The 144,179-nt window shown below is 39.1% G+C and overlaps 2 protein-coding genes across 2 annotated transcripts; both read left to right on the top strand.

Annotated features, from left to right (window-relative positions):
• The first annotated feature begins 43,855 nt into the window (after nt 1–43,855).
• LOC128743272 (protein limb expression 1 homolog) lies at nt 43,856–131,197 on the top strand. The gene is made up of 4 exons (XM_053839816.1): nt 43,856–44,311; nt 130,301–130,464; nt 130,530–130,720; nt 130,782–131,197. The coding sequence occupies exons 1-4, from the start codon at nt 43,891–43,893 to the stop codon at nt 131,146–131,148; spliced, it is 1,143 nt and encodes a 380-aa protein (XP_053695791.1). The 5' UTR covers nt 43,856–43,890; the 3' UTR covers nt 131,149–131,197.
• Nucleotides 131,198–138,574: 7,377 nt separating this feature from the next.
• Nucleotides 138,575–139,525, top strand: LOC128740521 (uncharacterized). The gene is made up of 4 exons (XM_053836065.1): nt 138,575–138,757; nt 138,818–139,022; nt 139,088–139,228; nt 139,371–139,525. The coding sequence occupies exons 1-4, from the start codon at nt 138,575–138,577 to the stop codon at nt 139,523–139,525; spliced, it is 684 nt and encodes a 227-aa protein (XP_053692040.1).
• The last annotated feature ends 4,654 nt before the right edge of the window (nt 139,526–144,179 follow it).

Raw genomic sequence — 144,179 nt, 5'->3', positions numbered from 1 at the left:
ATTGATATTTTCGAATTGATGTTTGAAGATTGTCAATTATTTTACACACTGTAATTCTACTTATTATAACCCATAGGCACTAAATTTCACAACACAACAAAACTCTGTTAAGTTATCGATTAGATCGTCGACGTTGCCAATATTGAGGTCGATTAAATATCATATTTTCACTTCAAATTTTTTCTTCTTACAATTTGAAAACTCATATAAGAACATTGGAACTCTACAAAAGAAATGACATTAGATTTTTTTAAATTTTAGGTCGACCGTTTCATGAGCATATGAAATAGAACGAGCTACACTAATGTAAAAATTTCTTTAATCAATAAAAAAAAACAGTAATGTGTACCCAACAAACATTTTATTTGAAGAGCAGCTTATTCAACCATAATACAGCGATTTCCAATAAACAAGCGCTTGATAAGCTATTATACAGCAAAAATGTCTGTTTGGTATATTAAATTTATATGGTTTACATTATATAAATGATGCAAGCAACATACGATAATTAAGTACAATTGTCAAAAACTGAACAAAATAAAATTGTGTAATTTGCAAAATAAAACTTTAAAGTCGCAAAGATTTTATCATGTTCCTCAGGCATATCAAGCTGAAGCTTAGGGTATTTCAAACATTTTTGATTTTCTACTAAGCCTGTATCCTATTTTTCTAATTGGTAGACCCTCCCTCTTATTGGCTTCAGCCATTCCTATTCCTTTCGCACCCAAAACACATCGTTTTGGCGTTTTTTAAACTGCCTCATTGAATCATTTCCAAAAACCAACTTATCGCAAGAAATACGGTTTAAAACACTTTATGCGGCTAAGGCAAACGAACACCTGATTTATTGAATTATTGATAGTGTTTTTGACAGATGCAACGAACACATGATTATAGTAACTCATGGAAAGCCAATACTGCATTGTTATACCGTAAACGAACATAATTCCGATCAACTCCTAATTCCGATCACTCAAGCCAAATGATCGATTTATTGAAAATTAAATCAAAAATCCTAGTCAGCAAGACACCTAGTAATCAATGCATTCTCATTGACAATGATTTTCCCTTTTAAACACTTTTAGGATGTGCCTGGTGCGAACATTTCAGTATATAAGCCAAAAATGTCTTGGGTCGCTCAATGGCAAATAGAGCTTGCACGCATGCTCTTTCGATTGGCGCTCGAATGTTTTACTGACTAAACTACTGCCGCGCCTCTATATTAGGTGGTCTAACCGCTATGATTTTCAATTCAATCTTCTAAAAATCAACTACTTTAATTGAGTAATCGGAATTACGAGCTTGTCGCAATTATATGAATTCAAGGTACTAACAGAGGTATACCCCAGTAAACCATTTGATTTGTATATCTCGCATGCAACTGATATATACGAAATCATATCTGAACGAAAAACTTATATTTCACGCCATATAAGAACATATATGTACCAAAGTGGAGGGGATATACGTGCGAAAATTTTGACAATTATTTGTAAATTTTGCGTAGTTTTTATAACACGCAACTAAATACTCCTGAATATATGATTAAGATATAATCAAATATTGCAATCGTCTATACTGCTTTATAATTCACAGTCATGAATTGTATATGAAGACACGCATGACTGCAAAACAACTTATTGTTCACTTCGATTTGACATACTCTAATCATTATACAATTACAATGTGAAATTGACATGAAAACGATTTAATGTGAACGTTCTATTACGATTTTGTGTTATCTGGGACATTGCTTATGTAGGTTAATTTCACCCCAAACGCGTGTGAAAACGGGATACGACTGCAGAAAATAGCCGCAGTATACTTACTTACTTACTTAATTGGCCTAACGTCTTACGACAAGGCCTGCGCAGTATAACTTCTCCATCTGTTTCGGTCCAAGGCAGCTGGTCTCCAGTTCCGCCGGCACCCAGTGCTCGCCAGATCTCGCTTCACCTGGTCTTGCCACCTCGCTCGCTGTGCTCCTCTTTGTTTTGTTCCTGACGGACTCGATGCGAAAACCATGTTTGCAGAATAGTTATCAGGCATTCTAGCAACATGTCCTACCCAGCGTATCCGTCCAGCTTTAACCACTTTCTGAATGGTTGGTTCGCCGTAGAGACGCGCGCGAGCTCGTGGTTCACTCTTCGCCTCCATACATCGTTCTCTTGCACTCCGTCAAAGATGGTTCTTAGCACCCGCCGTTCGAAAACTTCGAGTGCTCGTAAGTCCTCTTCTAGCAGTGTCCAAATTTCGTGCCCGTAGAGGACAACCGGTCGAATTAGCGTTCTGTACAGTGTGCACTTTGTACGGGGGCTCAAATTGTTCGACCGCAAGTATTTGTGGAGTCCGTAGTAGGCCCGACTTCCGCTGATAATACGTCTTTTAATCTCACGGCTGGTATTGTTGTTCTCTGTTACCAGTGAGCCAAGGTATACGAGCTCGTCAACTACCTCGAACTCATCCCCGTCGATTACCACGGTACTGTCCAAGCGGGCCCTGTTGCGCTCGATCCCGCCCGCCAGGATGTAACGGGTGGCAACTAAAATTTTGGAATTTTTTCTCGGCCCTTATACTCGACTACAAATGAGCTCAGAGAGAAATGAGTCTGTATGTGATAGCTATCTCTCCTCTTTTTGTTAATATTTTTTGTTTTGTTTATGCTTACCCAGTTTTGCTCAAAATGGCGTCGAAACAAGAAGCATTTCGGTTGTACACTTCTACGGACTGCCACAGAAATCTCGGCAAAAAGTATACGGTACAACATTTAAAAAGCAAATATGTTGCGGCTTCGACTGTTTACCATATCCTAAGATGCCCAACAACTATTCGCAAGCAAGGTAGTGGAAGACCAGCCAAAATGATGGACGCAGAAGGACACCGTTCTCTTTCTCGTTTCTTCAATAACAAGTCCTCTGGTTTGACTAACAATTAAGATGTGCCAGACGAATGTTTGAAAAAAATTTTGATCCCGTTTCTACAAAAACATCATGCAGATGGACAATACGTGTTTAGGCCGGATAGAGCATCATCGCATTACGCCAAAAAAACACAATCGTTCCTGAATACTCATTCGATCCCATTTTTACCCAAAAACCACGACCCGAAAAATCTGTCTCAGCGCGCCCAATCGAAGATTTCTTCAGGATTTTTAGTTTCTTGGTATACAAGAATAACTGGAGAGCCACGAATTGCAAACAGTTGTTTGGTAGAACCAAGAGATGCATTCGCAAAGTTGACATGACGGCCGTACAATGCTGCTGTTTCGACGTCAAACGAAAGCTTCGCCAAACAGCCGATTACGGACCGTTTTCAAATGTACACTAATTGTTTTTCATCAATGGATAATGTATCTTTAATTTCGATAAATAAGATCTTCTTTATGTATCTTCGTCTTTTTTTGACAGCTTGTTAAAAAAATTCCAAAATTTTAGCTGCCACCCATTACTTCATTTTAGATGTATTTATCTTCAATCCAATCTTCTCTACTTCGCGTTTTAGTCTAGTGTACTGATCTTCCACCGCCTCAAATGTTCCATGATAAGTCTAGTAAGCTTACCCAAAAAGCCGTTTTCGTCCAAAATTTTCCATAGCTCTTGTCGGTTTACGCTATCATATGTGGCTTTGAAACCGATGAACAGGTGGTGCGTGGGGACTCGGAATTCGCGGCAATTCTGGAGGGTCTGCCGCAGACTGAAGAGATGGTCCGTTGTAGACCGACCCTCCAGGAAGCCGGCCTGGTAACTTCCCACAAATCTATTGGCTGTTGGCGATAGTCGATGAAAGATGACTTGGGACAAAACTTTGTAGGCGGCATTCAGGATAGTGATTGATCGGTAGTTCTCACAATCCTGCTTATCACCTGCACGTGAAAGCCGTAAAATGAAGGGCTTCCGTGATAAAATTGCACCAAAAAATATGCCAGAATTAAACAATTCAACAGATTATCTTGAAACGTTCAAGAAATTAAAACAAATATTTAAGCAATTACGATACGTAGAACGGTCACTGTCCTGATGTATACGGAGGATTAAAATCATTCGGCACTTAATTTACACTACCTGTCTTGCACCATTCCTACGCATCATTTGATTGACGGCACGTGGCGAATTCCATGCAAAAAGGACGTTGGACCGTTGTGGAAGCCCAGGAACGGAACAAGATACTGTTGAAGACAGTTCTGGGTTATGTATACCTGGCCGTTGTGAATTCTAGTTGTTACCAAAGCGTGCTACATTTTCCACTCGCGCAAATTGCTTGCCAAGTCATGAATTTATTGATTATTTTTTGTAAATTTTGCTTATGTATATTTCGTCATCTATGAGTGAGTCATTGGTCTACCCGTTCCAATGATCCTAGATTTTTCTACATTAAACCAACCAGACTATCCATCCAGAATGTGCATAACCGCATTAATTGCAACCATAAATATTATTACCTATCTTCCAATGAAGAACCATTTGGACCAGGTAACCATTTGGGTTACCTGGTGATAGTATCATGGTATGGTATAATATTATGATAATTCGTTAAGAAACCTTTAAAATAATAATAGGTCGCTAAGAATACTCATCATACGAAAACGAGTGACCAGTTTAACTTTTTTCACAGAGATTTGTGACAGCTATCGAACGCACACTGATCAACGCTGCCTACAAACTGTTATCCCAGATTTAGTCACGTCCTCTATCCCCAATAATAAGAGATTTTGTAGGGCAATGTAACGCGGACTTTATGGGAGCGTGTGGTACTACGGATTAAATTATCACTCTCCGACAAATTTTTCAGGGATGTCGGGAGTAGAACGTGCCTACGCATCATATTTTCATGGATTTCAAGGCAGCATACGATACTGCCGAGCGCGAGCAGCTGGGGCCGATGATGCATGAGAATGGTTTTCCGGACGAACTTACTCGGTTAATCAAAGCTACACTGAAGCGAATGCGTGTTTTAGAGAGCTTAGTGAATCGTAGAACGTTACGGTAAGGGGATAGACTGTCTTGTATGTTGCTTCACATCGCTATTGAAGGTGTGATCCGACGAGAGGACATCGAAAGGAGAGGAATGATCTTCGGCAGAAGTAGTCATCTCCTAGCCTTCGTCGACGAACTTGATATCATTATCGTTACCTTTGGAATGGCGCAAGCAATCTATTCCAGATTTGAAATGGGGGCTAGAAGGATTGGACTATAAATAATTGCGCCGAAAACCAAATTATGGTAGGAAGAGACTCCAAAGAAAAACTCGATGTAGTGGACGAATTCCTATACAGGGTGTTGGTGCTAATATTTCAGGGATTACCAGAGAACAACATTTGACGAAAAAAAATGTCTACGCATATGATCAAATCTGTATCGCTACAGCGTTATTAACTATTTTTCGTTTTCGGCTCCGTTTGCCTTAAGCTATTTCTAGTACAAAATGTATGCTGACAAGTTCAATTCTATTCCATAGATTCGAAAGGTGAGACAATTTTGTACTGAAAACTGCTCTTAAACCTTCTATTTCATGAAATTTGGTAGCTTTTCAGAAGCAAAAAGCTTTGTAATAAGTTTTTCTTGTCGCATTTTCATTAAATTTCTCCTAAAAACGTGATAAAGTTTGTTGACGTAAGACTATGTCTTTGTTTACTATACTGGGTAGCACTTTGTGAAAACGAAAATAGAAGTGTAACGTTTGGATGAAATATTTCAAATGGTTATAACTTCTAAACTGCTGAACGTAACATAACTATTAACATGTCGTTGGATAGGTAAAATGTCCAGCAATGTTATAGTAATATACTTATAATAATCTTTTATACGCTTAATAGTGTAAATGTATGTAAAGTTTCAAGGTCAAATTTCGTTACCACGGAAGGCAAGCGGGCAGCACGGATGGCTAGCGGGGGCAGACTGCAGTGATAGTTGCCAGTAAAAACTTTTCGGTGCTGGATACAGTGAATCGATGCCGATAACCTGCATGCCTGTTGGGGTGTGAAATTGTCAAAATTTCGGTCGGCTTTACTTAAAACTAGGTTGAAACTACTCAAAATGCCCTTAAATTTGAGTTTAAGATTAAGATTTTAAGATTTTGAGTAGTTTTTCAACCAAAAAATTGGTAGTAGGAACTTAAAAGTGCGTTATTTGTCATAGAGAATAATTCAATTATCGGTAGCAACTAGCTAAAATTGGTTGAAATTTTTACCCAAAGTTTGAGTTTGTGCACTTTAAGGGTATTTTGAGTAGTTTCAACCTAGCTTTATCTAAATCCGACCTATTTACAGGTTAAGTCATTTAAGAGTGTACTAAACATCCATGGATGGCGACAATTCTGAAGTAGCCTATATATCGAAAGTAACAGCTAGTAATAGTAAAGTTATAGCTAATACCCTACTAGCACGGTTGTTATAAAGCTGTTGTGGTAACCGAAATATAACTAATTTCAGCAGTAATCCGTTTGCATCAACTAAATTGACCTAAAGTTTGCTACTTGGGTTTAAATGAAGCAAACAGTAAGTAGGTACCAAACCCAATGAGTGGGACATGACCAATGTATAATGGTTTGACACTCACACCACCCCTCTGGTTGCCAGTACAGTAGCTGAAGGATTGGTTATATAAATAAATAGAAACAGTTCTATAGTAAGCTTACAAATAAGCTTTGAATTAGGGAAAGCAACAATAAATTGCTCTTATCTGATCAATTATTGCCACTAGCGGAACATAGCTGGATAGTTTTATGCAACTTAAAACCATAGACTAACAGACGTAACACGGAAGCCTCATTCCATCGTCAATAAAAACGATCATTTACAATTTTCGCTAAAGCCAAGACTCAAACAACAGTCGCTGCGCGAGAACGCCGCTCACCTGCGCTGGCGCTGATGTTAGGTATTATACAAGTAAATTTATAGCATTGCTAAATTTATAGCAACCTACTCTGCGTAGCGCGAAAACTGCACCAGGTGATGCTAGTGTTTTTTCCAAGTTTTAGGGGTGTCAATGAAACAATGTTTTGTTAGAAAATTTGTTCGAAGTGTTACGTCTGTTAGTCTGTGTTAAAACTTTGTCCATTATATACTGCGCTATAAAATATGTTTCGATCTATCACCAGATTGATAAGAAAAACTCTTTAATTGTTCAATTTGGCAGGATCGCCAATGTGATAGCTAATATTTCAGGCCTACTCCACTCCATTCTATCGCAAAAATCGCTCTGGCGGGAAGTCCATCATCTCTTCGTTCCACTTTGACGTTGATCCTGTTACGCGCTGCCAACATAACGTATCCAATGTAGCGAAAAATCCTAGAACACGCCTTAGGCAACACGTCCGATATCAGACCACTACTGACACGAGGTCTTCAAATATTAGAACATTGGTACTTGATTGGTTGGAAATGGTTAAAAAATGAGAATTACACTTTTAATACCACGAAACAGTGGACCCCTCGTTCGTCAGGGGTCTGACAGTTTAAAAAAATGTGGAATTTTTAGCAAACCTTGAGAGCTGTATCATGTGATATTTTCTAAATTTGCAATGAAACAACTAACAAATGGCACAGTTCTGTAAAGAAAAAGAACTGGGCTTTCAAGCTTTCAGAGTAAAAAAATTGTTTGGCGACCATCTTGATTTAGTCGCCATATTGGATTTTATCAAAAAATCGTCATTTTCGCCGTGATCCCTTCAACTGATTTTAATTTCAAGACCACCATTAGAAAAGCTGAGAAAATATGCTACGAGAAACATTCATCAAATTAGGTGTTTTGTCAAAAGTCATACGTAGAGATTTCGAGCAGCATGCTTGTGTCTTAAATCGTATTCTGCCGATCATTGTGGTATGATTCTTTTGAACTTTAAGCGAAAATTAAAAAATCAGACATCATGAACACACGAAAGCGTAGGTTATACGGTCCTTATCTTTTTTTTCGAGAGCTCGATGAAAAAGATTAGCATTATTAAGGATCATATACACAATTTTATCGTGCACGTGCTGTTTTTCAGACCCCATTTTTGCTACCGTTGCACAGTTATTATTTAATCTTACACAGCGTAAACAATATACACTCATTTCACCAAAGAATTCAACACCAGTGGTTAAAAGTAAGAGTTAATCGTAAGTGATACTATTTTACCTTGGATACATTTTATGGGCTATTTTGTTGTTTTTGCACATGCATTTTATGGTATATATAATCCAACACGATTGTCGTTGCAAAACAAGAAGTAGGGTAGATGATCCATTAGTTGCGCCACTAAGCACAATATACCTTCATTTTGCTTGTTTATTGAGGTATAGGGTATTGTCGTTATCGTCGGGCCACTGTTATGGTCGGGCCATCACGATTTTAAAGTTATAGTAACTCATGATATCTATGATACAACCATTGTAAAACTTCTTACTGTGATAGCTAACTTTTCACAATATTGTGAGTTTCAATTGTGTATTCAAAACACCCGTACTGAATTCAGTGACTAAATCTTACAAAAAAAAGTTTTCCAGGCGCAATGAACTTTACTTCAAGAAATGATTCATGAAATGCAATTATCGAGATAAATTTTGAAAATGTATGAAATGTGTTGTGTTGCACACGAAGACTATAGAAAATTCCCCTTCGGTAAGGTGTTTGGGAAGGCTAAGGTGAAATACTAGAAAAGCGCTATTTGTAAAGGTCGGGCCACTTGAGTAGTCATGATTGGGCCACCATAATTTTAAGCGCAGAAGCGCAATAATCGCTAGAGAATGTCAGTCACATAAAATGTGATGAAATAAAGCATAATTAATATGATAAAAACCTAGTTTTTTGTTGTTATTTTCATTGGAGTTGTACACTTTGGAAAAGGCGATTGTAGCAATATGGATTTTACAAGATCGCCAAAATTTCGCAAAAAATCAATTAGAAATAGGGTATTTGTACCTATATGAGTCGTTGTTCTCGGAATTCATTCTTTTCAAGTCTCTATATAGAATTTAAATACGTATGTCTTAGATTTTCTGCGGTGGCCCAACCTGCACAACATGGCCCGACTATGACAACATTTTTTGTCTTCACGTAAATGCCTATAACTTTTTTATTTTTCAAGCAATCAGTTCGAAACTTTCCGGAAATATACCTTATTCTTATACCTTTGCAACGATCTTTTTAGATTTCCAAAATTCCTTTTGAAACAAAAGTTATGTATAGATTCCAAAACGTGGCCCAACCACGACGACACTCCCCTATGCTTCAATTAATGCTTGTGGGATATAAATTTATCAAATACAAGGTATTCGTCACAAGGCAAGACAATTGCTTTCGTTGTACGAGAAGCTTTATAAAGAAAAAATGAATTTTCCGATTCAATTATATTGTACCAACAGTTGCGCTAATGTTTCCTTCATTAAGTTTGATGTTCCTTTAATTGTGTTATTCCATATACATTGCTAGGTTGCTAAGTGAAAAAACATCGTAGCAAAATTATAGATACGCGCATATAGTTGTGCGCTCCAACTGCGCGTTAGATTTTGGAAAATTGGCATTTTAGCAAATAATGCTTTAATTTTAAATGGTGTAGTCTAACTACCAATACTTCTAAAAACCTGTTTTATATAATGAATGTAATTGTTTTATCTAAAATGCTACGGTGACGAAAATATGCATTAATAATGAATAGTAGCGCAACTATTGGTACTACCACAACTACCCTAAGCGCATTTCATATTCCGATCCGTAAGTTTGCTCTATCTCGCAAGCTGCTCTATCATGTTAGGAAATTGTAAGCGAAATCAAGGAAATGTTTAACTAAATGGGGGTAGTAAATGACACAAATTATTATCAAATGTTGTGTGCATCTCAGAATATCCCAGATCCCATGTCAAAAAAAGTGAGCAATAAGTTGTTTTGCAGTCGTGCGTGTCCTCATATACAACTCATGACTGTGAATTATCAAGCAGTATAGATGATTGCAATATTAAGTTATATCTTATATCTAAATCTTATATTCAGAAGTACTAAGTTGCGTATTTTAAAAACAACGCAAAATAGAATTACAAATGGTTGTCAACATTTTCACACCTATATTGCCTCCACTTTGGTACTTATATGTTCTTATGTGGTGTGAAATATAACTTTTTCGTTCACACATGATTTTTTACTGGGATGCCTGAAAGATATTTTAAACAACCAGCCTTGCAGGCAGCATCCGTTAAACCGAATGTTTGATAAAAGATAACAGCTTCCGTCACCCACCATAGGTTCAGTAGTGTTTTGACGAAGACCACAGAGCTCATGACTGAGTAAAACATCCACATAGACAAACAGACATAAGTCTTTGAAGAAAATCCGACAAAAAATGGGACAAGGGAGACATTCCCAACTAACACAAAATTTGAATTGACTGTTGCAGCGTGCGAAGAATGAGATAGATATATCAGAATAAGAAATATTAGCGTTTGTGAAACTTGTTAGAAAAATTTTAAAAGCGATTGCTTAAATAGTTTTATAACATTGTAAAAGCTGCAACAGACTTATGACTTATCGATATCTTCTTTTTGACAAAAAATATACGTAAAATGAAGTTATAGATTGACAAATACTTTAAGAATTTTACGTAAACATATTTTACAGATTTTCCACATAGGAATCATAAAAAACCAACAAAATACGATATTCCAACCACGTTCGGCAAAGCTAATACTGGGGACACTAGACTGACATAATAGCTATCGTACCTACGTGATTTAAATTTCCAATAATCGTAAAATCATACACTATAGGATAATACATTGAAAACGTTTATTTCAAATTCGTCATAACGGGATCTAAACATTTAAATCGTTTGTTTTATCGATTGATTATTTTGCATTCAAAAGCCAGAAAATCCAGTGTCATTTTTTCCCTTAATGCCTGTGTTAGCAACAGAAATCAATGCTTTTAGAATAATTAAAGTGCAATAATAATTAGTAAAACAAACCCTGTTTCTTGCCCATTGTTCAGTAATTGCCCTCAAGCCCACCAGCCGGACACGTTAGAACCGAACCTGTGTCATACATACGGAGAACTTTACTTTGCACCAAAAAAGCACCAGAACCTTATCTGCCCCAGGACGACCGGCCAGCCGGTTGACCGTAAATGGAATGCCGGGCAGCGCCGCCTACGGCACCACCGGTCAAGGTGCCGTTGCAGCGTGCAATTTTGTATTGACAACGATGGAAGGTTTTAATGCACCGCACCGAAGGTCTACGTAAGAGTTAAAGCTAGAAAAACGGGAGGAAAACAGGAGGACCGTTTTTTGATTGATAGATTATTGCCCGCAAGGACAAGTGTGCCGTTTGAATACGTATGGCACGACGATTGAAACCGATAAGCGACGACGACGACGACGACGGACGGTACCGAACGGCGGACGCCGGTACCGTCTCGTTGTCTACCGGGCGGTGAGTGGGTACTGACTAGTGAAATTGATGATAATTTATTCATTTGCTGCACCTTTGCTGATGGGAAACAAATTTTCTGTGACGCCGGGAGTTTGTAAAGTGAATAATAAATTTTTCTTGAGGCAATGATTTATTTGCGTTGCTTCCTGCTGTTTGGTTAAGTGTCCAAAGAAACGATTTTGAATTTCAAAACATCGCCTTTGAATCGGTAGGCTCGCATAATTATTTACTTGGTGATTTCCATACTATACCACAAGGTTTATGTTGCTTTTAGATTCTTGCTTGTTGGGTGTCGATTAGCGACGGATGTTAGCTAGATGCGATTTCAGGAAAATCTCGCTGAACTGAAGATGATAAATATTCAACGCCTTCCCAGTAAACATAGCTTGCCCTTCAATAGACTCAGCTCAAGAGAGAACTAGAACTTTGCTGCATCAATATCGATTAGTCATCCACCCGGTTGATTCCTGCAAAAAAAATCCCCCGATATGAGACGGAACGAGAGTATTTGCTGAAATCACGTTTTATGTGCAATTCGCGCGGGTCATCGAATCGAATGCTTAGGTTTTCTTCTTCTCACGACCACGACGTCGACGGCGTCGACTTCAGCTGATCGAGCTCTGCGCTGCTGGTGTGCAACAGCGAAAAAGGAATAAAATTGCATCATATGCCAACTGATCTATTCAAGTGATTGCTCAATATATATTCAATTAGCCATGGTTTTAATTCTACTTTAAATAGATTGACGAAGAAGGGGATAAAAGCTGCCTTAAGCTCTAACGGAATGCATCAGGTAATGGCGACCGGGCTAACTATTCTTCTTTTATCATTTCGTATAAAAGCTGTAGATTTAGAGAAAAATAAGTTAAAGGTAGATAGGTTAAGACTAAAATGCTCTAACGGTATGTTTTTTGTAGAATAAATCATGAATGACCACATTCAAATTTATTTAAAACTGTCTACTTTGAAGTTCAGTATTTATTGTGCTAATACAGATTTTACATCGTGTAATGACCCATTAAAGGTTTCCATCATTTGAGTTCATTGATTTCAAATTTAACCAACTGTCTGCTGTTGTCTCATATATATATGCAAATTGACTACGTTACGTTCCGGTGAATATGTAGTTCAGCTTTCATAGGCTATAAAAGACTATTTTTTTAATTTTTATTCATTTTCCGTTGGCATCTGTCGGCCTTTTATTGTGCGAACAATTATCGACATCCGAGAATGTAGTTATGCCCAGAGCTCTAACCTAACGATCGGCATTTTTCAAAGCACCTACCAACTTTACTTCCTAGTATGGTTATTATACGTTCTGTACAGAATTGTTCTTGAATCAAAATAATACACTTTGCAGATAATCAGTAATCTTTTAGTATCCACTTAGTTTTTGCATGTCAATAATAAATCGACCTCTGCTAAGGCTAACAATCAATCTGTAAGAAATGTAAAAAAATTGTCATATGAAACTAAATTGTACTTAAGTTCATAGAATATACTAAATTAATTAATGCGCCACTGGACTAGTATTGTTTCCCCGCAGTCACCAGCGTCACTTCTAGTCTGTCGACGTCAACGGTTACCGTCCGCATTTGTCACCTTAGAGCCTCTTCCTTTCATGAATGTGGTCTTCGACGCATTTATTTTTAGCTCAATCTCCGTAGACCCCACATTCAGTCTAACATAGACTGCCTGCCTGTTGCAAAGTTCCTGGCGCCTCTCGTTTTGATGCCCGCTCGTCAAATCACCACTTAGAACGATGCTGAATAACATGGAAAATAACCTGTCACTTAGTCCCAATGCCCACCGCGTCTCGAAGAAACTCGAGTGTTTCCTAATGGCACACGGAGCACCGAGTTTGTGTGTGTGGGTTGTGTGTTTGTGTTTGTAATCTGCCATAGCTGTCGCCCAAGTAACAATTCTAAAGCCTCTTGGATTTACGTAAATTTTATAAAGGTTTTATTGCGGTATTAATTAGGCCATTACAAATATTTTATAAAGTTTTTGTCCTTCCGGCGTTCGGCCACTGAGGGGGGGGGGGAGGCAAAAAAACAAAGTGAATTTTTTAATCGAACAAAAAAAACTTGGGTTTAAGCATTTTTATTTAAAGTTTAAACGTAAAAACCGAATCTATTCTTGCTTATAATATATACGTTATTATTTTTAATGCAAAAATCTACGAAAAAAAGACAAAAACGAAGGAAATATTTTTTGGACGATTTTCGAAAATTCCTTTGTTCGAATTTCCAGTTTTGTTTCGTGCTAGAAGCGTTAACTCAACTCGTACACTCATTTTTCGAGTTTTTCAGACTGTAGAGCTCACAGACAATTGATTTTATAAAAAAAAATTTGACTCATATCCTACAAAATATTTTTTTACCCCCCGATTTTTCAGGCCAATTTCCAAAGGGGTGGGGGGGGGTTTAGTGACAAAAACTTCGAAAATGATTTGCAATGGCCTTATTACCTTTGGTTTAAAGGGGTATTATTTACGCAATACCAAGAGGATACGAGTCAACACACTCTTATAGATAGCTAAAAAACCATAATAAAACTGTTAGAAAAGCAAATTTATTATGGTCGCATATAGAACCACAATAAAACTATTTGGCTGCACCACGTCTCTTATAAGCTTACCACAAGTGTGACGTAGCAATACAATATGGCTCACCAATCAAAATTGATCTTATTACGGTTGCTTGTCAAACCGCAATAAATCTGTTAGTTTTATAGAGCAATTGAAACAGTAGTACCCTCACCAAACAGATTTATTGCTGCTATTATGAAGAACAATAGAGTTCATCACTAAAATATTTTTTTTTTATGCGATGCCGCATTGCCATATTCTACACAAAGTTATCAAAGTAAAGAGTTTTGCAGAAAAAAAAGTTATTATGAATCAGTTTTCCTAGCACAGGAAGTCGCTAAAATAAGTTTGCTTGAAATTGAGATTGACTAACTAAATAAATTTAATTTGTTTTACAGTTTTCGAAAATTGTAAAATTTCAATGGAGCATTGATTTTGTCCACCTATCATATCAATATGCACGATATAAATTTAATGCGCATATGCTGCAAATCAACGGAAATTGCTTAAAATTTATAAATTATTCTATGGGAAAATTTATTATGGTCGCTATAAACCAAATCGATCAGAATGATCTGGATCATTTCTCCATTTCCAACTTTGAAAAAATTGCAATTGTTTATAAAAATGCACTATTTAACTATTGAAAAACAATCGAGAGGAGGTATAGTATACCAATTTTGAAAGCTTGTGGAATAGTGAACACATCTGGTAGAAAGTCATTTTTTGATATTATAAACTATGTTTACAATCAGTATTTAAAAAATAGTGATTTTTTCGGATTACAATACTTTGAAAAATCATATCTTGCGAATTCCAACTCCAATTTGCTCCTGGTGGTGACCCTAAAAACATTGTTTACAAACAAGTTTTGTCTTGAAGTGAGATGAGTGGAATGACAGGTTTGTTGTATTCGTGGAAGAAACACTGTTGCACCTTCTACTTTTTTTTATTAGGATAGCACTAAACTAATAAATAAAAAAAGCTGTGTTTAGAAAAGAACAATAACAAAACTGTTCACAACAATACATTAAAACATCACTATTTACCTGGACTAAGATGTAGACAATCATGCGATAGCAAGCGCTTCCAACAGAAAGCCAAAAAATGAGAGAAATGTACTGGATAGAACTGTACAAACTCTTATGGATGACATTACGTAAAAGCGTCGAGTATTTTACCAAATAACTTCTGAAAATTGATTTAATTTATGTGATTTGAACTAAATGCATGTGTAAAACTTCCCTACAAGTTTGGTTTTTGATCAGGAGAATTGATTATAAATTTACTGTGTTGCAACAATTTTATGTTCGTTCTTTATCTGGTTTTGTTTTATATTTTGTTGTAGGGTTGATAATCCATTAGTTGCGCCACTAAGCACAATATAACTTCATTTTGCTTGTTTATTGAGGTATATGCTTCAATTAATGCTTGTGGGATATAAATTTATCAAATACAAGGTATTTGTCACAAGGCAAGACAATTGCTTTCGTTGTACGAGAAGCTTTATAAAGAAAAAAATAATTTTCCGATTCAATTATATTGTACCAACAGTTGCGCTAATGTTTCCTTCATTAAGTTTGATGTTCCTTTAATTGTGTTATTCCATATACATTGCTAGGTTGCTAAGTGAAAAAACATCGTAGCAAAACTATAGATGAGCGCCTATAGTTGTGCGCTCCAACTGCGCGTTATATTTTAGAAAATTGGTATATTAGCAAATAATGCTTTAATTTTAAATGGTGTAGTCTAACTAGCAACTCTGAACTTCTGAAAACCTGTTTTATATAATGAATGTAATTGTTTTATCTAAAATGCTACGGTGGCGAAAATATGCATTAATAATGAATAGTAGCGCAACTATTGGTACTATCACAACTTTTGGATCAACTACCCTATTACTGAAAAAATTAGTTAAGGATATTCTTTGGCAATTTTCTGAAAAAATTGTGATCCCTTTGTGTTGCGGCACAAAGCCGCAATATGACCGCGTTGACCTTCACATCTAGCAGAACAACAATCAGTGTACTCGGTCGAAGATGAGACAAAGCGCTATTGTTGTTCTGGCTAGATATAGTGACAATAAGCTTTTATCGAACGATGTACCTATAAATAGGGCAATAAACGTGAGTCTTGAGTTCAGTCCGTTCGCAACCACCGCCGCTGGCGGTGGTGTGCAAAGCGCAACACTTTCGTCACATACTGCATAGTGAATATCACAGTCCCGTTGGTAACCGGCCCCCCTTACGACGATCACGGAACATTGGTGCCGTGACCAGGATTTGTCCTGGCACTGATAACGTTTTACCAACGGGACTTCAGTTTTATCGATCGTGTTATCGGTCCACAGTAACTCGTGATATTTTCGGTAGTGGGATAGTGACTTGAACAGTAACAGTTTACTAACGGGACATCAAATCCATCGACCGTGTTGCTGCATTGCTACAAGAGTGTATTACATTTGGCATCCACGTAGTGGGATGATGCTGCTGAACCTTGCTGTGCTCGTCGTTCCAGAGGAAGTACGGCATATCGATAGTCGAAATAGGATTTCATTCACTACGCTTCAGCTAGGCCGGTGTGGGTGACTTCGCAGCCGCTTAGCAACAAATCCCCGAGCGGAGCTATGCCGGTGTGGGCGAATCACAGCCGCTTAGTAAAATACATTCAGCTTCTGAATCCCCGGTTTTGGATTCAGCTAGTAGTAGGAGGGCTGTACAGCACCGAAGCTTGCAGCATCCGAGGGTGTATTCTTATCAGCAAGTGCTTGGTTGCGGTTAGAAGTTTCGTCTGGGTCGTTCGCCAGAAGGAAGCTAACTCGCTGACACTTGACGTTCATCCATTTCGTTTCATCGGTACATCGTAGAAAATTTCATGTGTGATAAAATCCGGCCACCAAGTGCCAATTTGTGTGGACACCAGATCCAGTTGTAACCTTCGGCCACTCTGCGCCAACTTGTGAGGACGCCAGGTCCAATCATTATAATCCGGCCAATCAGCGCCAATTTGTGAGGACGCCAAGTTCAGTTGTAATAATCCGGCCACGCAGCGCCATTTTGTGAGGACACCAGGTCCAGTTGTGATAATCCGGCCATCCAGCGCCAATCCGTTTTTGATGATCCAGCCACTTGGCTCCATGTTGAGAGGACACCAGGTCCAGATACGTTATTCCGGCCACTTCGCGCCATTTTGTAGGGACACACGGTCCAGTTACGTAATTCCGGCCGCTCTGCGCCAGTTCAAGTGATAGTCAGTCTACGAGATTTCGACAACACCTCACGAGTTAAATTTTTTACCTTCCTGCTAAGCCCTAGAATCATTCTCGTTTTGTACATCGCAGTGTAAAACCTTCGGTTTTGGTGCGGGAGTATGTTGCGGCACAAAGCCGCAATATGACCGCGTTGACCTTCACATCTAGCAGAACAACAATCAGTGTACTCGGTCGAAGATGAGACAAAGCGCTATTGTTGTTCTGGCTAGATATAGTGACAATAAGCTTTTATCGAACGATGTACCTATAAATAGGGCAATAAACGTGAGTCTTGAGTTCAGTCCGTTCGCAACCACCGCCGCTGGCGGTGGTGTGCAAAGCGCAACACTTTCGTCACATACTGCATAGTGAATATCACAGTCCCGTTGGTAACCGGCCCCCCTTACGACGATCACGGAACACTTTGTTTTTGTTTATAAGTTTCTAAATGATAAATTATAAATTGTAACACCATTCGACCCAAATTGCACGATCTTTGTGAAAAATCCTCAATTAAATTAGTATCCTGTTCGCAGGCTTTAAAAGAGGAGACAGATAAACAAGTTTTATTCAAAAGAAATGCTTCGTGTCGAATGTATAGTATATATTCATTCGCAGGATCGATCAGGTAAAATCAGTCTCTGTATTTATTATCAAACTCTTCTTGATTGTATATTTGCATTAACTCAGAACCACTCATAGTGTCACTAAATCACCACCGTTTTCCTACAAGCACAAACTCGGTGCTCTGCATGTGATAAGTCACTGGCAGCATAAATCGATTCCATTCTGAAGAAGTTTTGCAATTGGAGTAACAATTCGCGCTGGGTTGAATGATCGAACCACCAGGAGTCCTGCTCTACCTACCTGCCGCACCTTACCCCACCGAGCGACCAGTCGATCGGTCGTCGGTGCAAGAAAAAAAAAATTAAAACTCGATTGCACAACATTGTTGCTTCGTGACGATGCAATCCTTAGCAACTGCCTCATCTCGCTAATATCTGTCTGTCTGACTGCATTGGTGTGCCCGTGGTGCACGTCTATAAATAAATCAGCAAAGCGTCGGGTAGATTTAAATGCATCAAACAGCTGCATTTATGCGGCTTGTGCCAGTAATGAGAGAAGAAAAATGAACCGACGATGATGGATCTTTGTTCGCACGTTGCACTACACGGTCTGTGCTATGCTGAACACGAGTACTATGTTCCCGTATTGGTAATTACATTTCGACAATTATTCTTGCGGTAAATGTCGGAGCTAGTAGATGAATAAACACTGCTTTGCCTGTTAGAGCGAAACGGTTTACCTTTCCGTCGTCCGATTTCGAAGCAGAATATTCTGTGGCTGAATAAGCCTCACTGCAGGAAGGTGCCAGCTTGCAACGAATATATAATGAATGAAACTGTTACCGAAAAAAAACTGACCTATTTAAGCTGATTTCGTTTTCACCCAGCAGATCACGCGGAATAAAGAAAAAGTTCGCAAAGGTACAAAACACACCATCCTACCAACCAACCAGAAGTGCGGCACAGGCAAGCTGTACGATATACCGTAAAGCTGACTGGTGAAATGAAGCCGCACATAAATATTAATATATGATCTAACAGAAGTTCTTTTTGATTGTATTGAGCTGGCGCACCGCCCGGAGCGTCTTCGGATGCTGAGAGGTGTGTAGGTTTCCGTCATACCAGGCACCGGGCACAGCATCCACGGATATATATAAAAGCTTCCCGTGGTACTGCCGCGCGGTCGTTTCGTAGCTCTTTGCTGGTATTAGATCGAAGCCGTGCCAGCCAGGGTTCAATAATAAATATGCGATGAATGGTACGGTTCGCGGTCTGTCTAGTCTAGTGGTTTAAGTTTAGCATTAACCAATCCGATCGGTTGGGCGCTGCTTCGATATAGTTACTTCTGAGTTGTTTTATTGGGTTAATAATATAATAAGTACCCCTCTGTAAGGTTACTATCAAAAATCTATGAAGAAATCACTCCTTCTTAGCAGGAGCAATTCATTATCTCGTCAACCATAAATAAGGTGAGTTTTTTTTTTTTCAACATAGCGGTAATTTGATGTAATTATATGGATTTCAAAGATTCACTAGGCCACAACACAATCAGGTTTGAATCTTGTTCAAATACAAAAGTTTTAAACGAAGAAAAGGACTTCAAAGAATCCAACATATACTTAAATGCCTGTTTAGTTCAATAATAATAATGAATGAAACTTCATCAACTATTCTCGCACTTAACTGTTGATACCGTTCATCTGTTGTCTCATGCCTTCTTCAATTATGATCTTGGCCAGCCGGTTTCACCAATTCATCATTTGATAAATGTTGCTGGTGACCACTTCCTTCATATTCAGCTGTTTATTGACCATCTGGCATTCTCTGTTGTATACTTCCGAATTCAAGCAGATCCAAAGAATCCAAAATCAAAAATAAATACACTGCTACACTGTAACACTGCTTGTTTTTGCAGATCACGAGACTTCCCGGAGCGACTGTCGACAACGCACTGCTTGTTTCTATCACACTGCTCGGCAGTAGAAACAAAGAGCAGTCATACAAAACTAATATCGTCACTTAGGACTAGGTGGCGTGCATTCGGGAACAATAAAATTGAGAGAACAAAACATAACTTGGTATTAAACTACCTAATATAACGGGCGGCAATAGCTTAGTGAGTAAAACATTCGGGTACCAACCGAGAGAGTGTGGATGTGACCCCACCTGACATTGCATAGCCCAATATATTAAACGGTGTTGAACTAAGCTGCCATATACCTTATCGGACTAAACTGACCGTAGTTAATTCTTCGAGCATCGAATTGAACATCGAGTTTCTTGATCGCAGAGCCCCTTCCGGAGTGTATAGACTCAGCTGCTCCAGGAAGGATGAACAATCAATTTGCCTGAACAAGAGCTTAGCAACAAACATAACTTATGCTGTCGTATACCTTTTTTTGAGGGGTTTTGAATCCCAGCCATGCTAGTGGCTCAAACGTAAATGAAAGGTGTGGCACCCGATCTTTCAGAAGAATGTTATGACGAATCTATTAATAATATTAATAATAGGAAAACTGATTTTAACGATTTTGCACTTATGAGAAATAGGATTTTTCTATCTTTGCTGAAGAGATAGAAGGTTACTGTCTTCAGCGAAATTTCTTGTAATAATATACTGTAAAACTTTGCAGAACACATTAATGTGTTATACTGAAACTGTAGAAAAATAATTGTTTTATTGCACTTTAAGGGGGATTAATCAAAATTTGAATTACACTGGACGATAGAACTTTGAATTTTAAGAAACTCTTTCAAAGGTTCCATAAACCTAAAACCAAATTTTCCCGCTCAAAGCTATTGCGCACCAAAACGGTTCTGGACCAGTGTGCTGTGCCCGGTTCATTGAGCTTTCGGTTGACCGATTGAGGGTTAAAATTTAATTTTTAGTAGAAGTCTTCGATATTGCAAGGTCTTAAGTCTTGAATTTTGAAAAAAATTTCGAAAAAAAATTTCCCGATTTTGTCAGTTTCCCCATTTTGTCAGCCAAAAATTCATCATGGGGATGACAAAATCGGAACATTCCTGTATTTCAACTGTTTTACTTTTTTCGGTTCGGTTTTTGTCCTTTTTTGGTGTTACACTCCTTTTCCATCCCGTTTTTCGTTTTCGTCTGTTCCGTTCTTCTTTTTTTCCTGCTTTCCCTCCTTTTCCGTCCCGTTTTTCCTCTGTTTAAGTTCCCGTTTCTTCATTTTCCTTCCCCCGCATTTCCTCCTAAAGTACCGTTTTTTCTCCTTTTTGTGTTCGATTTATTCTCATTGTTTTCGATTTTTTCATGGTTTTGCTTCTTTTCTCTCTTTTTTCTCGTTTTTCTTTTTTTCTCTTTATATTTTTCTGTCAAGTCTGCTCGTTTTTTATCTTTTCTCTTCCATTCTCTTCTTTTTCACTTTTTTTCGGTTTTTATATTCTGCTCTCCTCCCTCATTTTTCACGTTCGTTTTTCTATTTGTTTTCATGCCAGTTTTTCTTCTTTTTCTCTCTCGGGTTTTTCCTCTTTTCCTATCCCGTATGTCCACTTTTTGTTACGTTTTCCAACATACTCTTTTTCGTTTTTACTCATTCTGTCCATTTTCCTCTAAATCCTTTGGTAATTCATTTGAGAATATGCGAAAAAAATTATTAAAATTTTCATAAGAAACTGTTTGCTCTACGTACTTTGATTAATAAGATACGATAAGATAAGAGATAAGATAAGATAGGATTTTTATAATTAGGACACGGGAGGGTATTTTCGGCCATTAAGCGATTACTTACAGTCTTGAGAAAATAGTTACAACATATTAAAATTGTATGTCGGCAAAGTACTTTTATTAGCGAAAGAAAAGGGTAATAGGCCGAATTTAGAAACAGGTCGAAAATACCCTCCTGTATCTTAAGTAAATATTCAGAAAGACCGAGCTTTTCAGCCAAGACCAGGGGTGAAAATCTGGCGATAAATTTGACCGATGATGGGGAGTTTTTCGGAAAACGTTTATATGGAGTATGCACATGTTTTGCGCATCATATGGAGTATTTCTGATTGCGTTTCCTGCGTATCTGCTGTGTTTGTACTACGGATGCCCAGAAGCATATTTACAGACAGTCCTACCTCGGTTTTCTTTGCATGAACGAGCAGAATAATTTTAAATTTCTGCGCAAGTTGAAGTTGCATTTGGTAAGTGAAACATTTGCATAAGAGTCTATTAAAGCTCTGTAATTGTTGCTATTACTGTTATACTATCGCTTTAAAAATGGTCATCGGGCACCCGGACATCAGACGGTTAATCACGAGACTTGCTAGAGCGACAGTCGGCAATGTACTGTTTGTTTCTATTGCACTAGATAATTAGATAACAGTCTAGCTTCTCGTTGGTAGAAACAAAAGGGCAGTCATACAAAAATAATATCGTCGCACAGGAGTTTGTGGTGCGTATACGAAATGATGGAATTGGGAGAATAAAACAAAACTAGGTATTGGACTACCACTAAAGGAAGGCGGCATTAGTTTAGTAAGTAAAACATTTGGATATCAACCAAAATAGCGTGTGTATTTTTGGCCTATATTAAATTTTTCCAGTTCACCCAATTAATCATTCTTCGCACTTTCGTCCTTTCCGAATTGGAACATGCTGCACTTTCGTAGAGCGAAAGACCTGAGGCGCTTCAAAAACCACAATCGAGCATCGCCCTATGCTGGTTTCCGAGGTGCTCTACTAGTGGGCACACAATCAGAGATAAGATATTTCATAGTTCGGGTAAAGTGAATAACAGCATCGTTATCATTCACAAATAGGTCAAGGCAACTCCAATCGACGCGATTGATTGCGTCGATTAAGTCAGAAAGATTCGCTTTGCGTCAGTCCAAGTCTTACTTTACTGTAATGGCGGCGGTCCGTTATCGATCCTGCGCCGAAGGAACCATGATCTTCCAGTACTGTCAATTCTGAGCTGCCGTTCTCCAATTTCTTCGAATATCAGCTGAACGTGGAATCGTCTTCGATCGATGCATCGGGTGTGGGGTCTGCCCCGAGGCCCACGGCATCCTCCTGCTGTAAATAGTTTAGAAAAGCAGGTTAAAGTGTGCATCCCATTGCTTCAGTCCATCGAACATCACGAAAGCGGCACACTCGCTATTCTGATGCATGATTTTGACCTATCCAGCGTCGTTAGACTAGTCAGCGTGACTAGTTTAATCGGAAAATCATGTTTTAGCATTATGTGCCACACCTCTTTTCGTTTGACTGAATCGTACGCCATCTTAAAGTCTACAAACAGATGATGAGTCGATCAGAACAAGTTGCACTCCCGGAACTTGTCTAGTAACTGACGCAGGGTAAACATCTAATTCGCATTGGAGCGTCCCTTACGAAAACCAGCTTGCTGCTCCGCAAACGGTCTCAGTCTACAGAATAGGATCATTGTCAGAATCTGGGAATAAGAACAAATACCGGAAGAGGGGTTGGATGACCTTATTTACCCAACATCGATGCAAGTGCAAAAACTATCGAGGTATTACATTACTCAATTCTGGCTCTCCCATATCCCGTTCTGTACACTAAAAAAGTCCCAGTCACCAACACCGAAAATATTTTCAAATTCAATAGAGACTTGCAAATGCTACCACTTCAACAGCGGAATAATCAGCATCAAGTGGAACTTGAAGATCAACAGCTTCATGAACCGAGCAAAATGAAGTTGCAGATTCGCTGACCAAAACAAAATAAAGCGAGTATGAGTTTTTGTTGATTACTATATTTATCAGCGCTAGACCTTATCGGTAGAAACCGTTAAAAACACAGTGCAAACCATCGGAATGTTCGATCGCAAGCTGTCTACCACAGGTGGTTCAGGCTCCGGAAAACTCTCAAGGGAACCGCGTGAAGTTCGAAAGGCTGAGGTCCGAATTAACAGTCTCAGTGGAAATGATGCGATATTTGATGCTAATCAGACCCTCTTTGCAATCAGGGAGAACGTAAATAACTCCTGTGGTCATTGTGGGACCTGGTTACTTTACTCTTATCTAGATTTGTTCAACTGAATTGGATTTGGGGAAAAATCGATGAAAGCACTTAACCTCATTTAGACCTTAATTAGCACACTGCCGCCAATGTGACATTCTTTGCTATTATGTGAACTCTAATCGCAACGAAAAATCGTGAATTACCAAACAACTGTGCTGAGTAGATTTTGTCATCGAGCCACGTTACAGTAAGAACGATTACATCGAAGTTTGATTGCGCCGCAGACGTTGATTTTTATCCACTATCCACGTACATTTTGATAAAAAAAAACACAATATGCACTCTTTCACAGGCCAACGCGTGCTTAGGAAATGGGAGAAGGACGAACTCGCTAGAATATGGAGACATCGCCAGATGACAAGTACTTGCCTGACCCCTCCTCCAATGGCAATCGCTGAACTGGGACGACTGTGATTAACGCAGGCTGCGGGAGGCTCGACTGGATTGGATGGATGAGAGGCTTCCGAAATACTGTACACGTTGCATCCCGATAGAGAAGAGGATCCAGCGAGAAAATCAACAGGCAAAGCAGCAATATCAAACATTGCGCAGAATGCTGAAATCCGCAGGAAGTGTGGGATGTTCATAAATATTGCGGAACTTGCCAGGTATGACTGGTTGGAAGACCCCTACCTTAATGCGCATCCCAGGACTGCGACAACTAGCAGGAACACTGACAGTAGAAGGCATGAGAGGGTCGTTAGGGCGTGGGGCTTCCATATGACAGGGGGGAGAGGGGGGTCGGTTGCAGCGCACAACGCGTCTTGAAGGTGATTTGTGATCTGCTCTCAGTTGTGCTGTGGACTGTCTTACAGCAGAGGGAGTGGAACGATGAGCAGGGTAGTACCTCAAATTATCAAATCGCCATGGAGTCGAGAAATAGACTGAAGAATATTATGTTCATCGTTGTTACAATCGTTTGATTTACTGTCAAGAATGACGTCATCAGCAAGGCCTCAGATCGACCTATGCCTCTATTTTCAAATGATGCGAGATCAAGGTGCCGTACGGCTCCCTACATCATTGATGCACTCAAAGGCCAGCGACTATTTCTCACAGTAATTTGAATTCACAATTCAAATTTACAAAAAGTGAATATTGGAAGTCATTTAACAATGGCAAACAGGTCATGATGAGGAAAAATAAATCACTTAGCAATTACATAGAAACTATATTCACCGATGTCGATGATTACTTTTGTTCCCTATTGGTCTATAAAACATGTCATGCTATTGAAACTTTTATCGTTAGGATATTATATATGTAGTTATAAAAATTGAAAACTGAACTGTTAATATTGCAGCGCAAAATATGACGTCTACAGAGCTGTATTTTAAACAGTTCACTTAAACTTGTTCGCGATTCATTCGTTCTTCTGTATATATATCTAACTACATGTACTGTAATAAAAAGAGAATGTTAATTTTCCAGAAAGCAATATTAATGATTAACAAGCACACTTCAAAAAACTGTAGCTGTTTCAATTGAAACCGATAATGTCGAGCCCTGATTCACACGGCACAGCACGATCACAAAATGGGAGACACGCATATGATCATGTGGTGATAATGGTACGCTATCAAGAGTACTCCACTCGAGGAGGAAACCCTTCAAGGCCAAGGTGTGGAATACATTAAACCACAAAAATGTAGCAGAACTAAAGGGGGGGGGGGGGGAAGATGCTCCAACTAGGTCTCTTGCATTGCATTGCATTCAAGTTATCCGAAGTTGCCGGATATGTTTGCGTATTTATGATCGTAGCTACATAGATGAGTGACACACGGCCACATAGTTGCACACGTTATAATTTTCCATTTAAAATCACATTTTTCAAGCTGTAGCAAATCCTTGGAATGCATGACGTATAGTTCAATAATGATTCACGGTCAACGGCAGCTATGCTAGCTGTCAGTTCCAGTTTGTCAAAAGTGATGCAACAAGAGGAGTGCGTATCATTTGTCAATGATTTTGCAGGTTTCGCTTGGTCAACATAGGGAATCACGTTTCATCGGGCGTCGCATATATGGGCTCTTTTATCAGCAATTTTCATGCAGCTAATTATTCTAGCAGCATCGGGAATGTCATGCGTATCTCTAAATCTAAGAGTAGCAACACGCAGAGGCTTTCTTCTTAGCCTCACTCAATTCTGTGCTTTATACAGAAATGGAAATATCGTGAACTTAATGAAGACTTAACGAGTCAATCTCGATCATGTTATTAATGAATGAATGAAGAAGAGATGAGCGCAAGGCGGTCGGTAGTTTTCGTAAAAAGCGTCAGTATATTAAACATCATTCATACTAAGCACCACTTACTGCCTGAAGTGCTATGTTTTGATTAAGAAAAATGCGTGGTATGCGATGGCAAATGTAATAAACGTAGTCGGACGGGAGTTATTTGCCGCATGCTGCATGGCCGTCGAAAGGAAATAAATCTAGATTACTGGCAGATCATCACTGCCGGCTGAAAACCTGAGAAGAAAGTCACGATCCGGAGTCGTAAAATTTCTGATGGGAATTATTACTTTCAGAAATAACGCTTCCATTTAGCTTCTGTAGTGTTTCTGTTCAATCGTGATGCAGCTCCCGAGCAATGCAATGGTATTTTCATTCTTGTTTCTGCCGAGGAAGAATTTAGACGAATTTTTTCCCTTGCTCGTTTTATGCCCGACAAGAGTGGGCTGCACTCCGCTTGGCTTGTTCAATTACGGACTGAGTTGAAACAGCAGCAGCAGAGGACAAATATCGCATTTGGTTGGGTTGTAAAGAAAAATATTTCTTTTACTTACAGTTACAAATCTAATTATACAAATCGTGGCGTGATTGATAAAATGCATAACATTCGGCTACAAAATCTGGAGAAATTGTAGCGTCAGACCTGATTAACTAGTGCGAGCCGCACCTTTACATACTTGACCAGCCAATTGTATCGGACATCATTTGCATAAGCTGCGTTTCATTTACACTGGAACTAAATAATAGAGTTTCTGTTCATAAGGAATAACACAGCTCAATGACTCTCAAAAAGCTGAAAGAGCAAAACTCTTTGTACGAGTCATATCGAAAAATTTGAGTAATTTGAACTTAAAGTTTTATTGAGCATCACACATGAAATCATTGGACTTGAAATTTTACTCAAAATTGAAATTGGATTTGAAATTATGCTCGAAATTGAACTTAAAATTAGAATAAAATTTGGACGTAAAATGAATTTAAATTGGACTTGTGTAGTATATCACTTTTTTTTCCTTCCGTTTTCTCTCTTTTTCTCTCGTTTTTTTTTATCTGTCTCTTGTTTTCTGTTTCATTGTTCCGTTTTACTTCGTTTCCTATCCTACTTTTTATTATTTTTACCCTTGTATTAAATCTTTTTTTTTGACTTTTTTCTCGTTTTCCGACTTACCTTTAACCTTTCCTGATTTCCTTTTTCCTTTATCTTTTCCAGTTTTCGTCCTTCGTTCTCATTTTTCATCTTCCTCTATTCTTCTTTCTTAGGACAGTAAAGATCACGTTTACTCTGTTTTGACTCCCTTTTTTGCCTTTGCTCTCCGGTTTTCTTTATTTTATCTCCTGTTTTTCGTCTCATCATTGCTCCGTTTTTTTCGTTTTGCCTGTTTTTCTTTTTTTCTTTTTCTGTTCCATTTTCCCATTCTATTCCCATTTCCTGTTCTCATTTTGTCCAGACTTTTTCCGTTTATATCCCCTCTTCCTTTTTTTTCACGTTCGCCTCGTTTTCTTTTTTCTCTCTCGCTATTCTTTTTTTCCTTTTGATTTCTCTTGTTTTCTGTTCCGTTTTCCCTCTTTTTCCCATTTTCCCACGTTTTTTTTTTTTCGTTCCTTTTCCGCCTTCTTCTATTTATTGGGGTTTCGCTCCTTGTCCACTTGTCGTTTTTCATTTGTTATGCCTAATATTTCCTCTTTCTCTTCTTTTCCTGTTTTGGTTTTTTATCCTTGTTTGTTCTGATTTCGCTCCTTTGTTTTTTTTGGATTATAGTCACTTTAACAGCTTATGTCATTCGTGACTTTGATTTCGCTCTTATTATTCTTTTTTCTACTTCATTTTTTGCCTTTTTGTTCCGTTTGTCTGCATTTTACGGTTCATTTTATCTCTTTTCCAAACACGACTTTTGTTTTCTGTCTCGTTAACTCCTCTTCTATTTTTTTATTTTTGTCTGTTTCATTTTTCCTCTTATTAGGCGGTATGAATAAAAGAGTTAGAGCAAATTCTCCCATAAAATTTACACGGGAAAAGCAAAGCAAACTGTTTTATTCATTTTATTCCATTTGTCTCCGTTTCCATTTTTTTCTCTATTTTCCTCTAATTCTGTTGTCGCTTCTCCTACTGCGTATTTTCTTCATTTCTTTTCCTACTTTTCTGTGCCGTTTGTTTCCTTTTGTGTTCCATTTTTTCTCCTTTTCTGTTTAGATTATCCTCATTTTCTTTTCCGTTTTCACTTATTTTCTTTCATTTTTCTTCTTTTCTATTCCACTCGCCTGTTTTCTCATTTTCTTCTTTTTTACCCCTATTTTGTCTCGCTTCTCTTTTTTCATTTCAGTTTTTCATCCTTTTTCTCTTGCGTTTTTCCTTTTTTTTCGATCCCCTTTGTCCAGTTTTTGTCAAGTTTTTCCTCGTGCTTTTCCAGTTTTTTTTTCATTAGAAGCGACAAGAGATGGATTATCTCTAAATCCATTGGTAATCATTCTGTGAATATGCTAAAACAAATTACTTACCTTCTCATAGACACTGTCACAAAAGACAATGATAAAGGACGAACAGACTATAGATTCATACAGAAAACATGTTGAACAAACAGGGACAAAAAAACATGACAAAAACGATTAAAAAGCTTCAAAAAAAGGACAAAACATGCAAAATAAACGACGAAAAGATGGCGAAAATACAACAGAAGGACGACGGAAAGATAGTAAATATGCAACATTTTCTTGTCTTCAACAGGAAAAAAATATCAAAAAATGGCAAAAAACTGATGAAAAGACATCAAAAAACGGCGTTACAACGACAAAAGGCAATGAAAAGATGACAAATATACGACTCAAATACGACAAATTGACGTCGAAAAGACATTATAAACCAACGAAAAGGACGTCAAAACCAGCAAATGCAGTCGGAAAAGTGGCAAAATATGCCAAACATAGAACGTCAAAAACGTCAAACAGACGACAAAAATACGTAGAAAATGTGGCAAAAAGACCCTGAAAACAAAGGTAAAACGACAAAACTGTGTGTGTGTGTGTGAGAGAGTGTGTGTGTGTGTGTGAGAGAGAGAGAGAGAGAGAGAGAGAGAGAGAGAGAGAGAGAGAGAGAGAGAGAGAGAGAGAGAGAGAGAGAGGGGGGTGACACAAAGATGATAAATACGATTAAGACAGCAAAGAGATGATAAAAAAACGAAAAGGCGACATAAAATGACAAAAATATGATGTAAGAACGATGAAAAAAGACCACGCATGCCACAAAGAGATAGCATTAAGGAGATCCGATGAAAGAAGAAGTATAAGCAAGCAAAGGATATCACCCGCACTGTTATGAAAAGGCAAAACAGCACAGGTAAACATCGTAAAAAATTAAAAACGAGAAACAAGCCAATAAACGACAAAAATACGTTACAAACCGTCAAAAAGTCGACAAAACATGCAAAAACGAAGAGGAACTGATGGCGAACATATGATATAAAAACGACAAAATGACGACCGAAAAACTACAAAAAGACAACAAAAAACACGACAAAAGCGACAACGAAAGAGACGGCGAAAATAAAAAAAACACCGAAAAAAGCAATAAAATTGACGTAAAAAAGTGACGAACAGATGATGATATAATAAAAAGGAGGCAAGAAGACCACGAAAAGACGACCGAAATATGTCTGTGATATGACAAATACGCGACGAATATGAAGATAAGACAACAAAGAGATGACAAAAAACGATGAACAGGCGCCGAAAAGATAGCGAAAAAACGATGAAAAGATGACAAGTAATCGATAAAACAATGAGAAAAAGACGCAAGATCACAAAAGTACGATGAGAAGATGCCTAAAAACGCCATAGAAGCAACAAAGAATGTCAAAAACAACAATAACAAACGTCGAAAAGAATAAATAGACGCAGAAATGGATACGATAAAAAGACGGCCAAACAGCGACAAGAAATGCCGAAAACAGATTACAAATGATGACAAAATACGATAAAAAATAACAACGAGCCGCTGAAAACCAACAAAAAGACAATGTAAAAATGCCAGAAAGCCAGATGTTAAAAAACGAAAAACAACTAACAGACCTTAAAATGACGACAGTAAAGATGACAAAAACAAGACACCAACAAAGGTGTCAAAGTATGCATTACCAAAAAAGACGAAAAATTAAAGACAAAACACGGAAAATAAAATATGAAAGACGGAAAAACAAAATCGAAAGGCGAACGATGAAAGACCAAGAGCAAAAGGCGAAAGTGGGCGTATTTGAACGTTAGGTCAAATCGCAACTATGTCAACCGGTGAACTGATTTGATTCAAAAAAGTATTAATTTCCTTCAAATACGATCAAGAACACTACCTATAAAACAAATGTGATAAGCGCGATCATAAATGAAGTGGGGTTCGTCCGTATGAAAAGAAACACTGGTATATTAGAAAGCAGCTCATTTTGAAATTTATTTGCAGTTTTCAGCAAAATTGACTAATTTGATTTGACATTTGATTAAATATTGTTTCTTTCATAATTTCGAAACGTAAAATTTCGTTTGAAACACATTGATTGACTAGGCTGGTGGGATTTGATTTGATGCTAGTTTACCGGTCGAGTGCGTTTTCAGCTACACCACCACGCAGTTTATTTTTCTAATTAATTGAGTCTTGCTCAAGGTCATCTTTTTTTTGTGTCTCAGCTATTTGTATCTGTTTTTATTCTGAAAATTCCCATATTACAAGAAGCACACCCCCTTTTCCTCATTTGAACATCATTACCCCTGCCAACTCACCCTTTTTTTGCTCCCAACCACTTTAGGGGCCATCCATATACCACGTGGACAGCTTAGAGGGGGGTGGGGGGTACGTGAATGTCCACGCTTGTCCACGGAAGGGGGGGAGGGGGTATAGAAAATGTCCACGTGGACAAGCGACATTTTTTGCAATAAACTTTCATTTGTGCCTTTTGAATTAATTAAAATTAGGTTACGACGTGTATTGTATTTTGCCTTACAATCCAATGCAGCTCGCCACGAAAAAGAAAATCCATTGACAACGTATTTGAAAAATAACTCGTCTTCCTAAAATTTCACGAACCACAACGGAGAGGTCTTGTGATGTGTTAAAGTCAACGACCAAGCTAAGGTACTCTGGTTGAACAGGGGTTGAAGCATATGAATCTTCAAGCGAAGATCAAGCTGGAACAGGCTTTCCTGTAGTCCATCATTTATTTGCAGTGGACAAGATCAGCATGGATAGAAGAACTAGATCTAGATAACATGCCTAGTTTAGCTTGCTTTTACGTAAGCTTTTTACTTAATTTTTTTTATATTACAGAATAACGCAAATGAAAACAGAATTGAGCACAGAATTTCACATAAGAAAAAAATGACCACGTGGACAAACAATGGAGGGAGGTGGGGGTTGAGTCGATGTCCACGCTTGTCCACGGAGGAGGAGGGGGGTGTTGAAAATTGGCATGTTTGTGTCCACGTGGTATCTGAATGGCCCCTTAGAAAATCTGCAATGAAAAAGAATAAATGCCTCTTTTACCTACTTGTACTTGCCCAGTTGTCTTTAAACCCTATTATCTCCGTATCAAATAAAGTTTACCTCTGATGAAACGACTTCATTTTCAGTAGACTTCAAACTTTAGTTCATGAATTCCATTTCATTAATTTTTTCCATTGTTTTGCCAGTTCCTTGCCAGTCGAACATCAAGGGAATGAACATTGGAATTCGCCAACGTATAAGTACACATACATATGCTGCTGCTCGTTGGTGCCTTCCAGGAAACTTTTCGAGCTTTCGGTTGGGAAAATGTCAAATTTGCAAGTTTTTGCCTGTGCCTGGGTGATTGAGGTGCCGAAGTTTCAATGCCGCTGATGACCGGAAAAATTTCACCTTGAAATGCATTAAAATTGGACAAATTGTTGAGGGGCAAAAAAACAAAAGATCCTCATTATCGTTTATTACGGGGCGAAGCAATTGAGGTGCGGATTCGGACACACGATTCACCACATAGAAGCACGTATGGTATAATTGCAAGAAGCCTTCTTTTAAAGCAGCGCAAAAGTTTCGTTGACCCCCGGTGCGTGGTAGGATAAGCCGATGGACGGTGGCGATCATTCCGTAAGCAAGATATGCCTCGGGTTCATTTCACCCGGCTAATGAGCAGTATGTACAGATAGTGCAAATATGATGAAAACAACCATCAATTCAACCACTTTTCAATTATAAATACATTATCCTAATGTACATGCAATTCGTGCAGGAAATGGAGGCGCTCTGTTATTTGTGTCGGTTTGTTAGACATCTGCGATGATACGAGTAAAAGATCAAGTACAGGCTGGAAGTGAAATTTATGTAGCCGATATCAGTTTTAACGAAAAGGCTAGAGACAATTGCAGTTTTAAGAGAGAACGCAAACACATAACTGTAAGTGGCGCAACATAATTTTCACATGATATTTTTGATTTTATGAATCGACGAATTGGGAACACGAGAAATACAGATGGGAGTTTTTGGCGTTCTATTGTGCATATTACTTACAGGAAACTGCATTCAAAGAGATGCACCTTATGCAGAGAATATGCTTAAAAACATTTTAATTTGAATGAAAACCCAAAGGCAAAACACCATCTAATTATTAATCTAAAACCACCCATTCGCACTTTACAGTTAATAGCCTTCAGTACTGGCATATGGTAGCACTCACTGGTAGCAGTAGCTTTTTCATCTGATGTGCCTCCCAACAACGAACACTATTAGCACACGCACCCATGATCCGAAAACCAATGCCCCGGCGGTCCGGCAGCCGAGCGGTAAGTTCTCCGTCTTCTTTGATCAAGCAAGGTGCCGTCCAACACGAAATCGGTCGAATCGAAGAACGTCGGGGTGCGATAAAAACCACATTCAACCTCAGTTGATTTTCATGATGATTGCTATAAAACTCGCCACACCTGGAAATTAGCCAAATCCTCATCAGCTAGTGATCAATCAATTACATTCACAGCAGATTTTCCCAGAGCGCAACCAACCAGGCAGTGGTACGGCCGACACTTGTACAGAGGAATCTGAAAGACTGAAAGATGCTAATATTCGATGCGAGTCTCAAAACGGCAACCGTCTCAGGCGCCCAGCTTGGTGAACTCCAAAGTTCATACTAGACTATAAGCCATAAAGCCATACTAGGTTCATAGTAACAAAAAACCAGCGCAAAGCGTGAAGAAGTGCACATCGTGGCATTAATGGTGGAACAAGCGACCGAAAAGAACTAAATCATGTAAAGAAGGAAGCGAGCAAAATGTATATATAATCCTATCTCTTTATTTAATCTTAATTAATCGTAAAAGTCATGAGAGACAAATGTTGCATAATTATTTCGTTTCTCCCGTCTCGAATTATCTCTGCTTGCCCCTCTGACGTGTTCATAAATCACCATGCTTTTTTTTTTAATGTAAAAATCGAAACACTGAAAAGTGCTTTATTATGGAAATAGTTTTCTGAAAATTAGTGCCAGGTCGTCTGTTTGCCCAAGCTGCCGCCGTGATGCCGGTGCTGCCTTCAGCTGCCCAAATGGTACCGTTCGGTCTAACCGAAATGATGAGGATTATCGTTTACAATGAACTTTATGAGTATGTATATTTGTTATGAGCCGCTTTATGTCCACAGGAAGGCGCCTTGCTTCTTCGTTTGGCCGCCCAGTTCGATCACACATCGTACGCACTTCAGTTTCTAGCTTAGATATCGTATACCGGGCTTTAGAAATGAATCATTAGACACGCACTTTGTGAACATCCTTGTGTGGTCAAATACTTGCTAATTCGATATTATTTGAAATATAAAACTAACAATTTAGTTTACCTAGACCTGGTAATTGTGTAAAATTGTGCTAGTTACAATGCGTATGAAATAGTGGAAAGGGGCAATCCCGGCGTAGTGGTTAATCCCAACCCCACAGAAGTCACGAATGACCTAAGCTGTTAAAGAGACTATAATCAAATAAAAAACCTGATTTAATCCACCTAGTGGTGAAAGGAACCTTTGTTATACGGTCTTACTTGCTATTTGAGATAGAAATCGACAAGTCTTCGGAAAATAATTCATCTATTGGCAGCACTTATAAATTTTGATAGTTCCTTTTCTCATGAAATTGCTGAGTAAGTTGTTACTAATGTGGGTAAGTGCAAGTAAAATTAAGTTGTAAGATGAAATATTATTCTTTAACATATACATTGCGTAGTAAAGGTCTAATTTACAGGTTTTCGAACTATGCATAATTTCCTGTAAAGCCATTCTATTTGGTTCACATCAATAAAGTTTTCTTGAATAAATTTCATCAATTTTTATTAACCTTCGGTTACTCACGCTGCTGTATTTTGTACAACATGTGTAGGTTTTTGAATGCCATATTGTTATAAAGTTACAAATCATTGTTAAACTAACGTATATTCTTCAATAAACTTGTTATGAGCAAAATGTCAGAATTATTCGACGCATTAATACTTTAAATTGTTAGGAAAACAGATCAGCATAAACCGACAGAAAATCACAGACCCGAAGCAAGCAGCATGTGAGGTGTACCGCAATTGGCCCCAACTGACATTTTATCTCGTTTCTTCATATAGAAAAATGGTTTCTGTATGCAGCAAAACTATCAGCAAATGTAAAATGTTTAAAATGTAGCCGTCTGTTGGTAGTCGAATAATTTGGAGTCAAAATTAGGGTGTTTTTATAATCAAAGTTCTACAGATCCTAAACAAGCAGACATAGAGGTATACTACATTCAGTGAAGTTGTGTATTTTTACTATTTGTACAACTTTGTAATAAATAAAAAGTCATACAACAATTACAAAAAGAGCCGAAATAGAAAAACTCATTTTACAAGTGCATTTACAATAAATAAGATTTCTCTATCGTCGCTGAAGAGATAGAAGGTTACTGTCTTCAGCAAAATTTCTTGTAATATGCTCTAAAACTTTGCAGAACACATCAATGTGTTATATTGAAACTGAAGAAAAATATTTTTTTTATTTTACTTTTAGGGGGATTAGTCAAAATTCAAATGCTACCAGACGATAGAGCATTCAATTTCAAAAAACTCTTCCAAAGGTTTGATAAACTTAAAACCAAGTTTTCCTAGTCAAAAATCTAGCGCGCACGTTTTCTTTGATTTTGGGCTATTGTGCGCGCGAGTAACTGTGTTACAAAAGTTAGCGCGAGTGTTCGAGGGTTAATATCTTTTGACCGGAAAAACCAATTCTTGTGAAATTTTGCATATATATTCGTAGTGTCAAAACCTCTCGTTTGACATTAAAATAATTGAAATTAGGCAAATTAACTTGGTTAAAATCATTATAAATTATAGTTAATTTTGGTGTGGTGTATACGGTTGCTCATAACTTTCCAACTAAACGTCCAATCAAAAAACAATTCAATAGTGATCTATCCGGCTGTATTACCCTTTAAATGAAACTAATAACGCATAAATCGGTTTGGCCATCTCTGAGAAACAGGCGATCAATTGGACCTTGTCAAAACTGGTTTTTTAAGCGTAACTTTTAAACTGCATATTTGTTTTTGATGAAACTTGGTAGAAAGTTTAGCGATAGCAAGAGCTTTCATTTGGTACTAAGATCATTCAAATTGGTTGTGTAGTTCCGGAAAAAAACGTGTCACGTTGTTTTCACATTTTTGCCTATAACTTTTAAACGAAACGTCGTACCACGAAACAACTGAATTGGTGATATACTAGGCATAAATACCTTTCAAACAAAAGTAATAGCGGATGAATCGGTTCAGCCATCTCCGAGAAACAGCCGATAGAAAATGAGCTGCACACACATACATACACACACACACACACACATACAGACATTGCTCTATTCGTCGAACCCTATCGATTGGTATAAGACACTTGGCCCTCCGGGCCTTGGTTCTATTTCGCGTTTTTCGACTAATTTCTAAACCTTTGTTATATAGTATAACAAAGGTAAAAATAGTGAAAAAGTTTTATTCTGCCATTAATCGTTTATGTATTAGCAATTTTGGATTTTTTATGCTGATGTTCCTTGATAATGCTGTTTCTCTTCGCTTTGAAAACTATGCTGCTTAAGTATATATTTGATAACACTAGCAAACACAAAGAGTAAGCTTGAATAGGAATGATGCCAGAATAGTTACAGAATAGATACAGTTAGCTAGTTAAAAACAGAAAAGTTATAATATAATTCTTGATAAGCTTACAATTAACAAAAATCCCTAAAGACAAAAAATTTTCATATTTTAAACTTTAATCTCAAAACAGGTTAAACTGAAGCTTATATGCATCCAAAAAGCAAGCATATGCGTAGTAAAAAATCCGATTTAAACCATCTAGTGGTGAAAGGAACCTTTGGGTACCATCTTATTTGTCATTTAATATAATTATTTCCAGCCTCAAATAGTAAATCGGCTTGTCTTGATTATTTTTGATTCGAATAAAGTTTTGCCTATATATGGATACAACATTTTCAGTTTCATTTTCAATTAAACATAATTTTTTTCGTCAAAAGTAACTTTTCAGAAGGACGTATTTAGAAATGAGTTTCTTTTGTAATGAGTAATTATGTCTTAAAACTACTTATTTGATCAAAATGACGTCTAAGGAAAAGTTGGGAAATTATTGTGTTGTGTAAAAAATTACACTGAAAGAAAAAACTTCAAAATCATGATAAAAATCATAAAATGTTAATTTTATCAAAATATCCCTTTCCTGTTTGCCGTATTTTTTCTAAGGATAACTTAAATTATGCCGAAGAGCTACTCATGGACACTCTTTCTGATATTTTATGAAAAACCATTGAAAAAACTAATAAAATCATATTCTATACGCATCAAAAGGAAAGACCCGTTTGGCCAAATCATTTTATTTTCTTTTGCTTATAGATATATTTGGAAATATTGGGTTTACAAAGAAACTATTTTTACATTTTCATATTATAATTTCAATCATTCCAATCAATAATAGTCGAGTTAAAAAGGCTTTTAAGCGTTTCACGCTGGGAATGCTCATATAAAAACCGTCGCGTCTTCGAAACTTAATTCTTAATTTTGAGTAGAATTGATTTTAAAGTGGTTTTCTTAAACAAATCATTATATTTCGCAAATTGTAAAAGACAGATTGTTACTGTATGCAGCAAAATCGCTTATGTTAGTGTGTTCTACAATTTTTGTGAAGACACTATATTTTTTGGACGCATTTAAAAAAACAAAAATTTGTATCACCCTATCAGGTGTATTTACGGTCACCCTAATGGGGTAAGAAAATGCACTATATTTTATTTATAAACTAGTCCAAAGATACACCCCTTAAAAAATTATGCATTTTTGCGCTATAGTAAATAATCGCGTTTTCGAAATTTGGTCCCACTGATTCAAATCAGTAGAGTTTCATTGAATAAGTTGCATCAATTATTTTTAAATATCTTTTGACCGGTAAAACCAATTATCATGAAATTTCGCAGATATGTTGGCAGTGTTAAAACCTTTCGTTTGATACTAAAATAATTGAAATTAGATAAATTATTTTGGTTAAACACATTATAAATTATTATTAATTTTGATGTGTTGTACACGATTGCTCATAACTTTCAAATTAGACGTCCAATCAAAAAACAATTCAATAATGTTTTATCCGGCTATATTGTCTATCAAATGAGACTAACAGCGCATAAATCGGTTTGGCCATCTCTGAGAAACAGGCGATCATTTGTACCTAGTCAAAACAGGTTTTTTAAGCATAACTTTCAAAATACTTGTTGCTTTCCAATAAAACTTTTCAGGAAAGTTTATAATAGAAAGAGCTTTCATTTGATACTAAGATCGTTGGAATCGGATGAGCGGTTCCAGAGAAACTTCAGAGAAGCTTAAAAATAACAATCATTTAAAAAAAATTAAAATAATAAGATCGTTCATTGAAAGATTCCTATTCGACATTCCGTAGTCGGGTTTTACGCCCGTGATTGGGTTGAATTAAACTAGCCAGAAGTCTTTTAATCATGCATTTAAAAAACCTTTACATCCCCTGCTTGCCTCTAAATTTTGCTCGCAAATCGCAAAAATCCAACCTACTCGAAATTGCTATAAGTGGTCAAATCAACTGTCATCGTCTTCAGCCGCTTAAGGCCGGAGTGGTTCGTGCAGTTTCAAGCAGTTGTTCCATTCAATTCGATCTTAGACCACTCGTCGCTGATCATCTCAGAAGTCATAAATCAGTTTCGACCTGGTCGAGACATTTTTCACGTTCAGCCCTCCTGTTCCTGGTGCTGGTCAGATCTACAATATGCACGAGGTACTACGACTGAACTGAGTGACCCCTGTGTCATCAAAAAAATTATTCATATGTCCGCCATCCCTCAAATCAGTCCGCGGGCCGCACGAATCATCACGAAGGGCCGCAGTGTGGCCATCACTGTACTATATGAATATATGGTACTGCCACCTGCCTTAGCAGAAGACCCATGTCATAGCAATGAGCTTATCATGTCAAAAAGAGTTGAACATATTAAACGATTGGTCATGCTTCCCAACTCTTGTATGAAGGGCCAAAAGGAAATTGGTCGATAAGCAATAACGCTTACACGTACCAGGGATTTAGAGAATCTCCTTCAAAGGAAGATGGAGAGGCCTGAGTCAATCGTTGAATAAACCGTCTTAATGCAGAATGACTCCAGCATGTGGGGAGAAGAGCCCGCTCATTATCCACGATGTGTTGTTAATCGGGCCAAGATGAACCCTAGAAAGTTGACCGTTTCACTCTCCCTAGGCCCACCGCTTCAAACAAGTGCTCTGATGGTCCCTCCCTCTTCCTGATTCTACTTTATTTATGAAATGTGGTATTGTATATGGGTAAAAATAGAACAATCTCACCAGCAGTCCTTCGAATGGAATAGAGTTGCGTCCTTTTAGTTTCCATAAATGCTTCGAATAATTTTAATTTTTTCTTCTGGTATCCAATATCCATGTGCAGTATTAACACTCTTATTGGCCAAAGTTTTCACTATATCGCAGGAGGTGATGAAGGCTATGAAGGCTAAGACGAAAAAAAAATATAATAACTTCTTTTATGTTTACCTATTAACAAGATCGTGTGGCTCCGCCGTCTGCCCAAAACCTCGAGTTTAAGATCAGCTAGCTTTGAGCTTCCTATGTCGGAAAACCGGCCTTTTTGCAGGATTGACCGGCCACCGGCTTTGCAGGTGAAAAACCGGTCGGGCCGGCCAAAAACCGGCCACTTGGCAACCCTAACAGTAATCCAAAAGGGCGAAAAGTGGAACTTTTTTCCTAGTGTCTTTTGTTTTCATTTTAACATTTATGATGTTAAGCACTTTTGTTCGTATGAATATACCCCTTAATCTAAAACTGTCAAAAGATAGTCATTGCTTACTATAATGAAAATTAAAAAAATAACCTTTTTGTGTTAGGAAATACAGACATAGTTTCTTTAGCAAAGGTGTAAACAATATAAAAACAAACAAACGATGGTTTTTATAAGTGATGGAGGGACGGTAGGGGAAAGTAATGAAAATTTTTTGGGAAAGGATGGGAAAGAGGGAATGGGAAAGGAAGGGGGGGGTAATAGGTATCTACGCTTAACAAGTTGTCGTTGTGACTCCTATCATTTGTCCAATACTGGAAGGTGCATGGGTCGAACCAAGCTATAATAAGAGATTATAACCGGATTTGAACCCACAACACCTGCCAGGCAGGGATGGCACAATCACTTTGACTCAATTCACATTCATTTGACAGTATCGCCTCAGTCATGCAGAATTTGAAAAAGTCATATATGGGACGAATGAAGAACTAGTTATTATCTACAACTTTTCTGAATGAAATATTGCTATATCTTTTGTATTTACGGTGCTACAATGCTAGTACCTCTGTAGTGACTAAGTGAACGTTCATTCAGTCATTAACGAGTTACTAGCATTGTAGCGCCGTAACTACAAAAGATACAGCAAAACTTTGTCCAGCAAAGTTGTAGATAATAACTAATTCTACAAATATCTTATATAAAACTTTGTCGAATTTTGCTTGGCTGAGACGGTACTGTCAAATGAATGTGAATTGAGTCAAAGTGACCGTGCCATCCCTGCTGCCAGGGCGTGTGGCTCGCTTCCATGCACCTTCCAGCATTGGACAAAAGATAGGAGTCACGACGACAACTTGTTAAGCGTAGCTACCTATTACCCCCTTCCTTTCCACTCTTTCCCCTCCTTTCCCAAAAAATTTTCATTACTCTCCCCTACCGTCCCCCCCATCACTTGTAAAAACCATCGTTTCAAAAAAATATTAATATTAATGCCTGATCGCATTTCAAGGTCAAAGACTAAAACACGAGTTTGGTCAATGTAGACTTCTGTACAGCAACTTACATGAACTTCATGTACTAGTTAATGGGAAAGTTGATAAAATTTACTAAGATTTCACGTAAACTGGTTAGTATGAGTGCGAGTTACCAACAATTCACGTGAATGTTACATGAAAAGAGTGATGGATGAGAATTACCTATGTTTTCAAGTAAACTTGACGTGCCGATTTTTTTGAGTGTAGGCCTTTCCGCCGCAGATCTTCAAAGCCTTCTCTCATTTGCGACAGATTTCATGCAGAGCAAACCGAGTTTACGGAGTTCAAGTGGTTTGAGCAACACCCGGTCGTCACCTGCAAAATTTAACGATCTGCAGCTCCAAGTACCGAGTTTCCGTTCGTTGTCCTTGTTTCGTCGCCTAGGTCGGTGACGAATATTCTGATCCGTATTCGCTAAAGGAAGAGGCAAAGGACCACTTTGACATCTACAATGTTGCGCATTATCCAGCCGTTCATCAATCAATCGTCAGCAATAAAATAGAAGTATTCCGTAAACGTTGTCAATAGCCAGGAAGTCTGAATCGGAGGCAAATAGAATACCGGAGGCCGCTGCGGCAACAGAAAATTTCTCGTTTGCCTTCCCCATTTCATACTCAAAAGGAAATTAATTTATTGCACTTTAATGAAAAAATTATTCCGATTTGGTATTGAAAAAATGTCGAACTTTTCTTCGAATACCGGTTATGTTTTGGACGCTCTGTTGGCAAACCTGAGCGGCCATTTTGTTCCACCATTTCTTCATCTCTGTCGCATTCCGAGTCACTTATCCACTCTTCTTCATCCTTTATTTGACAAATTCCTCAATATTTCTCAATTGGGTGGAATTGAGCTTAGTTGGGTGGATTGTTGTCCCTTTCGATACCACTGTGGTACTTCTCCACTGAAGTGGCAGCTTGCCAAATCAGGCCAAAACTTTACGGCTCCATTGTACGAAAGAGTATGTTCATTCAGGTACTCCTGCTTGTATATTTTGGAATCCGTATCCGTGATAAACAACACGACAACCTTTTTTTTGTTAGAAGCTGCAAATACTTTGCTTCTTTTGCTTTCTTGTGAATTTATCGGTTCAAACGATTTTGAACTTGCTAGGAATATCACCTCGACCAGTGTCTTTATGGATCTTTTGTCCGGAAAGCTACCCATACTCCACGTAGGTTTCCTCGTCCAAGAGGATGCATCGTTTATACTGTGTAATAACCTCATTATACAACTTTTGGACACGTCTTTTGGCCATTAGATTCTGCTTCAGACTTGGCGATTTTTGAATCTGACAACGTAGGATTTTCGAAGTGCGTGTCCGAAATTAATTTTCGGTTCGCGACTTCCATTAAGTATTTATATAAAACAAAATTAATCGTGACGAAATTTTCAGCACTAAAAGATGAAACATTTCAAAAAAATACGTTCTAGATCCGACCACTAGGAGCGCTGCGGTAAAATAGACAATACGTTCAGATATTAAACGACTCGAGCTTTAGGCTCATATCTCTTTGAAATTGAAAAAGATAATGTAATTACGGTCCACGGAGAGTGATATTACAACATATTGACAAACTTTTTTTGAGGGTTGAGGGCGATAACATTTTTTCAGCAAACTGGTGCAACATGCCACACTGCGGCTGTTACCATAGGCTTATTACGTAGTGAATTGATAATTTTTTTGAAATGGACCTTCCAATTGACCACAAAAGCGTGCTATCAGACATGTTTAGATTATCTTTTGTGAGAAAAATGTTAAATTTCGCTTACAAAACAGATTGATGAAATCGAACGAATTTTCTACGTTTTATTTGGAATTTCAAAATGCATCGTCTTTATTACACCAGCCTTTAGATCAAGTTCTTTTAGGCCGAATTTAGATTCTGTAAACAGATTATTGAAAGACATAATTTTTCGTCAGCAGTACTGGAATTTACATTTACATTTACATGAATATGAATATTTAAACGATATTTTAACCATATATGGTAGAATATATGCTAAAAAGTTAAAATAAAATCGGAGTTGTATCAAACAGCTGCTTAATGCTATACGACTGAATTCGTTCCATTAACATAGACACAAGCACAGCGCAACCTTGAGCGCGTCCAAAGGTTACATTCTCGCTATCGCGGGCGTTGAATGTCGGCAAAAGTGAGCTCCGCTTGCAGTAAAATTAATTGGCCGTGTTGAAATTCAGCTTCCGCCGATGTCGAAGATGGTTTCAGTGCCCGGCCAGGCATGGTCATCCAGCCCGTCCGGGTAGCCTGTCCAACCGACGAACGCTGCGCCGCCGCTGCTGCATGCACCAGGTTCAAGAACCTCCGAAAAGAAATTTTTTGATTTGCGACAAAGTACGTTGTTAAGGAGTGCATATTTTTCGTCATTCCGCTTTTTATTCCTGAGTTCACAGCCAGATTGTTTATTCTGCATCGCTCTTTCGCATTTCGGCCAGCGCATGTAGGTATGATGCCGCACAACGAATTTGATACGCGAAAGATGATGACCGCGCGTTGACAATAGAGTCGTCCAACAAACGAACAGCTACTTATGACCTACCATTGCGTTATCTATTTCTTTGAACTTATTGGTCCTTGTTTCGATTTCCATTTAATCATCTTTCAACAAGTTCTGACAGCACTAGAAATCCCTATTAACCTCCGGAATTTGCTGCCAAACCGCGACCCGGTAGTATTGGAGCTTTGTTTTGGGCATCGTCCGCTACGAAAAGGGATTTCCGCACTTTTCTTCTTGCACACTGAGAAGACCCATCTGGCGTTTCCTCTGTCTTACTATGGCGGAGGCTCGATCCGCGTGTCCGTGTGCACGAACGAACGAACGAACGAACGAACTGGATGTACGCGGACCAGCATTATTCGGCTGTCGACGTTCGTCGTCTGTGTTTACTTTATAGCGTGCTGCTGATGTTAAATCAAACTTTTGGCGACACTCTAATCGTTGTATGAAAAATGTGACAACGGGTAACAGGAAAGCAATCAAATAAATTTTTCCCATCCCGTCATTTTAATACGTTTTACTACCGTCCGTGATGCGCCTGTTCGTATAGATTTATTTATTTTACTTCCCTTCTAACACAAATCTTTGTAATGGAATAATTTCAGTGACACCGTTTTAAATGTTTCACAATGAGATTTTTGACAATTATTATGATTTTTCGTAAGTACTTATTCGATGCTTTTTTTCTTTTCTTTTTCAGAATGAATAAAAGAATCCGGCTTCGATAAAGCAGCAGTCTGTGATAATGTCTCAATCATTACCATTTAGATTAGAGTTTAGGTGTACCTGAATAGTGAATAAGCAAATGGATATTTAGAGCTTTAGCCTAGGCAAATATCTAACATGAACATACCGAGCAACGAATGGTGGACAGCGAAGGATCTCATGCATAATAAAACGCACCAGTTGGTTCCCTTGCCAAACACAGTGCATCGTGTTATGCAGAAAACGAGGCACCTCGACAGGCCACCACAACAAGAATGAACCAGGTTCAGAGTGATTTAGTAACATCTGCAGTGACCGCAAAAACAACAACAACAGCAACAGCCATCAAACAATCGAGCGACGTCAACGTCGTCGGTACCAACGGTAAAACCACAACGGCCAACGTCAACAATAACAGTATCAATAGTACTCGCGCCTCGAAAGCAACCACAATCAACAATAACAACCTGAACAGCAAGAACAAGAACTCGGACAATTTGAGTCACGTGAACTGCGGGAACAGTGTAATTCATATGACAAACGTCAGTGTACCACAGAAGCTTTTGGTCCCGAATGGGAAATCGCAAGCACCGGCAGCGCCCTCTGCACCGGATGCACGGGCAAAACAGGTCCTAAAGGAGGCTGTCGATGCCGTTGTAAATAGTTTTGCCAAACATACCCAAGGATACGGTAGAGGTGAGTGGTTACAATTTCCTTTATACTCTTTGTACCGCAAAAAAAGGGCCGATACCTTGACGAAACTCATTTGCACTGCTTACGTTTAAGCACAATCATCTTGATTTTGGGTTAATTACGGTCATCGACCGTACCGAACCCTTCCGAATCATGAAAAGGATAAAGAATCGACGCCATTTCCATCGGTCGTCCCTTTTGAGTGGGCCTGGCCCCTTTTCTGAAAGACGAATCTTTTCTGTCGATCATCACTCATTTTGACATGGAAATTTGGGGCAGTGCACTTTGGGATTCAATTCCATTTAATTTTCCTCGAAATCCATTATCTCGCAACAAATGAATTGCTCACCTGTTTTCATCGCATATGCTGCTATTTCGCAAAGAAAAAATGTGGTATGGGCTTTTTCTTGCAGCCAGTTTTGCGGCGGGCACAGGAGAATGCTCATTTTCGGTATGCCCTCCGTGGCTCCCCACTTCGTTGGCTTCGTTGAACACGAGAAAAAAGAAATTACATTGAAAATAAATCTTTTCAAATCACACAATACATCATTTTCTGGCCGAAAAAAAAGCAAGAAAAAATTGCAGCTGACTCATCTTGTGTGACCGGCGTCGTTTGTTATCCACAAAGAAAAATGACGTGCATACGTAGGTACCTACTCGGAGCAGTCCGAAGACATGCGGTAGTGCAGTAACCGGACGCAAGCGGAACACGCGTAGGGTTGCTTGCTACTGGCAAACATGGTCCTCCGAAACGGTGCCAACGTATGGCAACAGTAGAAGTGCATTGCAGTGCAGCAACATTTGAAACTATTGCGCAACCCAAACTAGTTACCGATTACACACACCCTGAATTTGAACAAAATTCACTTAATAGAAAAAAGAGTTACGAGCGTTTCCAATCTATCTTGACACTATTGAGAAATAGATTTTAAAATTTTCATCTGAAAGATGACAACTAGCTTCGGGTGTGTAGCAATTTTCTGTTTTTATTATACAGCACTAGAAAAAATAAATACAAGTGTATTAAGTGTACTCAAAATGCACGCGTGGTGGTTGATTTGTAATTGGATGTGCGTTGACATTCAAGAAAATGGCACCTATATGGAAAAGTTTCAACAAGAGACGAAGTAAAAAAAATTAAAGAAAAACGAATTTAGTGCAAGAAATTATATTTATATTTTTAGAGATGAATTTCGACTTGAAGAAAACCATAAATATATTGCCATACAATATCATATTAGTTTTAATAATTGAAAGTTTACAGGAATATTTCCACAGATCTAAAAGTCGAAACCTGTAACACTTTTAAGAGTTACAGAGATTTTTCAAAACTATTGTACAGGCTTGACTCAAAAGCTCTTATTTTTTATGAAACTTCGCAAACGGGCATAATTTTTGGACTGATGAATAAACAAGGGTGAGGCGCCAATATTAATCATATGTTCGCTACAAGTGTATACGGTAATTCTTTATAACCAGGTAGCTGGAAATTCCAGCCTGCAATCCTTGTTCTATATGTATTAATGTTCTGTATGATCTTTTTACGCAATAATTAAAATTTGTTGGACATTTAAGCCAGTTAAAAGATGATATACGTAGAAAAGATAACGAATAGACGGCGACAAGGCAGCGAAAAGATTACGGAACAGTGAAAAGATGTGGCAAGGTGACGGAACAGTGAGAAAAGAGGGCGAAAATACGATGAAAAGTTGACGAGAAGACAAAATAAAAACGACGGAAATACGCCCAGACAGCGAAAACAAAACGCATGACAAAGCAAAGCAAAGAGACGTTTAAAAAACGTCAAACAGACAATAAACCATGCAAGAAAGACGACGAAAAGATGGCGAATATACCTCAGAAAACGACGAAAGAAGAACGAAAAGACAACAAATGACAACATTGATATTGAATTGATAACAAACAGGACAAAAGACGACAAATAAAGTATGAAATCTGTGCTTAGAGGCACGGACGAGGGGCTCACGTAGGACTACGAATGCAGGTTTAATTCGGCAATGCTTGATAATGTTTGTCACGTAAATCTTTACTGTATTATAATTTACTGTATTATAATAAATGCTCTGACACACTCCTATAAATTTTTTACCAGACTTTTGTGTGACTTGGAGCCAGTGCTGTAAATATTCATGAGCACAACGTTCAAACTTCTGGATTATCAGCCTATCTTGTATGGAATATGTATGCTATCAAAGCAAACATTCATAATAACAGCATATAGCAAGCATGAGCTTCATGCGAGAGAATATATGATATTACCACGCTGTGATATTGCAATAAATTGATATTCACGTTTGAGCATCAAACGCTTGAGCTGTGATGTGCAGTGAAAATCGATAAAAAATTTGATGGGGTGGTTTAGCATCTATTGCGTTCAGCTGTTGGACAAAATATTACTACCTATATTCATCAACTGAATTTTAAATTATTTTTACCTGAAGTGAATATCACCTTCTGTATTTGAAAATCACTTTTTCCTGTTTTATTTTCACGAGATATTGAACTTGTTTACTATGATGAAAATCACTGTGCAGTTGTATACATGAAACTCAGAGGTACAAAAAACATTGTATGCTGAGAAAAAAGATTGTCTCCTATGTTTGAAATTCGGTGATACTTTAAGGCCCTGCTTGTAGCACTAGTCAACTTTAGGTAACTGGCTTGAAACAAATGTTCAAATTGTATGCATGAATGGTTTAAGGATCTTGCTCAAAATACAAAGTTTTTGTCATTGGACGCATAACTTATGATTAAAGAGAAAAAAGAAAAATTTGGGTTATTATTTACCACTGGCTCACATTCGTCAATTTCCCTGCAAATAGTTGATATATATCACTATTTATTGTGACAGGTTCATCTTATACTGAAGTTTTTGGAGCGTCTTAGTAGAATACGAAACCTAAAATTAAAAAAGAAGAAAACTTATCCAATTAATTCTACTATGTATATTTTATTCACGACAGATACGTATTTCGCCTACGACGTGCAGGCTTTCTCAGTATCTGTTTTCGAACTGTTCGAAAACTTCTTTTTTAATTTTAGGTCATCTATATATATAAGAGGCTTGTCTGTAGCCAAAACCAGGTCTCTGACAGGACGTCCTAAGAAGCCTTTCGGTAACTGAAAACAGGCGCCTGATAGCACGTCATGCTTTTGTAACCATGGGTTCTATTCTGTGTCTGTCACCTCAATGGTCGACTGCTGGACTGCTCGATTGCTCAACTGGGCGACTAGCCTGCTCGACTGGACTGGTCGACTAGACTGCTCGATTTGACTGCTCAACTGGACTGCTTGACTGGACAGCTTGATTTGACTGCTGGACTCTACTGCTCTACCTTACTGCTCGATTGAACTGTTCGATTTAACTGCTTGATCGGATTGTTCGGTTCGACTGCTCTACTGGATTGTTTGACTAGACAGCTTAATTAACTGCACGACTAGACTGCTCAATTTCACTGCTCGACCCGACTGCTTGACTAAATTGTTTGATTCCACTGCTCGATTCACTTGCTCGATTCAACTGCTCGACTGGACTACTCGATTCGACCGCTCGTTTGAACTACTCAATTCGACTGCTCGACCTAACCACTCGACTCAACTGCTTGACTAAACTGTTCGATTCATCTGCGCGACTCAACTGCTCGATTCAACTACTCGATTTAACTGCTCGACTAGACTACTCTATTCAACTGCTCGACTGGACTATTCGATTTAACTCAGCAACAATAAACGGCAACAAGTCGCCGAAACAAACTAAAAAATGCCAAAACAGACGTCTAAAAACGACGAAAAGACCATGAAAAAATGGCGAAAAGACCATGAAGTGACAACAAAAATACAACAAAGAAAGTACACAGAGACGACTCTATTCAACTGCTCGACTGGACTATTCGATTTAACTCAGCAACAATAAACGGCAACAAGTCGCCGAAACAAACTAAAAAATGCCAAAACAGACGTCTAAAAACGACGAAAAGACCATGAAGTGACAACAAAAATACAACAAAGAAAGTACACAGAGACGACGAACACGAAGAAAAGGCATCAAAGTAATGACAAAAAAACGGCGAAAAGGCAGCAATAATATGACGAATAGACAACGATAACACGACGAAAGAACGATGAAAAACTGCAAATAAATGACAAAAAGACGACGAACAGGTAGTGAAGAGAGAACGACGGAAATATGAGGAAGAAATGAAGATAAGTAGGCTTGTCACCTGATGAATAAAAAGACAGCAAGACAGCGATAGAAAATGCCAAAAAAGACTACAAATGATTACGCCACCAAACCAAAATCGCCACAACAGACGATAGAAAAATGAATATAAATCTTTGAAAGCTCAATCAATAAATTGGTAAATTTTTTTGAATCAGCTTAAAAATGTATTGTTCGTGGCTGTTTATCGATCTAAAAAAAGTATTCGACACTTGGGATCACAACATTCTGTTTCAAAAATTAAAGTATTATGGGCTTCACTAGATCTCGAAATGACATTATTCGAAGCTATCTGAAGAATATGCAACAATGTGTAGCCATCGAGGACTAGCAAAGTTCTTTACAAATATCTAATATTGGCGTCCCACAAGGTAGCAGCATCGGGCCACTTTTATTCCTCATCTACATGAATGACCTCGGTAACCTACCTTTTAAAGATCGTCAAGGGTAAACCAGCGGGGGTGATAAATATCTGCACACATAAATCCATGTGTTGGGCAGATAATTATTGAGCAGCCGCAAACTTTCAGATATCTCTGCTTGTTTTAAGACCCTATACGCTTTCTTGAGGGGGTAATATAGATTATATTTACATAAAAACTATCATCTTTTTGCGGGTTATTGTATCGATTTAGACCATATGTTCCGCGGTATGCACTGCACTAATTTTATTTTGGGTTCTTACATTCTCACCTGCAGTATCTAGTCGTCGTTTGGGGCAAAACCTGCAAATCTAAGGTTAAAAAACTGCAAGGTATGCTAATAACACGATATTCGTATATTCGGCGATGCTATGAAGCGTGAGTGTATGTTGCTCATTGTTATAGGCGAATTGAACCACTCGCGTAGCTGTTTTATCATGATAAAACCGTTTGCCGATGCTCGGCGTATCTATTTATTTTCCAAGAGTTTTCCAACCTCTGGTTACGAGTGAACTTCAGAGACTTCACACAGCCACACTAAAACGTGTCTAATGGGGTTAGATCGCATAATATTGGAGTCCAATTCAAGGGTCCACTACACGAAATTGTTCATTCGTTGCCGTTCCTTTCAAAAAACCAAATGTGGTACGTACGGTATTGCATGTTGTGCCGTGTTGCTGAAACCACAGGTCGTTCAGATCAAGGACGCTCAATTTTGATACAGAAAAGTCGATACTCATCTCTCGGTAGTGGTCACCATTAACTGTTACGTTATGGTCGGTATTATTTTTGAAGAAAAACGGCCTAATGACTCCACTAGCGCATAAAGTGCCTCAAACAGTGACTGTCTTACAGCGATGTTTCGGCGGTATGATTCTCAGCGCTTCGAAGGAGTTTTACTTATTTTGCTAGTAGTTTTGCTTATTGTGACATCCATTCAACCAAAAAAAGAACTGTACTGCCAAACAAAACTAATACAAAAAGGTTCTCGAACTAAATCACTGTTTTTTGTAAAAAATGGGTTCAATGTTTGCAGGCAATGATGCACATATCAAAGAATATTTCCATCATTTTTGCATGAAATTTAAAACCTACGCTTCTTTCAATGCTATTTACGGGGAAAAATAATAGTTAGTTTGAACCTATTTTGTACGATATTACGCTCTAGAGGTTTAAGAAAATATAAATAAATAATTGTACACATTATTTGTCTTTGGTCTGGCTTAAACGTTAGCCTTTAGCTTAAACGCCCAGTAGGCTTCGAAGTAAAATGCTGGTCTACCAAACCAGTTGTCGAATGTTCAAATCTCGAATTTTATAAGTTTTCCTAATATGTAGAACGCCTTGAGCTTGACCGATCGAGGTGTAATGATTTTTTTTTTTGCCCTTCACTGTAAGTTTACAACCCGCAAAATCGATCGCAGCGCAGCAGAACGGAAACGGTAACATGCAGCAACTACAAGCCCAAGCCGAACCGAAGAATGTTGCCCGCATGTGTAGTGTTGTTTGTTGATAATCACGTCACTATTGTACGAAAGTGCAAAGATTCGACAAGTCATTATTTTCAAAAGCTTAGTAATCAATCATTTACCTGTTCCCCAGCCAAACAGAGCCGAGCCGATTCGCGAAAATAGCGTTCTGTTTTTTTTTGCGCTTGTCGGGTGATTTTTTCCCTTCGCTTTCTGCTGGCCAACAAACGGGATGCAGAATGAGAAAAAAGAAAAACCAACTCCTTGTTCCGTACTGCGGATTCGGTCACTTCACTGTACACAAAAGAGGCAAACTAAGAGTGCACTGACACATTTTCGTTGTTCCCACCATCGCATCGCATCGCATCGCAACGCCGCAGAATCAGCATTTTACTGCCGCTGCATCAATCTGCGCCCGCCGTTCGCTCCTTTAATTTTTCGTTCTATGCGTATATATACTTACGGCATGGCGATACACTTTATCCTGCATGTGGTTGCATGTTTGCTCGAGCAACTGTCCTTAATTAATTTAGATTGGTTTTCGGACCAAACATTATTTCGGCTCGTTTGACTTTCCTTTACTTTTCTCCTCGTTGCAATAACTAGTTACGATTCAGACATCGTTTCAGAAGTTTTATGTCATTTAGATAACTTCCAACCAACACATAAAACCATACGTAACAGAATTACAGAGGAACGTCTTGGGATCAAGTAACATGTCGACTTTATTTGTTATGCTTCCTACAAATTGAAATGCATCTTCATCGAACGGCTGCGCCTCGGTCCACTGACTGTTCGAAGCAGAACCGTTTAGATCGCGTGCAAGGAGGTAATTTTCGCAAAGTGCAAGGGCAGATTGCAGATTTAATTATTGTTGATGCTATTAATACGCCGCGTTTCAATAATGGGCCCCTTTCTGCATCCGGGACATCGAGTGATTGCCCTTCAGAAAGTGTAACCATAAGCAGCCGGGACAAGAACCGACAACGAGCTGCACTCGCTGACAGACATGTGCAATCAGGCAACGTTGATTCCTATCGGTATGTCATTTTGACATGCAAGTTGCGAACGCAATCGTCGGCACTGATCCCACGACGCCATCTCCACCGTGATTAACGGTGGGAAACCGAGGCCGCTCACATTTTATGGATCTTAACATTACAGGGATAAAACGATCATATTGGTAGACTGATTCATGATAGCAAAATATTTAAACTTTGTCTCGACCATTTTTCATTTCACCGAGCAACCGAGGAACCGAGGAACTGAGACGGTTGTAGAACAACCACACCACCACCGGGCAACGTCGTTTCACTTACGAATGTGGGTTCTGGTATGGTAAAAACTACTGCACCAGATAAATTATCAGTTCCCTACCTTTGATCATCTTTTATGTCACTACAAATTTTTATTACTTCTCCGCATCGCGAAAACATAATACCACATCCATGAAGGAAGGCTTCCCAAGTCCCAGCCAGTCGGCAAACGCTTGGAGGCTTCGAGGCTGTTGGCCATACACGCTACCAGCAGAAAAGGAAGGGACGATAAAAGTCCATAAATATACATGTGAAACGTTCTTATGTTACATATAGTAATTGAAAATGTATACATGTGTCTCGGCGGTGTATATAAATTGCACGATGAAATCGAAACACACAATATAGGTAAATGTTCCAACAGCGTGCATGACGACCATATAGTATGGCCTGGCCGGGACGGGGGTTCAATCATGAAGTGATTCAGTTTTTACCCTCTTCAATTGCACTCTCGCAGGGTTTATGTGGTAACCATTTGCAGCAGCGACACAGGACCGTCAAAGCGAAACTGCATCTGCCTCATGAAACTGAAAACTCCTAAGAAAATTGCAATAAACTGAGTCGGATCGTAACAATGAATGGCGCCGGGAAATGTGCGAACTGTTTGTTGTTCGTCGGAGGATGTGGAATGCGATTACTTTTACCACTTCGATTCAATAACGCTTTGCAATAATTGGTGCGGAGTCCGGAGTGAGCTTGGCTTTGTTGGAGTGTGCGTATTTCCCACCGATTCTTGTCATAGGACCATCTTTACTGGCCGAAAAGAAAACTTGAACAACACTTTGGGCGCTACCGTCGATGTTTGATTATTTGCTTAGCAAAACTCAAACCTAAAAAGTCTGGTAAATCTACGGAATTCTGGAACATAACTCTTATGAATAAAAATAATTGTTGTATTCTGTATTGCTTATGAGTCTTTTTCATTGCACCATACTTTTTAGTTCAATTATCTACATAAAATTTTAATATGTATCGCATTTTCAGTACCTATTCGGCGTACGTAACAGTAACGATACACTAGAGCAGAGGTTTCCAAACTTTTTTGGTTCGTGAACCCCCTGGCGAAATTCCCTATACACTCAAAATAATCTGCGCATAACTAATGGTAATTTTCGATATGAAATTCCATATGATTATCATGTCACGGATTTCACGCCAACTCGTCTACGGCAACACCCTCTCAGATTTCAATAAAACTTTTTGTGTGTAAGGAGTTCATTTAAATAAACAACTTTGCATATTTAGTATTTCGAAAATTGATCTAGACTAACTTTTGGAAAGGGCTTATTTTTTCTCTTTTTTATTATAAAACCCGATTTAATCCACCTATTGGTGAAAGGAACCTTTGTTATACCATCTCATTTGTCATTTAAGATACAATTCGACACGCTTTCGGAACATAATTCAACTTTTATAACACTATGGTTGTTATCATCAATACATATGCATGTCTATGTAATATACTGATAAATTTGTATGATATTTCAAAGGAATCAAAAAATGTCTTCCTTTTATTTGTAATTTGTTATTTTGAGTTAATAGCGGGGTTTCTAGATATTCTATAACTTTTAAGTTAGAAACTGGCCGTCTTCCTGGATGTATTCAGAACGTTCCTAGAACGTGTCCGGCTGTTGCAAATGTAATCCTGGACACTTTATATGACGACAAATGAACTACTTTTTCAATTTTGAGTACTTAAAGATGTCACATGTTGTATTTTAATTCAATTCAGAAACTGATCCCCGATCCGGAACATTCCCGGACGTGTTCAGATGGGTCCGATGATATCTTGAACGTTTTATACGACTACCAATGGTCTAGTTTTGCAATTTCGAGTACTTGGAGATGTCGCATGACGGGATTGTTGTGATTGAAGGTGCTTCTATGTTCGAGTTTCATATATTCCGGAACTTGTTCCGGACATATCTTCGGAACCGTACATCCGATCCGGATTCTGTTCAATAGAATTCTTCACAAGCAACAATGTGAGTTTTATTGTACTCTTATGGTGGTCTTCATGATCAATTTTGGTCTTAAATTCCATCGTACGAGTGTAATAAAACCCAAATTGTTACTTGGTTTCTAGGCCACAAAATTTTGCGTTTGGTAGTTATTCAGTCAAATCGGTCCAGGCATTTGATAAAAGCGATGTTTTTGTTTATTTTCACTACTGAGACTATTATGCGTTTATTTGAACTTGAGACTGACATAGTTTGATATTTTTTTCAAAATTTTGGGAACAAACATAACATTACTGTTTGAAATTTTGAAACAATGAACAATTTAAAGATGATTCCCAGGCTTACTTCAAAGGTGGTGAAAAATCACATGAGACTGTTATGCGTTTATGGGTAGTAGCAAAGCAAAGCCTAGGTATTACATTCCGTTATCGAAACTTGACCTTCTGTTTTTATACGGCAGACTTCGCAGCCAGCTGTTAGAATACAGGACAATTGCAGGGCCAGTTGCTACGATCCTATTAACACCAACAGCCTCTCCCATCCGAGATTCGAACACACGACTGGCTTATTAGACCAGCGTCATACCTCGAAGCCAACTGGGAGGCTTTTATGGGTAGTAATGATAGTTATCATCAACACATATGCATGTGTATGTAGTATATTGATAAATTTGTAGAATATTTGAAATCAATCAAAAAATCGTGTGCAAAGTTCTTGGGTAGGATTAAAATTTAAGTCGAAAAATTTGTTTGTTATGCATGTTCAGAAGCCTTTTACCTAGAAAAACTTGTTTGTTATGCATGTTCAGGAGCATTTTACCTTCAGAAATGTTGAGCCCAAAGTATTTTTCGGTTTGTGGTCTCGTTAAAAATTTGCAGAAAAACTGTGGGATCACTTGAAGAAAAGTGCAGTGCTGTACAATAGTTTAAACACGCTCTCCTCGAAACCATGTTTTCATCGACGGTGCGTGTATCTCAGTATCTAGAGGATCGTTTTGGCTGATTTTTTTGACGTGTAAAAATTAATTATCTAAATTGTGACGTAGCCGCTTTTCGATATCTCAATTTTTCAATTTTCGCTGCATTTTTAAAAAAAATCATACCACTTCGCAACCAGCAAGAGGTAGATAGTTGCTATGTACAGCAAAGTTGCTTATTTTACTGTGTTCTACAACTTTTGTGCAGACACTGTACTGTTTTGGACTCATTTAAAAAAACAAAAATTTGTAACAGGTAGATTTACGGTCACCCTAATAGTGTAGACAGTTGCGCCATATTTTTTAAATAAACTCTTCCAAAGACATACCACCTGTAAAATTAAGCATGCAAGAGCACATGATCGCGTTTTTTTCTATTTGGTTCATATCAGTAAAGTTTGCTTAAATAATTTCATCAATGTTTTTCAAATAACTTTTGACTGGTAAGGCCAATTCTAATAAGATTATGTTCACAGCATTAAGACCTCTCGTGTGATACTAAGATAATTGAAATCTGATTAATTGACTGGTTAAAATCGTTATGAATAATTGTAAATTTTATTATGCTGTACACGACTGCTCATAACTTCCAAATTAAACATCCAATCAAAAAACAAATCAATGGTTATCTAGAAGGCTATATTACCTACCAAATGAGACTAATAGCGCACAAATCGACTTGGCCATCTCTGAGAAACGTTCGACTAATTGACACCTTGAAAAAGCACATTTTATAGCATAACTTTTGAACCGCTTGATTGTTTTCGATAAAACTCTCCCAAAAAATTTGCAGTAGCAAGAGCCTTCATTTGATACTAAAATTGTTGAAATCGGTTGAGTGGTTCCGGAGAAAATCATGTCACGTAATTTTTAGATTTTCGCGTATAACTTTTAAACAAAATGTCGGCCCGCAAAACAATTTAATAGTGTCTTCAGCAAAGTTGTCGATAATAAAATTGCCTTTCTAGCAAAAATATGTGCACTGTAAAAAAATGTTTTTTTGTTGATAAAAAAAAGAATATAAAACTGAAAAGTTAAATATCTAAAAAAGCACATTTTTTTAAAATTTTGTTTTTTGACATGTTAAAGGCAACAATATAGACTACTCTATCTATACTTATTATGATATTATAATTCTCATCTTTAGAAAAAGTTATACACTGTAAAAAATTATTTTTGGTGAAAATAAAAAAAATATGAAATTTTCAAAATAGCATAACTTATTTGCCCTTCATTAGCCAGCAATGAAACTTTCAGAAAAAGTAGTGTATATTGTTACCTTTAACATGTCAAAAATAATTTTTTTTAAAAATTCACTTTTTTTAGATATTTCACTTTTTAGTTCCATTTTCTTCTTTTTTTTTTTCAACAAAAAAAAATTGTATTACAGTGCACATATTTTTTTTTAGAAAGGCAATTTTATTATCTACAACTTTATTTTGCACTACACTCTTTCGATCAAATAAAAATATGCAAAGTTGGTTTATTTACATGAACTCTTTACACACACAAAGTTTCATGAAATTCTGAGAGGGTCATGCCAACCTCTGGTCGTGTTGGCGTGAAATCCGTCATGTGCCACATATAAACACAATTCGCTCAAAGTAAACATAAAAATTATACGCATATGAATAGTATGTGTAAATTTTAATGATAACTGTTCAAAACACATAAATGATAACTGTTAGGCACATAAAGTTTACGCAAAAATCTATGTGCGGGATATAAAGAAGCTGTACAAAAGTTTTCTCAGTGTGCTCTGCTCAGTCTGTATTCTGCAGCGAACTAAATTTTTGGCGAACCCCGTGGGTACTAGAGCAAAAATAATTGTCAAACAGGAGATCAATCTTCATTATCTTTGATAGGTACTAACATTATAGGGCTGTCTAACCGATAGTACCGCTAGTACCGAAATCGGTAATACCGACCAGTTTTTGGATAAAAAAAAACCGGTATTTCCGGTATTTTCTAATATCCTAGTTTTTTTTTAAATTCCTTATTCGAAGAAGAACTAAGTTTGGTAAAAGATTGTAAAACTAATGGAAAAACAACTTCGTGTTAATGCTAACGAGATTCTTCGATTACTAGCAATGAAGAGAGTGAAACTGTAGGTCAAATAATTATAGCTCTAGTGTAGAGCATCTTTGCTGTATGCTTCATGCAAACGTTTCATTGTATAAGCCAGTCGTCGCGTTAAAATTTATTTTTGGGCAACTGGATATTTAGAAGCCATCAAATTATTCGAAGCTCCCAAATAACGAATGTAGGAAACAAGATCAGGGCCCGGCTATGTTACTTACAATAGTAAACCGTTACTCAACAAGGGTCGATTCGTTTCAAAACTAGCTTCAATCATCGTCAATGAAACGATTTTCACTTCACCATGACGACCGGTTGTCATGGTAAAGTGGCATTTGTATTTTTCTATCAAATATTCACTAGAAGGCCAACAACTTTGAATGAAATTGAATTGAATATGAGTAATATTTCTTACAATTTAGCGCATATTATAATTAACCTACTCAACATCGAAAAATCGTGCCTGACTGCCAGTCGTCGTCATTTGGAACAGTCACTGACTTCAGCTGAAGCTTGCTTCAAACGTTCTGTTCAACAAATGAAACAAGTCTCTTTATGCATGACGCGAAGATACGAGAAATGCTGACCATCATTTATTTGTTTCGTCGATGCCGAGCCATGATTAGAATATTGGGATCTCTGCGCTTTTTGAGTACTCTTGGCATAAAAGGATCTGCCAGGAAAGAATGTGGAATATTTTTCAAGTCTTTCGAGTAAAATATTGATTAAACAAGCAGATCAAATCTCCAAGCCACTATCTGCGACCAGAGAAGAGAAGGTATCTGTGCACGATGATGAAGAGAATGATGCTGTGTAAGGGTTCCGGTTTAGGGATAGAGGAAAAATTCGTGAGGGGACTGTAGGAGACCAGGGCATTCATTATGCTGGATGTAACTTACTTACTTATTCAGCCGAGGGCCGGGGTGGCTCTTGCCATATCAAGAATTCCTCTCCATTGTACTCGGTCCTGGGCTACTCGTCGCCAATTCGTTGCGCGTCTCGACACACGCAAGTCGGCTTCAACTTGGTCGAGCCATCTAGCACGGATCTCCTTACTCGTATTATTGTCGGAGGTGACCAGAGATCCCAAATATACGAACTCATCAACCACTTCCAGTTCATCGCTGTCAATAGTCACTGTCCGTGGGAGGCAAACGTTACTTTCTCGGAAGCCTCTTCCTACCATATATTTAGTTTCCAACGCATTAATTTGTAACCCTATCCTCCTAGCCTTCGTTTTTAGTCTGGCGTAGATTACCTCCGCCGTCCCACGGTTTCTAGTAATGATGTCGAGGTCATCTGCAAAGGCTAGGAGTTGGCTTCTCTTACTGAAGATCGTTCCCCTCGTCTCGATGCCCGCTCGCCGGATCGCACCTTCAATAGCGATATCCCCTTACCGCAACCCTCTGCGCGATTCGAAAGGACTCGAGAGTGTCCCCAAAACGCGCACGTAGCACATCACTCGCTCCAGAGTAGTTATGATCAGCCTCGTCAGTTTGTCCGGAAAACCGTACTCGTGCATTATCCGCCATAGCTGTTCTCATTCAACTGTATAGTATGCTGCCCTGAAATCCACGAAAATATGATGTGTTGGCACGTTGTACTCTCGACATTTCTGGAGAATTTGTCGAAAAGTAAACATTTGATCCGTAATAGCACGGGTCTCCATAAAGCCCGCCTGATACTGCCCTACGAATTCTCTTTCTATTGGGGATAGACGACGCAACAAAATCTGACCAACGTGATGCCGCGGTAATTAGAGCAGTCTAGCCGGTCGCTCTTTTTGTAGATGGGACAGACTACACCTTCCATCCATTCCTCCGATAGTTTTTCCTCCTCCCAAATCCTAGAAATTATCCAATGAAGTGCCGTAGCCAGCAGTTCTTGGCCATTTTTGTAGAGCTCTGCCGGGCTCATTTACGATACAGAAAATCGTAAAAAAGATTACGGGGCAGAGTCACCGGTACGTAAGCAATAAATTAAATTTAACGAAATATCCCATTCACAGGAGTGATTTGCTGAAGACACTATTTCCATCAAATAAACCATTTTTCCAATACAAAATATTTAATGGATTAGCACCATTTTTGGTTAGGCCCTTTTGAAAAAGCAGTCGTCATCTTAAAAAAATACCTGATATGATAAAATGATACCATTTTTTAAGAAGAACAGCTATGCAAAGTTTCAGTTAAATCAAAAATGATAAATTGAATATGTTATTTTTTCGTCGCTTGGCGTGGAATCTCTCACAGGCGAAAGCAAATTTTCAATTGATCTATGTTTGCTAAGTGCTGTTGTTAAAAACTATGTATGACAATCAAAATATTTACACGAGTGTTGAAATTATTCACTCCGAACATTCATGGTTGCCTGCATCTCGTATCCGATAGCATCATTCGGTTCTTTAATGCAATAACGGCAAAATAAAATACCTACGGAACATAATCGTAAACGATGGTCGATTTTGAGTCATATGCTAGGAGTATCCGCGACCTTGTTTGTAGTTCTACACAATTTGCGTTTGTCGAGAATATGCAAGGTCCGAAATAGCTTTCTTGAGGTACCTCCGATCCACTGATGAAACAATATACATATATACATATATATAGTAGTAGTTGATACAGTAGTCGCGTAGCTAAGCACAATGTAATTTCTTTTTACTTGTTTATTGAGGTATATGCTTCAATTAATGCTTGTGGGATATAAATTTATCAAACACAAGGTATTTGTCACTAGGAAAGACAATTGCATTCTTTTTTCGAGAAGCTTTATAAAGAAAAAAATGAATTTTCCGATTCAATTATATTGTACCAATAGTTGTGCTAATGTTCTCTTAATTAAGTTTGGCGTTCCTTTAATTGTGTTATTCGGTATACATTGCGAGGTTGCCAAGTTATCCAAGTTGCCAAGAAAAACATTGTAGCGCAACTATAGAAATGAGCGCCTATAGTTGTGCGCTTCAACTGCGCCTATAGTTGCGTTAGATTTTAGAAAATCGGCATTTTAGCAAGTAATGCCTTGATTTTAAATGGTGTAGTCTAACTACCAATACTCCTAAGAACTTGTTTTTTATAATGAACGTAATTGTTTTATTCAAAATGCTACGGTAACGAAAATATGCATTAATAATGAATAGTAGCACAACTATTGGTGCTGCCACAACTATTGGATCAACTACCCTATATATATTGTTTTCAATCTTTGCAATGAAGAACTTTTAGTCAGGTATGATCTAATCCACTTTATTCCTACGAAGAAAATGGTTACAAATTTTAAATTTTAAATCCTCAAAAGTTGAATAATATTAAAGTAATAACAATGAGAAAGTGGAAATTAAATAAAAAGAAAACTTATCCAATTGAGTTCTACTCTGTATGAATGTATGGGGGGGGGGAATCCACCATCAGTTCAAGGTCCTACCAGTGTATGTGGGTAGACTTACAGTAGATCCAAATTTGATTGTTAAATGAATTTCACACTAAAGTTGTTGTAGAAGGACCAAAAGGGATTGGGCGGACCACAAGCAGAGACACTTGTGCGCATGCCGGGATTATAAGAATTTTCTTCCAGTATTAGGATCCTTCCATGCTAGAATCAATTTCGCTGCACCAGCTTTAACCCACGAGATGGTTTGCTTGTTCGAAAAGAGCAACGTAAATATTATTTCAGACCTTCAGGAGCTTCCTCCTAGTGATACCGGTTGACTCCTCACTCCATCCTCCAGTCTTCCACTTATATGATGCCTCTATATTTATGAATTTATCATATAATGCATATAATAAATTTATCACATGATATATAATAAGAAGAAATTAATATGGATGAAAATAGAACGAGCTCACCAGCTCGTTCTATTTTTATTTCCATTAGTCCCACATGTACAGCAGTCCAACAATATCCATGTACATTATTAGTAAGTTTTACGGTCAATGTTTCCATTGTACAGTAGGTGTTTAAAGAGCTGGAACGAAGCAGATAATTAGAATATATTTTGTGGCTTACTTATCAACGGGGCCCAGTGGATCGGCCGTCTGCCCAAAACCACAATTTTGATATCAGGCAGCCGGGATCCACGCAGCATCGCACCTCCTAGCTTAACTACTCAATCTTAAGGAAAGAGCATTACCGGGTATGACCACATGGAGGTGCTAGGTAGTAACTTGGAATGGCTAGAGCTATGTTGGACGCATCTTTATTGCCTTCCCCCTTTCATACCCAACTTATCCAATTTAATTCTACTATGTATATTTTATTCTTGACAGATACGTATTTCGCCTACGACTTGCAGGCTTCCTCAGTGTCTGTTTTCGAACTCTGAGTGTCTGAGCCTGCCAAGTCGTAGGCGAAATACGTATCTGTCAAGTATAAAATATACATAGTAGAATTAAATTGGATAAGTTTTCTTTTTGTTTAATTTCCACGTTTCGTATTCTACTAAGACGCTCCAAAAACTTCAGTCAATGAGAAAGATTAGGCAAAAACAAGCAAAAAATGGGATAAATATATGTTGAACTCGACTAGGCAATGATCTGATACCAAGTAAAGTCCATCATTGAGGGGCTGTGTAACTATCAACAAATTGGCAACATTCCGCTTGATGAAAGGCTGAGTAGCGATAATTGTTCAACTTAATGGAAAACATTGAGCATAGCAAAGGAGAGCCTTGGGCTTAAACGTCTTTCAGACTTTACACTTCTTTACCGACAGACTTCGCTGCCGTCTGTTAGAGCATGAGGTAATTATGAAGCTAATGCAATGACCCTACTCTGTCTCTAGCTGTACCACCAGTAGATCAGAATGGTATCTCGAAGCTAACTAGGAGGTCAACAATGCTACGAGATTAGTTTCAAATTAAACCCAAATTACGACAAGTTTAAGGCGATATAAAAAACCAAATATTCTAAATCTAAAACCACAAGCTAATCCACTAAAATTTCAATTACGAGCTGTAGCATGATAGCATAGTTTAAATCTATTTAGTTGAAGCAGCCTAATTACGACTGGAATTAGTCATATATCAGTCACTAAAACAGTTTTATATCAACCGTGCAGATAGGGTGAATTACAAAAAGTCAAATTGTCATAATATTGATGCGAAATTGACCTATATACAGAAATGCAGAAAATAAATGCAGCTGTTGCAAATATTTTAAGCATTTTCATCTAATATAACCTAACCATTAAATTTAAAAAAAAAACTATTAAGATTAATGACTCTTCAGAGCCGGTGCAAATTGTGCTGGTCCATCTTTTAGTGATTAAAGCCACCAACTGTTTTATGAAAATTTACATCCAGCCAGCACGCAGTTAATAGGCCATTCAGCATAAGCTTTTGCTGCTGCGAGACGTAAAACTGTATCCTGGTTAAATCTCTGCATTTTGTTTCGCCACAAAATCGGCCGCTCGAAGCACATCACTGCCTTTTCAATAATTTCTCCAGCTTACAGCGCCATAAACAATTTTCACTTTCCTGCATTTGGCTGTGGCCTCGTACCTACTCCTTTTGCGGAACCTGCTGGTTGGTTGGTTGGTTGGTTAGTGCCCTGCTCATGCAGAGACAGAGATCACAGAAGTGATATTATTCCTATAGGCTATACTTCGAAATACTTTACGTAATCATATTCATTTATTCTTATTATGCAGATGCGTTACTTTCTTGCTCAATCGGTTTGCCATTATTAATTCTTTCCTCGTGGTTGTTTTCGGCTACGGCATCTTCCCTCGTACTCAATTATTTTCCTCACCCACCGTCACCCACCGCGCACCGGTGCTATTTGAAGGCAAACTCTGATCAGCAATTGACTTTCGCATATTCATGAGATCGCAAGAGCTTGTAATAAATAATATCTCTACGTATGTTCATATAATGTACGTCGAAATTATTACACTTTTTTTGTAGCGGCTGTCTCCTTCAGTTTTGCCACGGTTGACCCAATCAGCCATAGAGCTGCTGCGGACGGTCCGGTGGTCTGCCAAAATGTGTCTTCGTTGCATTCCGTCGTCGCCAGCAACCGGTAAGCAGTTCTGCGAGAGTGTGCAGGAACGAAAATAAAACATATTCGGTTTTGGACCGTCTTGATAAGTTTTTAACTCTTCGCGTCTCAGGAGATTATTTCGCGGGTGGCGGGCGGCAGGGAGAAAATAGTGAGTTATCTGCACAGGTACCGTTATTCATTCCAATCAAGATTTGGAAACGCGCTGAAAACGCACGAGCGAATCTCGAAATATGGTGTGATGCTCGATGTGACCGAAATTTGAGGAAATAAATTGGTACGGTTCGTGAGTGTAGAGAAAGGGAAACTGCCTACCTACTCCGGTACTATACATTTCGACGACAATGTAGATGAACCTGATTTATGGCGGACACCGTCGGTGACGGATAAAGTTATGTTTGCTGGCTGGCTGGAATGAGCTAACAGCTGCTGAAATGTAATATAGGTACCGCGAACCGATAAGACGTAGGTCAGGAGAATTCATCAAAGGTGACTTGAGCGAGTAAAATCTTGCAGCACAGATTGTCACACTTTAATTAACCCAATAAATATGAACGATAAAGTGTGGGCTTTGCCTCATGATAACAGAGCACTGCAAGTTTTAAACCTTAAAAGTCCTTATAGAAAATGGCTCCATGTGCCAGAGATACCAGTTGGGAGGTAGTGTTATTGTTAATAAGATACTTGCTCTATAATTGTCCCTTAACGGAACGGTTGCGACGGTTCTGAGAGTCGTTCGAGCCCAAGGCTTTGCTCATGTATTACATGTAGAGCTATACGATTACTTACACTGAGGTACATAAGAATGATCCCAATAAGGAGGCTAATTATTATTGTTATTTCACCGAAATAATTAAAAAAAATAATGAAACTCCAACCGTCCCTGTGCCTAGTGCTTCAACCTGCAGCAAACAGCGAACGGGCCAAAGTGTTTCAAGGTCAAAATTGGATTTTCAACTCCAAAAACGGCTCGAGCCTGCCGTCCGTCGGTGGCGGCGGCGTCTAAATAGACTGTAAATTGCCTAATTTAACCACCTAAACGGTCAATAAACACAAACATCTCCCTCACCTGGCAGCCGACAAGGCTCGGAGAGCAGAAAAAAAAACAGACGAAGTAATTGAGGCTTGGTTTCCAAGGCGCATGTGCTCGCCTTCGTGCAGTCCAATTACGCCGCCTATGGCTCTCGACTGCCGGGTTTGGGACGAATGATCCCGGCTCGGGTTTGCCTCGGTAATCCTCCCTCGTGAACCCATAACCCATAGGTTCACCGTCAGTATGCAACTGAAATCACGATTGCCTCGAAGTTACGTTACAATGCAGTGCTCCGAAAGAAGAATCTTCTCAGTTTGGTGGCCAGATTCGCCAGCTAACCGTCGGTCGTCGCCGTGAAGGATGCTCAACTGCAGAAGATGCTGGACGATTGAACCAAGAAAGTAGTTGGACAGAACGCAAAGCTGCCAATGTGCCACCCGATCGTCGGTACAAAACAGCACGTGCGCGGGAGTTAATGGCAGACGCCCTCTAGAAATAAACAGTAAAAAGAGTAAACCACCTCCACCTCTGCAAAATGCTGCTTCCATAAAAACCACACGATGAAATGTGCAGTTTGTTGTGCAGCTCCAAGGCATCTCCATCCCGTTCGCATTTCGTGTGCAATCTTACCGCGCGGATGTGAAACTGTTTATTTAAGGTAAGGTCTGTTTGTTCTCCCTTCGGCCCCAGCTGGGGCGAGATAAATGTTTTAATATCTGGCTGATTGGAAGATGAAGATGTAATTAACGGACATTCTTCTGTCATTAGGAGGTGGACGTCGGAAATGTATTATTCAATTAAAACTTTTTGCCGGACATTTATTATTGGTACAAAATGGCTCTACGGCGGACATTACAATGATTTGCCTGTTAATGCAAATGACGATCTCAATTGGACGTGCCTGTTGGCTAGTATGTTGGTACACGGTTGGACATTTAGGGTCGAGAAACTTCAGTGGCATGAAGGAATATGGACTACTGAAGATGACGTTAATGTAAATTATCGTAGCCAACATTTTCAAGAGCAAGTTGATAGGCGATGGACTTTATACCGAACCAGTCAGATCTGCTGGATGGCATGCGAATAAGTTTGTATGGGATTTATTGATAGTGTACTCGTACGATCGTAATTTTGCATTGGGTAACATACGACAGTTATGTAGATTATCTTACATTAAATTGTATTGGTCTTCAGATGGTCAGCTGGCTTTTAATTTAATCGAACTCTTAGATGTTGTATAATATAATGTCATCTATCAATTTTCACATGCTTAATAATAGCAATGGACATGCTTTGTCGACAATGGAATTTACTACTTTATTTTAATCGACAATCAGTCTCATTAAATTAAACAGATTTTATACTTACACTGACATTTCACCTATGTTTTTGACATTGGACTACCTTTTACGGCAAGGTTCGGCTGGGTATTTAGTGTGTTATTCCAAAAAATCAATCTCGAAAAGTGGTCATATTTTTGAATGGTAATAAAGGGTGTCCCACATCAAATTGTACCAAGGAAGAAACGCTGTAGACAATTACCTAATTGACCTATCGTTTTCAAACTTTCAGACAGTAAAATACTACCCATTAGTAAGCTTTTGACATTATTTATTTCATTCGACTTCAATACCGTATGTTTGCACCTTACGCTTAACTCCACTCAAAAAGTTTTAAGCAATATCTCGCTGCAGCTTCTTCTGTACGGAAACCCACTTTTTGTTCATTTCTTTGTCAGATTTGACCTCCTTGGGATGCTTCCGTGGTGCCTGCTTCATAGTAGGCCAGTATTTTATTTTTCATTAGCTGACCCGACAAACTTTGTATTGCCACAAATTAAACTGTGTTGTACACAAATCATGAATATTGGATGATCTTTGTAACAATCTCGAGTTTTGCAAGTTTCTGAGGAGTTCAACCTTAGATGATTCATTTTGGCAGTTACGTAACTATGAAAGCATCCCAGGTAACCAATATGCATCACCAAATATTCAAATGCAAGCCAATAAGCATTTAAGTCGCCTTAAATACTACATAGATGCTATTTTGGCAAAATATACAGCTACTTTACTGCTAACATTCTTATAGTGCTTTTCACATACTCTTTTAGTGCTGACAATGCTAATTTGCAGCTAATTACCGACACGAAGAATTTGAATAGAATTTTGGACGCCAATTTACAACACCTATGCAGTCAAAAAGCTAATATACAACAAAGTGCAGTATAAAATGCCAGATATGCTGATTTGCTGCTTATGTTAATGCTCATTGGTTACCTAAGATGGGTACCGTTCTGATTCAAACTTAGAACAGTCTCAAACTTCGAACACTTCAGAATAAAATGCTCGTTAGTATCGCTAATATTATAAAATATTATGTTTATTGTACACCACCGTGTTCGTTAGAATGTCCTCTATCCGGTGAGGTATGACATTGAACTGTAGGACTCTTTGTAAGAAATCAGGAGGCGTTGGAAAAAAGTGAGAACTCAGATGTTAACTTCGTTCGCATACTCTTAGCGTTTCGTGCAAAAGTAGCTGTTTTTTTTTTTCGTTTGCATTATTTTACCAATTTTAGAACATTTACCTTCCCACTGCGCGATTATTAGGTAAGTGCAAGATATATATGTACTAAAGCATAGTTAAAATACAATATTTCATGCATTATTTCAAAGATATTAGATAAATAAAAAGTGTTCGAAGTTTGAATCACGCTTTGAGGTGTAATTCAAACTTCGAACACCCACGAATAATATCCGGTTTTTCCGGGTTTTCCTTCGGGAAAATTAATTGTCAGCATTGATAAAGCTGTAGAAAGTAAACTTCCTTTAGATGTGGTTCATGGAGTTCGTAAATATTAGCAATTGACTTCAGAAATAAGGATTGAAACTAATTATTGTGTGAAAAATTTAAATCACACTGTTAGGTGGATTTAAAAGGACAGTGTTTAGAAAAAGGATGTAATTTCACTCATTTAAGTTGAATGACTCTAAAAACATTAATACTTTTCAAAGTAATACGATAATTTGATGTCTGAGACTGAAATGTTCAAGCTTTGAAAGTCGACCATGAAAGTGTTCGAAGTTTGAATCAAAACCGAACAGCAATTTTTTAATGTTTTTCATTATTAAATAACATTTTATCCTCATTTTTAAAATTTTCCCATGAAAATAAATAAATTGTCATGCTATTGAACCATTCATGGGGGTAGAATAAAGCTCTTTTCGAACATTTTACTTTGAAGAAAGTTTTAGCATGGCTTAAGTGTTCGAAGTTTGAATCAAAACGGTAGTTTAAATGCAAATTTGCAATTTTTCCGCACAGTAAAGTAGAAAACAACTCCCCACATTGCTTAGCCAGAAAGCGGATAACAATATTCGCCGTGATTGTACAACATTTCGCCGAATACCATTTCGTGAAAAACCATAAGCGGAATGTATCATTTCACGGAAAACTTTTCCGTGGAAGGTACCATTTCGTAGGGGTGATCCTCTATTTACTCGCTGTCGCTGTAGTTCGGATCCAACTGAAGGAAAGTAATAGACCTAGGAAAACAAATAAACCTAGACAGTGGTGATTTCTGCGGGGGGTCCCCCACCCCCAATGGCCGGCACTTTCGACGGCGGGTCGCCGGCAACACTCGCGGCCGTCTCGCTCTGAATGATCTAGTGTTACTATAGATAGTTTTTGTGGTCTGTGGTGTTATTGTTTATTGTTTTATGGAAGAGTCTCGAATTTCACAAGTTCAATTAGTTTTTGAGTTACGCAATAATTTCTGTTTTATGTGTATGAGAGTCCTTATCACCCAACCACAGGGGTGAGAGGTCTCTAACCATCATCAAATAAATTCAAGACTCCAAAACCCCACACATTTGGTCCCATTTGCTTGATTAGTTCTCGAGTTATGAGGAAACTTGTATTTCATTTTTATGGGAGCCCCCCCCCCCCCCTCTTAAAAGGAGGAGGGGTCATAATTCACCATAGAAAAAAATTCTGCCTTCTAAAACCTCTACATGCCAAATTTGGTTTCATTTGCTTGATTAGTTCTCGAATTATGAGGAAATTTGTATTTCCTTTGTATGGGAGCCCACTCCTAAACAGGGGAGGGTTCCTAATTCATCATAGAAAAAAATCTTGCCTCCGATAATCCCCCCCACATGCCCAATTTGGTTCCATTTGCTTGATTAGTTCTCAACTTATGAGGAAATTTGAATTTCATTTGTATGGGTGCCCCCCTCTTAAAAGGGCGAGGTGACATAATTCACCATCAAAAAATTTCTGCCCCCTAAAAGCCCCACAAGCCAAATTTGGTTCCATTTGCTTGATTAGTTCTCGAGATAAAAGGAAATTTGTATTTCATTTATTCCCTTTTCTTAAAGGGAAAAGGGATCATAATTCCCTTTCTAAAGAGGGGAGGGATCTCAATTCACCATAGAAAAGATTCTTGACTCCTAAAACACCCACATGCCAAATTTGGTTCCAATTGTATGAGAGCTCCCCCTCTTAGAGAGGTGGGAGGTATAGATTGGGCCGTAGTTCCGGTGCGTTAGTGGCGGAAGGGGGGTACGAAAATAACCCCGTTGGCTTCGTACCACTCCCGGACATCCCTCTAATAGTGGCATGAAGCCAGATCCGGCCAGACGATCGTAGGGCCCTCGTGTTACTTCAACAGTTTGTACCAAGGAATATCAGGAAGATGTACTGCATATATCCGATCATTTTGTGGGTTGTGGTGATCCTGCAGCAGGTCATGTTTTTGTCCGAAAACAAAACTTCACAATCGCCGTGCCACTTTGAAAAACAGGCAGCCGACATCTTTCGACTTTTGCAACCTTATGCTTTTAAGTCAAACTGTGCACTCGTTGTTTTTTGTATGGAATCAATCGGAGAGGCCGCCTAGATGGCCTTGATATACGACGCTGGTTAAACAAGTCAGTCGTCATATGTTCGAATCTCAGCTAGGAGAGCCTGAGTCAATCTCAGCATAAGCCACACAATTGTCCTGTACTCTAACAGTTAGCTGCAAAGTCTGTTGAACAGAAACAGAAGGTCAAGTTTCGTCAAGCTTTGCATTATCATCTTTCAAAATATTAGCATAAACCATTGTTCATTATTTGAATTGTTTATTTGAGAGCCCCCACATGTGCTTTTGACACATTTTTAGGAAAACAACAAATAACTGATTTTCTCGAAATATTTTCAACCCCAACTAAAAGAGGTTTATGGAACCAACCTTCCAGAATTTGAGAGAAGATGAAGGAATCCCTGAGGATTCAAAATTGCCAAAACTGCATGTGGGATTTCTCAAACAAACGATTTATTGGTTTTAAAGCTCATATAAAGGTATATCTTTTGAGGTCTATGTTGGTGTAAACACTATAGTTACCATATATATAGTTCGGCGGATACAAAAATCGGGAGCCAAATAAACGTCAAAAGCGGAGCCAAACGTTTTTCAAAATTCGAATTGTGGGACTAATGTTAATAAACACACTTTATTTTCATAAAGCTAGTCATTTTCAACACCCACTAGCGATTATTTTCCGTAAAAACCTGCACATTTCTCCATAATTTCAAATCTAATTTCAAAAATCAGAGTTGCCAATTCGCCTGGTTTTCTATCCGCCGAACTATATATATAGTAACTATAGAAAACACATACACCGAGCATAATGAGAGCGCATATCACGTATAATTTTTGTTGGAAGCATTAAGCCTGTGTTAGTACACAACCTGAATGATAAAGTAATGCAATCTATTATTATTAGATCACAACTCTTTGCATCCTTTGATAAATGACAAAGATAATGAAAATATACCAAAAGTATTCGTTTGGGTATGGGTTTACTGTCAAATTGACGCTGACAGATGCGTTGACGCAGCATTCTGTTTGGCCCTTAAGAGGTGTCATAGAATTCGTCCTCAAACAAAATTTACGAACCACGTCGGAAAGGTCTTGTGTTGTATTAAAGACCCCTGTAACAAAAAGTCTGGCAGCTCTGCTAATATTCGGGAAACACTACTGGCAGCTCGCTCTGCCGACCAAGGTAGTCCATAGATGCATCTGTGTGAATGAGTGCTAATAGTCATATCGATATGCCAACATAGTCGAACAAACACCAATACAGAATTTTGGAGAGCTTACTAACACTCATGCAAACTTTACTACTTTCACTAAAAGAAGCGGCACCAATGGTGACGCCTGACGTGTAGGAGAACTGTGGACTATGTAGGGGACTGTGTAGGAGACTGCGGTGTGCCAGTCGGGGAAAAACGCTCCACTGTAATTAGCCTTGCCAGCTTTGCTGATATTGTTCAGGGTTTTGCGTGAGAAAAAAAGGAAGGGAAGTATTTTTGCTTCTGTCAACACTCACGCGTTGACAGTTCGGCACGAGATTTCCAGTAAGTGCGAGCAGCCTACGAAATCTTTTTCAACGCTGGCAAAGCCAATTATTTGCGCATACCTATTCACTTGCCATACTCTTCTGTTTTGCATTATAAACTTGTGTGCATCGAATAAGCTTCCTGTATTACATAAATCCTACGAAAAATGAAAAATAACTGACACTTGCCCGGTTTGCCCCGACGGGGCATTTTACCACCAGTTCCCCTATATGGAAAATAACACAGATGCTAGTCTTGTTAATAATGGGGTCTTCGGTTGAAGTCAACGGACACGCTGAGGTACTCTGGTTAGACAGAAATACTCTTCACGGAGATAAAGCGTCAAGCGAAAGTCAGGCTGAAACGGGCATTTTAGTAGTCAATACTATTTTGCAGTAAACAAGATCACTATGCACTGAAAAATTAGACTGGATAACATGCCTAGTACAGCTTCCTTTTACGTAAGCTTTTTTCTTATTTTTTATTAATTACTGAATAAATCAAGTTGAAAAGAAAATATAGCTTAATTTATGTTTGTATAATTTTACATTAGAAAAAAGTCCCGCGGACGAACAGGGAAACCGGGTGGAGGTTGAGTCAATGTCCACGGTTGTCCACGGGGGGACACAGGGGGGTTGAAAATTGATATATTTCTGTCCATGGGATATCTGGACGGCCCCAATGGCGCAATGTCAGATCCAGCCAAAACACAATGCCATTTTCGTAGGACCTGAGGAAAGGCAGCAGGTACTTCTGAAGGCATTCTTCTTTATATACATAGCCGTTAAAGGTGCCCGTCGTTATGTACGGCTTGTAGAATTTGCCGCATCCCCAAATCACCTGACTTACCAAGTACTTCTTGGTAAATTTGTCAACATTGTTCTTCAGGAACTGCTCCAGTACATTCAGGAGGATTTTGCCCACGAAAAACTCCACACCGGGAATCTGCTTGGTGTCCGCTTTAATGTACGTCTCGTCGTCCATTACGATCCATTTCGGCTGCACACACCTCTAGCAGTACAGCTTCCTGGCACGGGATTTGGCCACAGCATTTTGTTTATATGTTCGCTTAGGAACCTTCCCCATCTGGAAAATATGAAGTCCGGCCCGCTTCATTGTCTATTGGACGAACCAGACGGAAAAATTGACCTTCTTGGCCATGTCCCGAGTCGAAAAGTTCGGATTGTGCTACTTCAAGCCAATCCCTCACCTCCTTCTCCTTCACGGGGTCGGTCGTCTTCGTTTTTCTTCCGCTGCCAGCTTGTCGCTGGGTTGTTTTGGTCTCCTTGAATGATTTTACCACACGGGACACAGTCGAATGGTTAATTCCGAACTGTTCGCTGGATTTTCGACGACCGCACCCATACTTTTTTGTCGTAGCACTTCTTGCTTGGAAACCATCTCGATAACCACTTGATAGATTGTGACAAAATTTTGCACATAAACATTACACTCTAAACTAGTTTTACCCAAAATTTCATCAATTTTTACCCCTGCAATAAAAAGTTATGCACAAAAGAAGGTGTTGCATATTTTTTCGTGTACAGTCTTTATGAGGGTGGAGAACCAATTTGGCACCATGAAACGAATGTGCAAGAATAGTAGTGTATGCCTATTGCTAAGAATTAGTGATAAGCAGTACCATGACGCCTCTGACATTGGAATTTCACGAGGTTCCAGCAACATAGAACATACTTTGCGTAAAATGAACCCATTCGATCGGCGTATTTTTTATCCAACAAATGTTATTTTGTTTGGCCTCATTATTCGAACATTTTTGCTAGCTGTGTTATAAATTTATATATTAGTTCTATTCCTTATTTGAGAACTAGTAATGTGCTCCGACGAATGTATAAGCAATAACTAGCAAATAGTAACAGTTGGCAACGATTTTAAGACCCATCCCGTCGCGATAATGATCGAAACAGTCAAAGCTCTAGGATCTTTTCCTGCAAAGTTATCACATACTAGCTAGCTGTAGTCCCCATGCGTCGCAGTCGCTTCGTATCTAATTGAGAGCGAATCGGAGGTACATAACCTAATTTTCTATAATTTCGACCCTGATTAATGCGATATAATATGATATAATCGACTGTGATATAATTTTTAATTTTGCTATGATAATCTAGATTCACTAGAACGGAGATAATCGGAATGTATGACCAAAACACATAAATTCACCTCTAACGGTATGTAACTTAATGGGATGCACCTTCATTACTGATGTCTGTCTTGATTACAATCTGTCATAATCTGTTAGAATTTTCGCTTACATTTGTATACCTACTATTGCCACTGTCAACTATGGCGCTGGGGTTTTACTAGGATACTGACATCTGTACATTGTTGTATCACAAATATTGTTATGTTTGTAACACCAACTTTGGGCCCCTTTGGACCTACAAAGATTCCTTCCCCGGATAAGGAAGTGCTCGTAAGGTACTCACACAAGCTGTAGTTTAGGTACAGTTTAGGTTACAGACCGATTAAGGGTATTATATAGTAGATTTTACTAAGACGTTCGAAAATAATTTATAGTTATATTCTACGAGTTGAAATACAAGATTATACGGATTTTATTTATTTCTACGTATTGTTGTTCAAAATGACCGATGCGGTCTGTAATTTTCACACCGTCTTATTGAGAAATTTAAACGTGAATTAGTATTAGAAACATCATAATGTAACTCATAAAGCTTGGAATGTAACGTTTCATTCTTCTTGGATAATGAATAATGTTTGTGAGAACCGTCGCGAAAACATTAGTGGCTCTCCACAGCAGATTTTTCAAGAACCGATCAAAAATCAGCCATTGTGCAGGAGGCGTGCAGCTTCTTGAACAGCTCCTGGCAATACTCGGAATCATCTTGTTTTCGTTCGACTGTCAGCCAACATTGATTTTTTTTAATCACCCTCGGTGTGTAACAGAATAAGAAAGTTTATTGAAATATGATGGATAGAATTGCCATCTTAAGAAAATTTAATAATCACTTCTTGCATCAACAGCCGTAGGAAACGTTGCGGTCCTAACGAGAATCGCTTTACTTTTGCCATGATGAATACGCTGGAGGCTCATGCCGGCGCTGCAGAAACTTCAAACCTCTTACGCTTGTGGGTACTCCACTTCATGCTTTTGCAACGATTGAACCGATAACCTAACGAGTTTCTATTAATGTCGCCGGTTGGATGGGGGATCGTTAAAATTGTGGAATTTTGCACTATCAAAAAAGTCATAAAAATCCGAGTCAATTTATTACCGCAAACTCCAGTACAAGCTATAATTTGCGTAACCGGTGTCTGCTTCTTTTAGCTCAAACGGGTAGTAAGTGATTAGGTTAGTGGTGGCAAATACAAACAATTATCAGACCATCAACTGCAATAACAGGCAAAAAATATCCATCTATTTAGCAACTTTGGGGTCAGCACGAGCGGTCTCTATTAAGCTACAGGTTTCACGATATTTATGTACCAGCTCGGTTGTTTTTTTCCTGTTTTTATCACGTATGTCCAATTATAAGCTAGATTTATCGGTTCACTTTAACGCCTAGATCTGTAAAAATCAAAAGTTTACTGCTCGCTGCAGTGTGGGTTCCATTCCGAATTCTGAGACCCTCAGCTACTTTCACAAAATTTAATTAAGCTGCTGGTATAATTTCACATAGCATTTTGGGTACTTTCTTTAAGTTGTTCAAATTTCTACAGTCTAAGTAGATGAAAAAACTCGGATTAAGTGTTTTCGAAGAGACTTCGGACGTCTATCCAGCAAACGTCGTAGGCTGCTGTCAGGAAAATAACCAATTTTGGAACGGAAACGCGCGGCTATTAATAATACAACAATTTTTATCGGAACATCTACCAAAAATACACTTCGAAGGTTACGCTCTTAAGCCGGCCGGCGTGTCTTGAATTTAAGAAAGGCAGCGTAACTCATTCGAATTTCGCACGTTTACCGCACATTACCTATAATAATGTCGTCATCAAATTCCTGAACAATCATTTGAATGCATCCGCTCACACGAGGCTCGGTTCGTGCCTGGAATAGCATGTATATTCCAAATCACCATTCCATATACCATCCAGGGACGAGTTCATTCCTGAAATGATTTTTTGCCTTCCTTTCATAATTCTTCAATATCATACCCATGCGGTACGACGTGACAGTATAAACTTCAACTTTATAACACGTTTCATAATGTCACATCTCAGAAATATATGCTAATAACATGAAATAATGTTTTACGATGGATTGTATCATTTCATTAATAAACCTGGGAAATGAAGATATTATTTGCTTTCTGTTTCCACAGTGTCCTCAGATTTGACCATACCAAATTCTTCATTCAAGTTTCAATCCGCATACAGTCAGTGATGGCATGCGGCATGCATGATGACGATGACGGCGACGGCGACGGTGAGTGCTTGCTTGCTTGCTGGCTGGCTGATCTGCTCTTCTATTCACCGTTCACATCGTCAACCATATTCTATTGGACCGTCTGCTCCCTTTTTCTTTGGGGGCTCTCTTTCTCCTGCAGCGACGACGGTTTACCCTCCCCATTGCCATTATCCCAGTCACCACCACCCAGTCTCAGCCTTCCGTCCGCAATTTCCTTTACCGGTTGGCAACTAGAAATCCGTATGGCTATTCTGCATACACATTTGAATGCAAATCGCAGCCTGTTGATGATTCAGAGCTGCGCAGGAAAGGAATTTCTTTTTATTGTACGAATACGCACACAACCTACCGGCCTGCACAGCCAGAGCAGCAGCAGCAGAGCGGTTGGGCTTGGAACCAGACGGTAGCCAATCCGGTCGGTCACTTAACGCTATGTATGTTCCTTTTTGTGCAAGGTAATGCTCAGCGACTGGTCGAGAGAAGTTTGACAAGTAATTTTGCTCGTGTTCCTGAATGAATCAAATTTAAATTTGGATGATTTGCTTTTGGATTTATTCTTTACCTATTAAATCTATAAATATTTCTTCAACAGTTATTTACAAAGGATATTTTAAAACTTGACTGTATCATTAACTCATAAGAATGCAATTTGTCATAAATCTTGTAAATTTCATAAATCTTAGTAAATTTCATAATGACTTTCAACAAAAGATTGAAGAAAAAGAAAACTTTTCACGGTTAAGCTGAAATTAGTCGTCATCGATTCTGCCAATTTCAAAAGCAGTTTTTTTTTTGTTTGAAACTAAAATTCTGTTCATGGAAAAATATTCGTTGTGTTTAGATTGGCAAGAAGAATGCAGTGAATACATTTTTATAAACAGAACCCCGCTTTTGGGTCCAAAAACTGTTGCCGAAGTTGGGCTCTCCGACGAAGAGTTAATGACAGCTAATTTCCCGTGAAATGTTTTCTATGTTTTCGAACACAGACACTGATGAAGCCTGCAAGTTGCATGCGAAATACGTATTAGTCAGAAATACAATAAATAGTGGAATTTAATCGTGAAAAAAGTTTTCTTTTTCTTTAATTTCAGTATTTCACTAAGACACTCCAAAGACTTTAGTCAAAAGATTGAATACTTACTTTACTTTTCCGGCAACAATCCGCTTATCGAATCCATGCCGAATTCAGGAACCGTCTCCACATTACTCGATCTTGGCCTGCCACTCTCCAGTCGCCCCTAACACCCGGTGTTCTAGCATCCTCGTCAACAGCGCTCATCCAACGGGTACGGGGTCTGCCTCGAAGTCGTCGGCCTCTGTCGGGTTCTCTGCTAAATATTGTATTCGCTGGTCTCTCATCCGACATCCTTGCTACGTGGCCAGCCCATTGTAGCCTGTCGTATTTTAGGAGTTTCACAGTATCCGCATCTTTGCACACTTGGTATATTTCATCATTCATGCACCTGCGCCACACTCCTTCGTCTAATAAGCCGCCAAGAATTGATCGCAGGATCTTACGCTCGAAAACACCAAGAGCTCGTCGGTCGCTCTCTTTCAACGTCCACGCTTCGTGGCCGTAGAGTACCACCGGGAGAATTAGCGTCTTATAGAGGGCGAGTTTTGTACGGAGTTGTAGGCTACGGGACCTCAGCTGGCTACGTAATCCCTAGAAGGCCCTGTTGGCAGCCGCTATCCGCCCTTTTACTTCACGGCTCCCATCGTTGTCACATGTCACTAACGTACCAAGGTAAACAAATTCATCTACCACTTCAAAAGTATCCCCATCTATCACCACCGCAGTTCCAACACCCGAAGGGTTACCACGCTCTCTACCAGCTACCATATACTTTGTTTTGGTAGAATTTATGATCCTCGCAGCTTCCTCCTTAACCCTCTAGTGCCCAAATTTTTGATTTGCTTGAAAAATTTTTAAAATGCTCATTTCGTGGCCAGAATAATGGAAAAAATATTCTCTAGTTACTAAGCTCAGGAATAGTTTGATTATTTATAAAAATTCGTAACCCGCCAATTGGCGGGGTTGGGCACCTGGGCGCAAAAAAGTTGCAAAATCAAATTTTTCGATTTAATTCGGGACATCGATTTTAGAACATCTATAACAGTGCTAGTATTTATGAAACTAGTTATAATGAGCTTCAACTGAAATTTTTGACCATATGGCCGTTTCCAGGTCCCGGACAAGTTCCTTTGAAAATCCGTTCCGTGCTTGAATCAGAAAAAAAACACTTCCCGGGCCCGGAACCGGTCATACGGCCTCTGAGAGACATGAGATGATCGCCAATCGCTATTTTGTCGAGTGCTGATGTTTTTTGATATGCGACACGCCATAATTTACTGATACTGAAATGTCCCTTTATGGGAACCGGTTCCGGATTTATAATGTCCCCCCGGATTCGGATGGCGCGCACCTCATAACTGCGGCAAAGTAACTGATATGTCCACAGTCGATTATATGTTTACAAAAATCAACAGATTTCAAACAAGTTTTAAATATTTGGCAACTTTATCTCACGGTCGCCCAAGGAACTCCGGAATAACTCCGGGACCATAAGACATATGGCTATTATCTATAGATATTATGAAAATAGAAAATATTTCCGGAAAAACTCCCAAATTTGGTGAAAAAATATTGAAAGATAAAAAAGTTACGGCCATTTTAGTGAATTTTGCAGTGCTAAAAATGAAGTAGACCCTAGAGGGGTTAATTGAAGCGTCTTGCGGAGGAAAACTAGACTTGACTTCCAGCTTGAATGCATCATTGAATCTCCTTACCCGTAATATTGTCGGCGGTGACCAGAGATCCCAAATATATGAACTCATCAACCACTTCTAGTTCATCGTTGTCTATAGTCATTGCCCGTGGGAAGCGAATCTTTCCAAACAGACACAGAAACAGTTGTATTTTGAAATTTGGCAATGAATTCAGCAGAATCACCACGATCTTGCTTATTGATCAGTCCTTATCAGTAAGCAGTTTGCTTTTGGGGATTCTATTACTCCGAATAGTACCCAGTCGTATATTCCTCTCGTTCCTCTCGAGTTGAGATATAAAATCAATGGTAATGTCGTGTAATAATAATCGAAAAATATGATTTTTAAAATCTGGCAAAATTTTAGAAAGGCGAACAACAACATTAGTAGCTGCTCCCAAGTCAGGATTGCCTACACCATAATATGCTTTGAAACTGTAACCTTTGAAAAACCTTTAGAGTCTGATAGAACATGAAACTTAAATCCTCATTTATGTGATTTGTTTGATAAATTGGGTTTTTCATTTTTGTAGTACACATTTGTTCACTATAATCGTTTATCGACTGGTAATTCATTCAATTTGTTCATTAACACAAACTGATTAAGCGGTATAGACTAAAATTTGCGGTTTTAAAATGATCTATGGTAGATCCCATTTTGAATAATATTGTCTTGCTTATCAAGATTTTGTCGTTAAGCAGTAAAATTCGCCGGGTTTCAATGAATCTGTTTCTTGGTTATAGGGTTATGATTTTCAAATACCATAAAATGCAAAAATGTTTTGTGATATAGCTATAAAGCGTTATATTGCAGCTCGTCAAAAAGGCGCACTGAAAATTAGGTGATAAGTCCTCTGAATTCCCCTTTCATATTGATGCCACTGCATGCTTGTGTATTTTTCAAGGCATATAAAAGAAGTTAACAAGGCCTATAACAATAATTTGTAGCTTAAACTCGAAAAAAATCAATAAATACAACGAAAACAACACATTGTCAAATTACCAAAAAAAAAGTTGACGTTACTGCCCAACCCCGCCAATTGGCGGGGTCAGTTCCTTGATAAAACTCGACCAGTTCCTAAACTTTTTATCGCAAATTTCCTTTTTTACCATGAAGTACAACTTATCAGCTACTCACCAATAATTTTTTTGTTTATTTATTCCAAGAAATAAGCAATTTACAACAATTTGAATTTCACTCTGCAGAGCAAAATAATTTTTTTCTCAGTTTTCTGGCATTTTTCAAATTTTGCACGAAATATCTGTTTCAAATTAACGAAATAAAACAAACAAACCAATCGAATAGTTAGATTAGACTATAATGAGAAGGTATGGGTGGATCTCAACATAAAACGAATAAGCATAGTAGATTTACAACGATTTTGCTGAAACCCGCCAATTGGCAGGGTTGGGAACTAGAGGGTTAAGATGCGTGTACGCTTCTTCCACAGCTCTACGGTTAACACCGATGATATCGATGTCGTCCGCGAATAACACCTTCCAATGCAATGTTGAACAGCAAGTTCGATAGTCCGTCACCTTGCTTCCAACCATCCAACGTCACAAACGAGTCCGATGTCTCACCCGCTATCCTAACGTTTGAATTTGAACCATCAAGGGTAGCACGTATCAGCCTAATCAGTTTTGTTGGAAAACCATGTTCAAGCATAATCTGCCACTGCTCGTTTCGTTTAACTGAATCGTACGCCGCCTTGAAGTCTATAAACAAATGATGAGTCTGCAAGTTGAATTCCCGAAATTTATCGAGGATCTGTCGCAAGGTGAAGGTCCGTCGTGGAGCGTCCCTCTCGAAAACCGCACTGGTATTCGCCAACGAAGGTTTCCTGCAACGGCCTCAGTCTGAGAAACAGGATGCAGGAGGGAATTTTGTATGCAGAATTGAGGAGAGTAATACCTCGATAATGGCTGCATTCGAGTCGATGGTCCTTTTTGTAAATTGAACATATGGGACCTTCCAACCAGCCCGTAGGTAATTCCTCCTCAGTCCATACCTTTAGTATAACCTGATGGATTGCACAATACAGCCGTTCGCTCCCGACTTTTAAAAGTTCGGCGGGGATGCCGTCCTTTCCAGCTGCTTTGCCGTTTTTCAGCTCTCTCGCTGCTTTCCTAACCTCCAAAGTTGGTGGATCCACAGCTTGTCTATCATCCTCAAGCGTTATCCTGTTTCTGTTGACCGTCCCATCTTGTTCACCATTCAACAATACATAGAAGTATTGTTTCCAACTCCTAGCGACCTCCGATCTTTCGGTAATCAGGTTCCCCTCCTTGTCGTTGCACATAACAGGAGTTGGCACGGTCCGGTTCCTGATTCCGTTGATCGTATTAAAGAAGCTTTTCGTATCGTGCCTCTCGAAGCAATTCTTCGCCTCCGCAAGAACGCGATCCCAGTGCTGACGTTTCTTACGACGATGAAGTCTCTTTTCGGCAGCTCTAGCATCTCGGTATCTCTCTCTGCTCTGGCGTGTCACAGTTGCAGTCAAAATGTGACTTCTGGCTCGATTCTTCTCATCAGTCTCTCGCTGGTACTTTGTGTCAAACCACTCACTGCAACATTTTAATTGGACCAAACAGTGGTACAAGGGCAATGCACAATAGACGTTTCCACTCAACTCGATCTCGAGCCGCTAGTCGTCAATTTCGCAGTCGTCTCATAACTCAAGAACTTATTTATTCGTCAAACATTTGTAATCTACATACAATAATATCATTACAATGTTTCCGAAGTCGCAAATCACTTTCGACCTGGATGAGCCATTTTGCACGTTGAGCCTCTCTATTCCTGGTACCGGTGGGGTTGTTGAAGAGAACTATTTCGTCGAAATGTCGTCCGGCCCACCGTAGCCTACCGACTTTCGCCAGCTGTACGATGGGAATCTCTCCAAGCAGTGCCTGTAGCACGTGATTCATACGCCTCAGCCACTCTCCACTTTCAGTTTGTACTCTCTCAAATATCGTCCGCAGCACCTCCCACTCGAGCACGGTCCTCCGTGAGCAGCGTCATAGCTTTAAGTCCATAATGAACTACCGGTCTGATAAGGGTTTTGTATATTGTCAACTTCGTACAGCGGCGTATACTTCTTGATCGTAGCGTTTTTGCAAAGCTCAAAGTAGACCCGATTTCCCGCTTGAATGCGCCGCTAGATCTCCTTACTAGTGTTGTTGTCCACAGTCACCAACGATCCCAAATAGAAGAATTCATCTACCACTTCTAGTCCGTCGCCGTCAACGATTACGGTCCGTGGGAGGCGCGCGTTTGTTTCCTTTGACCCTCCTTTCATGTATTTGGTCTTCGATGCATTTATTTTTAGCCCAATCCTCCTAGATTCCACTTTCAGTCCAGCGTAGATTGCCTCCGTCGTCGCAAAATTCCTGACTATGATACCAAAGTCATCTACAGAGCAGGAGTTGGCTACGCTTAGTGGGTGTCTCAAAAAGCCTCAAGAGTGTCCCAAGATGCGCATGAAATACATCGCTCGATCCAATGTAGCCCTGATCAGTTCCGTCAGTTTCTCCGGAAAACCGTGTTCGTGCATTATCTGCCATAATAGCTGTACTCGATCGACTGTATCGTATGCTGCTTAGATATCAATAAAAATTTGATTCGTGGGCAGGGCAAATTGTACTCCCGACATTTCTGCAAGATCTGTTGGATGATGAAAATTTAATCCGTAGTGACGTGAGCGCACATAAAGCCCACATGATAATTCCTTACGAAACCTTGTGCTATCGGTAACAACCTGTGTAACAACATCTTGGAGGACCTTGTAGGCGGCATTTACCAGCGTTATGCCGCGATAGTTGTAGCCGATCATCCTTTTTATAGATGGGACAAACCACTTCTTCCATCCAGTATTGAAAAATTCATAACAGCAAAAACTCAATGAGATTTCAAGCACAAGAAATTTCAACTTTGATCAGAAGCGCCGAACTCACATACGAATTTCTCTCGCTATTATATGCGATGTCTGTTGCTATGCGATGTGAACCAAATTCAGCTGTGAGCATTTTGCTTACTTCTTCCACAGCTGGCATTTCATACAACGAACCAGAGAGCGAAAGAGAATTAACCGCCAGAGAAAACATCAGCTGCGAAAAAAGCTAGTACACATTCATGAATGAAGATGGCAAACAAATTGGCAGAATTTACATTTTTCCTTCGCGAGAATCGACATTTTCTTAACTAGAAAGTAAAAAGCCGAATAAGAATTAGATAAACATGTAGTTTAAATGTGTGTTTTAGTTTAATTTTACGATTTATTTAGAGATTCATTCTCTTACGCTCAGTCACAGTTACGTATCGCACGAGAGAATTCCTATGCTGTTCAACAACGAATTTGTTGTATAGGTGTATAGCTCCGGGCAGCAGTTGAAGTAAAGCAGAATATGATCAAGCGGGAAGAAATATGTGTGAGTTTTGTGCTCCTTGTTATGAAAACAGAAAAACTCACGCGTGAGTTTTTTCTGCATTGGATCAAGTTGACATGATTCACAGATTCATAGTCGGTCTATTCTTAAAGCTCTGCCGGCGGGAGTTCCTTACCAGCGGCTGTGTTGGTCTTCAGTAGGTAAGCTGATTTCTCTTTTGACTTCTTGGAGATCAGCTGCTGGGACATTACTCTTCCATGGACACTCCTGGGTTAACTTTCGTTTCCCCTCTTTTTGCAACTTCGGCATTGAGGTGTTCAGCGAAGAACTGCTTCCACCTGTCGACGAACTCGCGCTCGTTTGTGATTAGATTCCCTACCTCGTCCCTACACAAGTCACGTTTCGAGGTGTAGCCCTTACTCCTCAGGATCGTGGTGAATTGATTCCTTACTCGTAGATACTTGGCCAACTTCTCCCTAGTGGCAATGCTCGGATAATTTTTCCAAGCAATTTTCTTTCTCTCCACCGCTTGCAGTCATTCACCATCAAACCAATTATTTTGTATACTCCGGGGTTCTTCACCTAGTGCCACGGTAGCGGCCTCTCCGATGGCCGAGCGTATCCTGCCTCAACTGTCTTCGAGGCTTGAAGCTCCTAACTCTTCGGAAGAAAACAATGCCTTATCCAGCATTCGCGCATAGTTTTCTGTAGATTGCGGGTTATCCAGCTGCCTGATGTTCAGCCAAGGAGGATAGACTTGACGTGTCTGGTATGCAGTTGACAGTTTTAAGCGCACGTATAACTCTACTAGGTGATGGGCAGAGTATCCGCACCCTACAGAGAACGTATGTTCGTGATGTTAGAGAAGAATCGGCCTTCTATAAGAACGTAATCTCCCGAGGGCTTTATGGATATTATGGGAAAAAGGTGCTTCGGATCAGTAGGCTGTAGGATCCTATCACCGGTCTACACCATTCTTCCCTACCAACCTAGATGTTTATATCTTCGATGACGATCTTGATGTCCCGTGGCGAGCAGCTGTCGTATGTAGCCTCCACCCTCGCGTAGAACGCCTCCTTTTCGTTGTCGGATCTACCGTCGTGCGGGTAGTTCACGTGTATGCTTCCCCTGAAGAAACGGACCTTTATCCTCAATAGACACATCCTCTCATTGATCGCCTTCCAATATATCATGTGATCCTGCATTCTGCCTAACACTTCAAAGCCCGCTCCCAGTTCGTTAGTAGTACCACCGCTCTGGTAAAACTGAGCCTTTCCGGGAAAAAGAATGTATTTGGGAATGTTTACAGAAATGCACAGTGGGTCAAAGTGGGAGAGGATAAAGTACCGTAGGAGTGAATGGAAGTGTGATTTGCTCCATCTACGAAGAACTCGATCAACGCTGACCAACGCTGAATACAAAGTGATCTTTCAGATCTTGTTACGTCCTCTAGCCCCAACAGCAAAATAACTTGTAGGGTAGCACCAGGCGTGCTACTACGGATCAAATTTTCACTCTCCAGCAAATCTTCCATAAAGCACTGGACTACAACGTGACCACGCATCATATTTTCGTAGATTTCAAGGCAGCATACGATACAGTCGCGCGAGAACAGCTGTGGCAGATAATGCACGAGTACGGTTTTCCGGACAAGCTGACGCGGCTGATTAAAGCTAACTCCGGGTGAATGATGTGCTACGTGCGTGTTTTGGGAGCACTCTCCCCCGCACGGAGTTCCTTCAAATCGCATACAGAGTTACGGCAAGGAGATGAACTGCCCTATATGTAATTCAATATCGCCATTGAAGATATGATCCGGCGGCCGGGCATCGAAACGAGAGGAACGATGTTCAGCAAAAGTAGCCAACTCTTAACCTTCGCAAACGATCTCGACATCATTACTAGAAACCTTGGGACGACGGAGGCAATCTACGCCAAACTGAAAACGGAGGCTATGAGTCAGCAATTGCAATTACTTAATTACTTCAATGCGTCGAAAACTAAATATATGGTAGGAAGAGGTTTCAGAGAAAACAACGTTTGCCTTTCACGGACAGTACCTATTGACGGCGATGAACTGGGAATGGTTGATGAGTTCGTATATTTGAGATCTCTGGTCACCGTTGCAAATACTACGAGTAAGGAGATTTGAGAACGCGTTCAAGCTGGAAGTTTAGCCTACTTTACCCTCTGCAAGACGCTTCGATCAAGGAGCATACGCCGCCGCACAAAGCTGACGATGTACAAAATGCTAACCGGACAGGTAGTCCTCTGCGGACTTGAGACTATAGGCTGTATGAATAAAACAGTTTATTTTGCTTTCCATGTGTAAACCTTACGAAAGAAATTAAGCAAACTCTTTTATTCACACGGCCTAATAACTTTGCTTAGAGTAGATTTTTTTTGGGTGATTTGATTACTTTGTCCATTAATTTGAACTTTTGTAGTAACGCTCAGAGTAGACATACGTGCACTTGCCGTATTTGAGCGAAAAATGTTACGGTCTATTTTGTGGCGGAGTGCAGGCGTATGAGCCACGAGCTGTAGGCACTACTTGTAGAGATTCCCATCGAGCACGCGGTGAAATTTAGAAGACTACGGTGGGCCGGCCACGCTGCAAGGTTGTCAGACAACTGTTCTGTGAAATCCTTTCTCTTCAACAACCCCACCGGCACCAGGAACAGAGGGGTCCACGCCCAACGTGCTGGATGGCCCGACCAGGTTGAAGCCAACTTGCGTGTGTCGAGACGCTCAACGATTTGGCGACGAGTAACCCAAGACCGATTGATCACTTTTGATACGGTTGAACGTGCAATTCCGGCGATTTACCAATCCACCGATGAAAAACATTTAGATTCTCGCGCACTGTTTCTCATTCCGAAAAGCCACTCAATCGCTTTGAAACTCTGCCAATGTAAACAATACACTTTAAACTACATTTAGTCAAAATTCCAGTCATTTTCTTTCATTCTACACCAACGGCTCCCAGCCTTTTTTGGTTCGTGAACCCCCGCGCGGAATTTCGTATACTATTTTGCTGCAACCTAATATAAGTTACAAACATATGAGTGTCTAATTCCCAATAATAGGTCTTCAAACATTCATTAATCTAGAAGATTCGAATATACTGACAATGAACCGCATTTGGCACTAAACATTTTGCTCTCCATCTTCCAAACACAGAATGCCTTATCTTTTAAGCGCGTGCATTATACACATCCACTTTGATTTATTAGAACTCCTCAGGTGCATTTGTTTCTCTGGTTGTTTTCCACGGTGAAAGTAAACAATATATTTTCTGAGAAGCCCTGAAAATATTACGAAAGCCTCGACGTCTTAGTTTTAGCGTGTCATCGTAAATTTCTTTTCATCGATGCCGACTTTCAACTCCAGCATCCACGGAGGTGGCATTCGGAGTAGGTAAGAAAAAACCTACATATCACTGCCCACCTGTATTGCTCTCGCATATATCTGTTTGCATTCATCTTGTAGGGTCCCTCCGACTGTCGCCAGCAGGACGGAACCTATTCAAATTCTAATGCAAACGAACAAACAAATGGTCTTCTTCGTGAAAGTATGCGATTTATACGAGCTAGATGCATCCCGTTGCCTAATTTACATGCTGTATATAATTAGAGAACAAATTTGAGACGTTTTCTGATTCACTCGGAAGAAACTGAGCAATCGAACACAAAAGCTACGGCATTGCTTTTGTTGTGGTCAACGTAATGGATTGAAATGGAAATGAGCAAACAGGTGAGATCAAATAAAAAGCAAACTAATTCCTGGTGCCTCCCAAAGGCGAAGAAGGCGAGAAAACATGATGTACAACAGTATGTTTCGATTCTGGGTCTGAAAATTCTCATGGATTGATGATCTGTTCCTAAAACGCGAAGATTTTTCAGATTTTTTACGTTAAATTTTTACCGACAACACAGCAGCAAACACGAAATGCGGGAACGAACTGTTCAGACCCCCAGTTTGCCACAGATGAATAATGACATATATCGGTAATCGTACGAATCGTAAAACACTGACCATTTCGTATTGATTATTTGTAAGTAGCGTATCATCAGTCAATGAAATGCTATATAATGATTGTTACCCTCGAGTCAAGTCTGGCTGTTCGGTTGTTTATTGTCGCGGTTTTTCCTCTTTTGTTGTTTTGATTAAGTATCCCATGAGGAATGTGTCTGAGAAACACGTGACTGTCGATGTTACGTAAATATACATTTTTGTCTATCATTTGAAGAAATATCCATTTATTTCGACGCATTCAACTTTGCTTTGATTTCAATCAATGACCAATTTGGCCAGCAATAATCATGGAAATAATATGGAAAGATCGAAGTAAACTGCGAAAACGCCAGTAGACGTGAAAACGTCCTGAAGTGTAAATTTGAATGAATTTTGTGTTAAAGTGTGCTTGGTTGAAAAAATATTCTAAAAACGTTCTGTGTTTGGGAGACAAAAGAACGGAGTCCTTATTTGTTTAATGATGGCAGGAAGCCCCAAAGGCGCCGGATGCGCTTATTACTAGTGTGTCTCCTACCAAGACGAATCGATTCGTTCTTCGTGATGTTTGCTTATGTCGAGAACTTTCGATAATTTTTCATCAACCGCTGTTTATTCAGCGGCAGAGGATGTTCTCCATCAACTTATTTAACTTATTTATCTAAACGGTTTCGCCTCCTATAAAGTAATTTAACAATTTACATTTATAGTAAATGTAACACTATTCCTCCTGCTAAAACACATAACTCACTCGACGGAAATAACTCAATCATATAGGAAGAAATATTTTATTAAGCTAACGGACCACAAACCACCCATAAAACCCTGCAGAGAAATTAACTCTACCCGTTCCGTGCTATGTGTCCGCAATCACACACACTTTCCGGGGTCAGCTCGGTAAAACTGCGCGAACCGAGCTATACAAGGCAACTTCAAAGGGTTTTACTAGCTACTAGCAATGGAGACTTGCTTCCACCAGAGACGGTGGCTCTATTGACGTGGGGACCAGCAAATCTTCCGCCCGCAGATTAAGTGAACCCGCCATGGCGCTTGTAATTCATTTCACGTTGGGATAGATGGTAACACTGATCCTCTACTTACACTAGTCCCTCCCCCTGTCTTCACACCACTCCACACTCATGGTGGTTTGTGCACATACCAAATATGTACCTACTGCAAACGCGCTGCACTCTGGTATGAAAGTCTGATAGGATAGCAACAGCAGCCACAAGCTGGAGGTGCCTACCTAGTCGCACAGCATCAACGAAACTGCCTCTGATGCAGCAGCAGCAGCAGTAGCAAAAGGAGAGTGCACTTAATTCCAGTCCTTGGTGCATTTGCTGGCACTGTTCGTCAGTTTATTATCTTTCGCATGAGTATACATGTTATCATTATCATATATGAGTATCGATATCAACCGATTTTTATACATTTTCCCGCCGTCGAGGTTCTTGTAATAATTTTATAAAATAATATTCCTGCATTTTTTTCTCTCATCGCGCACACGGTTTCGAAAGCTCTGGGAGAAAAACAAAGGTACGGTCCTCCGATGTGAAATCTGTGGGTGGCAGCGGGGTGACCGTGGATGTAAAAATATAACCTGAAATGATCATAATAATTGCGCCGTCTCCTTTTCATTTTGAGCAATTTCCAGAATGATCAACAATGGCCCGCAACGTATGGGCGGATTGTTGGCCGGCACAGAGGATGGACGGATGGACAGGTGATCGAAAACCGTCGAGCGATGTAATGCTACATTGATGTAGTGCACAACCCGAAGAACAAAGGCCAGAAAGTATTTCGAGGAGCAAGGTTAGGTATATATTGCTAAATTACGTTGCACTTACCAGCCACCGACCGCCATCGCTGTTGCCAGTGTTCCCGTGGCAGGTTTCTGTGAATAGTGTGTGCTGTGGCAAGAAAAGAAGTGACGAAAAGTTGACGATCTGGTCCGCAGGCTATTCGATGCAAGTCAAGCGGAATGTTTCGATAAAAAAAATGCAAAACTTGCTGCTAAACTGATTGCCCAAGGTGGAACATTAGGAAATGCGTAAGGGTGACGGATCGGGAGTGGCTCCTGCTTGGGTGATTATTAAAATGCTGACCGGTCCTTCGAATGCACGAAGAATAATGAGTCCCTTTATAGGTGAATTCTCCGTTTTGATTCTGCTGAATCGATTATTGTTTCGATTATATTGTTACGATTATTTCAACTGGTCTACCGATCTGTTGAGAGTTATGTTAGATGAGCTTGCTACCACGGCAAAAATCGGACACAAACAATTAAGTAAGACAATTATTTCATACTTAACTACTTGTTATCATAGCCCGGACTCTCGGATTTTCCACCTGAAACAACAAAGGATGACCCAACAGTCTGCCCATTTGTTTGGCAGTCAATTTGTTGCAACATTTTTCCATTGAAGAACTGACATGACACAGAAGAATATTTTTCATCATTCTGCACAGTTTACTTGAACTTACACCATCTGCTATGCAAGTTGCAGTAGAACTTATATTTTTAAGGTTTTATACTGTAGGGTTTTTACATTTGTACGGTTTTATACTAAAAACTCGAAGCAGCATTCGAGTGCTGCGGTATGGATATCTTGCGAAACATGCTTTTTTGAAATATGATTGATTTTTGCATACACGAATGAATGGATGCGAGTGTCTCGTCTGTTTGTCTGTGCCTTTTTCTTCAGTTGACCCTTCACAATCGATAGTTATTTCTAAATCGGCCTTTACTCCGGAGCAACCACTCGGCCGGGAGAGGTAGCTAGAATCAATGAAATCGTAGCACTACCCCGCAATTGTCCTGTACTCTAACAGCTGGCTGTGTCTCACCGTTACCCAGGGGCGGACTGGCCCACCGGGCAACCGGGCAAATGCCCGGTGGACCCCAGAAAAATTTTCGTTGTTACACAAAATGAGATTTTCCAAAATTTTTTTTTCAGTTAAACTCTCTACGACTCACGAATGTTCAATTGCTGGGGCCCCATGATTCATGAAATCAACCGATTTGATGATTGAAAATTCAGCTTCAAATGAGATTGTTGGGGCCCCGAACGTTAAACCAAAATTTCTCTTTCAATTAAACTTTTTCTATGACTCACGAATGTTCGATTGCTGGGGCTCCATGATTTATGAAATCAACCGATTTGATGATTGAAAATTCAGCTTCAAATGGGATTGTTGGGGCCCCGAACTTTAAACCAAAATTTCTCTTTCAATTAAACTTTTTCTATGACTCACGAATGTTCGATTGTTGGGGCCCCATGATCTACGAAATTAACCGATTTGCTGATCTAAAATTCAACTTCGAATGGGACTGTTGGGGCCCCGAACTTTAAACCAAAATTTCTATTTCGATTAAACTTTTTCTATGACTCACGAATGTTCGATTGCTGGGGCTCCATGATTTATGAAATCAACCGATTTGATGATTGAAAATTTAGCTTCGAATGGGACTATTAGGGCCCCGAACGTTAAACCAAAATTTCTATATCAATTAAACTTTTTCTATGACTCACGAATGTTCGATTGCTGGGGCCCCATGATTCATGAAATCAACCGATTTGAAGATTGAAAATTCAGCTTCAAATGGGATTATTGGGGCCCCGAACTTTAAACCAAAATTTCTCTTTCAATTAAACTTTTTCTATGACTCACGAATGTTCGATTGCTGGGGCTCCATGATTTATGAAATCAACCGATTTGATGATTGAAAATTCAGCTTCAAATGGGATTGTTGGGGCCCCGAATTTTAAACCAAAATTTCTCTTTCAATTAAACTTTTTCTATGACTCACGAATGTTCGATTGTTGGGGCCCCATGATCTACGAAATTAACCGATTTGATGATCTAAAATTCAACTTCGAATGGGACTGTTGGGGCCCCGAACGTTAAACCAAAATTTCTATATCAATTAAACTTTTTCTATGGCTCACGAATGTTCGATTGCTGGGGCCCCATGATTCATGAAATCAACCGATTTGATGATTGAAAATTCAGCTTCAAATGGGATTATTGGGGCCCCGAACTTTAAACCAAAATTTCTCTTTCAATTAAACTTTTTCTATGACTCACGAATGTCCGATTGCTGGGGCCCCATGATTTATGAAATCAACGGATTTGATGATTGAAAATTCAGCTTCAAATGGGATTGTTGGAGCCCCGAACTTTAAACCTAAATTTCTCTTTCAATTAAACTTTTTCTATGTCTCACGAATGTTCGATTGCTGGGGCCCCATGATTCATGAAATCATTTAAGTTGAGCTGTTGGGGTCCAACCCAGATAACACAAAATCATAATAGAACGTTCACATTAAATCGTTTTCATGTCAATTTCACATTGGAATTGTATAATGATTAGAGTATGTCAAATCGAAGTGAACAATAAGTTGTCTTGCAGTCGTGCGTGTCTTCATATACAATTCATGACTGTGACGTATAGACGATTGCAATATTTGATTATATCTTAATCATATATTCAGGAGTATTTAGTTGCGTGTTATAAAAACTACGCAAAATAGAATTACAAATAATTGTCAAAATTTTCGCACGTATATCGCCTCCACTTTGGTACATATATGTTCTTATATGGCGTGAAATATAACTTTTTCGTTCAGATATGATTTCGTATATCTCAGTTGCAATCGAGATATACAAACCAAATGGTTTACTGGGAAGCTCCGAAAATATTACCAGCTTAAATTCTGAGTATTTAAAAGTAGAATTAGTATTTCATCCGCAGTTATTTGACTACTTATAAATATTGAACTGTCGGCTTAAGCTCCATACTCAGTTTACTTCAGTGACGACGGTCCGTTATCGATCCTGCACCGAATGAATTATGGTCCTACCTTTCTTCAAACTCCTCGAACACCAGCTGAACGTGCATCATCCTCGATAGCGCACATCTAACAGTGCGATGTCTACTCCGAAGTCTACGGCCTCTTCTTGATTCTCTGCTTAAAATAATTTTGGCTACTCTTTCGTTGGGCATTCTAGACACGTGACCAGTCCAGCGCAGACTGCCACACTGTACTATCTTCATTACAACAGCATATTTGCATTCTTAATATAGTTCGTGGTTCATGCGTCTGCGCGACACTCCATTTTGGATTTTGCCACATTTTACGCTAAAACCCAAAGCATTCGTCGATCAGCTTCTTTTAGCGTCCATGATTCTTGTCCGTAAAGGGCCACCGAGAGGATTAGTGTCCTCTAGAGCAGCGGTTCCCAACCTTTTTTCGGTTCGCGTACCCCCTGGCGGATTTCCCTATACTATTCTGCAGCGAACTAAAGTTTTGGCGAACCCCTGGGGGTTCGCGAACCCCCATTTGGGAACCGCTGCTCTAGAGCGTCTGTTTTATGCGAATTCGCAAGCTACGGGACTTCCGCTACAAAATGTAATGCCTGCGTAAAGGCCAATTCGCAGCTGTAATTAGTCGTTTTACTTTGCGACTTACATCGTTGTCAAATGTCACGAGCATACCAAAATATATTCAGTTCCTCTTCGACACCAGCATCATTTGGATTTCCACGCCATGTACTTCGTTTTGGCGGTGTTAATGGTAAGTCCCAATTTCTCAATAAATGACCTAAAGGCTTCTTTCCCTGCTCTACTTTTGATTTTCGTGATATCGACGTCATCCGCAAAATCAAAAAGCACGTGAGGTCTCATCTGCTATTCTGACTCATATCACGAACCAACGTAACTAGTCCTGTGGGAAAACCATGTCCTAGCGTTAACTGTCACAGCTCATTTCGTTTGACTGAATCGTATGCCGCCTTGAAATCCATAAAAATATTATGAGTCTGCAAGTTGTACTCCCGGAACTCGTCAGTTACTAGACGCAGTCTAAAACACAGAATAGGGAGAGCACCTTATAGGCAAAATTGAGTAACGTAATGCCTCGATAGTTTTTACTCTCAAATCGATGTCCATTTTTAAAATTATGGGGAATGAGGCCAATCAACCACTCTTTCGATATTTATTTTCCTCCCATATTCTGTTCCTGACAATGAGGTGGCGAATTGTTTCATATAACTGCTCGCTCCCCGTTTTTAGAAGTTCAGCCAGGATACCATCCTTTACAGCAACCTTACCGTTTTTCAGCTCACTGATTGCTCTTTTGACCTCCTCCTGTGTTGGTGGCTCCACAGTTTGGCCTTCGCTCAAAATTCTTATCCTGTAGCTGCTGATCTTCGTGTTAACTTGTCTATTCAACAGCGTGGAAATACTCTTCCACCTGGCTGCTACCCTCGTTTTGTCAGTAAGCAAGTTGCCAGCACTATCATTGCACATCACAGGCATGGCAAAATTCTTTCACCTGACCGTTTTGTGGAAACTCCGTGTGTTATTGCTGACGAACCTCTCCTCTGGCGAGCACGTGCTCTTCGTACTGGCGTTTTTGGATGATGGGTTCTTTTTTCCGCAGCTCTACCAGGACGAACCAAAAAGATTCGCGCAGAGTCTCGGGCATTCCTCACATTGAAATCATGTGAAGAAATTGTACAGAGGATTCGCACAGAATTCCTTGCTTATAGAAGCAGGATTCTTATAGGAGAATCCTAGAGTTTAATCCCAGGGATAGCTATAACTCGGCACGGGAATCGCCTGCACTATGAACTGTTCTGTTCTGACGTGTAGACGCAGTAAGCTACTCATATATATTGAATTATTGACATAATATCATTTATCACGCAAATCAAATCAAATGTTCACGCTGCGGCAGATCCTCCAGAAAGTCCATGAATGCAGAATTCAACGGACGGATTGATTTCAAAGTTGCGTATGATACCATCGACCGTAAAATCATGGCCATTCTAATCTCGCAGGGAACTTTATCAACGTGATGGTCCCTCATGTGGCCTGTTCAACATGCCGTTACAGGATGCACAATCTTCAGCAAATCTAGTTAGTTCGTCTGTTTTCCCAATGAAATGGATATTGTCGATAGAACAGCATCTGTGGTGGTGGCTGAACAAACTAAAACTCAAAGCAGCGAAGATTGGGTTGAAGAAAAATGCGTCAAAACTAAAATACCGTGAACCGCTAATATGACCCACACGCTAAAAGCTGGTAACTCGGTCCTAATAACGACTGGGTTTGTTTTGTTTCGAGCATCGAGCCGCTATGCTGCCCGTTCTCCCGATACTCGACACTTGATAGTGCCTGAGTCGAGTCGAGTTGCACGACATAACTTACAAAATAGAGCCCATATTCATTCGATTTACTGTCCTTGTAACGCTGATGTCTTTTGTGTAGATGTCTTTTTTGTGTTAATTTACTATCATGAGAATATTGCAAACTGGGGCCCCTAATATCAAAGGTCCGGTGGGCCCTTTGGCTCCCAGTCCGCCCCTGCCGTTACCACCAGGGATCCTTTGGAAAGTCTTATGAACATGAACCAGGGAAGTCTGACAGTGATCTCTGGAGAAAACTCAGGCGGGTAGCAGCGGAATTCCAAACAGCAATTTAAGTTTTATAACGTTTCTCTAGTGGTTTTCACGACCAGTTCAACAAAACCGCTAATAAAACTATGTGCTCCACCAGAATTTTCCGATAACCGCTATGAAACTATCTTCCAACCAAGTAGTCCACTCTTCATAACGTTTTTATAACCTCTTCAAGAATCAGGTTATAGGCTCCTGCAGTCTTATAAAGGTCTACTTTCCCTGCTTGACAGCCAACACCATAATTTAATTAAACTTTGCGCTTTGTTGGACAAAGCTATAAAGCATAAAACTTGTTGCTTGGTAAAGAAGCTAAATCAGTTAGCCAGCTTCATTAATTTGAAAATATATTCCCGTGAGAAGAAACGTTAAAGTCTTACTAGCAGATCATCCTGATCGATTTGGTTTGTAGCGACTATAATAAAATATCCGATAGAATAATTAACAAATTTTCAACAGTTTCCGTAATTGTGCGTTTATTTTATCGTGCATATTGGTAGGTGGGCCAAATCAACGTCTCATCAAAATTTTGCCATCTTTGAACAACTAGCTGTTTTATCAAAATGAATACACTCAATGAGTCATTTTCAATTTCTAGCAAAATCGTTCTAGGTGCTTCCTGTGACACGAAAACGATTGATAATAACTTTCGTTCTGCAAAAAAAAATGCTAGAGCATGGCTTCGCATAAAAAAACGTTTTCGGTGTTGAATTCCAATATTCTTCCAAATAGCAATAAATTCGGAACACCAATTCTCGGTCGACGATAACGCAGAATATAGAGTTTCGCGAAAAATCTTATGCGGGATGTACCAGTTCATGGAAAACCTTTTCGAGGAAAGTGCCATTTCGCGGGGGTGATCCTCTTCTTACTCGCTATCGCTCGTTCAGACCCAACTGAAGGAAAGTAATAGAGGTTAGTAGACCTAGCAAAACAAATAAACCTAGACAGGGGTGATTTCTGTGGGGCACTGTCCCCCCGCAGTAGCCAGTGCTTCCGGGAGATACGGGAGATCGCCAGCAACACTCATTTGTATCGGAGACCCCCCCCCCTCTCTTAAACTGGGGAGGGGTCATAATTCGCCAGAGAAAAAATTCCTGTCGCCTAGAACCCTCACATGCCACATTTGGTTCCATTTGCTTGATTAGTTCTCGAGTTATGAGGAAATTTGTGTTTCATTTGTGTGGGACCCCCCCCTCCCTCTTAAAGCGGGGAGAGGTGATAATTCGCCATAGAAAAAATTCCTGCCTCCTAAAACCACCACATGCCAAATTTGGTTCCATTTGCTTGATTAGTTCTCGAGTTATGAAGAAATTTGTATTTCATTTGTATGGGAGCCCCCCCCCTTTAAATGGGGAAGGGGTCATAATTGAATATAAAAAAAATACTTGCCTCTTAAAAATCCTTGCCAAATTTGATGCCCGGAGAATTGGCAGAAAGTAAAGGTGCTGTTTATTTCTAAGGCAGGTAAAAAAGATAAAATCATGCCCAGGGCTTTCAGACCAACAAACCTGACATCAACGCTTCTCAACTTGGAGAAAATCTGGGGTAACTACCTATATCCGCAATGAATTTATACTCCATCACGGTAAATCTACGGTAACCGTAACACCACTACTTAATTTTGTTAATTGATAAGTCACTCAAATATCAAGAGACGGCACTTTGTGCTTTTCTTGATATTGAAAGCGCTTTCGATAACACGTCCTTCGCATCAATTAATACGGTTCTCGTCCAAAAGGGATTCGACTACACTACCATGCGCTGGATTTAGCAATGCTTTCGAGCAGCGAAATCACAGCCTCATTGGGAGAAACGTCGGTCACGTGTACGGTGATCAAAGAATCTCCACAAGGAGAAGTTCTCTCCCCCTTGTTTTGGTCACTGGTGTCCGACGAGCTTCTTCAAACGCTTTCTGAGCTTGTTTATGAGACCGTTGCTTATGCCGACGACGTAGTACTTATCATCAGAGGAAAGTTTGAAAAAACGAAAAAAAAGAAAAATTGACATGAAAAAAGTAAAAACGAAGGAAAAGTCACGACACAATGGAAGGGAGACGGAACCTAAACAGAGAAAAAAGTGAAAAAGAAGAAAACGAGAGACAAAAAGAAACAAACGAAGCATAAAAAGAGGATACTGGACAAAACAGGAGAGCTAACGGAAGTGAAAAGAAGAAAAACGAGAGAAAAGAAGCGAAGATAATAAAGAAAACGAGGTAAACGAGAAAGAAAATGAGGACAAACTGGACAGAAAAGGACAAAAACGAAGCAGAAAAGGAAAAAATGGAACAGACAAATAAGAAAAGAAAAGGAGAAAATACGGAAACAAGAAAATCATGAAAAGAGAACAGAAAAAAGGAACATTTAAAACGGAGTACAAGCGGAATACAAGCGGAATAAAACGAAAAACAGAACGTGACAGAAAAGGAAAAAAGGCTGGATATTACAAGAGGAAGAAAAGGAATAGAAAAAGAATTAACGGGACAGAACCCAAAAATCGAGACTGGAAAAGAGGAAAAATGGGTCTGAAAATGGAAGAAAACGACGAAAACGAAACAGAAAAGAGTAAACCAAGAGAAAAATTAGGACTGAAAAGGGCGAAAAACGGAACAGAAAGAGAAGTGAAAGAGGTAACAGTGGACAGTGGAAAAAAGAAAAAATGAAAGAGAAAAGACGAAAAAGAAGACAAATAAAGAGAAGACGGGACAGAAAAAGAAAAAAAAACATGACAGAAAAGGTGAGAAAACGGGAAAGAAAAAAGTGAAAATGGGACATAAGAGGGAACAGAAAACAAAAGAAACCAAGAGCGAAAAAAGAATAGTGAGAAAGAAAAGAAAACCGTTAGATAAAACGAGGAAAACGGTAAAAGGCAGTAATGTAATAGAATATACAAGAAGAAAGCTGAGACAAAATGGGAATGATAATGGGAATGGGATGGGAAAATCGGACAGAAAACAAAGAGGGAAAAACTAGGAAAAAGGTGAGACTAGAAAAAAAGACGAAAAACGGGAAAGAAAATAGGAAACTAGAGTGCAAATGGAAAGAAGAGAGCAAACAACAGAAACAAACGTGGCTGAAAAGAAGAATAATCTGGGCATCTAAATGAGGAAAAATGGTGCAACCGAAGACAGACCCTAGAAACATACGAGAAAAGAAAAAAGGAAATTAAAAACGGAAAATAGAATGAGAAAAGGCGGAAAGAAAATTACAAAAAAATGAGTGAAAACAAGTGAAAAACCAGCACAGGAAAAAATAAAGAAAGAAGAACGGAACAAAAACGAATCAAAATAGAAGAAAAGTGAGAAAACTAAAAAAACGGAACAGCCAAGAAGAAAAAACGGAAGAAAGTGAAAAAACTGGACGAAATATAAAGTTGACACAATCTTCACGCGAAAATAGGACCGCAGTGGCCTTTTAACACAGCGCTCTCCTGGCATACAAAAAAGGCGAAATATATCGAACCTAAATTTAAGAAAAAGTAATTTCATATTTATGTCCAAATTCAAGTCCAATTTAATATCCAATGTCAAGTTAAACTTAAAATCCAATTGCATGTCCGATTTTGAGCCTACCCAGCTAGCATTTTCATATGTATAAAAAAGGTAAAAATCAGCATTACGTACAGATATACATGCTAAATAAATCGTATTTCATGCGCAAAATTGGCATATCCGTACTATTTTGGAGGCGATATACGTGATTTGCAAATCGACGTCTACGGATCTTTACTAACGTTTGGCATCATAAAAAATTTTACCGAACGCTCGGCTGTCCAAATCTCGGCAAAATTTAGCCGACTTCGGCGCTTTTTTTTAAGTATGTACGTGATTACGAATAATTTTGAGCGTTACGACTATATAGGTATTTATATACGATAATATCCGATTAAGCGCGAGTCGCTCCGTACGTCTTTATGATTTTGTGCTGAAAATCGTATGTATGTCAGTCATTATCATTATATACGACAGAAAATCAACTTGATCCCACTTTATCCAGCTTTAGTTACGATTTCGAGTTTGTTAGGAGATATTTACGATAGTTTTCGTACATTGATATACGAGTTGTTGCTAGCTGGGTAATTTCAAGCCTAATTTAATCCAAGTTGAAGTCAAATTTAACTACGATTTCATGTGCAATTTCTGCAACCTAAAATTTGAATTTCAATTTCGAGCATATTTCAAATCCATTTTCATGACCAATTTCAACTTTAATTTCAAATCCAATCACAAGTCTAATTGAATTCCAATTTCAAATAAAAACTTCAAATTCTCTTTTAAGTCCGATTTTCCAAAGTCCAATGTTCCGAAGTCCAATTCCAAGTAAAACTTCCAGTCCAATTTACTGCAAATTTAATTCCAATGTCAAATGCAATTAAGTCCAATTTCTAGTTCAATTTGAAATAAAGCTTCCAGCCCAAATTAATCCAAATTCAGGACTATTTTAAATAGGGTATTAAAATCGAGTATAATTTTGACTATATTTCGAGTCCAGTTCCAAGACTAATTTCTGGTCCAATTTCAACTTTAATCTTAAATCAAATTGCATCCGAAAGTCCGAAGTTTTCGACCGATTCGATCGGTATTTTATGTAAGTATTTTATGCTAAACTCTTGTATGCTGAAAACCAAAAAATACTGGGTTTTTATGCCACTTTGAGCAAACATGTCAATATAATATTTACTCAAGATGGCTTTTTCCAGTCTAATTAAGTCATTAAGACAGTACGATGGATGACGTAATGAAAATAAAATAAAATTAAAAAAATAAAATAAGACTGTCGCAGTGACCTTGTAACCCAGTGCCCTTCTGACACACAAAATAAAACAGCTGGCTGCAAAATTTACCGAATAAACAATAGAAATTAATGTTCCGAATGCGGAATTTAGCACCAAGGCTTTGCTTTGCCTTGCTTGCAGAAAACTCTGCCGACCGAGCTAGGTATAAAATTCTTGCCCAGGAATTTGTCCGAAACGTTCCGCATTACGCTTCATCGTTTATAGCGGCGCAGTCGGAATTCGTCAGAAAATTCTCGTAGCGCTTCCTTAAGCGTCTCTTTGACTCCAGATATAGCTTTGCGCTAAGGTCCGGTACAATCTGTGCCATGAAACATGATCTGATTATAACACAATTTAAACTTCAACGAATTATAACACAACTTTGTGAAATGTCCAAGCAAACTTTTGTTATGTCTCAGCAGTTAAAAGCTAAAGAGACCTAGTGCGTGACGAAACGCACAGGAAATTGTTTTCAAAAAATCATTCTAATAAAACTTAATTTCCTTTTGATTGAAAAAAGTCTCAATTTACTAGTCGCTAGTTACAAGAAATAAAAGGAGAAACAAAATAGTTGAATGCGAAGCGAAAGTAATGCTAACGTTTCAGCCCCTTACGAAAGTAAATGGGTGCATGGGCAAAAGTGACCAACAAGCGCAGCACGTTCGCAACAACGCTGTAAATTTAGATACCTATAATGTTTGTGGTTGAGATTGTGTTTTTTTTTTTTCTTCTAGCACTAGTTTACGCAATGTGCATCAGTATTAAACGCATGTATGAAACTATCTAGCTTGAGCAATTAAAATCATAATGGCCATACACGTATTTGCACAAATAGCACGTAACTTTTATTAGCCCATTCTGTAATGGCCGTAATTGGCTCGTTTGAGGCTCGACCATTAAATAAAATACGTTTCGTTGAGCACGCAGGATGACATTAATTCAAATTTCAGCCGGAATATTTTACATTCACCTTTCCCCGATAAATAATAAATATAGATAAACCAAATGTTTTGACGATAGTAAAAAAAATCCAAAACTTTTTCCCCTTTAAAACCAAATACCATAAGTTCTTGGGTACCTATCGCTGGAATTTCAATTGCATGAAAACCCCAGCTAAAATAAGGACCAATAAAATTTATTATCATCTTCTTTCAATGTACTTCTTTGAACTAAAAGTAGCCGGGAGGAAAGAGTTAGTAATGAAGAAATTGTGATCAACGTATTCCACTGCGACTGTACACTGTAGTTTATGGTTTAGTCAGAAAAATCTAAAGGGGAAGTCTTCATATAGTCACATTTACTAGTTTACCCACTGGTTTCGTGAATACATTGCGGAAACTTTTACTAAATATAACACAATATTTGTATAAAAACTGTAGTGTTTATAACCGGGTGCTCCGGTTGCCCAAATCGTATCAGATTTTCCGGCAGTCTAACTTAAACAATTATCCATCGCTAGTTATTACGTATTGTCATCTTTGAGCTTCCTTCCAGGAAAAAATCAGAGGGTTGTGTACAAAAAACGACCGCATATGGGACGCAGGACTACGTAAGTCTCTTTGTAGCGATAGTACCATGTATCTATGCATGTAATAAGACGATTCTTCATGGATACATGCTACATGCAGCAATTGTTGAGACTAACTGCGGTTTGAGAAAATTCGATTATTTTTAAATTAATGTTAATAGCGCCTCAAAACCTACTGCAACGTCAAACACTATTTATATATAGAGCACGAGAGGATATTTTCGGCCCATTAAGCGATGGCATCTATTTTTTCGGCCTATGGCCTAGTTCTAGTGGAAAGATTACTTACAGTCTTGAGAAAATAGTTATAACATATTAAAATTGTATGTCGGCAAAGTATTTTTATTGGCGAAAGAAAAGGCAAATAAGCTGAATTTAGAAACCTGCTGAAAACACTCTCCCGTACCCTATATATTTTGATGACATCAAAAAATTGTTATGTTGAAAAGGCTTTCCTGCAGCACAGGATGAAAAATGCAAATTTTATTTATTTTTATAGTTGAAATCTACTATATAAGTACTCCTGGCTTGTATTGTCCATCATTTTGGAAAGAAACTATGTAAAGAATTTCAAAGAAACTATTCTCGGATAAAAGAGTTGCTGATTTTCCTTGTTTTGAGAATTGCTTCGTTACGTCAAATGCACAAATATTCCTTTAGCCCTGTTTCCTTGTAAGACAACAGTTCCGATCAAATTCTTGCGGTACCTATATGGATACAATCTGGCAAAAGGAAAGGATTACCGCTCATTTTTCTATGACGTTTTACTTTCAGGGCATCAATTTGAACTAAATTCAATGTTTAAAGATAAACTCGGGTGAAAGAAAGGAATGGTTTTAAACTTTGACAAAATCGTTTACTTTCAGGACATCAAATTGAACTAGGTTAAACGTTCAAACGATAACATCGGTTAAAGAAGAGGGGTGGTTTTGCACTCTGCCATACTTCCCAAAGCACAGTTTTTAAATTGGACTAGGTTTAATCGTGTTCGTAAGGATTTATGTTGGGACGAGGAGACTTTCTGGCGTACTTCCCAAGCACAGATATCAAATTGGTTTAGGTTCAACCGTCGCAAAGAAACTTCGACCTGTTGGGACGGAAAGATTTTGTCACTTTTTTCTAAAAATACGTTAAAACTATGATGACGTCTTTTGCCACCAATCACGAAGCGAGGACTTCTAGTTGGACAATGCTTCATTATTTTCAATTTTTTAATAGTGCGTTCTTCGAAATCAATAGGTTTCTTTATTGGGGTTGATGCGTAGAAGATTTTCCAATCGGTTGGATCTGCTTTTCTTGGAGTCATATCCGGCAGTCTGCGTTTTCCGAGGAAAACCAGACAATACCATAACTGAGCCCCGAGTTATTAAAGCTGAGGACGAAAGTAGAGGATAGCGTTGCGTATAAGAGACTATTTAGTTCTTTGGCGAAAACGCCATTCACCAACCAAGCCTGAATACGCTGTTCAGCTTCTGGAGGCACCGGTTTCGGAGTGACCTTGACAGACGAAGCCAACATCGCTCTTACCCGGCTACCTTCAGGAGTTGATCCCTTTGGCATGCTGTCGCTAGGGTTGCATATGACCAAAGACCCAATAGAAGGGTCGGTGGCCATTTTTAGGGGAGTCTTCGGCTTACCGTCAACAAAATGCGAATTCTCCGTGTCATAGAATGGTTTCTTGTTAAACGGAGGCATTCGGTCTTTTGTATCAACCTTACTGGTATCCATCCTTGTACTTCTGCAGCACAAGAATAGAAAAGAGGCGTCTGTACGGTATGATGGTCCAAAACGAAAAGAAGGAAGTTTCTCAACTCTAACTGGCTACAGCAGACAGGTTGAAGTCTTCGTTAGCAACACTAATTGGGGGAAAACATGCTTGTATTCTTTTGCGAAATAATAGTAGTTGAAGACCATTATTCTCACAAAAAATTACATCTTTTGCAATGATGCTGTAAGTATCGTGTTCCAGTGCTGTCGAGCAAGCGCCAGCACGCCTGCAGAGGTTTTTCCTCTCAGTGTGCGTTTGTAGTTACTACGCGAATAATCACCGGCGATGGAATATCTGTCGATACCGATACTCGATCCGGCCTCTTCCGTTGCTTGTGCTGTGCTCAACTTGCTGTTGCCTAGTCGCTGCTCATTTCTCCATTCGCGTTGCATCTCCGCCAAAATTTGTGTCACTGCTCCGCTAACGGCATTCCAGGTGGCCTCTCCTCGGCACATTTCAATTACAATATTCTCCGCGTAAAGAGTGGGTATCTTTCTTCGCGCTTGCTCGAATCTAGAACAGTCGATCACTACATGTTCTGGTGTTTCATCCACGTTTCTACACTCCGGACAGAGAGAGGGGTGACCTTGCATGTCCGAAACGATGAAGGTACTGCCTAAAGCAGCCGTGACCAGACAAAAACTGCATCAGGTAGAAGTTGATTTCACCGTGCTTTCTGTTCACCCACATAAAGAGATTCGGATTAGTCTACGGGTCCATATACCATTCACTACCGTGTCCCACTGTTGCTGCCACTTAACCATAGAGGCCCCCGCACCATTTTTCTAATGCTTCTGGTTTCCCTCTGCATGCAGCACTCACTATCCTCCTCCAAAGTTATACCAATTGGAATCATGCCGGCGATGTCGCATACTGCCTCTGACGACCTCATATACGCAATCGTAACCCGCATAGCCATGAGTCTGAATGTACCGTCCAGCTTCGCTTGAATGCGCGTAGCTTTTAGCGCAGCAATCCAAGCGGGACCTCCATGCCTTAGTATCGAAGAGGATACACTGGCCAGCAGACCTCTTCTACTACACCTTGGGCTGGTGTTTCTTCGTCCGTAGCAATCGTTATCTTCCACGAGCATGATGCTGATGGGAATCATTCCAGCGATAACAGATACTGCCTCCGACGATACTGTTCTATACGCACTGGCAACGCTTACAGCCATGAGTCAGAGGGTACTATTCAGCTTCTCGCGATTCCGCTTCGATCGTAGTGCTGGACCTCCATACCGCAGTATCGATGATGGCACACTAGCCAGCAATCTCCGCTTGCTACTACTCGGCCCGTAATAATTCGACATGATTCTGGCTATCGCATTGATAGTTTCGATAGTTCTAATCACCTCTGTCAGCAGCATTTCTACCTCCTTCAGTGACTCGCCTATCATTGATAGCACGATATCATCAGCAAAGCCGACGAACACCGTGCCTCTATGCAGCTACAGAGACCGTTGTACACCGTTGTTCATCCCGTTCCAGAGCATTGGGCCAAGGATGGAGCCTTGTGGGACTCCAGACGTAATGTTCATCGTCTTGCCCCGCTCAGCGGTCTCGTAAACAAGCGATTCGTGAAGTAACTCCTCAGTATTCTGCATAGATATCTCGGGACATGCATTCTATGCAGCGACTCGGCAATGCCCTCCCAACTGGCACTGTTAAAGGCGTTTTTTACAACGATTTACGATCGTTACAACGGCGCAAAAATGGTCTCTCTTCGCCTCTGTTTGTCTCGGCTTGCACGATCACTGTCCGAATTGCATCCACCGTGGACTTCCTTTTCCGGAACCCAAACTGCATGTTTCACAGACCGTGTTCACTTTCTGTATGCCTCGGATGCCTTCAGGATGATCCTCTCCAGGAGTTTTCCGCATGTATCCAGTAGACATATCGGCCTGTATGACGCTGGATCCCCCACAGACTTTTCTGGCTTCGTCTACAGCACTAGCTTCGGGATCTTCCATCGGTCCGGGAAGCTACCATCTTCTTAGTATTTCTGCAGCACGGTCCTTAACAAATCCGGGAACGCTTGTATTGCTGCCTTAAGAGCAACGTTAGGAATCCCTTCCTTCAGGACCAGGGGCCTTCTTCATTTTTAGCTGTCTTGCCACTGCCACTATTTCATCGATGGAGACTTGCAGACCGTCAGCGCTAGTCCTCTCTTCTGGACCGCACGGTGTTATTGGCCACATCGTAGGGGTGTGCGTCGGAAAAAGTTCCTCCACGGTAGCCTTCAGCTTATTCGGACACAACTCCCTAATTGTCACAGGACCTTTCACTTTCGCCATAGCGATTCGGTACGTGTCACCCCAGGGATTGGCGTCAGCTTCTCGGCACAGCTCCTTGAAGCAGTTGCGTTTACTTTGTTTTATCACTCTGGGCGAACAGATCCTCCCCTCCTTTTCCTCCTACTTGCTTGCGGTGTCTGTGGATCTGTCTCCATGCTGTTGGGTCCCCCTCCAGGCCGCTATCTCCATTCGTCGTTTGCAGTCGCTTTTGTGATCCCATGGTTGTCTATGCGAGCAGGGAGGCCATGTTTGGGTTAACACGGTCCTTTATGGGGTAGTTTCAGAAAGGTCTCACCTTTCCTTATTCAGGGAGCATAATAGCACGTTTGCCAGCCTCGTTACGTCTACTCCTAAGCGTCAATCCTGTGTCCAGTGTACCATAATTAGGATCCTAATGTGTCCGTTCGCACGTCCGAGCGTCCTATGTGTGTATGTGTGTGTGTGTGTGTGTGTGTGTGTGTGTGTGTGTGTGTGTGTGTGTGTGTGTGTGTGTGTGTGTGTGTGTGTGTGTGTGTGTGTGTGTGTGTGTGTGTGTGTGTGTGTGTGTGTGTGTGTGTGTGTGTGTGTGTGTGTGTGTGTTTGTGTGTGTGTGTGTGTGTGTGTGTGTGTGTGTGTGTGTGTGTGTGTGTGTGTGTGTGTGTGTGTGTGTGTGTGTGTGTGTGTGTGACGCTTGACTTTAGTCGTTTGTTTCATCACAATCCTGTACATCTTCGTTGTTTTGAAACATCACTGTTCCCATAAAGGAGTTTGAAAAATAATGGACGGATTTTCACTTAATTTTTGTTTTAAAGATACCCTTTTTTCAACTTCCTCCAGGTTTTAGCGTCCATTTCAACTAATTAGTAGTTTATGTTAGAATGTTCTTTTCAAGAATACACGATTTTAAGGTGTTTATCTTGCCAGTATTGTCAAGATAAATCCATATTGCAGAAAAATGTCATACAGCAAAGCAAAGACAGATTTTGCAACCGACTATTAGAGTACAGAACAGTTACGGGGCTAGTGCAACAATCTTACTAACTCTATCCAGCAGCACCGCCTAGCCGAGATTCGAACATACGACCACAGACTAACAGACGTATGTTACGTTTCGAACAAATTTTCTAACAAAACATCGTTTCAATGACACCCCTAAAACTTGGAAGAAACACTAGCATCACCTGGTGCAGTCTTCGCGCTACGCCAGAGTAGGTTGCTATAAATTTAGCAATGCTATAAATTTACTTGTATATCATCTGACAACAGCGCCAGCGCAGGCAAGCGACGTTCTCGCGCAGCGACTGTTGTTTGAGTCTTGGCTTAAGCGAAAATTTGAAATTATCGTTTTCATTGACGATGGAATGAGGCTTCAGTGTTACGTCTGTTAGTCTATGATACGACGAATGTCATATAATTTTGCAAAACTATTGTCATGTTTTGAGAAAGCCGTAAAACGTCATTTTAAAATTGGAATCTAGTATACTTATGATAATGCAGTGTTTATGGGTGTTTCTTCAAATCTTCTTCAGCCATACTTCTGAACTGTTTATCAAATAAGATAAAATTCACTTACTATACTCATGTATAAGATTGTACTAAAGAGTTGAAAAATAACTCTTTTGATTGTTTAGTGCAAAAATTAATTTCACTGAGAGACGACGAAAAATAATTAAAAAAAAAATAGTGTAAGAGGCCTCTAACCGACTTTGTATTTCTGGACCAAATTTTATATCATTGTTATTGTAAAATGAATGCCAAAAATATTCCAAAAACATGTAACACAAAATTCCTTCCTATATATTAAATACGACCGTTTGTTACAGTTTGAAGGTAGACTCCAAATGGAACCAATAAATTATGACCTCCAAAAAAGGCAGAATATTCAAGATCGCCTCCCACATGGCACACCGTCGTCAACCAATCGTGACAATTTATTGATATACCGCCAGTATTATCAGGTGGAAATATATAACCGGTACTGCTAGTGTTAAGATACATTGACCGGGCGCTGGGAACCCCTACTCTAGCAGGGGGGGGGGGTCATGAAAGGCTCTCGAATAACCAAACCGCGCACTGTGTCGCCTTGTTGTAGCAAATTGTTCCACGGTTGTTCTGCAGCCATATGGAGTAAGTATGAGGTACGATGTATCGACCGGCACCGCCAAAGGAGAACATTGACCCGCGCAAAAATCGAACGTATCTGCGAGTATAGTGCGAAAGAGGTAAATTTCCATATAACAGAAATTACAGGCGCCCGCCTCTCGCTTTGCCAGTCAGCATCCTCCTTCGACATATTCTACAGATTTCAATAAAATATACATAGCAGCTGACTTTATCGACGGTGACTAAACTAGTGCATTATATTGTGCCAATAATCAAAAAAATGAATATAAAACATGCACGCCAACGGCTACCAATAAAAGGCATATTTCGCGATCTTATGGTGGTCCCAAAAGGTGCAAAAATCAGTTAAACTGACCATGAGAATCCAAGTCGTCGGTCAGAGAGAGGGAAGAGAAAGATCTCCTCCGAACTCTAGATCTACTCTGCGCTCCCCGTACGAATGAGTTCTTCTTTCATTGTGCGGCAGCGGTGCAAAAAAAAACATGAACACAAATACAGGCAACTTAATGAGGATGCTGTTGAGGAGATGTTGTTCGATGTAGTTTTCTGCTGCTTCCCCATGGGATAGAAATGCAGAAATATCAAAAACATATAAAATGAAACTGCACGGAAGGTTCATGACTTTCTCATGGTTGAAAGGTGTACAAACATATCCTTATAACTCATTTCCATTTTTCTAAGGGACACATTTGAATTGGGTGTACCAAACTTAAATGAATTACAAAACGAATTGCCGAATACTCGAAGATCGTCTCAATACTTTACCAACATCCAGCACTTGGAGTGCAGATAAAACATCGAAAACTTCTACACCAACTAACTAGCCGTACATAGGCTGAGCACGACTACCATCCAATGGCGGGCTGATGCTGGTGATGCTGATGTGATGCTGTATAGACGAACTTACGGTGTACCAACCACCTACATACATGAGAGAGAGAGACGAGAGGCTGGTTAGTCATCCGCCCAATCGAGAGCGGCGAGAGCTCTGAATGGACCCTAAAACAACACAACCATTCAACTGGTCACCGCCACAGAACCCAAAGCCCATCTTTCTGGGCGACTCTCTGGGCTCCACTTCGCCTTTTACTTAGGGAACATGTTGTTTTAGCCTCTCCGATTGGGTTCTTTAGTCGTTTAAATGTACCGCTGGGGTATTGACGTGTAAGGCCATTTCGTGTTTTTCCTATGGCGTTTTTGTTGTTTTTTTTTGTTTTTCTGTTGCTCTCGAAAATAGTGAATCAGTAATAAGAAAAAGTGTTTCATTGATCACGGTTTATACGTGACCAGCTTAGCAGCAGTGGTTGATTTATGTGCAAATTAAACAAAAAAACTGATACCGCCCGTGATCAGTGCCCGCTTACATCTGTCGATGTATATGTGTGTTTAGTAGCTAGTGAGGTCGAAGAAAAAGCGATCATTTCGATGGACTTTCTTTTTTCCTGTGCCAGAACAAGTTCTTTTTGCATTTCTTCTTTTCCGTTTTCCTTCTGTCCATTGTATGTGTTGTTTTTTTTTTTGCCAACTTAGAAAGTAAAATAATTGGTTGCATCGTTTTCGATTTCGGTAGAGTGAAGATGATAATAACTCGAATGCAGTGGTTCATCGAAAAGCAAAAAAACCAATAACTAGTAAATTAGGCGAATCTTATTACGACGGTCTTTTATATGCATTAAAACACAAATTCGAATGTACATCCATAAATTTTGTGCCCACTCACTCACTTGCAGCTTCATCCCAAAAAAATAACAACCTCTCATTGCCTTCAAACCTTCGCATAGACAAGTTACCAACGCTTGTTGTTTTCATTGGTCAACATCCGACTACAAAGAGGCCCTTCAACCCATTTTCACACATCTCGCGTTCACCTCGTCTCCTCCCAGCAACTGTGCATGTGCAAAAAAAATAAAACAGACAGCACTCAACATTTGCAGCTCACACAAACTCACACACTACAAGCGACGAACCCATAGCTGATCGCCCTTTCGTGGCACAAAACGGTGCAATGCAGGGTGAAAAGCACATAACTTATGCTGTAGATGTTGTAAATCTCGTTCAACTCTTTTGCGAATGCCGTTGTAGCTATCGCTGCTGTTGTTGCTGCTGTTGCTGCTGCTGATGCTGCTGATGCTGCTGCTGTGGCTGCTGGGGTCTCTCCCAGGGATTCGCAAACGCCTAAGAACAGACGGCAATAGGAGGAGACAGTGAAAACTTTCTTGATGTGCACACTTATGCAGAAATATTAATGCTTTAAAATTAATAAAAAAAAACATCGACATTGGCAACGAAATACGAAAACACAACATCGCCGAAGACAAGTATAAGAGAAACATAGCGACAACAGGGCAAGCATGCAAAAGCAGAGTCTGCTCAATAAAAATGAAGTGACCATCTGCACAGGGGGGAAATAAAATTATACTCACACACACCCGTCATCATCTGCACGGTCGACTATAACGACATATTAAAGACAAGGGGATGAAAACGGACAGACGGAACCACACGAATTACTTTTTCGCAAAAGCGTTGTCCACATTCTGCCACAACCATCGATGTGTTCGATCCTTCGCTTCGTCGTCTGTAGACCCGAGAACGAGACGTCAACGTACTGCCAAGACGTTGATTAAAACATTAAACATAATTCATCAAAGTATTTCAGAAATACATTAGTAATAATAACAGAACCTAATCTGCCAATGCAGAAAGTAGAAAATTAAAGTCTCCGCATGGACATTTTCCGAGCTCGAGGAATTTTTAGCGTCAATAAAATTGTTGCGCCAACCGTACAATTATCTTGCACACCTGTTATACCTACGCTTTGGGTTGAAAGATCATTGGCAATAGAAGGTAAAATTACACAAAGGGGAAACATTTAACGACATAAACAAAGGCCCACCATTATGGCGCCAAGATTTTTTTTTCTTTGTTATGCTTTTTTGCAGAAGAGATCTTGATTAGTGAGAAAATTTACTAGCCCCACAAAATGGACCACGACAGAGCGTCGAACTTGTCGGACAGGTCCAAGCATGCATGCATGCATGCATGCCTGCAGACAAAGGTTCGATTGTTACGCCATCATTCAATATGGATGTCCTCTGTATAGAAAAGGTTCTGCATTTGATCCCATAGAGTGCGCAGCATTGAACTCACAAAGATTCGACCTTTGCACTTAATTCTAGCGTCAGTAACAGTTATTCGTAACGTTATGTTTAGTTATGATAATGCTAATTATTCTGTACACTCGAGTCTTTTTTTACACTGTTGGTTTTTTTCGATTACTCAAGAACGGTGCAATTTAGGGACCATTTGCAAAATACCTGACGAATGTCGGGCCTCTCCCAAACGTATTGAGACATAAATGAATGGTCCCTCAATAGCCCCGTTCTCAATATTCGAAAAAACAAACCGTGTAAAAAAAGTACTTGAGTGTAATATGTAGTCTTTTTTTTGGTACGGAAAAAATTCTGGCTGTTTAAAAATGTAGAAGGAAATATTTCTGGCTGTTTTTATAACCCGAGTAGCCCAAAATTTTCCAAATGAGAAATTTGAAAAAAAAGAAACACATATTTCTGGTTTGTTTTTGTTAAAAATGTAAAATCAATATGTCTATCAATATTTGATTGCAGTCAATAACAAAATACCGTGCGTCTCCTTCACCATCCAGCTACAACATTATAAATTTCTGATCTTTTTGGTTTACGCAGCATGAAAATGCGAAGAAAACATATATTTTTGATCATTTTGCGATCACTGAAAACTTCGGGCTTCAGTCCAAAATTTTTACTAAAACGCTTGTTAATACAACTTTTTTCGGTACCAAAATCATTTAAAACAAGTTATATATTTTTAAAGAAGGAAAGGTTGGCAAAAATGGCGAAAAAGTGCCAAAAAATACGGGTGTAACATTTTCTAAAATGATATAAGTTTACAAAACTGAACAAAATTGCAGCACTTTTAAATTTAGATATTACTTTTTTATGGAATTGCTGTTGCTTCATATCAAAACAATTTCTTTTGAGCAGTAAGACCGATTCCTTTGAAATTTAGCTGGGATATTCGGTGCATTAGGATCTCTAGTTTAATATTAAATTTCTTGGATAAATTACGTCGTAAATAACGTCGTCGGTGTATTACGCTCAGAAATCGATTGGACCATCTCTGAGAAATGTTTAGCAAGTAATATCACATTTTAAGTATAACTTTTGAACTGGTTATTTGTTTTCATTAGAATCCTCACAAAAAATGTAGCGATATGTTTTTTTTTTGGGTTGGTTATAATCACTGTAACAGCTTAGGTCATTCATGACTTCTGCGGGGTTGGGATTTATACCCGGGTCTTCAGCGTGAGAGGAGTGAAAGCTAACCACTACGCTGGGATTGACCCCTCAGTAAGACTATTCATTTAAAACTAAAATTGTTAAAATCGGTAGAGCAATTCCGGAGAAAACTTGTCAACAAAACGACGGACCGCAAATTAATTCAATGCCCAAGTGACAATTCTAAAGCCACTTGGTTTTACTTGAATTTTATAAAGGGTTTATTGCGGTATTAATAATTGCCTCTGGTTTTATTGTGGTATTGCGCAATACCAAGAGGATACGAGTACACACTTCTAGCTAGCTAGCAAACCATAATAACACTGTTAGCAAAGCAAATTTATTGTGGTTGTTTATATTACCACGTTAAAACTTATTGGCTGCACCACGTCGGTCTCTTATTAACTTACCATAAGCGTGGCGGGGCAATACAAAATGGCGCGCCAATCAAAATTGATCTTATCGCGGTTTTAACAATCAACCGCAATAAGTACCGAAGTTCAACACCAAAATCATTTTTTATGCGACGCCATATTGCCATATTCTAGTATTTTGTTTTAGCTCGCAAACAAAAATTCATCAAAGCAATATGTTTTGCTGAAAGAAAGTTATTATAAATCGGTTTTCCTGTCAAAGGAAGCAACTAAAACGATTTTTCTAGAAATTGAGATTGGCTAACTGAATATATTTATTTTGTTAAAAGAACCTGTTTTCAGTTTTCACCAAATTTCAGTGGCGCGTTGATTTTATCCACCTATCATATCAATATGCGCGATAAAATAAATGCGCACATACTGCAAACCAACGGAATTGCCTAAAATTTATAAAATATTCTATGGGATATAGCAGCAATAAAACCGATTATGCTTTTCGAAACATACAGCTTGCTCTGGTAAAAAGCTAAATCAGTCTGCCAACTTTGTCAACTTGAAAATACATCCGTGTGCAGAAAAGTTAAGGTTTTACTGTCAGATCATCCTGATCGATTTAGCTTATAGCGACCATCATAAAATATTCCATTTTTTTTCCATGTGTGGACTCATTACTGCGACCAGTATAGTTGATCTATTGTAATATCGCTCGGGTGTTTGCTGTATGACCTGCACTGCAATTCTTTTTGCTATAATCGCTATTGAGTGAGCGATATGCTTATTAAATTTATGCGTGCTTGTGTGTATTGGGGTTTACCCTTCCTTCAAAGCTTGATCTACTTTACCCACTTATTCCTCGCTACCAGCACTATCCCATATTATAGCCGTCCCTGGCGAGGACTCATTCGTACCTCTGACCAGTACACACTTAACAGGAGGGACATTTGCACTGTCAGGAGGCTTCAGTGGATAAATATAAAGAATTCAGCATGAAGGAAGGGTATATGGAGGGGCCTGAGAATAAACCCATGCTAAAGTCACTTGACATCGAATGGCTTGATTCTACTAAGATTCGAACCCACGACCACTCGCTTGTCAAAGCAAACTCGGTAACCTTGCGGCTACGGAGCCCCCCTAAAATATTCCATAGAATAATTGATTAATTTCCAGCAGTCTCCGTTGATTTGCAGCAACGTTGATTTGTAAATTGTCTTTGTTTAGTTAACATGTCACGTTACTTTAACTAAACAAAGTAACTTTAACTAAACATGACATGTTGCTTTAACTAAACAAAGACAATTGACAAAGGACAGACAGCATTAAACAGTCCTTGATAAAAACTACAAAATATGGTCGAAATGAAGGAGAAAGGACAAAATCTGTTCTGATTTAATAAGACTGACAGCCGATAAAAATAAAACAGTGAATTTCACAGTCGACAAAACATACCTAAATATATTCAATTAGTCAATCTCAATTTCTAGCAAAATCATCTTAGAAGCTTTCTCTGACAGAAAAACCGATTTATAATATCTTTCTTTCTGCAAAACACTTCGCTTTTCTGAACTTTTGTTTGCGAGCTAAAACGAAATACTAGGGCAATATGGCCTCGCATAAAACTGATTTTGGTGTTGAACTCTAATATTCTTCAGAATAGCAGCAATGCATCTTGCAATTGATCAGGGTGTTACCGTTTTAATAGCTCTACAAAACAAACAGATTTATTGCGGTTTTACAAGCAAATTAACAGTTAGTTTTGGGTAAAGGTAGCGCATAGTTCCAAATTTCAGATTTTGAAAAGTTTTTTTAAATTGTGATATTTTGAGATAATTTGTATACAAAATTGTAATGCAAAAACGAATTCTAGCACCGTTTAAAGAAGTGATTGTTAATGCTCAACTGGATAGAGCCCCTATACAAAAAAACGATAATATTCTAATCCTTGAAAAAGATTTAATACAAATCGAAACGTCGGAAGTAGAAGAAAAACGTTCGTTTTTATCAGCAAAGCTACAATAAGAATCAAATTCATTATATACGACAGACATTCACACATTGGTAAGAAATCCAACGAAAAATCAGTGAAACACATCGAAGCTCTCTTCCTCACCTGTGCAGGCCTCATTGGCTCTCAGAATAACCATCGAACTGTCAAAAATAACCATGCTTCAGAGCAGGATTATTTTCAACAGAAGGTGAAATAACTATCGAACTGTCAAATTTGAACTAAAATGTTAAAAATTTCTCGAAATGGTTCACAGCCTTAGAGATAACCAATGCCAATGATTTGGCAACAGCCTACCAAAACTGTCAGCACTTGCTGTGGTGCACAATACTGCAGCAGTGTGACTTGATTGCTTTCGACATGATCCGCTTAAAAAAATTACGTAAAAAATCACGAGAAATCGATAAATCGATAGGTCCTAACGCGCGAAAATGACCATTAACCCCTGTTTTTTAATTTGGAATTTTGGAAGAATCATTTACAATTTCTCTACTGTTTTACCTTGTTTTACCCTGCAACTTGTATTGAAATCTGAGGAAATAAAAAAGCAAACCCAAGGCTTATAAATGTCTTTAAAACTATTCTCTATCGACAGACTTCGCCCGCAGCCGGTTATTAGAGTACAGGACAATTACGGGTCTAGTGCAACGATCCTACTGACTCTTGCAGCACATCCGGTCCAGATTCCAGACGACTGGCTTGTTAGACCAGCATCGTATCTCGAACCGGAGTAGTTATGCTGGGCTGGGTGGCAGTCCGAGAAAATATTGATAGAAAAAAGGGTCAATTTTGAAAGTGCTCCGAATTTGTTTAAATTTGGTATGTTCGTTCATTATCGAAACATTTTAGAATCATATTTTTTCATTTATTTGGCGCTTAGGGTGCTTTTCTGATTTAGGGAAGCTATTTATTTCAATCAGCTTTTTAGCTTTTTAGGATTTTTTTTTGCCTGATAATGTCCATGTCCACTGCGACATTATTTTGGATTTATTGTGATACCGTCGCAGTATTAGTTTATTATCCGTGCTTAAGTGTCAGTGTTTTACCCTTTTTTACTTTTTACTTTTTACTACTGTTCAACTAATTTCGCTCTCTAGAACCAGAAAGTGTGGAGACTAGATATAATTTGCCCTTGGACAAAAGGCTTCATTCGTATCTCGAACAAGTATCATTCATCATCATCATCAAGTAGGGTAGACTAGTGCAGGTTTAGACTAGTTGCTGGTTGAAAAAATTCGATGATTTTTTAATGAATCTCAAATCTTACTCTAAACATCAAATCTACACCTTCGCTTATATTTAAGTTGGTTTAGGAGAAACTAGATGCATATTTTCTTTGTGAACCGAGCGGGTTATAAAAAAATGGTCATAATAATTTATCGGAAACCTTTTCGAGACCAGTTTTCCTCCAAGAATTGGATAACACTTTTTATGGATTTCATAAGTATTGAAGCGCTCTTCAACATAAAAGACTATTTACATATATATGTATTGTGAGGATATACAAAATGGTTATGTTAAACGACCGGGCCAGGTCATTTGTCCTCCCACATCACTCAACTTCCAGCGGAAGGAGCGTGCTCATAAGCGGGGCAACGATGTGCAATAGCATACCTTTGGCCGTTAGGCAATTACCATCCTTAGCCTTATTTAAAAAACACCTCAATTAGGAATAATATTTTTATACTTTTTTACACCATGTTTTATAAATGTACTTTCCTTGACTTGAGTAAAAGCAATGTAGCTGACAGGTTTTCGTCATATTAGTGATAATAATAAATTACAAATTACAAATGGATTGCCTATGCTGCAGGTTGAGAAATCCATATTTTTGCAAGCCTCAAAAAATTTTTTTGACGTTTTATCCACTTTGAAAGTTATATAAGCTATAGAAGCAAGTTAAGCTTGCTTACAAAAAGTTTTGTACATTTTTATGCATTATACTGGGTTGACGCTCAAATAAACATTGGCGTTCCAACCGGTCGCATTTATCTTACCTTGCCTCTTACATTCGAAAGAAATTGGTCTAAATTTAATGCTTGATGCTAAAAAAACTACCATATATACAAATAAAATTGATTTTGTTTTCATTATTGTAAAAACGTAAAATTTCTCCACCTGCAGCAACAATTTTTTTTGCGAATTTGTAGGACCTTCACGGAAATTAGCATTAGCATTAGCATATGAGGTTGCACACATCGTAGATGGCTATAAAATCGCATTGTTACCTGTCTACGTCCGAACAACCGCAAGGGAAGTGGGTAAGAATGTTAGTGATAGCATCTACTTTTTAAAGTGCAGGGAACCCATACTACTTTTATAGATGTTACAGGAATACAGATCTCTTGTTAGTAATGGGTGACAACTAAAATTTTGGAATTTTTTCTCAAGCTGTCAAAAAAAGACAAAGATACATGATGAAGATCTGATTCACCGAAATTTAAGATACATTATCCATTGTTGAAAAAAAATTAGTGTACATTTGAAAACGGTCCGTAATCGGTTGTTCGGCGAAGCTTTCGTTTGACGTCGAAACAGGAGCGTTGTACGGCCGTCATGTCAACTTTGCGAATGCATCTCTGTATTTTACCAATCAACTGTTTGCAATACGTAGCTCTCCAGTTATTTTTGTACACCAAGGAACTAAAAATCCCGAAGAAATCTTTGATTGGGCGCACTGAGATAGATTTTTCGAGTTGTGGTTTTTGGGTAAAAATGGGATTGAATGGGTATTCAGGAACGATTGTGTTTTTTTGGCGTAATGCGATAATGCTCTATCCGGCCAAAACACGTATTGTCCATCTGCATGATGTTTTTGTAGAAACGGGACCAAAATTTTCTTCAAACATTCGTCTGGTGCATCTTAATTGATAGTCAAACCAGAGGGCTTGTTGTTGAAGAAACGAGAAAGAGAACGATGCCCTTCTGCGTCCATAATTTTGGCTGGGCTTTCACTACCTTGCTTGCGAATAGTTGCTGGGCATCTTAGGATATAGTAAACAGCCGAAGCCGCAACATATTCGCTTTTTAAATGTTGTTCCGTAAACTTTTTCCCAAGATTTCTGTGAAAGTTCGTAGAAGTGTACAACGCGCTCGAGGGATGCTTCTTGTTTTGACGCCATTTTAAGCAAAACTTGGCATGCATACATAAACAAAACTAAAAATACTAAAAGAAAGAGGAGAAAAAGAGCTAACACATACACACTCTCACTCCCTGAGTTCGTTTGTTGTCGAGTATAGAGACAAAAATACAACAATCTCACCAACAATCCGATAATTGCGTCATTTGAATTTCCATCAGTTCATATATCCAATAATTTATTTTTTCATTCTAACATCCATGTGCATTATTTAAACTTGTTACGACCAAAGTTTGCATTGTTCAGTAGGAGATACTTGATGAGCTAAAACGAAACAAATAATTAAAATAACATACTAGGCTTACCTGCTACCAAGTCCTTGTGGTTCAGCCGTCTTCCCAAAATCTCAGTTTCGAGATCAGGCATCTGGGAACCACGCTACTTAATAGCTACTTAGCTGAGCTACTCAATAGAGTATAACCGGGTATGGCCGCGTGGAGGCGCTAGGTAGAAGCTTGAGCCGGCAAAATCTATGTTGGTCGATTTCTCGTTTGGCTTCCCCATTTCTTACCCTTTTTAGGACCTTCACGGAAATGACCATAATTTCTTTGTGTTTCTAAAATCAAATATTTTACAATTTTTTCTGTATAGATAATAGATATAACTTTCCAATGATGTAATTTACACGCATAATTAAAACAGTCTGTCAACAATCTCCCCTACGTATTTTTATCCTTGCTAGTTTTGCATTATCAATTTTGATTCTAGAACTACGTATAGAACAAGTTATACTATGCCCTTGGACAAAAGGCTTCGCTATGCACTTTGAGCAAGTATCATTCTTACAATTTTCCCTGGCAAGCGGCTTCTTTGTTGATAAATGCAGAATTCAGCAGGAAGGAAATATGTAGAGGGATCTGAAAATAAACCTACGATACAGTCACTTAACCTCGAATGGCCTGCCTGATTCTACTAAGATTCGATCTACTGACCTTTTCATCCTGAAGAGCAGAAAAATTCTTCAAAATGATTAAGACATAGAGGTTTATGGTGCAAAATGGACTACTTCTCGTCATTTCCACGCGTTAAGACATATTTAAACGCAATCCATGGTTTACTCCGAGATTTTAAAGCAATTATATCAGCAAGACCTCAAGTTACTGGCACGAGATGAACTTTACACTTCTTGCCTGTACGTATACATGTAGAGGAGAGTCGTCTACATTGAGACAATGATGCTGATAGATAGCTACCAACGAGCTCTTTATTCCATTTAAATGGTATATCCTTCTAGTTGCCTGAAAAAAAGTTTCAGTCGTTTTGAGTATAAGCTAAATTAGTTACAGCAAAAAATGTGAAGGTGTTTTTTGTCACACTGTTGCCTAACAGGGTGGGAAGAGTGAGACAACAAGTATTGAATACTGACTGAGACACATATTTGAATTCAATTTAAACCACATTTTTTGGTTATAAATAATAGTTTAGAAGACATACTGTTTATACATTATGGCTGGGCATGGTTAAAAATGCCGACTATTACATATATTCCATATAAAGGAATAATGCTAGTCATCTGACTTTTAGTTTACACTTCAGAATTCATTTACGGTTAATTCATATGGATTTATTTACAATTTAATGCAAAAATGTTTTTAAAAAAATTCGCATGGCGTGAGCATTGTCTGTGTGTCTCACTGTTCCAAATAAGAATGTTTTATAAAGAAAAATAGTGAAATAGTGGTGTTAGCAAACAATTCGATTGTCATATTTTCAATATTTTTATCTCTCATTATTATGTGATGCCATGTAGTAAATTCAATTTGGATTAAATATGCGGTTTGCTGTTGAACATCTCCTGAAAATGATTGCAATCAAATTTACTTTGACCCCCCCAAATGACTTTTGTTGAAAAATATATTGAAAGATCAACAAATTTTTCCCAAACTACATTATGTAATATAGGTTCATAAACTTCACTTTCCATGAAAATATCATGGATCTTGAATGCTTTATGGCGAAGTTATTCACGTTGTCTCATTGACCCTGTTGTCTCACTGTAGACTACTCTCCCCTACTGCTATTTAAACAGATAAAATATTTCGGCGCTTATATTTTTCGTGAAATAAATTTTCTTATTTTAACGGCAGCTCGTTATAGGGAAACTTCACTTCGTCATAAACATAATTTTTTGTCGTTTATCATGGACAGAGAACATTTCTCAAGTACCCGAGCCGTATTTCCGAGCTGTCCACACATTTAATAAAAAGCACCGAAGTCGGCAAAATTTTGCCGAGATTTGGACAGCCGAGCGTTCGGTAGAATTTTTTATGATACCAAACGTTTGTAAAAATCCGTAAACGTCGATTTACCAAAATTCTTACCAAACGCTCGGCTGTCCAAATCTCGGCATACTTTGCCGAGTTGTTCAAGTGTGCAAGTTCCACAAAAAAGTGAAAGTACTTTGAATAAAAGCTCAAAATTTTTCAATTCATGTAAGTTTCCTAGTTGACGCTCCGTTGGTGATGAAAACATAGCCACATGTATCAGATAGGCCATTCAATTAGATATTTCTTAGCAAACTTCGACAATTTCATATGCTTGAAAATGTCTACCATCTTTCCCCTTCCGTACAAAACTTCGGCCCAGGAAACTGTTTGAAGGTTGCCTTAATGTAGATTTCGTTATCCAACAGCACGCAGTCGAACTTCGTTAGTCTCGTCTTACACAGCTTCTGGGATCGTATTTTGGCTCTCTTGTATTGTTTATCGTCGTGATTTGGAGTCACTACTTTTTTAAAGGTAAAGGTTTTTAAAGGTCAAAGACTCGTCGTTCTTTAGATCTGCAGGGTCGTGGACGATATTGCTTGATTGCGGAACGGAAGGTTGAGGCTCCGCTTAAAACCCCTGGCTTTTCTTTTTGTCGTCACTGTGGCTTTCGGTTTTCGATTTCCACCCGAACCAGTTTTCCTGGCTGGTGACAAACGTTTCCCAATCATTTTTAATACGTTGATGACAGTTGATTTGGTCACTTTTTACGATTTTGCTGACTCGACGGGCGAATGATTTGGATTTCCGCGATACGCAAGCAAAATGTTGATCTGATGGTTTTTTGGCGTGGACGCCATTTTGATAACTGAAGAGCAAATGACAAAATCAACACACAGGCATCATTTAACACATAGGCACTGACAGGTTTTTTGAATGCACGATTAAACGCAATGCGTTAAGTTTAAGTTGATTTTTATCTCATAAATGCTTTTCGTACGGCTGTCTTAAGATCCGCTTAACGGTGTTTCAGACACTTCTTCAGCCATTTTTTTCTGCAAAAAGAAAATACTTTTTCTGCAAAAAGAAAATACTTTTTCTGCAAAAAGACTATATTTTCACCTCAAACACCCGACGAGACCAGGGATTAGAAATTTGTCAAAATAACCCAAACTGGAGGCGAACGAAATCTAGTTGATGCGATTGATATCTTGTCATTTTTAATGCCTTAATTCAACCGCTTTCTGTTTTACACTAAAAGCGTCGAAAGTAGTTCAGCGCCCGCATATCGAAGCGTGCAGTCGACTTACCGGGCGAAAAAAAACATACTGACAACAGCCGAGTCCAAAGTCGCGCCTTCCCAAAAGTCCACATTTTGGACTCAGAAAAACGGTTCTTACACGGCAAACCAAAAAAAAACGCCGAAACCGTCGAGAGATGCGACGAAACGCAGAGCATGATAATAAATACAGCAGTCATTATATTGGCTAAATTTTCATCAGTTAATCGCGGTCGATGTCGCATTTTTCTGCTCCTACCGCGTCGTGTGTTTCAAAGCATCGCGACAAGAGCAACCTGTTCCGATCAATCGCTATTGCCACTGCAGGAGCCCGCCCCTCTTCCGCTGCGTTCGCGTACACAATTGGACCTCTTCAAGATACTCGCCGGTCTACTCACACAGCAAGTCTGCACTTCTAAGTTTTGATGTTAACGATCGCTGGAAGTGGTCCCTCATGCTCTCGGACGGCTTGACTTGCTCCGGTGCGGACTGTTTGACGGTTCATTGATGTGTATATGTAGGTACCCACCCCGGAACGCAGCAGCAAGACTACAAAGTAAATGAAACTTTTTTCAAACATTCGCACGACCGAACCAAGCTCACGCTTATATGTCACAAAACAGTTTTTTGATTAAATAATAATAATAACATTTAATGTTTTCATTTTATTTTTTCCCGTGCTCCGTGCGCGAAGTTGCCGGTGTTCTGCTGGTTGGCTCGGCTGTTGGTTGTCTTCCAGCTTTTGCCAATTTTTCATTTCATATAGTAAGAGAGAGAGAGCGAGTAGGTGTTCAGGAAATTAACATTCGACTTCAGATTCTGATCGGTATGCTTCAGCTCGGTTCTTTTCCAATTCGGGTCGGATATGACGTAATTTTGCTACGCAAATTCAACCATGTGTTCAAACAAGTTTTTTTTTGTTATATTTATTCTAATTGCCCATGTGAATAATTGGAAGAAAAAAAGATCTTTTGAAATACAATCAAATTCTATTACTTCAAATAGTTAGACCACTCTGTAACCCATTCCCATTCTCCATTAACAAAACTATAATTTCGAAGGGATGGATATAAAATCATCACTTCATACGACCCATTAAAGAATTATCGATCTCAGGCTTTAATCGGTGTTAGGGAAATACCTACAAAGGCGGCAATATGTTGTTCCACCCTCAATTATCCTCGGCCAGTTGCTTTTATTCCCTCCGTCAGCATAAATCCTTTCTTTCCTAGAAAAACGAATAAAAAATAACTCGAAATGGGCATCAAAGCCAACAAACAGATCAATTAAATTGGAAGAGCGCCTGAAAATATACAATTAGGCAAAGCGAAGATTATTTACTCTTTTTCTCCTCCCAGCTGAACAAAGAAATAAAAGCTAAAATTCAACTCTCATGCAACAAATTATTTTATTCCCATATGTTTTTTTTTCCACTGCGGTCTCATTCGTACGCCCTGTTCGACCACGTAGAAATAGAAAAACGTCCATAAAAATCTGAAAATTCGAGCAGAAGAAAAACAAAACCAAACTATACCATAAACGAAGTCCAGAAGAATCAGCTTCCAGTAGTGTTCGGAGCGGGTCAAGTTAGGTACCAACTGCTATCGGGAAGAGACTTTCTTAGCCAAAGCAACGAACCCGCTTTGCGCCCGCTCTGTAGCTACAGGCGAGCTAGACCTCAACTGGTTTGTGCAAGTGTGTAGAAGCAGTGTGGACTGCCAATGAGCGCGGAAAGGTTATTTCGCATCCCGTGTGATGATTTATCCGGAAAGCGTTAATGTTCTGAATGAATCATTGAAGGAGAAACAGATGAAAAGAAGACGGAAGAGGCGCTACCAGCATTTCTCATGTGGCTACAACAACTACTGTTCCCTTTAACAAAATACAGCAGTGAAGAGTTCGAACAAAAAATAAACCTTTCGGTGAAACTTGAGAACAGTTGAACCTCTCAGTCGTCTCTCGGCCAGGGTCAGGCTCTCTTTCCTCATGTTGGAACTATCAAAGCAAAAAATAAAGCAGACTAAAAGAAGTGAGAGCAATCGAAAAGAAACGATCAGGACTTGGTGGAAAAACAAAGAAACATAAAACATAGAAACAACTTAGTTTCGTATTGGTGCATTGTGCCTGAGTTCGCTCGTGAAAACAGATCACTATAAACGTTGTGCTCATTTACGAAGTGTGTATATTCAGTAGCGTGCTACTAAATCGGACCTTCAACGAATCAGTGCCAATATGATGGTCTACTCGGAAGAACCCATCTGGTCCATTCCACACATCCCAGCCCTTTACGACGATGGAGACTATGGTGGTAAGAGCTACGAGATGCCGTATTTATTGATTCATTTATAGGTACAAATTGTAAACAATAACCACTTAAATCTGACCTGGCGTGAACGTTCAATTTGATTGCTACGTGCTAGGAAGAACAAAAAAATTGAAAAAAAAATCCAATCAACTGATTATAATTCCAATACCTTCGCAGAACCATCCGTAAAAAGGACAAACGCCGATAAATTGCAGATATTTTCATATTTATTACCTTCCATGGTTTATCTGAACAGAAGTTGCTCTAGGTACATATAAATGAGCAATGAAAGCGTCCGGAATATTTCTATGCATTTAATCGTTAGCATAACGACAAAAAAAACAAAGTGCGATTGTCGTGTTTTCTAGCTTATTGGCCATGATTGGCAGTGTATCAACAGTCAATTCTGTCGGCGGTTCTTTCTCGATTCTTTGCAATCTGCAATTTCTATAGAAATTCTTTTATCTGCTAGTCCAGTATTTATCGCAACACTTGCCAGTTTCTTTTAATTGGAGCCAGTGAAAAAACATACATTTTTGCTGACTTCAACAAGTATGAATTGATGCAGAGAGCAGGCAAACGAAGATTGCAGTTGTTTCATCCGTACCAGATGCTTGTTTATTTATTTTATGTCTAAACCGAAAACTCACCGGCAGTTTCATAGAGCATCCATTATCCATTATCAGCAGTGTTCTATGCGAATTCAATTTGCACGTTAATTTCGCAGTATTTAAAAATTTGTAGTTTATCATTTGACTGTATTGCCTCATAGAAGTCTGTCAAAGACCTGTACGAAATAATGTTGTATATTGTTGTAAGTTGAATGTAATTCAATCTTTCCTAAATGAGTACTACATAATGTTTTGTGTATTCACACTGTTGTGACGCTGTAACTTTATCATTAGCAAACGAATGTTCAATTTATATAACAAGCTTTAGATACCTTTCCTGGTATTAATACAAAAAAATAATGCAGTACTCAATTCAGGAAGATCGTAACAGCGTTTAGTTCAACAAATAATTCATACATTACTTTTCTGTATTGTATTGTGCTTCTATGAGCTAATACAGTCGCATAACCGTAACTGTGTAACAACCCTGTTTTGAAGAGAAAAAAAAATTAAAAATTGTCCAGAGGATTTTTTTCTCTATTTAAGCGAGTAAAATTTTAAAAAAATAAACAAAAAAAAACTTATTTAGCTTTCTAGTTACGGATGTTAAAAGCATGATTCACAGAAAACCTGCACGAAAAGAAATGGAATCAGTTTTAGATTCGCCACTTTGCAAAACATCGAATTTAGCTAAAATATCTTATACAACTGAAAAAAAACTTTTTTTACAGACCTTTGTTGTCGATGCAATAAACGTATGTCTCAGTGTTGAGGTTTAAACGAGTGCATGAATAAAGCTGACAACAATTGTGTAATACGCTTTGAATAGATCGAGACTGTCAATAGTTAGAATTAATGTGCAGCATTTATTTGCAATGTTAATGGTTTATTTTGAAATCATCATTACAGTAACATTACTCAACGTATTTTCCACAGTTTTCTCAACTTTTCTGTCGGTTTACTAGCAAGCATGGATTACTACGTCGTTCGACGTATATTCTTTTTGAATTTGATGAATAAATGAACGTAATTTATGAAACTTTCACAGTAGGAGGAGCACTATGGAATGGAATAGGGGAAAATCAGAAGAAACGATGTCTGGAGAATATAGAGGGCGTGATAGAACTTCCCATTTCCAAATAAATTAGCGTGATTTTCAAACATAATCTGGCTCATTAATCCTCTAATGGGCAACATCGTAAAAACGATGCGATCGAGCAAATGATTACTTTATCATGAAAGTACACTAAAAAGAAGCTCGAGTGTTGATTTTTATGGGAAAATATTTATCTGGAGGACCGCCAGGTATGAAGTAGTCCTATTTATTTTTTAGTTTTTCACGCCTAACGCTCAACCCAAATGTTTTTTCAGTTCATAGAGATCACAAAATTGAAAAAAGCATGCAAATTACTCATAGGAAAAATTTGAGATCGAACATTTTGTTCTAGATGTCCTTTTCTTCAAACGCAAGAAAGGGAATATTCGCACCATAATTTGTTTCGGAATTTTTTGGAATTCTTGTTTTTGAAAAATGATAACTTTTGAACGCATGGTCAGAATGTTGTGATAATAGTATCAAAATGTCAGGAAATCTGTTCTGAACAAATTTCTCATATTGTCAATTTAAGACAAATTTCGTATGGAGCTCCAAAAGCTCCAAAATTCACTGGAGCTCCAAATGCGAAGGCCGTCTACAGACGGTCTTACCCGTTAGAAGGTTAATAGATCAAAATACATAAAGTACAACTAATTCATTACATCATTTCGCAACAATCAGCAACTATCAAGTCATGATTGTTTTAAATACACATGAAAAAACACATGCACACTTTCGAACATTTCTTTAAAGTTATAACAGTCAGTTGGCTTGTGAAAAATATTCTCCTCCCCGAAAATACGTTGAAAGTGGTATTCAAATAACAGAGATACGAGTTAAACTGTTTACTCATGTAGGGTTACGGACCCTCTTCGTCATACGTAAACACGATCCAGAGTTTATTGCAAGTTTTTGAAAGAATTAATCCAGAAGTATTCAAGTTTTGTACACCACATAAATCTGACACATCTCGCCTGTACATGTATACCCATTTAGCCTGAAAAAAATTCGGAACTTACATTTCTCAGTGGAACAATTTTTCATGTTCCAGCGGGAGTTCGTCATACGAAAATTCACTTCGTCATAAGCAACATTTCTTTCGTTTATCATGGACAGACAGCAATTATTTACAAAAATCTATACACGTATTCTTTGAGCCGTGTCCAAGAGCTACCCAACTACTATAAAAAGAGTGGAAATAGTTTAAATCACAGCTCAAAATTTCAAGTAGTTAATCTTCGTCATACTCAAACTTGTCTTTGTCATACTCAAAACTGGTAGAAAAACCAAGAGGGCTTCTGTTTCTTGAACAAATATTGAAAAATAGTAATTTTCTAACATAATCTTTTCTTCGATAGCGAAGATACAATCCTTAAATATCAATACCAGGTTGGTTTGACTGTAATTCGCATCAAAATTGGTTTTAATGCTGGTTTCTTGTCGATATGTCTGGGAAGTAGACGAAGACCTGCCGTAGACGAACCCATCCAGCACCCTAGCAGAGAATTGCTTAAAATGTCAAATATTCCCTCTTCAATGCGTTCGTGATGTGTAATTAACGGTACTAAATACGTAAATTTATCTGAAAGATCAGATTATTTTAAATATTTCAGATTATTTCAGACAATGTAGATTCAGCGACACATATTCTGTCACTTTTTAGACGTAACTCCAAACTCCAAAGATATGAGCCCTAAATTCCAAGAAATTTGATCAGCGCAAAAATCATTTCAACAGAAAATTAGTAGTCATTAACTTTTCGTCGGAGAGTCCAATTTCAGAAGCAGTTTTTGGGCCCAAAAGCGGGGTTCAGTTTATCGTAATGTACTCACTGCATTCTTCTTACCAATCTGAACATAGCGAATTTATTTTCATGAACAATATTTTCGTTTCAAACAATATAAACTGCTTTTGAAATTTGCAGAATCGATGACGACTAATTTCGCCTTAAAGCCTTATAACAATAAAAACATAAAATAAAGCAAAAAATTTAAATTTCTGTCTGTTCTTCTTGACATATCTGACATGTTTCCTTAATTTGTATATCATCTACAAATGACATGCCTTACAGGATAATTTCTGTAGGCTAGTTTTTACTGGTTACCAATGACATGGTGCTGTCAAGAGAACACATAGGGCTTTTGACAGCTATTTTTGACGGCTATCTTAGATTTGGCTCACATATTGACTTTTATCAGAAAATCACTTTTTTCACCTTTTCAACCGATTATAATTGTAAGCTGACCAGTGGAATGCTAATAAAAAATGTATAAGTATAAGATACATTAATGAAATTAGGTATGCATAGGCTTTCACCCATGTTATTTTCACTCAGTATTGCGAAGACACAACGCACTCTACTCTCGATTCTAGTGTAGGCTTAGGCTAGGCTTAAAATATCAACTTGAACCCTAAAAACCAACGAAAGATTTAGGCCCGGCAAAAATGAGAGCGTCAGTGACAGTATTGCTGGATTGGATTCTAATGTTCTAACCTTTCCAGAACGATAAAGCCATGTTAAAACTGCCCCGAGTGGGCGCTTAGACCGGCAAACCCGCGCTTAGCGATGACTAGAGAAAAATGTTAAAAAATCTAGTGGACAATATCTAGCTGTATACAACACAATTGGCTTTTAGGCGAATAACTCTAACATCAATGCTCCTTAAGTTGACGGAGAAAATCACAGATAACTATATCCGTAACGAGTTTTTAATAACTTTCCGTTGCATGGACATCGACATGCATAAGGCGACACTTTGTGCTTTCCTTGAAATTGAAGGAGCATTCGATTACAATTCTTCGTTTCAATTATTACTGCTCTCTTTCAAAACGCAATCGACCACACTCTACATTCATACAATGCTTTAGAGCAAAGAATCACAGCATCATTGGGAGATACGACAGTCACAATTTCGGTGATCAAAGGATGTTCACAAGGAGTTCTCTCCCCCTCGCTTTGGACACTGGTGGCCGACGCACTCCTTCACAAGCTATCGCAGCTTGCTTAGGCCGTTGATGTAGAACTTATCAATATTTTTTTGAAACGATGATTCTACAATTGATGAAGGGACGGTAAGGGAAAGTAATGAAGAAGGATTTTTTTCCGGGAATGAAGGGGAAGGGTGGAAAGGAAGGGGGGGTAATAGGTAGCTATGCTTAACAAGTTGTCGTTGTGACTCCTATCTTTTTGTCCAATGATGGAAGGTGCATGGGTCGAACCAAGCTGTAATCAGAGATTATAACCGGATTTGAACCCACAACACCTGCCAGGGCGTGTCGCTCACTGGTACCCGTGTACCTTTGAACCACAGAGGCGCTGGACTTCCTGGGTTCAAATCCGGTTATAATCTCTGACTATAGCTTGGTTCGACCCATGCACCTTCCAGCATTGGACATAAGATAGGAGTCACAACGACAACTTGTTAAGCATAGCTGCCTATTACCCCCCCCCCCCCCCCTTCCTTTCCACTCTTTCCCCTCCTTTCCAAAAAAATTTCATTACTTTCCCCTACCGTCCCTCAATCAATTGTAAAAACCATCGTTTCAAAAAATATTACTTTTGAATGTATAATCAGAATGTTGTGGAATTAATATCAAAAAATCAAGAAATCTATTCTGAACACATTTTACATATTGTTGATTCAAAACAAATTTCGTATGCAACTTTGAAGCACCAAAAGCGAAGGCCGTCTACAGACGGCCTTACCCGTTAGAGGGTTTAAGTACAATGTTTTTAAATTCGGAATTTTCCTAATTAGCGAGATCAGGACTATCGAGTCGTCAGATTATTGGGTGTCGGATTAGCGGGGTGATACTGTACAAAGAATTCACATGAAAAGTGTGCTAGATAAGAATTACATTATTTCATGTAAATCTATGAGCATATTTTATAAAGTGTTCATTGATAGCCTCGGTTGCACCATTGCTGTGTCGGCAGTGGCAGTGTCTGGTAGATACACTCTAAAAAATCGACACCCATCCACATGAAAAATTATATAACTTGTGCTCAGAAGTTTACATGGACTAGTTACTAGTGGACTAGTGGACTATGTGATAGTTAACGAGAAAATTAATAAAATTTACTGGGATCGCACGTGAACCAGTTAGTATGAGTGCATTTGTTTATATTTTTATTTAGAAAAAAAGACCTATCTTTCGGTATTTAGTCATTAAGGCAGTTCACTTGAGTAGGCTCCAAGTATTTTTGGCATTATAGCCCCATGTGCCTCAGCTTTGCCATGACAGTCTCATACAAACTGATGTCTCATTACATATTTCTTTAAATGAAAAAAAGTATGAAGGTCTGTGCCAAGGGGCACGAACGAGGGGCTCACGTATAATTATGAATGCAGGTTCAATTCGTCAAAGCTTGATCTTTTGCAAATGTTTATCACGCAAATTTTTAATTTACTGTATTATTATAAATGCTCTGAAACATTCCTATACATTTAGACAAAAAAACAAGGAGACAAGTTCAAATTTCCTAAATGCCCGTGCCCTGTATATCAGTTTTATCCGTTCCTCTACTAAGACTTTTCCCAAGCCGCAATCCAACTGACTGGTTAACTGGCTTAAGGATCTTGCTCGAAACGTAAACAACTTACGGTTGAAGAAAAAAATAAATAAATAATTTGGGTCATCATTTACTTCTGGTACACATTCGTCAGTTTTCTTGAAAACAGTTGATATAGGGTAACCAACGTATTTTGGACCCCCTCAGCAGCTGTACATAATTTAGACACTTACAGCAAAATCAAATGCAAGTGTCCAAATTATGTACATCTGCTGATGGGGTCCAAAATAGGTTGGTTACCCTATAGCACCATTTATTGTGACAGGTTGATTTGAAACAATTTCCTTTCAACTAACATATGAACAACGAGTTAAAATTATGCCAGTTTAAATATCATCAATTAGCTAACGTCCTCTACACACTAATAGTTTATGTTGACACTCTATTTAGCAGTTATTTCGCACTTGACAGCAAAACTGTTGAAAGTATGGAAAGAATTGCATGCAAGTAATTGTAAAGCGTCAATACACTCAAAACCTATATTCGAATCAGACAGTCGCTAATTCTTCCTCACTTTGAAAATTGCTGCATCAGTTCACATACATGAATATTCCATCATATAAAACATCAAATTTGAATAAATTCTTGCAGTATATGGATACAATCGGGTCAAATTGGACTACGTTTATTGCGGTCCAAAGAAATATTGTTAGGACGAGAGGTCTTTATCACTTTTTCTGGCCTACTTCCCAAGCACAGATATCAAATAAGTATAGGTCAGCACGTCGGAAAGAATCTTCGACCTGTTGGGACTAGGGGGTTTGGTTGCTTTTTTTCTGAACATAGAGTTGTCGCAATCACAGTAACAGTTGGTGTATTTAATTGTCCTCCCTGCCTGTAATGCAAGGCGATCACGAAGAAAACGTATGGAGATATTTGACCTTGAAACTTTTCGTTAATTTTCACTAGGACCAATGCAAATTATTTCTAAGCTTTTTGTCGTCTCCCTACACTCCTCTTTTGAAATTGGCTTGAAAAATTATTTGTGGGATATAAGTTAATGTCTATAAGCTCTATAGACAAGACGACTAGAAAAATGAGTGTACGGTGTGTTGACGCTTCTAGCACGAAACAGAAATGAACAGAATAAAATAGAACAAAACAGAAATTCGAACTACGTAATTTCCGAAAATCCGCAACAAAAATTTTTGTCGATTTTGTCTTTTTTTCGTAGTTTTTTGCATGGAAAATAATAACGTACCTATATGTGAAAAGCAAGAATAGATTTGGTTCTCACGTTTAGGTTTGAGTAAAAATGCTTGAAATGTATATTTCTTTTGCATGATTCAAAAAATCATTTTATTGCACACCTTGCCTTGAGTTGCCCAACACCAAAAATACAAAAACTTTATGAAATATTTGTAATGGCCTTAGTGATTGAAAATGAAAGTTATAATAGAGAGCACACAATTGCTACTATCTATTATGAGTCGATCGGTATCTAAACCATGAAAATCCATCCAATTCATAATTGGCATAGCTATTAGCCTTCAAAATTATTCATATTTTTGTGACACATTTTTGTGATTTTTCGGAATAACACTCCGTCCCAAACCTTGCGTAAGACATAGTTCTACGTCGAAAATATGCAAAAAAATTATAATGGCCTATACACAGATATTTTACCGATAAGGCAAAACGCGTAGTTAAGATACCTAATAGGGGATATAATACAACATGGCGGCTTTAATTTCCAGGATTCTAGCAAATGAAACTTCCACTTTTTAAAATTCTGGGTAGGTTTCCAGCATAGTGACAAGAATTGAAAAACAAAGTCAACAAATATGTGCTGTAAACTCAACTTTTCATGAAGTAAATTTCACATTTTTATAGGTAAACTGTATAAACAAACGAAAAGGGCATCTAGGATAAACACCTTTTCGTCGTTTCTATGTAAACTTCTCATGGCAAAAATTTAAAAAATGTGGAAAATTGCGGCTTATATTTGTTTCTATAGGAGCTCAAGATCCTAGCCTCGATACAAAAGTTAGCCACACGATTTGTCATTACGTTTCGTTACGCTTTCAGAGCCAGAGTACAACGCAAAAGTCTTCTGAAATCGCATGTTAATGCTTCGGTTTCCAGTATTTTGTCCCAAATTCTTCTCATGATTGCTGCCAGAAATGAAACCGAGGCAGGTTTCTCTCTTTCGAAGAAAAAGCCATAAGAAAGGTTATTCCACATTAAATACCTGTTGACCCTGTTGATATTACTCTTAACCGAAACACATTTTTCAAAGCGGAAACTAAATTTTTTACATTAGTTAATAAAATATTGATATCATATTCGAATACAAAATGCCTCATTATGGCGAGGAGAAAATCAAGATCAAAACATAAAAAATATATTACTGGCTACTTTAGGTAACTAATAAAGTTTTATCATCACCAAAGTAACGAGTGAGATATAATAAAAGAAAGAAAAGGCCTCCGGTAAAAAGGGAAAGGAATAGGCAAACTGCAATCAAAGTCGAACATGTGTCTTACAAACAGGTGTTATAAAGATGACGTATGCTGCGAGGCATGCCTTTACTCTTCGGTGAACTAACCAAACCAACCAACATAACCAAAAATCTGATTTGTTCTATAGCCAACCGAAAATTTGAGGTTTCGTTATCAAAACTTTGAGCTTTTATTTCGGCCACACATATATTAAACATTCACACTGATGAAGTTGCAAATCACAACTAACAGCTTCAATCGTATTTCATTTCTTTTTTCACAGTAAATGTCGTTGAAGCACTGCAAGAATTTTGGCAAATGAAAGCCGCACGGGGAGCGGAGCTTAAAAATGGCGCACTAGTGATATACGAATCCATCCCATCAACGAGTCAACCCTACGTCTGCTATGTAACATTGCCAGGAGGCAGCTGTTTTGGAAGTTTTCAAGTACTAGAGTTTTTTTTTCGATCATAGGTAAATTCCAGCTGACTAACCGAGGTTTGGTTTTCCAGAATTGTCCAACAAAAGCAGAGGCTCGACGGAGTTCCGCAAAGATTGCCTTGATGAATTCTGTATTCAATGAACATCCGTCCCGCAGAATCAGTGATGACTTTATTGAAAAGGCAGTGCAGGAAGCACGGGCATCGTTTAAAGGAGAGAATCCCGAAGAAGATGGACCGGATACAGGAATCGGAGCCTTCAGGTAATTTTATAAAATCATATAGCACAAATATCTGCCAACAAGTAACGTTTCTTCTCTTCAGATTCATGTTGGAAACCAACAAAGGTCGCACGATGCTTGAGTTCCAGGAACTGATGACCGTCTTCCAGCTGCTCCATTGGAACGGATCTCTGAAGGCCATGCGCGAGAGACAATGCTCCCGGCAGGAGGTGGTCGCACACTACTCCAACCGATCACTGGACGACGAAATGCGACAGCAAATGGCTCTGGATTGGATAGAACGAGAACACGAAAACCCCGGATTGCTCAGTAGGGAACTGGCGATTGCCGAAAGAGAACTAGAGACTGCCCGGCTGGCTGGAAGAGAGCTACGGTTCCCGAAGGAGAAGAAGGATATCCTCCAAATGGCGCACAACCAACTCAATGGTGGCAGCAATATCAATAGTTGAACTATGCTTTCCGTAATTACATAACGTTAGGTGGTGAAAATTCTCGATTAATGACGAATTAATGCTTGACATTGGTTTTGAATTTGGATTTAAAAACAATGCCGTACGAAAAATTCCTTATAATTTAATGGATTTGTTTTTATGCATTAATGATTACGTTTTTTGTTTGATATATAGTTTTATGATAGAAACAAACGAATCAAGCAGCGAGGATTTATTTGCACGTAGCTTTTAATCCATTACAAACAACCAGAACATAAGCTCAAGTAAATGTGATTTATTGCATACTCTCATTCAATTTAACAGTAACATTCCGTAGCCGGTATTCGTGGACAGTGATTTTAATTGGTGGTGGGGTTTATTTGTTCACTATTTGTCTTTTTCTTTGCGTTATCTTCCTCAAGCCCTATTCCTGTTACTTTTAGTTTCACTATACAATTATGGTAACAACAAAACACAATCTACAGAATATCCCCATCTTTATAATTAATCAAGTGGTAGCATAGTCTAGTAAGTAACACAGCGTTCAAGCACAGAAGAACCAACAACGCAAACAATTGTAAATACACTAACAGCATTACTTATGTTACGTCCACCCGGCGATCGAACCGTAATTGTCCATGTCTGCTTCGACTTAACTATCAATATAAACAAAAAACTGTATCTTTCTTCAATATGCTGAAATTAAATTGTGCAGCCAAGCTGCTTTAAGACGAACGAAACGAACGTATTGAAACAAACATTGCTGCTGAGGGCAAACGATTTTTGACACGAGGAAAATCTATTTATTCAAACAAAAATTGTGATCTAAACGAGTTGAAAAAGTTAGTTAGAAAAATTAGTGATTTTGAAAAATCGAAAATTTTAACTTATATTTACAAAGCACACAGCAGTATATTTACACCTAAAATTTAATATTTTAGACAATGTTTTTATTTGTAATTACAAAAAAAAACCTTTCGGCCAAATTTATTATTTAAATTTAGACGAAAATTGTGATTTATGCGTAAACTAAATTTTAACATATTGTAATGAAACTGGATAACCGACCAACAGTGCTTGGGTGATTTTTACAGTAATAATAAAAATAGAAACTTTGTTCAAGACAATCAAGGTACACAAACTTTCTGGCTGACGGTTAAGCGATACGAAAGCTACGGTCGCGTAGCTTCCGTATCATTATTCCTCTCAACACTCTATGGAATTTGTCACGCCGGTCATTTTATTGAGAATGTAAAATACAGTTTTAGTGAAAAGCTTGAATAAATAGTTTCGTTAAAAATACTGTCAATCCTCGCTGACATATCCGATTCCAGGTCCGGGAAACTCCGGGAAAAGAAGTATTCGAATTCCGTGAATGTGAACAGGTGCTTTGGCGTGTATAGTGAGCAAAGTCAGAAAAAAACTTAAGGCGAAGGAAAACTGTCCGAAAAATAAAATATTTAATGTTCTCAAAATCTGAGCTTACTCTGTGACACGAAATGAAACTGAATTGAAGTTCTCTACAAAATTTTTCGGAAATTCAGAAAGTTTTAACACAAATCATATCGTCTAGCCAAGCTATCATATTAAGTCAGAAATATAAAATATAATAAAATTGTGGGCTGAACAGAGTTGTACTAAGGCGTCACAGCCGATGCACCCGATACTGGATTTGATTCTCATACTAAATACGACTGAAAATTCGTTTAAGTAACACCCAGTTAAAACTATTTTTTAAATGATCTTTTGAATTAATTCCAAAACGTTTAGTTTTTCAATCAAATTAAACTCAGTCCTACCGAAAATTAGGTATTTTTTGTGACTATTCAGAAAGGAAAAGTTTTGTCTTTAAAGATCATGCAGGGTATTTAACGGCATACAGCTTAGGGCAATGTCGTTTTTTCCGTGTTGGGTATTTTTATCACTGCGACCATTTGGTTGATCTATTGTGATATATCCCCCGTTTTGTTATAGCTATGTTGTCAAGATGACGTACCACTATCAGAAGTGATCGTCATTGTTTGACTAATAGCATTTGTCCAGCCCGGTGATGCACTTCGGATGAAATGCACTACGGCGCTGGGACTGGGAGTTGTTCTCCAAATATCAGAGGGTTATATAAATGAATGTTACCTCATCAAAGCATTTCGCAAACTGAGCTTCACTCATGATTACTTAAACTATTTTCAGCTTGTAAAAAGCGTATAGAATTTATAAGTACAACACAGAATAGAACTACCTACTGCAATTCCAGATCTCGTCAGTAAATACCAGTACCGGTGTAATCGTTATATCAGGAATCCCGTAAGTGGATAAATTTGTCAAAAAAGTTACTTGAGGTAATTTTGTACACGGAAAAACATGTGCGAGCATTACATCACTAGGGCTAAAAAACTGGTTCAACTGTTTGTCATTTTTGGGGAGTATTTGCCATTGATGTGGATGAAAGTCTAAAGGGTTTGCTTAAAAAGAGACTGCTTCTAGGACGGCAATTAGTAGGATTGTATTAAATGTTCTACACATTACTATGAGACATATCCTTTAAAAATGTTTCAACTTTGTTCTACAACACATATGCTAACCAGTGCGCGCTAGTTGCCTTCATAGTTTTTAGCGAACAACCAGTCCAAAGCCTTACGTATTTAAAGATGCATGAGGCGATGTCACACATTTTCGTTTGATGTTTACGATACAACTCACATACATCCTCCATTTGTGCTGAACACTACTTTACCGATGATGAAGCTTCTAGCCAGGGCGAGTTATAAGAATGATACTGGCTCGAGACATTTAATGTAACCTCTTGCCCAAACGCAAATTATAATTAGTCTCCGCAGTTCTTGGCTCTAGAGAGCGAGATTGGTTGAAAAGTAGTAAAAACATGGTGAACAAAAAGGATAAAATACCGACACTCAACCACGGATAGTAGACAATTCGCTCAATCATTTGAGAAATTGTAAAAAACGGAGTATGGAGTACAGAACAACACACCTGGACGATATCACAATAGATCAAAATACTGCGATAATGTCCATACATATAAACTGTAATGAGACGCATCAGCTTATCATCGTTCTCGTGCATTATCTGTTGTAGCTCTTCGCGCTTGACTGTATCGTATGCTGCCCTGAAATTTTCGACAAAATAATGCATGGGTACGTTGTACTCCCGACTTCACTGGTCGGTTGGTCGGAGTGAAAAAATGCGATCCGTAATAACGCGGGCCCCTATAAAGCTGCCCTGGTAATCCTCTACGAAATCGCTTGCTATTGGGGATACACTACATAACAAGATCTGGAAGAGCACATTGTGGGTATTATTGGTCAGCGTAATTACAGTAATCGAGTTGATCGCCCGTTTTTTTTAGGACAAACCACACTTCCCAAGTGTCGTGAAGGCATAAAGTTCATGCCCCGTAGTCAGTTATCGTTCGTGTCGGCATTCAAGCCTTCTCGCCATGTGACAGATCTGCTACAGTGCCACGACAGCTTTCCAACATTCGGGGTTCCAGCTGTCGCTACCCATAAAAGTCAGCGATCTGCAGTTCCAGGGATCAAGCATTCATTCCATGCCCTTATTTCGTCACCTTTATACATGCCGAATTTTCTTGATCTTTCGTAGTAACTTTTGTTTAGATATGCTGCCTTACTAGGGCCACGCTACCGAGTCTCGTAACGGCCCTGCCGTCGTAGCTTTGGTGCAGAGACAACTCGTATCTTAATTCAGCCGCCATCAGATGCTGTCGCGAGCCGCTCCTAAGTTAGAGTACAGGCGCTCTCTAGCTTGAGGAAGTGTCAAGCCGTCAAGAGCTGCCCCTTATATACCAATCAACAATTCTAAAGTCGCTTGGTTTTATTTGGTTTTTATAAAGGTTTTATTGCGACATGTATTATTACCTATGGTTTTATCATGGTGTTGCGCAATACCAAGATGATACAAGTCGAAACCTTATAGCTAGCCATGAAACCGTAATAAAACCGTTAAAATCGAATAAAGCACATTTATTGTGGTTCTATAGGGTAAGTTAACCTATAGTGAACCCTTCACCTATAATGGACCTCGGGTACAGTTTCGGCGTTTATTAGCTTGTGCTTCTTATTTCCGAGGATATATGACATGAAACAGAAAGTACTAAACATACCACACAGTTCGGTTTATGAAATTTCTGATGAATTTAATGATTAATGCCTTAAAATCGTTATTTTCAGCAAGCTATAGGGTTCATTTTATGGTTGACAATGCAAAATGTCACCAATAATGGACCCTCTTCATGCAAAATACACTATAATTCCTTTAATGGACCCGGTCGCTATCCTGTTGTAAATCACAAGGTCCATAAAAGAAAAACGGACGTTCAAATCTGTTTTGAAAAATGTGTAAAATATAGAGATTTGCAACATAAATCGATATTTTCTTAGGCTTAATCGAAAGTAACTCCTATTATAAGCGGTACTGTCAAACTCTGTAGACCAAGATAGCGATGTCGTGGAGGTGGATAAAAGTGGTTGGCGGCGCCACATCTCTTATAAAGTTACAATAAGTATCGCGTAGCAATACAATATGGCGCACCAATCAAAGTTGATCTTATTGCGGTTGCTTGTCAAGCTGGAATAATTGACTGAAGTTTTTGGAGCGTCTTAGTGGAAACAGACACTGATGAATCCTGCAAGTCGTAGGCGAAATACGTAACTGTCACGAATAAATATGAATACCGTGGACCCCCGTTCGTTTGACCATTTTTAATCTGAACACTTTTTAATTTGAACCCCGTTGGTTTGCACGACGTGCAAATTAAAAATGGTTCAAATGTCATTCTCAACATGACATCATTTGTTTATGCAGACAATGCACATAAACACGATTCGTTTGTACTGACCTAGCGTGTTTAATCGGTTTCACATTTCGTTTTCCTAACGATTAAGAGAGAAATCCGATCGGAAAATGCAATATTCGCACTTGCAACTGCCAACTAAAACAAACCACCAAAACAATAACAAAGATCAGGGCGGCCAGTTCACACAGGTTTCAGCATATTTCGGGTTGCCAGTTGTTCAAATTAAAAAGTAACCCCGTTAGTTTGCATGAGGAATCGTTCAAACGAACGGGGGTCCACTGTAGTGGAATGTAATCGGAAAAAGTTGTTTTATTTTCTTTAATATCAACTTGCATTAAAATTGTTAACTTTATGGTTCCATTAATATACAAACCAGAGCCCGACAACTTCACTTTCAATTGTAAATCATCACCCAACAATGAAGCAATGAAGCTTCGGTTTAAACTAAAGCAGCACCGCTTCACTTCAATACTAGTTTAATCAGCGTTAGTGAAACGGGTTTCACTTCATGATAACGATCGATTTTAAAGTTTCATTTGTATTTTCTATCAAATAATCAGTAGAAAGCCAGCAACTTTGAATGCAAATGAATTGAATTTGAGTAACATTTCCTGCAATGTAACGCATATTATAAACAACCTAGCCAATATCGACAAATCGTTCCTGACCTTCAGTCGTCGTCACTTGAAACAGTCACCAACTTCAGCTGACGCTTGCTTGAAACGTTCTGTTGAACAAATGAAACAAGCCACTTCATATATGAAGTGAAGGTAAAAGAAAGTCAGTTTCTTACTGCTCCCAGCAGAGCGTAATAAACGTACTTGACCTAATGTCCTGACTCTTCAAGAGGTTATAAAAACGTTATGAATAATAAAACTTAAATTGCTGCTTAGGATAACTTAAATTGCTGCTTGAGCAACGGATCGCTCAGGGTTGACAACACTTAGCATCCACATGAGTATTTGCTTCTTTGTCGGCATACGACCTTAGTTTCCACCGGGGTTGGTTACTCGCTCTCCGCTAATGTTATTCATATCCCGGCTGATACCACTAGAAAGTGGGAATAGGAGTTGCTGAATAAGAGGCGGAGAACCACTGCTACTTCGACCATGCGGATTTTGACGTAAAACTACGTTTTATCAAACTATTTAGAATTAGGGCCGCTCACGAAAGAAGGAAGGATTTTGAACGCCGTTAGCTCTTTCAATTTAAAACGGATTTTTATGAATATTTTTTTGAAACGGTGGTTCTACAATTGATGAAGGGTAGGCAGGGGAAAATTATGAAAAAAAAATTTAAATGGAGGGGAAAGAGTGGAAAGGTGAGGGGGGGGGGGTTATTGGTAGCTTAACGCTTAACAAGTTTTTGTTATGACTCCTACCTTTTGTCCAATGCTGGAAGGTGCATGGATCGGACCAAGCCATAATCTGAGATTATAGCCGGTTTCGAACCCACAACACCTGCCAGATCGACCTGGACCGATGTGATCTCTATTAATTTTGGAGGCCAATATATTACTAAACATCTGTACAAAATTTGATTTGCTGGTTTTGAGCAGTTTTTATGTTATTGACATTTGGAAAAAGCATATTTTTTTATAAAAAATGCCTGTAGTTTCGGAACCGAAGGAGATAGCAGCTTGATTCTTTCAAACAAAATGTGCGTTTTCTATGCATGTGAAAGTGCTCAGAAAGCATGACTTGTGAGAAATAAACATGAAAGGAGATATAAAGAAAAAACGAATTTTCTTGTACACCCCGACCAAAAAACTTTAAATAGCTCCAGCCCATCAACCATAGGAGATAGAACTTTCATTTCTTTAGCAAAGTTACTCAAAATTTAATGTTATTTAACTTTACTGAAGTTAAAATAACAAATTTACTCCAAATATACTATATACCTAGGAGTAACGGTTTTAGCGTAATTACTTTTGTCCGCCTATATTTGGGTTTCATCCCACGGTGCGTCGCTAGTATGCACATCAATTTGGCTACAAAATTCTGCTTCGACGACTCCCGGAAAGTAAATCTATTTTTATGCGATTTTTGAAATTTACGCGGTTGTGCTCTACGGAGCTACCTATTTTTGCGTGAATTTTTGGAATTTATGAGATTTGTTTTATACAAAATTTTTGCAAAAAGCAGCAATGTATTACGATGACCAGCCCGCGTTCTGGATCTAAGTTCAGCGGTTAATATCTGGATATTCATTACGGATTTATGTGATAATTTAGCAGTAAAATCACGTGAATTTGGTCAAATTAACGAATTTATTGAACACCACTACACTTATTCACCTATAAACTCAATCACTAGAATTTATGTAACTAATCGGAGCACAACTCCGCGCAGCCAACATTGCGGATGGTCAGTTACCGACTGTTTGGACAGATAGTCGTGCAATTCAATTACAATCAGATCATTTATAGCCCTCTCTGCGAAAAAGTGCTATGATAAGAATGCGTTGGATCAGTAGCACGTAACCTGCTTTAGACGCGATAAATGTGGTATCAGTGGTATTCAGATCAATTGAAACACCAGCTGATTGTATAAGGGTTTACTAAACCGTTGCCGAAGAGTCAGTTATGTCCGGCAGTGATCCACGAACGATATGGCAACCAACACCGGGTCGACCCCAAGCTCCACCGAAACGACGGTTAAATATGTGGAAGTTCTGTTTAATACTATAAACCACGTTCTGATCGGATATGTTACCATATATTTATCCTACGTTTCGTACATGAACGGTTTTTCCAACATTTTCTCCTGGCATATTTTCCTGTGTGCCATTGGGGTAAGTTCAATCCTGTTTTTTTTGGTGAGAAGAAGTGTTCAACGTGACGATCTTTCACAGTACCACTTCTTTATGGCGGAATCATTTCTAACTTTATATTCATCCAACTCATGGACATCGATGAATGATGCTGGTACAAAACGACACCTGCACTGGATTTTACAAGCGATTGGATTCGTTACTATATTTGTCGGTACTGGCCTTGAGATTTACTCAAAGGAGCAAAACAAACGGGCACATTTCAAATCCGACCATGCCATCACCGGTAGATAGAGAACATATTTGCGCGGTGTAACTTTTACAAGCTTTTTTAATGTTACCTTTTTACAGGCCTTGTTTCAATGGTGTTTATTCTGTTGTCAATGTTAAATGGAATTGCTTCATATTTTGCTGCAAAAATAAGGCATATTATTCGGCCTATCTATGTGAAACTTTGCCATTATCTGACCGGTATAGTAGCATTTGTCATTGGTAAGTATCAATGTTTAACTGATTTAATTCGCTTTATTTTGTTTACATCAGTTTAATGAAAGATAACATGAATTGATCAAAAGGCATTAGCGGCAATAAAAGCATTCTATTTTTTTATACAAATGGTATTTGCATTTTACAGGAATGGTCTCACTAGCTTTGGAGTACTCGCCCAGAAGAATGCAGTCAGTTGAGAATAAAAATATGCTTATTTCGTTCACTACGATAGTCATTGCACTCACTTTGATTGGTGCGGTTAAAACGATCTACGGTCAAATGAAAGGATTTTGCCGGTAACGTGGAATGTCATTGATTGCATTAGAATTTCTTTGTTGCCTGCTAGGAAATGAATTACATTTGAATTGTCTGAGCTGAAGTTTAAAATATTTAATCTATTAAGTAATACGTAACAAAAACTTCTAAAAAAGAAATTTATACTTTTTCTTAAGAAAGAATTTCTGACTTATCTAATTCATATTAAAGCAACATTTAGGGAAAAAAAACTACAAGGAATGTCAAAACTCTCATACTACTATCGGTTAAATTTTAACAGGGAAATATTTAATGTATTCAGACGTAAAAGAATGGATGAGAAAGCATATATATATGTATACTAATGGAAATTACGAATAATTAGGCGCAGGACGAGGCACGCGGGAAACACTTAGTATCATATAGAGAAAAGAGAAAAATTGTCATCAGTTCGTTGTAGTAAATCTAACAAACCGTACGTACGCGTACGAATCATTCTATTATTCATACATTCGGTCCGAATCGCGCTTTCGCCTTGTTCCGCATCATTTTAAGATCTCGCCGTATCAATTCTATTAATAATAACAAGGTTTGATTCAATTGGCTTTCCGTCTTAGGCCATAGTCTGAAGAACTAAATTTCTCCGATTCCAATTGCTTGATGTACTCTCCACCAGGTCTAACCAGTTTGCTCGCTACGTCCCTGGTCGCCGTATTGATTGCTTTCGGATTTGAAGCAAACGCTATCTTTGCAGGGTAGTTGTCCGGCGTTCTTGCAGCATGCCCTGCTCATCGTATCTGGCCAGCTTTAGTCATCTTTTAAATACTAAGTTAGCCATAGAGCTCTGCGAGTTCATGGTTCATCCTCCGCCTCCATACTCCTGTATGCCATCGAAAATCATTCTTAACATTCGATTCTCGAAAATTCCTAGCACTGGCAGGTCCTCCTCCTCGAGTCCTCCTGAATGAACTCGACAATCCATCTACAATCCGAAAACAGCACTGTATATCATCCATCGTAGATTAAATAAGTTTGTTCATTTTCCTGGGGAATCCGATCTCGTCCATGATTTTCCATATCTCTTTTCGGTCGATGGTATCATATGTAGCATTGAAGTCAACGAATAAATAGTGGGAATTCTCTATTCACGACCTTTTTGGAGGATCTTCTGCAATGTAAAAATTTGATCTGTTATTGGCCGTCCTTCTGTTCGCGATTTGGTATAGCCGGCGGAAATGATTTAGGACAGCACTTTGCAGGCGACTTTGAGAACACTGATTGCACGATAGTTCTCACAATCCAACTTGTCGCCCAGATCGGGCAGATTGCCTCATCTTTCCACTCTTTTGGTAGCTATTCAGTATCCCAAATTCTATCTATCAGCCAGCTTTTTTGGTCCCATTTTTATAAGTTCCGCTCTGATGCCATCTTTCCCGGTCAATTTATTGGTTTTTAGCTGCTTGGTAGCCTCCTCAACGTCACCTATCGTTGAGGCTGGCACCCTTCTTCTTCTTCTTCTTCTTCAGCAGCATAGAGCCGGGGTGGCTCGTGCTATTTCAAGCACTCGTCTCCATTCAACTCGGTCTTGGGCCACTCGTCGCCAATTTCCTAGTCGTCTCAGAAGTCGCAATTCGCTTTCGACCTGGTCGAGCCATCGTGCACGTTGGGCCCCCCTGTTCCTGGTGCCAGTGGGGTTTTTGAACAGGACAATTTTCGTCGCACTGTCGTCCGGCATCCTTACGACGTGTCCGGCCCACCGTAGCCTGCTAACTTTCGCTAGATGTACGATTGGAGTCTCCCCAAGCAGTGCCTGTAGCTCGTGATTCATACGCCTCCGCCACTCTCCGCTTTCAGTTTGTACTTCGCCAAATATCGTCCGCAGCTCGAACACGGCAAGGGCGCGTATGTCCTCCGTGAGCAGCGTCACGGCTTCAAGTGTATAAAAAACTACCGGTCTAATAAGAGTTTTGTACATTATTAGCTTCGTGCGGCGGCGAACGCTTCCTGATCGTAGCGTTTTACGAAGGGCAAAGTAGGTCCGATTTCCCGCTTGGATGCGCCGCTGGATCTCCTTATTAGTGTTGTTATCCGCGATCACCAGCGATCCCAAATACACGAACTCCTCTACCACTTCTAGTTCGTCGCCGTCAACGGTTACCGTCCGTGGGAGGCGCGCGTTTGTTTTCTTAGAGCCTCTTCCTTTCATGTACTTGGTCATCGACGCATTTATTTTTAGCCCAATTCTCCTAAACTCCGCTTTCAGTCTGGCTTAAATTGCCTCCGCCGACGCAAAGTTCCTGGCAATGATATCGAAGTCATCTGCAAAGCCTAGAAGTTGGCTACTCTTGGTAAAAATCGTGCCTCTCGTTTCGATGCCCGCTCGTCGGATCACCCCCTCAAGAGTGATGTTGAACAGCACGCAGGATAAACCGTCACCTTGTCTCCACCCTCGCCGTGCCTCGAAGGGACTCGAGAGTGTCCCAGAGATGCGTACGAAACACACCACTCGATCCAATGTAGCTCTGATCAGTCGCAACAGTTTGTCCAAAAAACCGTGTTCGTGCATTATCTGCCATAGCTTGTCTCAATCGACTGTATCGTATGCTGCTTTGAAATCAATGAAGATGTGATGCGTGGGCACGTTGTACTCCCGACATTTCTGCAAGATCTGTCGGATAGTAAAAGCTGGTCCGTAGTTGCGCGAGCCCCCATGAAACCCGCCTGATAATTCCCTACGAAACCTTGTGCTATCGGTGACAACCGGCGTAACAGGATCTGGAAGAGTACCTTGTAGGCGGCGTTTACCAGCGTAATACCACGATAGTTGCAGCAGTCTAGCCGATCACCCTTTTTGTAGATGGGACAAACCACTCCTTCCATCCATTCCTCCGGTAGCTTTTCCTCCTCCCAAATTCTCGAAATAACCCAGTGTAGATCATTTGCTAGCGCCAGTTCTCCGCCATGTGCATAAAGCTCTGCCGGTAGGCGGTCCTTCCCAGCGGCTTTATTGGTCTTCAGCAGCCCGATTTCTCGTATGACTCCTTGGAGATCAGGTGCTAGGACATTACTATCTTCCATGGGCACTCCTAGGTAATTTCCGTTCCGCCTCTTTCTGCGACTTCGCCATTAAGGTGTTCATCGAAGAACTGCTTCCATCTGTCGACCACCTCGTGCTCGTTTGTAATTAAATTCCCTCCATCGTCCCTACACATTTTAGGTTTCGGTATGTAGCCCTTCCGAGTTTGGTTCACCATCTCATAAAACTTGCGCGTGTCATTAGCTCGGAATAGTTGCTTTAATTCTTCACGATCTCTGTCCTCCTTTTGGCGCTTTTTCTCTCTCAGGATCGTGGTCAACTGGTTCCTAGCTCGTCGGTATTTGGCCAGGTTCTCTCTAGTGGCAATACTTAGATAGTTTTTCCAAGCAGTTTTTTCCCCTCCACCGCTTGTTAGCATTCCCATCAAACTAATCATTTTGTGTACTCCGAGGCTCAATACCTAGTGCCGCGGTAGCGGCCTCTCCGATGGCCGGGCGTATTCTGCCCCAACCGTCTTCGAGGTTTGAAGCACCTAACTCCTCGGAGGAAGGCAGTGCCTCATTCAGTATTCGCGCGTACTTCTCGGCAGCTTGCGGGTTATCTAGCTGCCTGAGGTTCAGCCGAGGAGGGCAGCTTTGACGTGTCCGGTATACGGTGGACAGCTTTGAGCGCACATGTACTGCTACTAGGTAATGGTCTGAATCAATATCTGCACCCCGTCGGAAGCGTACGTTCGTAATGCTAGAGAAAAATCGGCCCCCTATGAGAACATGGTCAATTTGGTTCATTGTACGTTGATCAGGCGATCTCCAGGTGGTTTTGTGGATATCCTTGCGCGGGAAAAAGGTGCGTCGGATTTCCAGGCCTCGGGAAGCTGCGAAGTTTATACATCGTTGGCCGTTATCGTTCGTGTCGGTGTGCAGGCTATGGGGTCCTTCCACCAATCTATACATTTCTTCCTAATCAACCTGCGCGTTCATATCCCCGATGACGATCTTGATGTCCCGTGACGAGCAGCTGTCTTACGTTACCTCCAGCCTCGCGTAGAACGCTTCATTCTCATCGATGGTTCTACCTTCGTGCGGGCAGTGCACGTTAATGATACTATAATTGAAGAAACGGCCCTTTATCCTCAATACACACATTCTCTCATTGATCGCCTTCCAATTTATCACGCGTTCCTGCATTTCGCCCAACAGTACAAAACCCGTTCCCAGCTCGTTGGTAGTGTCACCGCTCTGGTAAAACTGGCCCTTTCCGCCACGGATCTTCCATACCTTCTCTCCTTTGCGACAGATTTCCTGCAGAGCTACGATGCCGAGTTTGCGGGGTTCAAGCTGTTCAATCAGCACCCGCTCGCAACCTGCGAAATTTAGCGATCTGCAGTTCCAAGTACCGAGTTTCCATTCGTCGTCCTTGGTCCGTCGCCTAGGTCGATGCCGAATATTCCGCTCCGAATTTGCTTGAATTTTGTAAGTTTTTTTTATTTAGGTACTAAGGCAGCACTACTGAGTCTCGCGATGGAGCTGCCATCTTATAGTGCCGAGACTCACTATACCTCCTTCCTGATTAGTAAACGACCTTAGTTTCCACCGGGGTAGGTTACCCGATCTCCGCTAAGGTTGCTCATATTCCGCCTGGTACTACGAGGATGTCGGGATC

The sequence above is a fragment of the Sabethes cyaneus genome, chromosome 3, assembly GCF_943734655.1.
Source record: "Sabethes cyaneus chromosome 3, idSabCyanKW18_F2, whole genome shotgun sequence".
NCBI classification, from domain to species: Eukaryota; Metazoa; Arthropoda; class Insecta; order Diptera; family Culicidae; genus Sabethes; species Sabethes cyaneus.
This window is presented reverse-complemented; position numbering and strand designations above follow the sequence as displayed.

Bases quoted from the DNA above. Each gene is read 5' to 3' on its own strand.
- LOC128743272 (XM_053839816.1), top strand. From the start codon at position 43,891: ATGAACCAGGTTCAGAGTGATTTAGTAACATCTGCAGTGACCGCAAAA. The intron at 44,312-130,300 runs GTGAGTGGTTAC...CTTTTTTCACAG, and splicing joins TACCCAAGGATACGGTAGAG to TAAATGTCGTTGAAGCACTG. The intron at 130,465-130,529 runs GTACTAGAGTTT...TTGGTTTTCCAG, and splicing joins GCTGTTTTGGAAGTTTTCAA to AATTGTCCAACAAAAGCAGA.
- LOC128740521 (XM_053836065.1), top strand. From the start codon at position 138,575: ATGGCAACCAACACCGGGTCGACCCCAAGCTCCACCGAAACGACGGTT. The intron at 139,023-139,087 runs GTAGATAGAGAA...ACCTTTTTACAG, and splicing joins ATCCGACCATGCCATCACCG to GCCTTGTTTCAATGGTGTTT. The intron at 139,229-139,370 runs GTAAGTATCAAT...TGCATTTTACAG, and splicing joins TATAGTAGCATTTGTCATTG to GAATGGTCTCACTAGCTTTG.